This window comes from Citrus sinensis, chromosome 4 (assembly GCF_022201045.2).
Source record: "Citrus sinensis cultivar Valencia sweet orange chromosome 4, DVS_A1.0, whole genome shotgun sequence".
Lineage (NCBI taxonomy): Eukaryota > Viridiplantae > Streptophyta > Magnoliopsida > Sapindales > Rutaceae > Citrus > Citrus sinensis.
The window spans coordinates 3,929,104-4,069,845 of NC_068559.1; the positions used below are offsets into that span (position 1 = coordinate 3,929,104).

The following is a 140,742-nucleotide window of genomic DNA, read 5'->3' on the forward strand; positions in this document are numbered from 1 at the left end:
TCATTTCGTCTCCCTTTTAATTATTTTTGCCAAATATATAGATGACCTGGATATATCATTAGTTCAAACTATAGAAACTAGTGAACATTTATCCAATATTTTGTAGCAAAACTAGTAAGGATAATACGTTCTACTTCACAGTGAGAGTGAACTAGGAATATAATTTATAGTAACGATTAAACATTTTTTAGAATTCAAAGGAAGAATGTTTTGTATAAATTAAGAATCTTTATAGGTTAAATCAGTAACAAGTCATACACAACAACGATAACTCGACAAGGGGCTAAAGGATAAAAACACAAAAACCGAGACCTGGTTTGGAGCAGAAAAATATTCTTTCTTTCTTAGCACGCAGAGGACTTTTAGAAACAGCCAATAATAAAACTTCGTTATCGGAATGAAACGTAATGCAACGTTGGATATTTAAAAAATTAAAATGTCTTAAAACAGCGAAAGGAGGATTAATCGACAACATAAGATATCGAAGAAAAACTAAAGAACTAACAGCTGGATATTTTGTCGTGTAAGGATGGAAACGACACTCAGAGGAGGGAAGAATGAGCCGGCGAGTCATGGGGGGTGGCTTGGTTAAGGAAACCCATCCGCCGGGCTTTAGCAAAAGCAAGTCTTCACGGGGTAATTGTCAGTACTGCTTATGGACCCAAACCTATTAAGAGAAAGTAATTGTCATAATTTATCAACTCATCAATAATTCATCAGTTTGCGAATTTAAAATAAGTTGTTAATTCATAAAATAACTTAGTGTTTTATAAAATGTGTTGTAGGGGTAACTACATGTTTGAAAACACAAGAGTATATACATTTGAAAAATTTTATTACAAAAATATTGCATTGTCATATAATAACCAAAGTAAATGTTAGTTTAAGTTATTTTTTATTTATATATTAGGGTTTATAGAAAAAAATAATAATACATAATTATCTTCTTATTAAAAAAAATAAGATTATAATACGATCTTAAAAAGTTGTAGTAGCTTATTTACTAAGTTGCTTATAAGAAAAAAAATTATTTTACCTACTTTTAGAAGTTACAGTCAATATAAAAAAACTTGTGAGATAAACAACTTTTAAAAAATTTACCAAACACTATTTTTTTTTTTTTTTGGTTAAATTTATGAAGTAAGTAGTTTGTAGTATTTCAACTTTAATCCTACATGGGATCTTTGTAGTCGTGTACATATATTCTAAGAGAATAACACTTAAAACTTTATTATTTTTTATTTTTACCACTTAGGTCTCCAATATTTTTTCTAATATATTATGGTGCTGATATATTATAATTTTCACGTTTCAATTCCACGGTTGAAGGATAATATATATACTTTTTAACATAAAAAATCCTATTTGTCTATGACAATCACATCACATTAGACTCAATGCAATAATAAAAGAGTCCCAAAATTACATTTTTTTTCAATTATCATTTTATCTTGGGATGTATGTATATGTATGTATATGTATGTATGTGTGTGTATATATATATATATATATATATAGAGAGAGAGAGAGAGACACACACACACTCAGTTATATTTACAGTAACTTATAGGTATTTAAATTACAAATTGATCCCACCAATTGGCCCCACTATGTTACTTCTATCTACACTAATATGACTGGTTGCAAGTTATTATAATATACTAACCAGTCATATTAGTGCAGATATAAGTAACATAGTAGGGCCAATTAGTGGGACCAATTTGTAATTTAAAAACCTATAAGTTACTGTAAATATAACTTAGTTTATATATAAGCAAGATTTTGCGGGTCAAGTAAGCAGTAAAAAAACATCAATATATACATCAGCAAAGGCATGCATATATCTAAACCAAAGAAAAAAAAAACAAGAAGAAAAAATTAAAAACGGCCGTCGTTTATTAATATTAAATGCCTTTGTCACTTGACAAACTTGTACACCCAATTCTTTATTTTCTTGATTTTTTCAAATTCCATAAGTTAATAATACACGCCAATTAGAAAAAGAATGAGCTAATCGTCTCTCTTTAGCTGTCTTGGTCAAAGTCCTTGTATTGACCATCCCAACTCTCGATATAATAATAGTAGTCGTACAAGAAAAGTCACTGTTGTGTGTCCAGGGTTTACAACACACGACGTCTATAAAACTGCATAAATTAAGCACCCAGTTTCATACTCATTGCAATATTAAGTTGCTCTGCACTACCTACCATTTGCATCAACTCTTAAGTTAGTCTTTTGTATTTTCTTATTCTCAAAAAAAAAAAAAAGGGAAAAAATATCGAAAAATTCTTTCTCGAGGATTTGCTGACGCCTTGGAAGTCAATAACTATAATTAGCTTTAGCAGATCTAGAGCAGAAGAATAAGCTGCAGCCATGGCGGAGAAAAAGGTTTATGAGCGTACGTTGGAGGAAACTCCAACATGGGCTGTTGCTGCGGTCTTTTTTGTGTTGATTGCCGTTTCAGTCGTCATTGAACATCTCATTCACATTATTGGAAAGGTAAGAATTTTGAATTTAAATTCATTTGTAAAGAGCTACGTGCAATAATATTAGTTATACATATGTATGTTTTGTATTCAGATTAAAATATTTCTGGGTTTCATTTTTTGCAGTGGTTGAATAACAGACACAAGAAAGCTCTCTTCGAAGCAGTTGAAAAAGTTAAAGCAGGTATTGCTTATTAATTAATTAACCATATATCTTTAATGTTTACGTTATTAACTGATAATTGGACTTGCTTTTTCTAAATTTCTAATTTTTTCTGTGTGTCAGAGCTCATGCTATTGGGGTTCATATCATTGCTGCTGACAGTGTTACAAGAACCAATTTCTGGTATTTGTGTATCAAAGAGTGTTGCAAATTCTTGGCATCCTTGCACTGACAAATTAGAAAAAGATGCATATAGCAGTGATAATAAAGAGAGTCGCCGGAGACTTCTTTCGTTTCTTGATTCCGGAACAGCCAGCACTCGCCGGAGTTTAGCAACTAAAGGTTATGACAAATGCGCGGATGAGGCAAGAAAATTTTCTTTAATTTAATTTAATTTTCTTGTTCTACATAGTAATACTAACAATCTTCTTACTTTGGCTGCCGTGTTCTTGTCCATTTCTTGTTCTTGCTGCAAGTGGTTAAAATTTAAATATCATGAATGCAAACGAAATATTTAATTGACTTCCTAAAATCTTATCCATCCATATTTTTATATTTTTCAGGGCAAAGTTGCATTTGTATCTGCATATGGGATTCATCAGCTCCATATATTCATATTTGTTTTAGCTATCTTTCATGTCCTTTACTGCTTATTCACCTTGGCTTTGGGAAGAACAAAGGTAATAATAATAATAATAATAATAATTTCACTTTCTTTTTGTTTTTGCTTTTGCTGTCTTTCTCATCTCTGTGGATTAATTAATGGTTTGCTTGTATGGCTACGGCAGATGAAGAAATGGAAGGCATGGGAGAATGAGACAAAGACAATTGAGTACCAATACTACAATGGTAATTAACTATGCTTCAAAACGTTAAAAGAAATAAATGCCAAAATTGATCTTTATCAATAATAAGGAGTAAGGACCCTACAAAAACTAACAAGTTGCCTACTATTCCTTGGGTAATAAAACACACACAGACACACGATCTATAGATGTAAAACTTTGGTCGTCCCATTTGGTAGTGTTATTAGGGCAGCTGAGATACTACAGTACAGCCTCTTATTATGTAAATTTTGATGTTTAATTTTTGATTCATTAGATAAAAATAGATGACTTTTTGGATGGGGCAAACGTCAATGCATATCTCCTACTTTGAAATTAAATTAATTTTTATAAATAATTTACGTGATTAACAAATAATTAACTATGTGGAACCATTTAATGCCGCTACTTTTGCTGTTGACATTTTTTGGTTATAGCAACATTTGTTGACTTCTGACTTTTGTGAGTTGCATGCAGATCCAGAAAGGTTTCGGTTTGCAAGGGACACTTCATTTGGTCGTAGGCATTTGAATATTTGGAGTAAATCATCAATCAGCTTGTGGATTGTAAGCACGTTATTACTTCCCCCAATTATATGTCAATATCAAATTTTAAATTGATATAAAAATTCACTAAAAAATTTTCTTCTTGGTGTTAGGTTTGCTTCTTCAGGCAATTCCTTGGATCTGTTAACAAAATTGATTACCACACACTGAGACATGGATTCATCATGGTAACTCAAAAAAAAAAAAAAAAAACGATTTACACTGTTAAAATATTTAAATTAAATTTAATGGGATTGCTAAAAGTTGCTAAATGGATAAACTTTACACTCTGGTGTTTAAATGATTCCAGGCTCATTTGGCTCCTGGAAGTGAAACAAAATTCGATTTTCAGAAATACATCAGCAGATCGCTTGAAGAAGATTTCAAAGATGTTGTGGGAATAACTCCAATTCTATGGTTCATTGCAACGTTGTTCTTGCTCACCAATACACATGGTAACTTTAACATTAATTAACCATGCGTGTGATTAATTTTAATAAGCCTGAATTGTAAGTGTTATATACAAATTTCCAATTTTCTAATCTTGCTTTTTAATTTAATTTTGTTAACAGGATGGTTTGCTTACTTGTGGTTACCATTTATCCCCTTATTTGTAAGCTTCTACAATTCCAGCTCTAATCAAATCAAGCTCTTTTATTGTTAAAGCTTGGTGGCTTGTTTTGTTTACAAAGGAGGATCAAATAAAAAATTCATAATATATAAGCTGAAAATATTTGCAGATAATTCTGTTGGTGGGGGCTAAGCTACAAGTGATCATAACGAAACTGGGGCTGAGAATTCAAGAGAGAGGTGATGTGGTGAAGGGGGCACCTGTGGTTCAGCCTGGTGATGACCTTTTCTGGTTCGGACGCCCGCGGTTCATTCTCTTTCTCATTCACTTGGTTCTTTTTCAGGTACTTTTTTTTTTTTAATAAAAATTTTAATCCTGTCCATTTGTATATATACTTGTTTCATCTAAACACATTCATTAAATCAAGCTTAATCTATTCTTATTTGTTATCTTTCTGTCTTTCCTTGTTATTTCAGAATGCATTTCAGCTGGCATTTTTCAGTTGGAGCACGGTAAGCAAATCTTATTTATGCAGTCATTTCAGGGCCTTTGCTACAGCAGCTGAAATTAATTTATGTTATATCCTGATACATTTGATGTGTTTTTCAGTATGAATTTGCGCTTAAATCTTGCTTCCACAAGAAAACTGAGGATATAGCTATCAGAATCTCAATGGGGTAAGTTTCATAACAGTAACAAATGGTTTCTTGTTTCAGAAGTTTCTGATAATAATTTTAACGCATGATCGTCTATGCTTTCAGGGTGCTCATTCAGATTCTATGCAGTTATGTGACACTACCTCTATATGCCTTAGTGACACAGGTAATTAAATAAATTTGTTTAAATAAATGAGAGCAGTGTTATGAAAATTAAACAAAAAAAGAAAAAAAAATTGTAATTAACTGATTTGTTTGATTTGATCATACAGATGGGATCTACAATGAAACCAACAATATTTAATGATAGAGTGGCAGCAGCACTGAAAAACTGGCACCATATTGCCAAAAAACACACAAAACAGGGCAGGCTTTCTGGGAGTAACACACCAATGTCAAGCAGGCCACAAACTCCTACACATGGAATGTCACCGGTCCATCTCTTGCATAATTACCCGAACAGCAGCTACCACTCGAACTTCGAGCACGAGCATTGGGATCCCGAGAATCAGATTCGTTCGCCGCGCCACCACCGCGAGATCATGAATGAGTCTCCTCCACATTATGCAGAATCTAGTGAACAAGAAGTGGCAGCACTTGAAGAGCCTAGGCAAATTGAAATGCAGCTGCCTCCAGGTCCCGGATTCATTCATACACATCACGAATTTTCATTTGGGAAATGATTCGGCTAAGGATCATGTACAAAAAGATTGCTGATTTTAAAGGGCAGATGTTAGCTACTTCCTTTATGTGTCACATTTATTGTACATCATAAAAAAATTGGAGCCTGCTGCTTCACGAAAGACTTGCAGGATCATTTGGGTAAATGTATAGGTTGGTTTGACCCTGTACTAAACTTTCATATGAGAGAATGCGTTAACGAAAATTTTCTGATAATTTTTAAGTCATATATTTGTGTCGTGTATTAATATGCAGTGTAACAGTCAGAAATCTATTGATATCTCCTTGGTACAATTCGAATGTTTGGGTCTAAAGAGGATAAGATATACCTCTAAATAATCGAAAGAAAATTAATCCCACGTATGTAGACCGAAGACTCGTGAGGCAAATTTGATAATTTACCATTTGATTTTTAAACAATTCTAGAGGGCAAGAAATTAAATTTTTTTTAAAACAAGATGTCAGGACCTTAGGTTATAATTTACATTAGGTTGCGACAATATTGATGTTGCTATATTCATTAGTTATTATGATTTGACTAAACGATCTTGAAGTGGTTTTTTTTTTTTGGGTCCACCAATTTTCAAATTATAAGAGATATCAGGCTAAAAAATCAATTAGACTTTGTGGATCCCAACCTTTTACAATCATAGTAATAAAAAAAACATATCATATGAGTTTTTGACGTTTGAAATATTGGAAATTGTTATGCCTAGTTATTGTGGGAAAGGGTTGAAATACAGATATTAAAAATTTAGAGAAAATCTTATTTTATTTGATATTTATATTGATTCGAATAATTAATTTATTATATTATATTATATTAAAGTTGGAAAGTTCGCTTTGAGTACGCTGCTTTCTCAATTCTCATTCCTTCGCTTTCAATGAACCGATCACGTCGTGCGTGGCCGTAATAATATTGACATTGATAAATGATTATGATAATAATAATTGAATAATAATTCAAATAAAAAATAACACTTAACAACACCAGCCAACCAGAACAAAGCAATATTGGAAAATTTATTAATTAAGCAATTTTATTTATTTATACTTCATCTCTTTCTTTAAAAATATAAACCAAACAAAATTACAAAAACGCAATCAAGAATCATCTCATCGTCATCGTTAATCTTGATTATCGTCATTGATCATCGGCCGTTGATCAGTGATTCTTCTTTGCTAATCATGGAGGTGCGGCCAAATCCGACGGTTGAAAATTTACGTGCAACTGCCGCTGCTTCGTCGAAGCAGCCTGTCTCTTCTCCTAACACCGTCGATACAACATCCGTTACTCAAAGGTAATTTTTTTTTCCCTTCAGTTTTCCTTTTTCTTTTCTTGAATTTTCCTTTTGGTTGTCGAGAAAATTTGTGAATGGAAAATAACAGTCTTAAGTCTTGTGTTTGGTTATCAGATGAGTAGTTAATTAGTCAACAAAGCTTAGGAAGGATAAAAGAAGAAAATTATGGTTTATGAATTCTTTAATTATTTATGTGTTTATTTTGACTGAGTGAAATAGTGGTAGCAGTGGCACTATCAAACTTTAATTGTATTAATTTTGCGAAAATTCCGGAAACTGAAAAGATTGGAACTTTTGAATTATTTTGGTAAGATTTGTTGGAGTACTTGTAAACTTTTAGATGAGCTTTTTGTGATATATTTTTCATGTGTAATTTCAATTATATGGTTTTTTATGGTTTTTTCAGGCTTCAGAAGGAATTGATGTCTCTTATGGTAAGTATTCTTTCGAACTTTATTGGTTCTAAAAATGCGGGAAGAATCAAGAAATGTGAAGTGAGTTGTCTGTTTCTTTTATTAATCATTTAGAACATATGTCGTGCGAGTTGTGTGTGTATTCACCATCGATTTAAGAAGCTGTGAATCACGTCGGCTATTATTTGTGCATTTAGTATCTAACAGTGTTCGCTTGAGCAGATGAGTGGAGGTGATCTTGGGGTCTCGGCCTTTCCTGAAGGCGAGAGCATTTTCACTTGGATTGGCACAATCGAGGGTGGAAAGGGAACTATGTATGAGGGTTTATCATACAAACTTTCTTTGCGTTTTCCTCTGGATTATCCTTTCAAGCCACCCCAAGTCAAGTTTGAAACTATGTGCTTCCATCCAAATGTTGATCAGTATGGCAACATATGCCTAGACATCCTTCAGGTATCCCTTGAATTTACGGAGTAATTTTATTAGATAATGTGCTAGTTAACCGGATGAAAATGAGATACATGTCTATTTTAAGGGTTTTGCAACAATTATATTTTGTGATCCTGTGGGCTTTTTATATCCTAAGTTGAATCATCTCAGATGGGTGCAACTAATCCTTCAGTGGTATGCATTTGTTTATAGAGGTTGTATCTCATACATCAATGGTATAAAATAGTGCTGGCAAGGTTTTAAAATGTGTTGATGTAAAGTTGTCTTGATCTAACTAGGTGGGTAGGCATCTGAGGTGCTTCAGATTTCGTCGCTGCCTAAAGTTTAATAATAAAATTGATATGATTTGGTTTAGTGTCAGAAATATGGAGTATATCCAAATTTTGCATATTGGAATTCCTACAATATGATGGAAGTTTTGTACCTCTTTTGTTGGCACAGGATTCCATTCTACGCTCTACTTGTAGATTGTAATATTTGGCACCATATTTCTTTATCTGTATGATAGTGGCATTCTTTGTGTTCTGTTTAATTACTACTTTCTTGAAGATGATTGATTTCTTTCTATTTGTTGCCATAGGACAAGTGGTCTTCAGCGTATGATTGCAGAACGATTCTTTTGTCCATTCAAAGTTTACTGGGAGGTCTGCTTGTTCTTCCCTGCATGATTGGGCATACAAATAGGTAAATTTTGCGTTCTTTATCCTATGTTTGCCTAACCATCTAATTCTTTTACCTGCAGAGCCTAATCCAGAGAGCCCTCTCAACAGCTATGCTGCAGCTCTGTTGAACAATAAGGAAGGTTGTATACATATGTTCTCTTTATCCCCAGTTTATTACCATTTTTTTCTTTAAATTTTATGTATAATGATCTGGATAAACTGTACTTTTAGAATGTGAAATGCCCATATTTGGTGTTCTTGCTAGTTCAAATACCATTTGGCATTAAACACCATGGAATCTTTGGTGGTCATTGTGCACAAACTAGTTTGTGAGCATGATGTTTCCATTTATATGATGTCATGAGTATGCTATAGGGCAAAACTATTTTCTTTCATTGGTTTGTATGTCTGATTCATAATTTATAAGTTCCTCTGTAGGAGACTTATTTCGCCTTGAAAGTGGTGGAATCTGTGATCTCGTTGTAGTACTAAAAAATTTGCTTTTCTTTCTTGTTCTGCAGATTACAGAAAAATGGTCCAGAAACAGTACTTTGCTGGAGAATTTGAGAGCTAATTTGAACAGCAAAACAGATACAAAATCGGATGTTAGGCTTCCACATTATTTCTCTGTAAAGCTCAAGGGGAAGGGCTTGTTTCAGTTTGGAACTTGTTTCAATGAAAACTGATCTACATAAGTCTCATCATTGTCAGTACAGTTATTTACATTATACCCAAAGGAAGGTTACTCAGGCTCTCGATAATTTCTCATGTAATAGCAAAATAAAGTTTACACGGTGTTGTAATTTTGTTTGAATCAAATGAAAGGGACTTCTTTCTCATATGCAATTGGAGTGATACACTTCTGTTGGTTCAATTTTCTGATTTTTCTACAACATTTCAGAACTGTTTCATTTGATATTTGCATACTAAATACTTAAAAAGAGTGTTCATTTTGTTAAGAGAAAAGGTTACATAAGTTGCATCAAAAGCACCTGGATCATATAATCAAATCTAAAGCCCTTGTTGCCATCGCCATGCCTGGTCCCAGGCGAGGAATTCATGGTCCAAAGTTATCTAATACATTCCAAATGTCCCCATTGGGAACAAAGTAATAACCACAACCCCCCCCCCCCCCCCAAAAAAAAAAAAAAAAACACACACACACAAAAGAAAAATGAAAAGGATTTTTAATTTGTCATCTAGGGACACTTGTTTCCATTTCTAATCTATATATATCCAGCGAGAACACAGATGAGTCATCCTGAGAAGCCAGAACTCATAAAATGGCAACACTTTTTGTACTTTTGAGGATCATAATCCTCAGGAAAATGTAAAACAAAACTGTCCACCAAAATCCAGAAAAAAGATCTATCCCATACGTTGCAGAAGTGAAGTAGTCAAGGAATGAACACTATTGATTTTGTTGTCTGGCTTTGTAAGTTGAGTTCTCCAGCTTTCAGACATTCTCTGCAGCATCTTTTTTAGACTCTTCCACACTCTGTGCCGCAGCCAACTTCTCAGTGGCCAATCTTTCCTCCAGCGCTCTAGCCCCCCTTTCTCTGCAAAGCAGTGGGATAAATCAGAAAGAAACTAAAAACCCTTTGTTTTCCCTCATAATGACTTAACCCTCTATACCTTCTTTCGATGTTAGCCAAAAATCTGGAAAGGTTTAGTTGCTTTATACTTTTTGTTGGTGACTGTTAGTTTTAGTACTGTAGTTATTGTTATTGACAAAGTTACACACTAGTATTGTTGCAGCTGCTGTGTCTTGAACAAACTCGTTACAGCTGTGTCTTGTACAAACTCATTGCAATCTCAAATAATTTCTTGATCCCCTTTTTCCAACTAGGCTTAAAACCCGTTTTCCATTTTTCTACCAACCTCGGAGCTATTTTGACATATGACCTAAAGACTAAAGTTGGCTTCATGTAAAAACCAGCCCTTTTATGAATTGAGACATAAACATTGACATTTTGTTTTACTTGCACATGCAATCGATGTAATAAAACATAATGAGACAAGGAATTACCTTCTCCTAGATGCCTCAATGGGGTCTGAACCAGGCAATGATGCACCTCCCAAAGTATAACCGTGATCATCACCAGATGTTTCAGTTCTTCTTCCACACAACATCCGATGAAATATTGATGCGATTGGATCTATGACTGGTCTGCTTGCCAAACAAGAAACACTTAGATTGACATTTAATTTAAAGAATTAAAACAAACTTGTTATTTGTGAGATAAAGATACTAATGAGAACGAATTAAAGTACCTAATAAATTCAGGAAAGAATGAAGAGAATGCAAAATCATCGCTGGGGTCACCACTAAGTTTTGTTTCTGGTTTTTTCTGCAGGTATCTAAGGTAAATCCAGCCCATATATGTACCAAATATTAAAGTAGGAAGGTATGCTGCTGACTCTGCTGTAAAGAAGCTTATGGCAATGGACAGCAAGAGCATAAGAGATGGCAACCACTGCAAAGGAATGGAAAGAGCAACAAGATTAGGATGTGAAGGACATCTCCTCAACTCCCACAGATTCAAATTGAAAGATAAGATTAAATAAATTAGTTAAAAAGGTGAGCACCTTTGCTTTTATTTTCAATAAATACAGCTCCTGGTCAGGTACAATCTGCTTGATGCCGACCAAGAATCCTGCAAGGACCCCCTGGAAGCCAGAAAGCGGCATGTAGCTATCACAAATAGAAAAGAGAATCAGCAATTACAAGGGTAGAGAACAAGGAAAAATAATAAAAAAGGGATAATCCATAAATAAATTACAATAACTGGTTTGAATCCTTAAAACATAAATTGATATGCAACTGGTGACAATCATTTTATTAAATGAAAATATTCCCAATGCACAGTTTGTTGTGGGTGATTTTCAATATCTTGTTTATTTATTTCTCAGCCACCAGAATGAGTTAAAGTCTGGTGAAAGCAGCAGGAAGAGAAAAGTAAAACAAAAAAGAAGACGAAATGTGATTCTAAATCATAAGCAGTGGAAGCAAAATGGTAACGCTTACAGGTAGGTTTCCAGCCTTGTTATGTAGTACAAGGCAACGGCAGTAATGAAAATGCATAAAGAAGTAAGAAAGTTCACTATAAAAATGAACTTCAGGAACTCCTTAGAACCCCATACAGGTTCAAGCAACTTCCCCATGAAAAGGAGACCAAGAGTGCTGACCACCACCTAAGGAAACTACTGATCATCAGTAAATGAAAGATATTTAATACAAGAAACCTACGTAAATTTCTTCACATCAAAAGAAGGTTGTACCCCATGAACTGTTTGCTCAATATAACCAGCAGTTAAGAGGTTCCAAGCAAAAGGAATTGTCCTGCACAAAGTATTTAGACATCAATTAATATCCCATTGCTCCCCATCTCCTTAGTCGGATTTTCTTTTTCACCTTCAGGTTAAATCACAAAATCACTCTTCTAACTAAAAATCAAAAGAAAAAGATATGCAAATTTACATTTGAAGAGAAATATAAATACACTGTCACACAGAGCAGGACCTGAAATTAAATTTGAAGATCTTTGGTTCATACATAGCAATTTTCCCGTGATCATGTGAAAAACAATTAGGTTAGCACAAATCAAAACTTAACGATTTGCAAAGAAGCTCCATTGCATACATTTTTTCAACTATCACCTGACCCAAACACTACGGCACATTAAGCAAGCATTGACAACTGAGGTAAAGTTGACTCTTAATTTTAATTTAATAAGTCAATTTAGAATAATTAAAAGCCTAAATTCAAGAAAATGAAGAGATCAAAAATTGAAATTACCTAGCAGGAATTAAAGCAAGAACACTGACGGATGCAGGCAAAAGCTGAACTAAAATGTGACCGCCAACAAGCACCACTGCTAGACCTTTGCACAGTTTAGTGAATCCAGTAAACAACAAGCTCCCGCCCTGAAAACAATGAATAAATAATTACAAAAACAAAACGATTCTAAAATTGCAGTAACGAAATAGTGTATTTTCAAAAAAATTTCGAGGATCTGATAGTGCGTTAGCGCGAGAGAGGGAGATTTACTGCCGGCGAACTCATGATTGGACGGTGACCGTTGATTTGGAGATGAACGCCGATGATCTACTGAGTTGTGATTTGCTGATTTTCAAAGGAAAAACACAATTTAAAAAATTAAAATTAAAATGAAGGTCGTTTGTACGGTTTTCCAGATCGCGAAAGGCGAGCGGAGAGAGTGAGGAATTTAAAGTCCGTGAATTGTCTTCACGTAGACGTTTTGTTTTTTTTTTCAATTTTCATTATTTCTATTTTATATCTGAAGTCAAGTGACACCTAAATAAAATAAAATTGCGCATCAATTTTATTAATTTAAGATCTATATAAAATTATAATTTATACGTTTTTAGAAGATTTTAACAAAATAAAATATTTTTAAAAATAATTATCATTACTACTGATAACTCAATCGAAGTCTCTGTTTCCAATTACCTCCAAATCTAATAAAAGGTAATAATTTTTTTTTTCTTCCCAAAAAATATTATGTACGTTACAAAATTAGTTTTAAGATGGTCTGATTATCCTCATGGATTGTTTGAAACAGACATTCTCTCTTATTGCCCGTTCAGAGTTTGATTTTAAATGCGTTTCTGAAGAAAGAAAAAGAAAATTATTAAAATCATTTATAGGAGTCACATACGATAATGATGCCCACATCCTGCAGCCATCGACCGCATAACGTGTTTCATGATTTATACATCAAATCAAATGAGCATCGAAGGGGGCACTGATGGCATCATTTTAACTGAAAATGAAATTACAAAATACAAATCATATAATTCATATTCGCAAATAACATCATCTCCATACAGCCCTTATACTCACAATTTTCTGCAACAGAAGGAATTTTTACTGTTGATAGCGAATGATCCAAATTTTTACTGTTTTGAAGGCATTCAATTAAAAGCCTTTCAGAATTTTACTACCATCAGCTTGAGAATTATCATCAAGTGACTTCGATCGTGCAGTAAGCATTATTATTACTACCATCTGGTCAGCATTACCAAACTTCTGAACACAACATATAATCAGACTAATGATTTCTTACGAGCATACAACAAGCTATACTTAATATACATGATTATATACAATCGCCCACGTACATACCTCTCCATGACCCGCAATATAATTTCCTGATTCAGCCTCCAATTTCTCGCAACTTTCTGATATCAATATGGGCAAAGTAGCAGGCCTAGTCTCAAAGACTAAAAAATGCCGGTAAAGTTAGGATTCTATCCTCCGATGCAAGGGTTAGAATTATGTATTGGGGCAGTTGCTGGCAACCATTGATACCATCTTTGGCTATCTTCTTATCAAGTTTCTTTCTGGAATAGGCCATAACTATCTTTTACTTAAACTACAACGAAAATGTTTGCATCTCTTTTACTTTTGAAGGAACTAAGAGTTTGAGGCACTGATTGCAAATCGCTTGGGAGCTAATACTGGGCCCAAGTAGGCTTCAGATAAAGAGACTAACATTCTCTGACAAGCGAGAGCTGAAGCTTTGACAAGCATAACAAATGCAGCCCAGCATAACCTCAGCATCAATACTGGATCTCTCCTCACAGGATCAAGAATCTTTGAAAAAATTACTTTGAGCCGCCTGTCTTTCAAGAAAGATTGGTAATCATAAATGGTTGCGGATAATCCGGAAGATGGCTCTAACTCTCTTTTATCAGACCCCCCGGCTACCCTTAGTTGGGAACTACGAGTAACTGGAATGCCTCTTCCAAGAGCTTCACACATCCATTGGTACAGAGCATCAGCAATGACCCTGCATAGTTCATGGCGAAAGAAGCTTGCTTCTTTGGAAACAAAGGCTCTGATCAATGAAGCTCCATCCTATTCACCAAAAGGTACAGTGAGAACCAAATTTGAAATGCATAAACTATGAAAATGGCTAGTTCCTGCTAGTGGAGAATAGCATGGTGCTTCATGCCAATTCACCCTCCATCACATCGTAATAGAATGAAATCATGAATTTTCCTTGAAAGCAAACCACGTAATGGAACATAAAAATTAGCTACAGACTGAAAACAATTCCATTTACGTATGTGTATAAAACAAACAAGCTAATGCCTCCCAAATGTACAATAAATCAAACAAGCTAATGCCTCCTAAGTTTCTTCAAAATAACTCTAAATTTGTTCTAAATTTGTTCCAAGTGTCAGATTGAAGAAGCAACCAATGGCTACAAGCCTTGGCATACTTAACCACTGGGAATTAAGATCACAGTGACTAAAAGGTATACGATAGTAATAAATATTCTTTTAAATAGAAGAGGTTCAGCTTAAAGGCGCTCACTGATTTCATTTTCTTTAAAATAACTATAAATTTATTCAAGTGTCAGTTTGAAGAAGCAACCAATGGCTACAAGCCTTGGCATACATATACTTAACCACAGGGAATTAAGATCATAGTGACTAAAAAGTATATTATAGTAATAAATATTTTTTTTAAATAGAAGAGGTTCAGCTTAAAGGCACTCACTGCTGTCATTAAGAGCCTTCTTAGCACGACACCATCGTTAGTTCGTAAAAGCCTCAAGACCAAATTCGCAGCATCAAAAACACCAACTCTATTAGGTAAATAGTCAAGAGTTGTTTCAGTCTTTGGTGCTATTACCTGCTGCAAGCCTTTCCTGTACATAAAATAACAGAATTGCGTGTAAAAACTTTTATAAAGCATTGTATGACTGACAAGCTTCAGAAATTGTGAACACACCTAGTCGCACCGACTCTTAGGAAAAGAGAGAGCCTCTGCCACTGGAATTCCTTCTTTTTGTTGAAAACCACCTGAATGCAACAAATAAAATAAGCAAAACAAACTGAAGTACCACAAAAGTTAACTTAGGACTATTTGTAAAATCTATTACAGCCAACAACAAAGAAACCTAGTTTCCAGTATTCTAAATAGCTAGGAAAATTAGCAAAATGAAAGCCAAGAAGCGTGTCCAAGAATACATGTAACAGACCGAGCCCAACAACCGAGTAGATATTGTTTTTGGGCACACAACCATCACAATTTTTGTTATTGGGCTTTGCAACCCAAAATGCGTCTGCTTAGTTAAGAGAGCCCAAGGCTTTATAAGCTAGTTTGGGAAATCTCTCGCTAGCGATGTGGAATGTTGTATACTTCCCCCTTGAGAACCTTGCATCCTCGTGAGGATCAATGGAAACAGAACAAAACGATATCATGTCATTAACATATCCATCCACACATCAATGCGCGAGTCAGCTCTGATACCAATTGTAACAACCCGAGCCCAACATCCAAGTAGATATTGTCCGCTTTGGGCACACAGCCCATCACGACTTTTGTTATTGGGCTTTGCAACTCAAAATGCGTCTACTTAGTTAGAATAGCCCAAGGCTTATTAACTAGTCCAAGAACTCCCTCACTAGCGATGGGAGATGTTATAATACAAATCATGCTTGACATATCTTCATCCCAGGAAAATAAATCCACTGATGATGGTAAATTTCAAATCCTCCCACAATTTGCTTATACTAGACCAGCACTGGCTATAGCATTTTCTATAGTTAGCATTGTCAAGCAGAATGTCTTGAAACGGACATTTTGGAGAGCCAACTCTTTAAGGCCCGTAAAATATAAGATTTAGCTTTATATCGGTCCATCATCTGAATCCTCTTTAACTAAATCCTACCAGTTATGTTCACATTGTATTACCAAGAGTATAATAATACAATAAAATATGATATTAGTCGTCTATTGGACCAAAGTTTTGAAGGAATTTAATACCGAATGTAAGATTTTTCTTGTAGCGACAGAATTTTCAGTCAGAAGTTTCTGAATAACAAAAGGGTATGCAGCTTCAAATGTCTTGAAATGTGGATCTCCAGCTATTGCCAAACCTGAGCCAACAAAATGAAATATGAATGAAGAATTGAAGCAGGGCTTTGGCATGTGTTTGATCATATCAAGAAAGAAATGAAAAGAAAAGTGCAATACAGATTACATCCTTATAAAATCTTACAGATCCAAAGTAAATGGATACAGGAAGAGGGCCGGTGAACACTTATCTTCCACGAAAGGTACAAATCATAAGCAGAAAGGAATTAAAGAATATTGCCAATGAAAACTTACCTTCTAAAGATGCAAGAGACCGTAGGACAAGTGTATAGTAGGGTGGCATGCGGAAATGGTACTTGAGGGCAATAGACCATATTTTACCAAGTACCTTCAAAGTAGAATTTGTTGTAACAAACACACAAATGTAATCACTTAGAGGAACCACATATAATACTTGAATGGAGAACAGGTAATAAAAAGAAAAAAGCATAAATTAATAAAACCGTATAACAGCCAACATTGAGAAGTTATAACAATCCCTTGTTAGCTAAACTTTATGTATTAAAGGATTAGAAATATCCATAACCAATAATAGATTCCCTACTATGAATTGCATTAAAGTTATCAATGAGAAATGCTGTTTCTAATACTACCCAGTACACAATTAGGTCTAAACTACAACTGGATAGACCAAGTAGGAAGTAACAGCTAGATAGACCAAGTAGAAAGTACTCTTTTATTCATTTATTTTTCCTTAGAAGAAACAGAACCAAGCAAAAGAAAAAACCTTCGAAGAAAGTCAATGCAATTGGATGATAAGGGACTGCATCATTTTTCCTTACGATTATGTCATCTTAAAGCTTTTATTGATTTTTCCAGTATGTATGGGAGTAGGGAGTAGCCTACAGGGTAGGAAAGGGACAATGCCAAATAAGGTAGACTGTATTTCAGGAAACATTTGGTTAAAACCCAGAATAGTGAACTCTTTATACGAACTAATTCATCAAACCATAGTTTCTTAACATCAAAGAGAAGAATGTTACATCCAGTGCACCACTATTGATATTCAGTGGACTGATAAAACAATACTAGCCTCAAGGTTGTTTGACTAGGCATGAGAGGAAAAGCAATGAAGGATCTCAAGATATACTTCTCACCCTGCTGAACTTGACATCAGGGATTCCATCCTTAAATTCCACCTCTCCCAAAGCATCCTCCAGATCCTGGATTGATTTAAAATTCAAAAGTTAGATTCGACAAAAGTTTCAACGGAATGAAAAATCAAACTTCGGCTACAAATTATTCAGAAACAAAAGTTTCTTTCATTTATTATCAAGAAAATTTGCGCTAGATACAGGAATGTGCTAAAGCAAAATGATTAGACAAAAAGACAAATACCATGGTAACACGTAGTGTATTGGTTCCTGGCCTCACAACATCCATTTCAGTCAGAGAATGAACAAGGGACTGCCAGTCTCCATTTACTATATGTACAATGGAAGCAAGCATGGCAAACTGATGCTTCCTTTCCATCCGACAAAGCAAACCAAAATCCAAAAACCTGTCATAGCAAATCACCAGTTAATAAATGATAGCTTCATCTATCACACAAACTAGAGATTTAATCTATTATGGGAGGCAGGAAAGAAAAAGTACCCTATTTGTCCTGATGATGTGTAACGCAAGTTTCCAGGATGTGGATCTGCATGCAATATGCCAGTTTCCAGGAGTTGGACAAGTGTTGCCTCCACTCCTTTGTTAACCTAGAATAGTTGATGCACGAGGATCTATTATTATTGAAACCGCTATTTCAATTGATCAAGAAATCAAATTCTCAACAATCACACAATTGTATCAACTATGTAAGTTCAGCTGCACAAGTCTTGCTTGACTTTGTACCAGGAGTCTAGAAATTTCTAGAAAGCGCTATATGAGTAAAGACATCACGGGAACTATGTAGTTCATTCTTACACACCAGATCAAGAAGACGCCATTTTGCATCAAGCTTCTGCCGGTCTAAATGTGTTGAGCTACCATCTACAGAACTACCAGTAGATAAAGAGATTAAATCAGTTGGACTCTCACCAACCATCCACTCCATTGTTAAAACTCTCTTGCGACTTAAATATCTAAAAACTTTTGGAACATGGATGAACGGAAACGGCGAATGAGATTCCTGTAAACAAGGCAATCAACCATTAAAAAAGAGAAAGGAAGACTTCAAGAGCATCATATCCAGAAATTCACTTGGAAATAAAATGAGAAGATTATCAACTAAAATCAGAATAGAATAAAATTTAATTTTCAGTAATATCATTATCTTTATCTAGCAGGCTTGCATTCAGCTATACGTTGAATTTTTAAAGTGTAGTAAGTACTTTGCAAAAACTCAGTTACCTAAATAAAACATAACTATTGTACTAAGCAGCTGAGACTTTTCTACTCAGCTTGTCCCACATCGAAACTTCCCTGATATCTTTTCTCAATAGAAAGAGGCTACCTCAGAAACCCTATTTCTTAATTTGCTGGTCTGAGTATCTTATTTCCCGAAAAGAGCCCATTAATGAAAAGTTTTGGAAAGAAAAAGAAGAAAAATAGAGTTGCCGTATTATTAGAGCAAGATATCAACAGAGACTCCTACGTGATGTTAGAGCAAGATTAAAATCCCAATTCAACCTCAACCATCAACTAATGACATCCATTCCAATAAGGAGCAGTGTCAAGAAATATTCCTCTACAAAATTCTAAAATTAAATTCACCACAGTAGTGGCACAATGAGCAGCCGGCAACGGAAAGTCAAACTGTTATGAAACATATATATCATTGTAAACCTTCTCTATTGTGCAAGATTAGATAAAAGACCTAAAAAACTTAAATGAATACCTGAAACTCGGAAGCATTTGCAGCCTCTAAAGTGTAATCCAACTCCCCAACCAAGCCTTTTCCAAGCTCATCAGCATATAGGCGAAGATCACTTTTCCTCTTTGCTATCTTTTGCAATAAACCCAACTGAAACATTTGACCTCTAAATTATCTTAGCAATCTCAACCGAAGCATATACAGCGATAGGCCAATAGGCAATAGAGTTAGAAACAAACCCCAATGCGAAGAATATATATATCTCGCACAACTACATGACGCAGATTAGGACGTTGAACTTTCACAGCAACAATAGAACCATCAAGCGTGCTTCCATGGTATACCTAAAACATGTTCCACGTAAACATATAAGAACCGACCTCCGTATTGAAAAGGCTCCAACCAACTGACCTCCATATTTATACACATTGGAAACAAATGTGTGTATTACATAATATATTTCCTTTTCATTTAACATTAAAGTAAAAAGAAAACCTGACCAAATGACGCTGCTGCTACAGGTTCCTCAGAGATGAAGCTGAAGAATGATTCGACAGGAGAACCTAATTCTTCCTCAATTATTTTCATTGCTATAGATCTGGGAAAGGGAGGAATTTGATCATGCAGTTCAGACAATGCCTGCAATTATAACCCAACATACAATCAATCTTTCAATTGAATTTCCCCAGGCAACAATACAAAAATACACAAAAGGATTGTCCATTATTCAAATACGTGATTATGTCCATATACATAATTGTGGTACATTTGTGTATGTCAAACACATAATAAGACTTATAACAGTATCGTGAAGCGATTGAGACTCCAAATAAATCACACAAAAGGCTTATCCATGATTCAAGTACTATTAAATATCACTGCAAAAAACATTATCATAAAGTGATTGAGGCTCATAGAAGACTTTCCAAATCCATACAGTAAGAATTATCGTAACCCAACAATATAGAATAACTACCTATCAGACCGGAAATATGAGACTAAATAGAAATAAGTTAGAGAAAACCAAAGAGGAGAGAATGTAAGAACATTTAGGTTCTGTTCATTGCCAGGATCCAATTGTAATTCATGTTCTCATAAATAGCTGAGCTGAAACACTTTGCTTAAAGGAAGAAAACCACGGACAAGCTTAAAGAAAAATGTCTTTCATCAAACCTTGGAAATATCAGAACCAATAATATCTGGCCTTGTGGAAAGCGACTGACCAACTGCATCAGCAAGCAAAGGCATGTAACTTGCATATTGGTAGTCTTGTAACTACAGAAGAGAAAAATAAAATACCCAGCATATAATTGGAAGAGAAATATGGGAAAGCAAGAAAGATAAAAGATGCAGCAATTTTTTTTTTAAAAGAAATATATGTTTTAAATTTTAAAATTCAAATAGATGCCATTCCTTACCTTTGATAAAAGTAGGTCCCAAATTTAACACTGTTTCTTTCAAAATCATCCCAAAATTGTATTGTGAAATGTTCCCATCAAAATCTTTCTCTAGATCTGATCTCAAGAACTTTCTTATTCTTGAGGTTCGAATTCTGATCACAGCAGAAAGAAAGCAAGAACCAACCTTCCAGAGAAAACAAATGCAAATGTCATAGGTCTATACTTCGGAGAAAAGACCAACAGAATAGATAATTGCTAACAAGTTTTACCAACAACTTAAAGAATAATTAATTTAAGAAGTAGAAAAAGTCATTGTACGTTACAGGTATTGAGACGGAATGATTAGCAGAGTAAAAACAGCATTCCATTTATGGTGCGTTTACTTCATGGGAATGAGAATTGGGTGGAATGGGAATGGGCTGGGAATGGGAATGCACTGGAATGGGAATGAGGAATGTGAATGAGATTTCAATGTTTACTTGGCAAAAATAAATGGGAATGAGAATGTGCTGGAATGCCATTGATGTGTTTACTTGACAAAATAAATGGGAATGAGAATGTGCTGGAATGCCATTGATGTGTTTACTTGGCAAAATAAATGGGAATGAGGAATGAGAATGAGAATCAATTTATCAAAATACCCATAGTATTAATAATTAATAAAAATAATTAATCGAGGAATGAGAATGAGAATCAATTTATCAAAATACCCATAGTATTAATAATTAATAAAAATAATTAATTTATCATTATTAACAATATTATCATTATTGTTGTTGTTGTTATTATTATTATTATTATTATTATTATTATTATTAATATTATCATTATTAACATTTATTATTATTAGTATTATTAAATTTTATTAACTTTATCATTTTAGTTATTATTAATTATTGTTATTATTATTTTGATTAATATTATCATTATTAACATTTATTATTATTAGTATTATTAAATTTTATTAACTTTATTATTTTAGTTATTATTAATTACTGTTAATATTATTTTTATTAATATTATCATTATTAACATTTATTATTATTATTATTAAATTTTATTAACTTTATTATTTTAGTTACTATTAATTATTGTTATTATTATATTTTATTAAATTTTATTAACTTTATTATTTTAGTTACTATTAATTATTGTTATTATTATATTTTATTAATATTATCATTATTAACATTTATTATTATTAATATTATCATTATTAACATTTATTATTATTATTAATATTATTAGTATTATATTTTATTAATATTATCATTATTCACATTTATTATTATTATTAATATTATTAGTATTATATTTTATTAATATTATCATTATTAACATTTATTATTATTATTATTTTAATTAATATTAGTTTTATAATAATACTTATACATGTATGTAGATAATGAAAATTACATTATTATTATTATTAAATTTTATTAACTTTATTATTTTAGTTATTATTAATTATTTTTATTTTTATTTTTATTAATAATATAATAATAATAACAACAACAATAATAATGATAATATTGTTAATAATGATAAATTAATTATTTTTATCATTATTTTATTGTTAATAATGATAATATTAATAAAAATAAAAATAATTAATAATAACTAAAATAATAAAGTTAATAAAAATTATTATTATTATTAATGATTTAAAATAATAAAATTATTTGTGATTTGAACAAGGGTAATTTAGGAAATATGAAAAAATTAGAAGGATAGAAAAGTAAATTTATGTTTCATTCTCATTCCCACATTTTCATTCCCAACCCCCCCATGGGAATGAGATTCTCATTCTTTATTTCCAAATTGTGTGGGACCCACACAATTTATTCCCATTCCCAAATTCAATTTTGTCAAGTAAATATAGCTTTGATTCTCATTCCTCCATTCTCATTCTTTATTCCAAGAAGTAAACACACCATTAGTGTAAAAACAGCATTCCATTTAGTCAAACAAACATAACTGGGCAAAACAATGCCACGCTTACCCATGTAAAAACATGCCCCGAACAATGCTAAATAAAAAACAATAATATGATACTAAGCTAAGAATTGATTAAAACAATCTAACTGATGTTCAATCTACATGCATCATGTTAGAGAAACCACTCAATCCAAATGCTTAGATTGCTGGGTAAGGGCCCAACCAGGGTATTAAAGACAAGTCCCAACAAATCAAAAATTTTCTTTAATTAAAACAAAAAAGTAATCAATTGATCATAAAAGATTTAACTATTTTAACAGACCTCAAGAAGTCGAAGGCCTACTATATGAGGCCTGCAATTGAAATAATCAGCAACATCTTGTGGATTGTAAACTTCTGGAAGTGGCTTCGACCAAATCTTTAACATATGGTAGAAATAGTTAGCATATGCTTCCAATGCCTTGAGATCAGCCATTAACAAATCCGCACCAGTGAGTCCTATCAAGATAAGCCATATCTGAATCAATAAAAACTATAAATGAAGAAACTGCCTTCATTATCTGTGGCAAATGAATGACAAAGCAAGTTTGAAAGAAGCCAATTTCAGCTAAGCATAACATGATAACAACACTTCTGAACTATTTGCAGCTACTTCGCTTCTGCCTAATTCAAAAAGCACAATAGTAAAATGTTGGGTAAGCGCCCACTTTGTGTGAAATCTCACAGTTCTCACTCACTGAACACACTGCCGGTGCAAAGTGCATTTACGGCCAGTCAAGCTACATCTAAGGGATCCCTTTTACTCTATAGTTAATATTTACCAGCTATCTATCCATCCACTTATATTTGACAGCTAGCGATTCCATTCTACAAATAGTCAAAACATCCCAGCAGTTTAATTCCTAATATACCCTTAGTCTTAGCCGTTTCTAATGGTCGTGCTTCTACTTAATTTTAAAACACTTCCGCTACAATGTTCGGTAAGCATATATAGAGTTGCTGATTTCATTTCAGAGCAACACCAATTTAATAACAGCCAAGCCGCAAATGGAATCTTAATATACAAACAAACAATTTAACATATGAAAGGAAATAAACAATAAAACATGAGCAACGATTAACAAAATACAAATTTGCACAAATAATACAGAAATTAAATTAAAAATGAAACTAACTAGACCTGGATAAGAAGGCTGCGGCCAATCACAAGGCTCCAACTCAGCAGCCCGGGGATCCTCGAGATTTCGAAGCCAAAGAACATCGTCGAGGGTTTTGGAAACCTGAGGAAGGCGAAATGTCTGATTTGCCCATCCGATTCCTTTGCCAATTCTTTTCTTCAAGAACTCCATGTCTTTCCGCACTGCATCACCAAAGTGACTAAAATCTCCAATCACTCTCGCTTGTCGGCTCCGCTTGCTCCTCTTCGGCGTCGTTCTTATCGAACGGAGGGCCGTTATAGACGTCGAAGCCGAGGCCAACGAAATTGACATTTTTTTATTTTAAGAAAATGGCGGGCGATTTTTGGTTTTTTATTTGTTATTATTTATTTTGGATAATTTTTGTGATTGGTTAAAGGATCCGGTGAAGCAGGAGAAGAAAGGGAAAGTGGAAGTGGTGAAGAGTTGTGTTTCGTGGCAGTAATGAGTGAGTGGAGAGGCCGTGAGAGGGAAAGCAGTGAAAGAGTTGGGGATCAGATGCAGGAGAGGATACTGTTTGCAAAGGTTTTGGCCAGTGTAAATAAGACACCTGTCATAGTCAATAGTGAAATTGCGAATTTGGGATATTGGATAAAATTTACAATTGGAAGACCGTTAATTACCGCCAAAGGCAATAACCTGAGGTGGAAGAAAGCGGTCGTTCGAACCAAAATGACATGTTCAGGAAAATATTTAAAAAAGATTTCTGGAAATATTTTCAATTCAGGAAAATTATTATTACATGTAGCTTGGTAATTAAATTTTGACCCATTTAATTCGCATGTGATTAAAAAATAATAAGAAATTATGTACAAATATACTTATTTTTAGAAATTTTAGGCTTGACTTATGATTTTTAGATATATAATCTAAAAAAATAAGTATATTGAGTAGAGGAACATGTCTTACTTATAAAACCAAACAAACCTTCTTAATAAATTAATATGGGACAGAACTCAAAAGTTATAATGTAATGTTTGATTTCTCACACGATTAAGCAAATTCGTTAGGTTATTAATTGTCATTAGTTTAATATTACAAAATTAACTTTATCAAAACTCTGGCATTCCTCTAAATTTTATCGTTTTCTTAAAAGAGAACCGCGATCTATGTATCAATCAATTACTGCTTTCTTGTCTATACTTCAATATTATGCAATATTGCAAGCCTCCAAAAACGTGTCTTTTTATTTTGAATTTTATAATCTACATATGCATGCAACTGAAATTTTATACAATTTTAAAGCATGTTTAGTATTAATGTGCCGTAGTTTTTAAGGTGCAGTTATCATTAAAAAAATAATAATAATAAAATAAAAATTAATAATAAATAATAAATATGATTCCGTTTAACTTCCAAACAGTTGCAAATATCCAATCCCAAAATCAAATAAAAGTTTAAATATCCTAAAAATCTATCGCATATTAAGTTCAAAAATAAACTCCCACTAATACGAGACACAAATCTTTTCGTATTCGAAAGGGTTAAGAGTCCCGCGAAAATAGAATACTGGGGAGTAGAGGTGGCAAAAATACCCGTCCGGTCCGGACCCGGACCGTACTCGGGTGTTGTGGACCGGGTATGAAGCCAGGTCGGTCTTAGGCATCACTTGATAAACCCAGAACCTGTATTTTATTAAAAAAATATTATAAAATATATATTATTTTAAATATTTATATTTATTTAACTCATTTATTATACATATATAAAGTTTTAAACACTTAAAATTTATATTTTCATGTCAAATTTTATTAAAATAAATTTAAAACTTAAAAAATTACCAAAAAATAAAAAATATATACACATATAATATTAAAAAATATAAAATTCGGCCCGGACTCAGACCCGGACCGGTTGCATCCAGGCAGGGTCCGATCAATGCAATACCCGGACCCGGCCCGGGGTTTTGCCATCTCCACTGGGGAGGGTATGAGTCAGCATTGAGCAGGAGCTACAAACCCAAATCCATGCAAATTTCCATAACATGTAGAGGAAACTATTTTTTTTTATTTCCTGATATTTCCTCCCTGGCAGTCTCAATGCTCAATCTCAGCCACACCCATTGGATATTCCACCTGGGCACCTACTGGATTTAACAATCCAACGTGGCCCAATAACAGAACACACGCAATAAACCTTAGCCAATAACAATCCACTTTCAGATTCGCCTATATCCCACATCGATTCTTACTTCCTCATTTCTCCTGCCCTTTATCTCCCCTCCCTTCACTGTCAACCCTACCCATACCTCACACAGCTCTCCCAAAATGGCTTCCAACACTCTGATGAGCTGCGGCATCGCCACCACCGCTTTCCCTTCGGTCCTCTCATCTTCTAAATCCAAATTCTTTACTGCAGTTTCACTTCCAGCTGCCGCCAATGCAACCTCGAAATACGCCATGTCTGCTGACTGGATGCCCGGCGAGCCCCGGCCGCCTTATCTTGATGGTTCAGCCCCAGGGTAAGCAAGCAAGCATTTAGAATATTTTACCAGTTGAACTAGCTGGCTGCCATAGCACGTAAATTTTTGTTGCTAATGTTTTTGTTGTGTGCTTGTGTTTCTTTGTTCCAGGGACTTTGGATTTGACCCACTTCGGCTTGGCGAAGTTCCTGAGAACCTTGAGAGATACAAGGAGTCTGAACTCATTCACTGCAGATGGGCTATGCTTGCTGTTGTAAGTTCTAAATTCTTTTGTTCGTGTGCCATTTCTTGATTGACATTTTCAATGTGTCTTAATCATATATGTTTTAGTTTATAGGCTATGTAACCTTGAATTATTCCAAGATTTTGATATTATATTCATATGAAATTTACCGTTCCGGATTTAGTCCAAGGGAACAAGTGGTTTCTTGTTCTGGAAGCTAGATATCAAGGGTTGAGTCAATATCATTTCGGAGTATAAAGTATCAAAAGCAAAACAAAGTGGCTGAACATCAAAATGATTTACTAAAAAATTTCCACGCAGCCAGGGATCTTGGTGCCAGAGGCATTGGGATTGGGCAACTGGGTGCAGGCGCAAGAGTGGGCAGCAGTTCCTGGAGGACAAGCCACATACTTAGGCACCCCTGTTCCATGGGGCACTCTCCCCACAATTTTGGTCATTGAATTCCTTTCCATTGCCTTCGTTGAGCACCAACGCAGCATGGAGAAAGACCCCGAGAAGAAGAAGTACCCCGGTGGTGCTTTCGACCCCTTGGGCTTCTCCAAGGACCCCCAGAAGTTCGAGGAATACAAAGTCAAGGAGATAAAAAATGGTTAGTTATCGCACTTTTAAACCAATAAATTTTTTCACAAGTCACGTTGAATTGAAATGAATCAATTAACAGATATTTAATTTTAATGGTTATCTCATTTATTCTTTTTTTTTTTTTAAATATTCAGGGCGTTTGGCATTGCTGGCATTTGTGGGTTTCTGCGTGCAACAATCAGCATATCCGGGCACAGGACCATTGGAGAACTTGGCAACTCACTTGGCTGATCCATGGCACAACAACATTGGGGACGTTATTATCCCCAGAGGGATTGTGCCTTGAAGAATTGCATTGTTAAATTATCCAATCCACTGTAAAATTCCCTGTTAAAAGAGCCTTTAATGAAACAGAATTCGTATCTTTCTGACTGTAAGATTAGAAAGTAATTGTCCTCCAATGACGTTCATGCTAGAATCTAATACTATTGTGATTGCCATAATCAAGAGCTATTTTTTAAATTCTCTTGTGACTATAGTGATGTGGGATAACTTTGAACATAAAAACAAGGAAAGAAAACAAGAATACGATAATTGAACCTTATTCATTCACGAATTATATATATTATTACGCAGCAATTGAGTTGCATACACAAAAGAGGCCACCAGGGCCGTCGACACACTGAGCACCGTTGAATCCACCCCCTAACGCACCCTGACAAGCTTGGGTACAGGTATCTTGAGTGCACTGAACCGGTTGATCGTCAGCAATATCGACCAAAACACGATCTGGGATGAGCTTAGGATGAACAACGGCTTCTGCATTCAAGAATGTCAAGGCCATCAAAACAAAGATCAAAGTGATCATCAATGGCAAATATGCTCTTTGTTTCATTATCTCCCTAATAAGATAAAAGCCTTTTTCTTTTTCTTTTTTCTTTTTTTTTTAACAACTTCCTGAAAGAATTGGATTACCTGTATGCAAATTTTCTCATGGTTTGGGGTTTATATAGAGATTGGAATGCTCTAAATATGTCAAAAAAATCTTGTTGTAATCCATGCAGTAATATCATTTGAAATTGGATTTGCAATATTGGTATATCATCCTGAATTGGCAACTCATGCACATTGAAGACCAAGATCTTGAATCATTTTTTATATTTGCAACTCTGTTAATACATGTAAATGATAGAGATTATGAGTCAGTAAAATCTTCAAAGTAATTTCTAGATTTCTTTCCATGAAAACCATTGATAACTAAGAATCATAGAGAATTATTTTAAAGGGAAAGAAACAACCAGAAAATTAATGGTAATAACTTTGATTTTAGAGCTAAAATAGAGCCGTCTTTAGAAATTCCTCTGCTATAAAAGCCCTATTCATGTAATTATAAAATTCGTGACAAAAGCAAAGCAAAGCAAAAAATTTCTATTCAAAAGAAACTTGACAAAAGCATTTTTGTCTCCAATGGAAGGAAGGGTGACACTAATCTTAGCTTTGGTGGTCTTGAGTTTCATGGCTATTAATGGACCAGATGTAGCAGAGGCTTTTCGAATTGTCATCGAATGTAGCCAGCCTCAATGCACGCAGACTTGCCAAAATGCGTACAAGGAAAAACTTTTATCGGCTTTCTGTAAGAAGACGGATTATGGAAACCTTTGCGTTTGTGTTCATAAACCTTAAAAGTACTGGATGGCTTATCATGGCCATGGCTCATGATATTACTGTAACCTCAATAACAAAAGCAAATAAAACCTTTTTCATTACATACCCTCTTTTCTGTTCTTATTGATCATGTGCTTTCGAGTTAATATGTTTTTCAACTACAGTAAATCAGAATTCACATACATATATGATCAGATCAATGTTACAAGTACTACTAATATCCATAATTCCATATTATATAATAAAATGCTTTTGGCAACTACAATAGTCTATATTTCTCTTGATAAAGAAGGTAAAGACCAAAATCTGAAGGTGGTTACTCGCTATATTTTAGTGTGCAGATGTGTATAAGATTTCTGTTAGGACTAAAAGGAATGTGATGAATAGCGAATTGTAGCAGCATGAAGATGAAGAAGTTACATCTGTACAGAGAAAAGAAGTTAAATTTAGCAGAGTACTAAACTTGTCTCTGAAAATAATGAAGGGAAAACAGAGAACATAATAAAGGTTTACCTGGTACTGGCTTTACAATTGATTCAGTGACCTGCTGGGATTTGTGGTTGCTAATTTCTAGTAAGCTCTGTGAAATAAAAGCCGATTTCCCAAGGTAAGACCTTGTGAGCTTCTTGACCACTGTTATTTCTTGAGTACTGCAAAAGAGCTTGAATTTGGTCAGTGTCTGCCGTGGAAATTTTAATCAGATAAGCATAAATGATGGGGACACATACCTTGGACTGAGGAGGTTGCTGGCACTAATTTTTCCTGTATAAAGAGCATTAGTCCTGGTAGCATTTGTCAATGTTTGCAACATGAACAATCTTTTCTTGTTGGGCATGGAGTTCCTTGCCATGATCACATTTGCAGGAACATTTCCAAATCTGATTTTCAATAAACAGAACTACTTTAGAATCAGATTTTGATATAGAGAATATATCACACTGTACATTACATTCTAATTTTTTTATTGTTCTTTTCATATACACAATACATGTTGCCAATCATTAACTTGAGTATATGATAGTATAGTCACACTAGTTCAACATATAAGAAATATTAAAACAGAAATCAATTCTTAACTCAGTGTTGAATTGCAGGTACTTACGAGCAAGATCCAGGATAGCCATTGATTTCTCTGCAACCACCTTGCGGACAAAGATACCTGAGCATTTCGCAAACCAAAAAAAATAATAATAATAATAATCGAACTTCTTTTTTAAGAAAATTAAATTGAAATGGTTGGAAATTGAAGCAGTGTATTTTTCACCTACATGAAGTCTCTGACTGATTTTGACGACCAAGACTGGTTCTGAGGCCCCTCTTTGGAGTACAACAATGCCGTATCACCTCTCACAAATGCAATATCTCCCAATTCCTCAACCAAGCACCTAAATGCTCCCGAATCTCCAAAATACAAACTATTCGAATGGCAAGAACCATTTTCAATGCCACAGCCACCGCACATTCCCGTTCCTTCAAATTCTCCCGGGGCACAAACCTCAGAGAAAAAGCTTGAAGCAATTTCGATGCGGCTTATTTTTCCAGAATCAAATGATGGCGTTGATTCCTTGATATGGTTAACGGGATAGTTCCAGCCAGCTGCTGTGGAGTAACTTCCATGGCAAGATTTATGTCCCTTGAAAACCATCAAATTGATGCCTCCATTTTCTTGGCAAACCTTTCTGTTTATAACTGCAACAGCATCATAGCTTTGAGCATGGTCACAGTAGACTTCATTTGCAATGGCTTTCATAGAGTAATTGAGAAATGCCGTGTAAGCTAGCCCTGCTTCTAGATTTATTATATCTGCTTCCCCTTTTCTTGCTGAATCTAAACACTCTTGTGCTGTGTCTCTTCTGACACTGCAAAGAAATTAAATTGTTTCAATATTATTTTAAAATCTAAAAAAAATAAAAAAAATATTTTATTTTGTTCAAATTACAATTGTTTCCGAATCTCTCGTGATACGCCTAGACTTAAGTGTCAATAATATAGCGTTCAAGAGTGTTTGTCACATGAGCAATTAAAGGGTACAGTTTTCTCCCAAAACAGTATTAAGAAAAAAAGAGAGAAAATTACCATTTCCACGTTTAATCTTCAGATTGGCTGATGATGCTGACGAGATACTCACAATCCTCGTACTGATCCCTGACAGCACACCATTTGATGGACGCCGCTGATCCTTCCTCGTCATCACCCACCTCACCACTTGGCACACCGTGATCACCAAATTCCTCCCTTCCTTCCTCCACGGTTAATGGCGCCGGCGCCGGGGATGCATTCGGCACTGACGGTAGGGGAGGCTAGCGTTGTGCGGATGTTAAACTCGTGGGTGATGCCGGAGTTGGAGATGGCGCGAAAACTGAAACAGAAATGCCTTTTTAGATTTTAAAATATTAGGAGTAGCTTTTAATCTGCGGCTAATTAAAATTTTAATAAACATAAGGGACTTAATTGCAATTTTATCAATTTACGCGTTTTTTACATTTGACCCCTTACCTTTTAAATTATTATATTTATGTTAAAGTTTTCTCTATTGTGTCTTTGTATTGTTGACTCTTATCAATTTCACTTATTTTATGTCATAGTGCAAGCAAACTTATACACTTCTGACTCTATGGTACCTACTAAACCAAATTTTGATCTCATTGTTATTTGCATTTACCTTCATTTATTAAATTCTTATTATCTATGACTTTCAAATAATATATAAGAATAAATAAACTCGTGACAAGAATTCAGGTATTCAATAAAATATTACATATATATATATATATATATATATATATATATATATATATACTCCAAGAGCACTAAAATTTTGAAAAAACTGAATTACTAGTTAAAAGTTGAAACACAATTTGACTCACCGGATCTCTCACTGTCTGAAGCTACTTTAATGATGGTGCATGCGCTGGAGAAAAGTGTTGAACGGACAAGGAACTGGAGTTGGGTTCCGAGGCTGGCGATGGTGCAAAACCTGAGACATTATTAAGAGGGGTGAATTTGCAAAGTTTAGGGAAAACAAGAATCAGAAGCAGAATAAATAAAACATACCCTGAATTGGCCAGATAAAAGCGAGCAAGTGAAGAAGAAGAGCAGTTGCTGTTAAGATCTGCATATGGGGATGTTGTGTGTGTATTTTGAATTGTGATGGTGATGTGAATATATATATATATATATATATATATATATATATATATATAGAGAGAGAGAGAGAGAGAGAGAGAGAGAGAGAGAGAGGCACAGAGCATTGTAGAGCGTGTAGGGATGGCAATGGGGAGGGGAGGGGAGAGGACTAATCTCCCCATACCCATCCCCGATATTTTGCATATGTCTCCGTCCCCTCCCCGTCCCCGTCAGAATTACTTGAGAGAATCTCCATCCCCTCCCCGAATAATAACAGGGGATCCCCGAGGGTCCTCGGTCCCCGAATAACTAATAGTCTAATACATTATTTTTTATTTTTTATTTTAAATTAATCATATTAAAATAAAAAAAATTCAGATAAAAATAAAGTTCAAAATATATCTTACATTAATATTGATCCATTACAAAGTCACATTCAAAATATAAATTATTAAAATAATTATAAAACAATGAAAATAATATAAGTAAAGTAACTTATAAGTGCAAATATTAATAACTGTATAATATAATCACAATGTAAAATAAACTCATATTGTTATTGTAAGCTCGTAACTAACTTTGACAGCACATTAAGGCCTCCAATGTGTTTGGATGAAGTTTGTTACGGTGTGGGCTCACAACTCTACCACCGGTGCTAAAAGCTGATTCAGAAGCAACTGTTGTAATTGGAATTGCCAAAATATCTCTAGCAATTCGAGCTAATGTAGGATACCTATTAGCATTTAATAATATAAATATTTTGATATTTATTATTTTTAACAATATTTATAATTTTGTTATTTATTTATTAGTAATTTTAAAAATAAAAATAAAATTAAAAATTCAAATGGGGAAATGGGTAGGGGATGGGGATTTCACCTCATCCCCGTCCCCTCCCCGAATAAAAAATTGGGTAAAAAATTTTTCCCGTCCCCTCCCCGAATAAAAAATTGGGTATAAAATTATCCCCATACCCTCTCCGAATGGGGAAAATCTCCGAGGGTATCCGTCCCCGTGGGGATTTTTGCCATCCCTAAGAGCGTGCATGGGATCGATGAGTTCATTTCATTTGTAAGTAAAATTTGATAACTTCAAAAGAAAGAAAGGGTTATGAGAGAGTATGAGCTAAAAAGACTTGTTTAAAGTGATTGTTTACAAAATTTTTCTGCTTCTTTACGTTCTTTCATTGTCAAGGAACCGATCGTGCAAGCAATGTTTTCCTGGAGGGACTATAGGGGCAATAAAAAAAAAATAATATGTCAAATCAGGAGAGGTGGAATATATTATCGATCTCTTGGTATGATTAAATAATCTCTAAGTATATGACATTTTATGATAATTTCTATTACTTGGAATAAAAATTTTGTATCTATTTTATAAAAATATCTTTTATTTTATAGCTCGTTAATAGCAATATCAAACATAAAGACTTGAAAGTAATCTGCAAAAAATAGTTGTGATTTATTAGACTTTCATCGAGCGCATGTTTGGTTGGAAGAAATAATAGGAGATGAGAGGAATGAAAATGAAAGAAGGGGAGAGAAAATAAGTGAAAAAGAGAATCAATCTGATTTCCATTATTTCGTTAAATAAGAAATTTATCTTTCTCCTTTTATTTATTTATTTATTTATTTATTTAATCCCTCCTCATTTCCTCTCCTCTATTTTTCTTTTATATATATATATATATATTTTTCCAAACATTTCAGAATAGTCTAATGGATTGAAAGTAAATATATTGGGCCCTTGACCAGTAGTTCTAGAGTAGTGTTAGTGGCATCCATAAAAATTCTCATAAAACCCCTCTTTTGTAAATTTATAATTTGACGATTAAAAAAATGGAATTAAAGCTGGATCATCCTTCTACCGATTAGAATGGGGTTGATGGGGGTGCTCAGAATTTAAACTCTCAAAAGAGCAAGAGGCTAATAGTTTAATTCTAAGCTTCAGTGTGATTTTAGTAGTCTGTTAATTGATGTAATAAGCAATTTATCTTTTTATATTGATGATTATTTTGAGAACTTAGAGAAACAAATGGTTGTATTTGAAAATAATTCTCATTAACAACGTGCGTGAAAGTTTGAAATTAATTTGGTGAAAATTCTGCAAGTTGTAATAATAGATTTTGGGGTTTTGTTGACAAATAAGAATGTAGGCTTACCTGTCAAATCGAAATGGGTATATTTAGAAGTAGTGTAACTGCTGAACACCTTTGGTGGGGTGTTTCTAGAAGAGGGGTTTCATATGAAGTTTAAAGGGCTGCTATTGCACCACTCTTAGTTCGGAAGAGCTTGTTTTAAAGGCCCAATACTTTTTTTCTAAGCTGGCCCACTAAGGTATTAATGATTGTAAATCCTAAATACCCCAACTTTAAAGACCCAATATTATTAAAAGTAATTCCGTTTTTTTATAAAAAAAATACCTTTTTTAGCAATATTCAACCATTTCTTATCATTTAAACTGCCTCCACGTGCATCATGCATGACAAAAGGAATGAAGTATTAATTTCACAATCGTAAACGTAATTAAAAGTTTAATTTCATTAAGTCAACATTTAAAAGAATACCAAAGAGTCAATTCATGTACTGAACCAAGGGGCAAGTGGATTGTCGGTGATTGATGAGTGACTTCGACTGACCATCATGTTAGCCTCCATATGCGTACAATTGTATTCGTATACAAAAGACATCGCTCGTTAATCTCACGAGAGAAACATGTTAATCAACAGTTCACAGAATTAAAAGGTGGTTAATATAATTTTTTAATTTCAATTATTTAAACAGTCATCAAATCTGTCAAATTTATTTTTTCAGATTAAACAAAAAAATAAAAAAAACAAGTGTAGTCTATTGAAATTTCTATACTTTCCATGAAAAATGTGTATTTTAATATTAACACATCTCAATCTTGATTTATCCTCTTATTATTATCTCTTCTTCCTCAAAAAATTGCTAGATTAACAAATATTGCAATAATTTACATATCTAAATTAGTTTTTTTATATTTGCATACCTAATATTTATTTTTTTTGGTGATTTAGAAAAATATTTATCAAATTATAAAAAAATTAAAGTTATATCCGTGAATTTGAATATTATCTATTAATTATCAAATAATTAGTTATTTATCCACTAAATTAAATGGTGAAAATTAAAACATTTGAATCGAAAGGTCCATAATGACTCGTTATCAATACTGTAAAAATTCATACAACATTATTAAAAATATATATATATATTTTTCTATGTGAAGAATTCATTTGTTATAAAACTGTAGGGATGGCATAGCTAAAATCAATTTTTTATTTTATTATTGATCTTTGAAGTTTAAATACAGAAAGCTAATTAAAGAAAATGATTGAAGAATCAGTCGGTTAAGTCTATAGAAACAATTTTTTTTTTTTACTTTTTGTAAAATTAACCTTTAAAGCATTTTATAAAGAACTTAAATAACTTTTATTTTTCTAAGTTTATAAAAGTTTAACGATACAAAATATTTTTTATATTGTATTCTTTTTCTTTATTTGCAGAAACTTATTTGGTTAAACTGCGAACTATTAAGTTATTACCCAGACGACTTTCTTGACACATGAATTCAAGTATGAAACTTGAAACTTGAAATTAGCACTAACACGAGACACTAATCCTACTTGTAAGATTTTATTGACCGGTTTTTCGAAATTATAGTGTTTTCTTACTCTTAATTAAGAACTAAGTTTATTTCTATCACCACTCCCAAAATAATTAAGGAAAAACTCTCGATCATCATCAGAATTACAAAACCGTCTAATTATAATTTGTCATAAATATTGATTTAATTTAAGCCCATCTAAAATCCCAGAGAAATGATCTCTAGCAATTCTGCCCAAAATTAAAGTTCTCTGGCTGCTCCTAATTCCTAAACCCTAATTCTTCTAATTTGTGTTAATGTTTAGCCCAATAAGAACAAAATTATGTGTTACATAATGATGATTTTTCCTCTGAATCAAGTGACAGCTGGGCCTCACGTTGAGTTACCTTTCTTGATATATATATCGACATTTTTTGTTGATCAGATATTCTTCTGCTGTTTGCTCGGTCCCTTTTGTTGAGTTCCAACTTCCAAAGTGTGTCATTTCATTTTCCTTCGACTCTCTTCAGATCAACACTTTACCTTTAATTATTCTTATCATTATTATTTTCTTGAAAACTAAATCAAAGCACAGAAGCTACACAGAGCTAGCTAGGGTTTTGCAGTTTGCACACGCGTGTGTGTGTTTATACTTTATAGATCTCTCTCTCTCTCTCTCTCTCTCTCTCTCTCTCTATGGAAGTCTAGAGCCAGCTGCCAGCAGCAGCAAGCAAATGCATACCATATGGGGGCATATAGAATGGAGAGAGCAAGACATGTTTGTTGCCAACTTTGGTTAAATTCGAGGTGTAATTAATCAATCAATTAATTGATTATATAGCAAATGAACACACAGCTTAAAATCAATCGATAGATAAATTAATTTTTAATATCTTTTCTTAGATGGAGAGAGAGAGAGAGAGGTGCTGCAGGGCTAGAGCACATGACAGTGTGCAGCAGTTTTTGATCACCATCAGTCCATCACCATCACATAAAATAATAATTCTAACTCTAATAGATACGTGCCTCAACGTGTTTTTGTGCAATTCGAGGAAAAAGTATAGAAGAAGAAAAGCCTTACAAATTTTATATTAGATTATGTTGTTTTGTGAGTAATTAAAAGAATTTCAATAAAAAGGAAATTAAAGTACAAAGAAAATATAGATATAAGATAAAATATACTGATGAAACGAAAATGTAAAAGGGTGAAGATAGTTGAAACAAAAATTTTGAATAATAAAGTTTATTGGATAATTCTGAATTAGGGTTTTGATCCCTTTATATAATAACCCTAAATATTGTGAGTTTACTAAAATAGGTAAATTTAAAATATTATTTTATAATAAAAACTTTCTAATTAAATAAGAAAAGGAGAACAAATGATGTCCAAATATGAATTGTAAAAAAAAAAAGATAAAAATTCTAGAAGAAACAAGGAAAATAAGAAAATATTTTAAAACAAAAAAAAAACTAAGAAAGTAGCAGAATTTCTAGTTCAACCATGAGGTCAAATGGCACAAGTGATTCTAGTTTGATTCGTCTCGTTGCAGACTTCGAAATAATATATTATGCACCGAAAACAAACACCTACAACTCAAGTTATGTCCTATGAAAGATATACTATTGGCGAGACACAACCATCCTACATCATATACTATATTAAAATTAAATTTTTTTGTCTATTTTTTAACTTATAAAATAAGGGACTTCCTTACTATAATTACTCTATTGTATATATTCAAGTTAAATATGTAATAAAGATGGGGTTGGAGAATGATGTACCCATGGGACGTGCACTTGGAAACAAACACAAGAAGGAAAAGCCCTAAAAAAATAATAATAATAAAAGAGAAAGAGAAGGCGATGCTGCATGATGATCATGATGTTAATCTGACACCAGGATTCCCACACTTGTTCTTTCCAGCACTCTACACGATAAAAATATGTAATAGCTTAACTTTATTTCCATTTTTAATAAGCTGCTTCTTCTCATTTTTCTCTTTGATCGTTTACCATTTTCTCCATGCAAGGAAAGTGCAATTCCCAAATTTGCAGCCTTTTTCTTTTTTTTTTCCTTTTTATATTTTTCATGGAAGAATGAAGATCAATCTCTCTCTCTCTCTCTCTCTCTCCAGTCTTCCCCATTTTTTTAAAATTTAACTTTATATCAAGTACATTTTTATTTGTGTAGCTTTTGAAGGGTTGCAATAGGTGGGTTCTTTCTGGCTAGCTAGTCTAGATATAATTTAATTAATTTTGAATATTAATTAAGTAATACTCCCATAATTCTACTTTAATTTACTTTCTTGTACTCCAGGTTTTCTTGTGTGTTTCATTTATCAATGAGATGGTTTTTTAATTGTGCCCTAGGGCATGCGCTTGTTTTACACGCTTAATCTCTCCGTAACCTAAATTTGTCCTTTATTTTATAGAGTGAAGTTAACTTTTGCGATGGTCTTATGCATATAATAAGTATGTCGAAAGGTTGGTTCTATTCCAATTTAGCATCTGGCTTTTACTAACTTTCCGATTAAAATAATTTAAAGTGGGCAAGTTGGGTTAAAGACTTAAAGTTAAAGCATTTTTAGGGTACATGGTAAAGACCTAATTTATATAAATATTTAATTTTAAAGCATGCACCCTTTAAACTAAGGATCTCAATTCAAGTGTTGAGGCCGCTAGGATTTTCTGAATTGAAGTGTCATTTTTGAGCATGTCAGATTGTGCTTGACTGGTTGCATTCACCAATAAATGAAAAGACTCTGAATAATGCAGTTGATTGAGCATATACAGTGTACATATGATCATAATAACAAGGAAATGCATCCAATGATACTCCAAGTTCCAATAAACATCTATTCGGTTAGTAGCAAAATGATTGTGTTTAATTACATCGATTATTTTTGCTATTAAAAAAAATATGATATATATATATATAGAGAGAGAGAGAGAGAGAGATTATGTTTATTGGGAAGCATGTTTGTAATTAGTTTGAAGATCCTGATCCCCAATAAATATATTTCGAATGCATAGTATTGAAAATTTTGTTCAAATTACTTTCACATAAATTTTAATTCAAAGAAATATCCAAATTTAGAATGGATGTGGCATTGAGCTCTCAGAATTCACGAAGACAAATAGTGTCTTTGCCTAGATGAGTTTGTTCTAATTTGAAGTAAAAAAAAAAAAATCCTTTGTGCAAATCGTATTACTTCAATATTGTCTTAAGATTGTTAGAAATCACGAGTAATGCAGCAAACAGCGAACCAATTATCTGAAAAACAGCAGCAGAGCGATGCAAGAAACTAAAATTTAACTGCTTTAATGTGCTAATTCCAAATTTTGGACACCATTACGCCATTAGAACAGATATTATCCGCATGTCCCATGAATCTATAACATGTATGTTAAACACCATGTCGTTATTTGGTCAATGGCAGAACCAGGATTTAGTCTCTTAATTCCAGAATTGTTTAAAAATGAACTAATAAATTTCAATTTAGTCTCTAATTTACTGAATTGTTTATTCCAACGGACTCTAGCCTCAGTATAATTCTGCCCTTGCATTGCAGCATAGGGCTAATTTTAACAAAGCTTCTTAATAATGGTTTTTAAGGGAAATTCTCCTCAATCGCGCAGATAGTAAGATCCCTTTCAATATTTCATTTCTTTGGACTGGCTTTTCCGTGTCTCTGCTTACCCTTTTGGCAAGAAGCCATTAGGCCATTAATAGACCCTTGGCTTCTCCAAAACCAAAAAGTTTTAAGTATTAAATATAAGACACATAAATTGTACAATGAATCTTTCTCTGAGTACAAATTTATATCCAAGGAATATTCTCAAGGTGTTTCTGATGTATTCAACAACAAGAAGGGCAATAAAACTGGAAGTGGGTGATATCTGAAATCCAAGATTAAGCAAAGGATTTTTGTAACTTTAGAGTTCAATATATTCCTAGACATTGAAATGTCATTGTCCATTCTTTAGTTAAATCAGCTCTAGAGTATGATGAATCTATGTTTGGATGAGTACATTCCTAGCAAAATTTATGTATCTTTTTCAATTTTTTAATCAATGAAGGTTATGATTCCTTATCAAGAAAAAAAAAACATTTTGGATATTATAGTACTCCACCTTAAAAAACAAAGGTTTTAAATCACCAAGTATATATGAAAAAGGGTAATAGACAAGATATAATCCCTCTCTCCTATCCTTTTTTTCTAAAAGTATAATTGGGATTTTCGGGGCCCTTAAAATGTCAAAAAGTTAATGAAATATTTTCTGAGTTAGATTACTTGCTTTACACATATATCATTATTCTTTCCAAAACTGAAATGCTTTCGATTTAAATTCCTGCTAAATTGCTAATTAGCAACTGTCTTGTCACTAAAATCTAGCTTACAATTTTGCAATAGCTTGATACATAAGCATTGTGATTCATGTTTCCACATATAGTGGACCATATGTAGGAGACTGATTGACTGAATAAAAAGAGAAACATATAGAAAGAAAGAAACAAACAAACCGGCGCACTAACAAAATTACTATCAAATTTAATCTATGTATATAATATAAACTCAACTAGAGTCATCAATTGGATCAACATAAGACTGTTTACTTTTCTCTTTTCTTTTTGAATGTTACTTTTTGACTGACTTGATTACTTTCTCTTAGATCTTAAAGTTAGATTTATAGAGATTTAATTTAGAAATAAAAGTGAATGCAAGATAATTTGGAAATTGAAATATTTTACATTCAATTCATTCCAGGTGTATATTAAAAAATACCTGGAAACTGAAAAATTTTGCAGTTAATTCATTCCAGGCGTAAATTAAAAAATATTGTCGATAATTAAAACTTTAGTGGTATTTTTTTTAAAGTTTTTATATAATAGTATTTTCTAGTATTACAATTAAGGCCTACCTAACGTCTAAATCATTATAATTATAACATAGAATAACACAATGATTTACCAAACATAATTTGATATATAATCCATACTACCAGACACTTATAAAATATTTATAAGATTAGAATTATGAGTCTCTCGTATTAAGGACGAAGGAAACGTACGTATGTTAACAATAGCACCCAGCGACTAAACTATATATACACAGATAACATCGATCTTTTAAGTAGTATGTATATAGTTTTTCACCCCACCGTAAGTAACTGATGAAAGTTCATCTTTTTTCACATTAATATAATTATAAACGTCTTTTAATTGCTACAATTATGTATTAGATAAAGCTCAATACAAGGGTTCAGAAGCCATAAGGCGTTTATGTTCAACTTGCCATGTGGGTCAAAGTCATACGTTATCATCTGCTTGTACGTACAATTAATTTTCTAATTGCATTCTTTGAAAGCTCTGTGTGGTTGCCGTATGCCCCATGGAGCAGTGATAGGTAGACTGCCTATCATTTTCTAAATAATTGAAGAAAAAATGGAAGCCAAAAAATGAAACAGATCATTTGAAATGTCAAATGAATAAATTAAATTAGCTAGTGGATAGAATGATGTAGGACATTTACATTTTTGCATCGTCATACAAAATTAAGGAATTCGCCGTTATTATCCGTAGTGTGTAATAATACACTAAATCAATTTTAAAATTTTATTAAAAATATTTAAGAGTAAGAAAACACGCGATAATTGTTCATTACTCATTTGAAAAAAGTGGTTTATGAGAAAATTCAAAAACTGATAAAAATCCATTTGATGCATTATAAACGTAAGATTGAAAGTGTTTTCGCTATTACAAAAAAACTAGAATTAAGAACATATGAATTTTTTTTAATTTTTTAATCTTCTTCGAAACACTAATTTAATTTAGAGATATATTTAGTATTTTTAAAATATTATCTTAGAATCTACTCATATTTTACAAGTAGGAGTTATGATATTATAAATCGACACAATAATAGTACAATTGAATGATTTTCTTAGCATAGATGAAAATAAGATCCACTGTACTTATAATCATTTATAATAAATGATATTAGTTAGATACGAGAACTTAAACTCTTACCCTTGAGACATCAATCACTCAACCATCAAATAACCCATTCATGTTTTAGTCATTTTATAATCAAAAGATTATTTATTTTAAAATAATAAGATGAGTCAACTTATAACTGATATAATGAGCGCGCAGCTAATTAAAATTATGATTAGGTAAAATTAAACATTTATGAAAGATAAAAATCATAACAATTTCACATGCAAACTAGCAATGGCCTTTGCAAAATATGAACAAAAATAAATGTGTCAGCCAGGTAACAATTTTTAACAGTAACGTAGAGATGAAAAATGTAAAGAAACAAAAGGTGAGGTACATACAAGACGAGGCTGACACCCTGTTCTGTTGTTTTGATGTCAACCCTAAAATTCAATTGGTGGCCGTATTTGGACAGCTAAAGATTCTTACAATTGAAATTGACTAATCGATAGAACAATCAAATAAACTTACAAGCATTATTGGAAATCCTTTGTTAGCTGGTCGTTCCCAAATGGGTCTATATATTAACCCTACTGTCTAGTAATTAGTGAAGCTATACAGCATTTATATATTGAGTTTTAATTTAGAGTTCTCTTGTTAAGAAAAGGAAAAAAAAAAAAAAACACTTAATTTAGAGGTGAGCGATATTTGATTAGTTTGGTTCAGAATTATCTGAACCAATCTTAACCAGCAAAACAAATCCAACCGAATTAGAAATGATTAATTGATTCAAAATTTCTTGAACCAATTCTAAATCGTTGTTAACTAACGTGAGTTAATACTTAAGGCTGAGCATGGATCGATTAACACTTAATTAATTCATCCAACCTGCACAATGAGTTGGGATAATTTTTTTATATGCATATTCTTTTTTCCATAGCTAATTTTGCTCCAAAAAAACATATTTACGGCGGCTGGTTGGGAAAAAAAAAAAAGATATTTCTACCCTAGGTATTGAGAAAACACATTTACAATGACTTTTTACTTATTTTGACTGTATTTGACAATCACAAAAAGTATATATATTTTTTTATAATGATAAAAACTCAACCAGCATAAGTGCAAGTTGGATTGATTGGAATGGACTAATCCTGAGACTGATTTTCATATGTGAAAATAAATTTAATTATTATTTTAATAAATTAAATAACACAGTTCTGAAGCTAAGACTTACAGCATATTGCATAACCTAACAGGACATATCTTATGACAATTTTTATGATGAAGATGGAAAATCAATAAACAAATGCAATTGATTTACTCAAATATATTAATTTTCTCTAAATCAATTGCATAATTTTCTCGAATTTCCTAACTGATTTTCGAAAAAAGGACTTCAACAGTGCTATATATAAGACTAGACATTTTTAACTGTGCTTGTTTTAGTTCGATTTGTTGAGGTGCCACAACAAAAGTATTTTGTGTAGGGCTCGTTTCGGTTTGTCATATGGATCATACAGACGAGATGGCTCATTAAACTATTTAAGAATTTAAGACATAAGAAAATTAAACAATAGACCTTTAGATCAATATGCTCTTATACTCTACTAAATTACCATTTTTAGTAAGAAACCAAATAACAGTATTTAAAATTTTCTTTTTTCTAAAAAATAATAATAGCATTAATTAGCCAATCCTAAATTTTTTAATTGTAGCCATTCTTTTTTTAAAATTTTAATGCAATGCTTTTGTTAACTAGCAGTCTAGCAGGTTCCAAAGGATTCAAATTATATTTTAAGGAACTAGTAGCAATTATATTTACAGTAAATGAAAGCAATTTGAAAAACGTTTGAACTTTGTTCGAATTTTTCTGATGTTTGCGCGCGGTTTGATCTTGTGAGTTATCAAGGGTACTTATGAAATATATAATTATTTCCTTTTGTAAAGTTAGATTCTTGCCCTAACCCTAATAACTGAAAATGTAGTTAAAGCGAGGTGATTAAAATATTTAAGGGAGGGAAAAAAAAAAAGAATATGTATACATGTACACACGCAAAAAGATGAACACAAGTGGTAATAATATGGGCGGTTGCTGAATGGACAGAAGTAGTGCAGGTGAATTAGGTAGCAAAGCAGCATGGATTATTCCAAAATCTAAACAGAAAAGGATGAAGCTGAGAATCTCACTTAGTTTGCTTAAGCAAAGAAGAAATATATGAAATGAATTAGTAATAAAATATGATTGTTAAAAAAGGATATTAAAGAGCTAGCTAGCCAGGAAAAAGAAATATAAAAAGAAATAAATTATGATAAAATTATTCTTTATTTGTTACTTTACTTGAGAAAAGAAAAAGAATAAAATAGATAGGGGGGGCATAGAGGAATCCATATATTTCCAAACACTTGGAGACAAAAATGAGCTTCAGAATAGAAAAGCAACCTTTGCTTTACGACCCAGAAAAGGAGATTTCAAAGCTCACCAAACCACAAGGTTAGCTTAGGAAACTGCGTGGTTACTAGCCCAACTCACAAAACACAACACATCCCCATTTTTTTTTTTTAATTTCTTTTTCTCGCTCTCTCTCTCTCTTGGCGGTGTCTATATTTAGTGGCAAAGGTTGAGGGGGTTGCAATTACTTCAACCCCACATCTTCCTTCTTTCTCTCACAAAAATAAATTTAAAAAAACCACAAAAAAAAAATTGGCCTAGCTTCTATCTTCCTTCATCCCCTATGTTTAGCTTCTTGTCTTTGCTTGTTTCATGCCAATTTCAAAGGGCATGTGTTCAAATAACTTGAACACCCCACAATTAATTTGATTATGAACCTCATGAGCTCCTAATATTTGCCTCAGATCTCTGTTTATCTACTTAAATCTTTTCTAGCTCTGGATATTTATGATCATGAAGCACCACAAGGCATTTCTTGTCCATGCAAACATTCAGAATCCCATTAATTGATGCACATATTCGTTAACACATGCATATATGAGTTACAAAATCATGCATATTATACCTATGTCTATATATTTATAATTATGTGCCTGGCTCCCTGTATGCCATTTGCAGAGTCAATCGAAACATCGATGGCCTCCGTGGATGGCGTATGAGGAGCCATGCATATTCCATGTATAATATATACCCATAGATATGGATTCTTGATTTTTTTTTGCAGGTTAATTTTTTTTTCATTTCTTCCAACTTGAGAAGGGCAGCATTGTAATTTTGTAAGATGCAGGGTTCACTCTTTGTGCCTAAAAGGTACAATCAATCTCTCATGTTCTTCTTTAATTCTTTCGAATTAGTCCTTTTATGGATTTTAGGGTTTCAGTGATGAGACATTCTGTGAAAGCATAATTAATATCCATGACACCTGTAACGAGGAATTGTATATTACACTGAATTTGACATCACAAGAGTTTCATCAGCTAATTAAATGTTTCCCATTTTATTGATCCATCATCTTATTACACACTCACGTTTACTGCAGTTATTAAACATATAATTGCATGTGTCTTTGCCAAATTTCCTAATTAAAGCTAGATGTTCAGTATCAACAGGTTTTCTAATTAATCAGACAACAAAAACCCCATCAATCTAGCTTGTGATGGGTTGATTTTGTCTGAAGTGTAGAGAAAATTAAATTAAGATTGTCTTTTGTTTGAACTTAATTTGTTTAATGATACCAACTACTGTTGCTTAACATGCAATCATATTTATTAATCAATGCTCTCCATCTTTAAGCGCAAATTAAGGTCTAAAGAAAAACCAGAAAATTAACTTAAGTAATATTAGGCCACAACACGCATTGTTTAACATATTAATTATTGGCTTGGCTTTGGACAAGTCCAGCAGTTGAGGAATTGTTAACATAATAAAAAATAATAATAATCCCTTTGATCATCTAGGCCGTTGATTAAGACTATTCTCCTTGTCAGATCATGAGGTCACTGCTCAGGTATAATGAAGTGAAGAGTGATTAAAATGCTTTAGGGTTATATGATCTGCAAACATTACTTGCATAGTGATAGATAGGGCAAAGCCCCCCGCCCCGCCCCACTCGCCCCCCCCCCCCCCACCCCCGACCCAAACCAAGAGTCTGTCTTTCTTTTGTAATAATTAAATATAAAAAGATGAATCGATATGTATCGGAATTATGATTATGTATATATTCTGGGATTTTTGATTGAGAAATTAAGAAAAAGAAAGAATTATATATATATTCTGGGGAAAGTAAAAGAGAAGGAGCGCCGAGCGGTGGTGGATTATGATTATGATTGTAGCTTTTTACTAGGGAATCACACACATGCATGGACCACTGAACTGATCATCAGCCAGCTGATCTATCTCTTTGATTGGCTCTTGGGGAATATATGTTCATCATACGGTCAAAGCAAGTCAATAAAGTTTTGATCAGGGGAAGCAGAAGATTTATTGATTATAGCCCTATAACCTTGCTCCGTGGGACCACACCATACACACTTTCAAGATCTCCTGAAATTTCAAATAGATTTTCAAGATCACAAACATATGCATGGTTTTTGTTCACTTTTCATTTTTATTTTTTCTACAGATAGACCCAGCTTTAAAGCTTAATCTATAGAAACATTCTCTCTGGTTTTTGACTGAACACAGGTTTTAAATCCTAATAAAATTTAGAACAGTAAAAAATTAAACAGTATTATAAAGAAAAAGCTTTGATTACTTGGGGGGGGTCCACCATTTTACTCTCTTTGTTCCAATGAAGGAAAATGATCATATTCTTTGATTCTTGAGATTGCTGAATTAATATTATTTATAGTAATTGATGAGCACGCTTTGATTTCTAATGCAATGATTTCAGGTTTTGAAAAAAAAATCTGCAAGCTGCAGGGATTACGTTTATTTCCTTAATGGAGATAACGTTTAGCCAGATTATTTTGTTTCTTTTTATCAGTATAGCTCAGAGATTTACAGTAATAAATATAACACTTGCTTCTTGTAAGAACAAAGACTTAAGTGATAATATTCTGAATAGGTTGGCATGGCTCCCATTCATTCATGGTAAGAATTCTATATCTTGGTTAATGGGCATCACCAGTTTTGTAGTTAAGGAAGATCATATGTGTGTGTGTTGAGAATAATTATTGAATATGCCTGTTAGCTTTTTGTATTTTATTAGGCTGGAAATAGCCTGATTGTTGAGTTTGAGGGTACTAATATTCTCTGGTAAGAAAGAGGCCACTTTGTTCCAAAATAGGGAACAAAATGTGTCTTCTTTTCCAGCCTCTAGAAAATTAGACTTGTAGGTGGAGAGATAAAGTGAAGAGATGATGATCTTAAAGTTGCTTTGACTAGATTTTTCTGCATCGTAGAAGATGTAGTGTCTCCAAATGTCAGATACTCCTCAAAATTAATCTTCACTGAATAATAATTTAATTTTTATTATGTACCCTCGGGCCGGGGCTGTAGGCTTTGCCAGTCGATGTGTGACCAGCGACCAGAAAAGTTTCGTACAACATGTACATTGTAAATTAATTTATTGCATTTGTATTGTAATGTTCTTGGCTAGATCAAATAGGTCATGCAAGCCCTTGAAAACACTGTTCCTTTTATCGAGATGCCAGTTAATTTAGCTGAAGTATAGGGCTTGATTGCTATTGAGATTGTGCAGATATAATTTAAAAGTTACAAGTTACAATAATAAATATTAGTTATTGTATTTATAATTTAGTAGTAAACTAATTATTATACGTTGAAAGTTAAGTTGATTTTTATACTGCTTTAATAAAAAATTTATAACATCTTTATTATTTTTGTCTAAATTATTATTTAAAAAATTATATTTATTATATAATATTAATATTTATTTCATAGTTACAATTCATTTTTTTCCACAACAATTGTGGAATTAAAAGTTCCAGCACTTCAATACTAAACATGGCTTTAAGACATATATAGAAATTAAAGGGAAAATTCATGTTCAAAAATAGCTCTAGAGTTAAGTTGTCCGGCCCTATGCTTATATACTCAGTGCACAATTTATTTTCAACTGGTGTGAGATAATCTCCTTAAACTAAATTTCTTTTTTCTAGTTATTGTAACTTACATAATGTATGAGTTAAACTATGAAACCATGTAAAAATTCATGGCCCAAAACTATCATATTAAAATTTAACTTATGAGTTAAGTGTTGTTACCCAAACTCATAGTTGAGGATTGCCCTCAGACTAGTCCAAGAACTAACCCTCAACTTTTAAGTATAAATTTTGTTTTTAGAAAATTAAAAAGTATGAATTAAATCGTGGACTCTTACATTAGTTACCCATGTTATTTTTTTACATGGTTGAAAACTGTCAAGATATGAGACCTTCTCATCAGAACAAAATCTGACTTTTTCTTATAAAAAAGAAAAAAAGATTAAAAAAATGAGCAATAAATTAAAATATGTTCGTATAATATTAAAATACAAAGTGCCCATGATAATTGGCAGAACAGAAGAAAATTTCTGGTAATAAATGGTGAGAATTGCCTTCATTAATTAATTAATCATGTCTGAGTCCAGTATTAATTTGCAAGGTACAACTTTTAAGCATTGATTTCTTTGCTCTATTTTTTAACAAATTTTTTTCTTTTTTGTGATTGTTATCTAATCTCTATCACGCACAAAGTTTTATATACTCATAACGGGTACAGCCGTTAGCTGCCGTTTTCGGTCATGCTTTTCGAGGAGCTTCTCTGGCCTACTTTCACGTCCATGATATCGCCGATGAGCCCCGGCTGCGATATCTCCACGTCGTCACCATCGATGTTGGTCTCTCCGTTCATCATCTTGATCGCCGTAGACATTTGAGGCCGGAGTTTGGATTTCTCTTGTACGCATAGTAAGCCAACCTTCAGGAATCTAATGGCTTCATTTTCTGGGAAGTTGCCATATAGCATGGGATCCACTAGATTCATAAGCTCCTTAGAGTTGTACATTCCCCAAGCCTGGTTGGAGCCACAGATATTTTGCAATTCGAATATATTTTAATAAAAAGTTTATCCCAATTAAGGTGACATTAATTAGAGTTACGTAACTACCATAAATAATATTATAAATAGTCAATATGTTAACACATTGTCACGGTCATCGATTAGTTTAAAAATAATAGCCCTTAATTTTCTTGTAATTTGTTTCGATTAATTGACAAGTGACCCTATCACTCACTTTTGATTAATTTGGTTCGACAGATTTGTGAGAAACATAAGATCTTATACCAGAGATGATGAATCCATCGGATTCCGGATTTGTCGGTCCTTTGCCAATTTCAGTAGATTAACATTAAATTTGACCAAAATCAATACCACTAATTCAATATAATTTCTGTGTAACATTTTATATATTTTTTTTATCTACCCAACCCCATGTCACTCCTAAATTAAAATTATTTCTTTAGATTTAAAATCCTTAACCTCTTACTTTCACCGCAATAGAACAACCAACTGAATTATCCATTAAGAATATAGTTTCATGTTAATTGATCGTACCTTGTCCACAAGATGATACTCTCCAAGTTGTACATCAAAATCAACTGCTGTTCTTCCACTGACTATTTCAAGAAGTAGCACTCCAAAACTATAAACATCTGATTTTCGAGTTAAACGTCCGCTGATTGCATACTCTGGAGCTAGATAGCCTCTATTTAAGAAATAAAAAAATAATCATAAAAAATAAAAAAAGTTAATGTACATGGTTTTAATAACTCAATACAAACTGAACATTTAGTGAATTATTGTTTTTTTTGGTCAAATAACTCTGTTATCTACAGTTTCATGATGAAGTTATATATTTTGATTGAAGCTTTGTAAAATTAGCTAGAGAGATATGATGCACTTACAGTGTGCCTGCAACGCGTGTACTAATATGAGTGGTATTTTCTGGGAATAGCTTAGAGAGCCCAAAATCTGAAATTTTAGGATTGAAATTTTGATCCAAAAGAATATTGCTAGTTTTGATATCTCGATGGACAACATGTGGTTGAATTTCCTCATGAATATAAGCAAGTCCCCGACCAATTCCCATGATAATTTCTCGCCTTGCCTTCCAGCCAAATTTAGCTCTACGTTTCTCCTCACCTGCCAATTAGTTCAAGAAACCATATGAGTAAAATATTGCCACTCTTATAAAATTACAATACGAATGTTGTATCATAAGACAAATGATGTCGCACACATAATGTTTGTTTATTAACTTATACACACTAATGATGGAATAGTAATGCGGCATACCTGACGTATCATTCAAAGATGGGTATTGCAAAATGTAAATCAGAAACTCAACACGCATTAAAATGATCGGTGATAGATAAGTTAGATTACAAAATGAGCTTTAACATTGACATGCCTCAACACCAAAGATAGGGAGATATATACATACGTACCAAGCAAAGTTTGCGAGAGGCTGTTGTTTGGCATGTAGTCATAAACAAGAATTCTACAAGGCCCGTCAATGCAACCACCATGAAGCTTTACAAGGTTTTCGTGACAAACATTTACATTGGCCATGGAAGCTACTTCTGACATGAATTCTTTCTCTCCTTGCTTGGATTCCACCGAAAGCACTTTCACAGCAACTATTGTTCCATCTTGAAGCCTTCCCTTTAAGATCAAATATTAACATTTTTCAAAAACCAAAACGCTAGTGTTACCACAGTCATTTGAATTGGAACCATAAACTCAATTCATACTTATATATATATATATATTCCCAGTATTGACATGCTTCAATAATTAGGACAACATGTACTAATAAACATGGTTCGAAATCTGTGATGAGAAGGCTTTCGGCCTATTTTTTCAAAATATAAGTCTAAGCCCATTTGTAAAATAATTTATTGTAATTTGAGAATTTGAGAATGCCTTCAACAGCATATTTTTAGAGACGGTTTTTAACAATAAAATAATAATAAAAAACATTAAAAAAGTATTTGGAAAAAAAAAGAAGAAAAATGGAACAATCATATATACCGTAATTAATGTAAGATTATAGAATGAACATACCTTATAAACGGAGCCAAATCCACCTTCTCCAATCTTATTGGACCAACGGAAGCCATTGGTGGCAATTTTCAGTTGATTGTAGGAGAATGCATTAATATTTTTCAGAATTTGTTCACCTTATTTCATGAATTTTTTTTTAAAAAAAATTAGCTATATGTTAATACATATAATTTTTTATTTTTGAGAAATAATGCATATGATGTTAATTTGCTGAAGACAAATAATTAATTTACATTTAGAGAATGATGTGACAGCGATGCTGGATTGACATGTAATACCAACTTAAGTGATAGTCAAATGACTCAAATTAATTTGAAAAAAAAAAAAGCAGCTTGTGGAAAGTAAGATGCATGAATTATCACATGGAATTATCACATGAAAGTGACGTACAATTATTTTTTTTAGATTTTATGAAATTAATTCTATGTCCATTTCACTTGCTACCTCAAAAAATAGAGAAAGAGAGCGATTGTCACTTTTCTCCACAAAAATTTTAGGATGAATTGTTCATTAAAAATTTTGACGTTTAGGGCAACGGGAGTATTATAAAAATTGTAGGGGATAAGTGATAAAAGAAGAATTATTAAAGTAGAAAAGTTATAATTCTCAAAAAGTAAAAATAGGAAAATTAAAAAAAAAAAGTTTGGGCACTTGGCAACTAGCCTAAGCCTTCAGCCGCCGTGGATGGCTGGATTTGTTGACAATTGCGACTCTAATATTGAATATGGGGAAAATGAACTATCACAAGGTAAATTACTAGATAAAATTTTGTGTAAATAGAGTTATTAAAACATAAAAATCATTAATTTCATAATTTAATTATGCCACGAGTTGAACAAACTTTTATTTTTTTTACAATTTGTTATAGGAAGAACTGGTTCTCCAATTTTTTTTTAAAAAATGCATAAATTCATTCGAGGGTAAGACTCTAATCTCTAGATAAGGGCACTAAAAACATAACACAACTAATGATTCTATATATGTAGCTTTCTATGAAAGAACCAGAAATGTTACATAAAATGATCAGATGAAGATGAAGAAAAGACAGGTGAAAAGAGATTTTTTTTTTTTAATTTTGCAGATAAATTTATAAATTACCTCCTATTGTGTTCTCCGCAGAGACTCTTGATGGAAAAGAAAAGCAAGAAAAAATGGACTTCATTTCATCAAATTCAAATATGCAGGGCTTGCAGGAAATTGAATTTTTTTATCAGTTATTACTTCTGAACTTCCATGGCCGCGGATGCCAACACCTGCGGCTTTGTCAAATACAAATGAAAGAAAGATAAAAAGAGACACTCGACATTACAACAAAATGTGATGAGTTAAGTGGCTCTTAGCTAATTTAAGGTTTATATATAAATGATCATAAAAATGAGAAATATTTTATTGCCGATTGGGTCGAGAGTGGAGTCACAATTAAACCGGATTAAGTGGGGGACAATGCATTTCAATTCATGGACAAATTGAGTGGGAAATTAAAGAGAGTGGGGTGGCGGGCCTGGCGGCTGGTCTAAAATTATATTTAATTTCCTGCTGACTTTAATCCGAAGACCAAAAATAAGTGGAATTAATGGTATGACAAACTCGTATTGCAACTTAAATTTCTACAACTACTCATTGGAAGTGTTGCCATCAATCAACAACGTACATTTCTATTACAGATTAATTGAACATGTGCCTTAATCCAAAATTTCGACATCATCACAACTTCGTCTCAGAAGATATTCATAATTAATAGTTTATTTTATTCAAGTAATATGCAGATAATCAATATTATAATTCTTTCTCTCTTCTCTCTCTTTTACTCTATTTGCTTCTTTCTCTTTTCCATACTAGCGGACCAGGTCAAGAAGTCCACCGCTCAACTCTACTGATTATTATTATTATTTGGAAAATTTATGAAAATAGTCCAAAAGCAGGATCAATTTAGGAATTCAAAATGTACATTTTGAACCAAAGGCCCCTTAGTAATTTTATATGGAGCTCTGATCGCTCTTCCAATCACTAGTGGATTGAGTACATGACATGTCAATCTCCATAGCTCATCGACAGCATGTCTAGCTAGCCAGTGCACCACATTAATTAGTTGCACCAATGGGCCTTCATGTTTGAAATGCCATTTTCATAATTTATTTTTTGTGCTGATTTTTTTGAACAAAGTAAAGCATCCTCGTGGCTTTATCCTAGGAGATAAATAGAAAATGCTTTCCTTTTCTATGTCAAAATCGACTGCTGTTCGTCCACCGAATATTTCAAGAAGTAGCCCCCCAAAACTATATACATCTGATTTGCAAGTTAAACGTCCGGTTATTGCATATTCTGGAGCAAGATAGCCCCTAATTTAGAACATAAAATAATCTATATTAACAAAAAAGTTAAAAAAACATTAAGTACATAATATCTTAAGAGAAATAACATTTTATTTAAGTTCTTGATAAATTTTTTAAGTATATATATATATATATATATGCTGCACTTACAACGTGCCAGCAGCATGTGTACTAATATGAGTAATATTTTCTGGGAATAATTTGTAGAGGCCAAATTTTGATATTTTGGGATTGAAATTTTGATCCAAAAGAATATTGTTAGCTTTGATATCTCGATGCACAATTTGTTGGTTTTATTTCTTCATGAATATAAGCAAGCCCTCGAGCAATTCCTAATGCAATTTCTCGCCTCGCTATCCAGTTAAATTTAACTCTATTTTTCTACTGACCTATGGTTAATTCAATAAACAATATGAGTATACTGCAACACTTGTAAAATTATAATTACAAAATTTGCATCACTAATATTTTTTTGGAATAGTTACTATCTAAAGATATAAATTATACATGCATTTGTGGTACAGCCCATAAATTTGCTGATAAACTTTACTCCCACTGACAACATATATTGAGATAAATTTATCCATTTTCCATAGTTTTGTGAAAAGAAAAAGAGCCTCTATGGAAGCTTGAAGTGGTGCTCACCAGTCCAATGACTGATTTGCATCACTAATCGACTATAGATCAACGATGAAATGAGTAATATTATACTTACATAATTAAGATGTATCGTTTGTATCCCCTCATCTAATGCTAGGTACCAAAACAGTGGCATATTAATTGTGAATGATATATAGAGTCAACTAATATATGACACATTACACGTATCATTAAATAAATAGGGACAGATTATTGTTAGGAAATCAACTCCACAATTCAAGCATCAACCCGTCAAAGAATCATGTGGGCAATCGGACATTTGATCTGCTGCCACGGGTTTCAAATAATCACTCAAAAATTGCACATCTTCATGTATATAAACACTGTATCGATTGAATAAAAGTAGAGAAAACTAATTCAGTTTTCATTCAACAATTTCAAAAAATTTTCATAGTATCAGAGCGTGAGAATTACATTTGGAAAAAAGCCATTCATCCTGAAGGGGAAAAGTTGGATGCTAGTTCAATTAAGTAACAACATGTTAACATTCTCAAACATATCCTAATATAAAAGATAGAGGGAAAATTTATATTGTACCAAGAAACGTTTGAGAGAGACTGCCGTTTTGCATGTAGTCATAAACAAGAATTCTGGAGGGCCCATCGATGCAACCACCATGAAGGTTACCAGATTTTCGTGACAAATATTTATATTGGCCATGGAAGCAACTTCCGACATGAATTCTGTTTCTCCTTGCTTGGATTCCACTGAAAGCACTTTCACCGCAACCACTGTTCCATCTTCAAGCCTTCCCTTTAAGATCAAATATCCATTCTTCAACAAATCAATTAAGTTTCTATGTATATATTTTGAAGTTATTAGAATTAATCAAACCAAAACCTATAAGTTTAATGTAAAAATTAAAATTAGAGTATGAACATGCATACCTTGTAAACGGAACCAAAGCCACCTTCGCCAATTTTATTGGATGTACGGAAGCCGTTGGTAGCAATTTCAGTTCGTTGTAGGATATTTTTGAAAACTTGTACCCCTGTACTTTTCTTGAATAATTAATTATTGAGTATTGAGAATGATGAAATAACCATGCATGACGTTTGATTAGGAGACATATTTTTTGACCTATTAAAACAGGTAGCTCTAGAAATTATCATGAAAGTGACGTATAAATAATCATACATATAAAAGACGATAATTTTAATATGTTTGTAGGTTATATTCAAAGCAAATGTATATATCTTATATCTATGGATGGCTTTCTCAATAATGGCCAGCCAGCCTGCAGCATCAATAAGGTCATTCATAATAGCCGATTACTTGATTGATGACTTATTTGTTTTCTTGACAAATGCCATCTGATTAAATTATTGTGATACGTTGAGGGGATAAAGATGCGTGCACTCATTAAATAAGTGAACTTTTATAAGACTTTTTCTGCCTCTTGAAAATACACAATTGGCAAACCAGAAATGCTGTATTATGTTTTTTTTTTAATTAAAAAAATGTTGTACTAGATGATTAGGGTAAAAAGCAAAAGAGAATTGATTGTTTAAAAAATTAACCAATTAATAAAATACACACATCCTTCGCAGGATTTATATTTTTTTATCATTTACTCCTATCTCTTTAGTGAAACAAACTCTTAACTATTTTATGGGTTAATTTCTGTATCAACTTATTGAAAGCCAGACCACTCTCTTGCCAATTAATTTTGATTTCTCATCGTGTTCATTAACTTCAGATATCGAGCTAATATCAAGTTGAATTCGATTTGAGCTAATTTTATCTTATTAACACTCTTGTAACTATAACATAGATAAGCAAGATTTAAATTTTAAACCTTTAATTTGTGTAAAATGTCACTAGTTGATCTAATTACCGTCCCAAATTTTCTTAATTTTCCCATTAGTAGTTCAATGTAATTATTTCGGAAGAACACGAGGCACTTGTGCCCTACCTAAGATTGAGAAACAGAAAGCGGGTTCAATCATTGACTCAGCAGCCAGGCTTTCAACAATGGATTAATTGAATTATTCAACCCTACTGTATCCAAACTACAGTCCAAGGTCAAAGTGAGTCCTTAAACTTTGAGAATTTGACAAAATATGAAGAATTTGTCAAATTGCTACTTTTGCATGTCAATAAAGGGAGTTGTCAATTATGTAATCCCCAAACCTTTTCAGAATAACTTGGTATTCGCTTTCAATTTTCAAAATTTGTGTGCTTGCGTAATTTGGATCATCAATTGGGTGGTAAATAAGCCAGAGAGACTAAGGAGTTTCAGTCGTCTAAATTGCTTTGCCCTAAAAATATCTCAAGCCCCCCCCCCCCTCCTTTTTTTATATACTGATAATACAGACAACTAATATTTACAACTATTATTCCAACAAACAATTATTGATGTTTACAATTAGACAATTAACTAAGACAACAACTTTACATTAATGGTGCGTTTACTTCATGGAATGAGAATGAGAATCAATTTACCAATAATATTAAATAATGTAATTTTCATTAACTAGATGCATGTATAAATATTATTATAAAATGATATTAATTAAAAAAATAAAATTAATAATAATAAATGTTAATAATGATAATATTAGAGTAATGATACAGCCACAAACTCTTGTACAAACTTATTTTGTACAAACTGACGTGGCATTAATTCATTGGTTGAATGAAAATATAAATTAATAAAAACAAATCATGTGGGCCAAGTGATATTTAATTCAACCAATCTTATCAAGCCACATCAGTTTGTACAAAATAAGTTTGTACAAGAGTTTGTGGCTGTATCATTACTCATAATATTAATAAAAAAATTAATAACAATAATTAATAATAACTAAAATGATAAAGTTAATAAAATTCAATAATAATAATAATAATGAAATTTAAAATAATAAAATTAATTGTGATTTGAACGAGGATAATTCGGAAAATATGAAAAATTAGAGGGATACAAAAGTAAGTTAAGGGAATGGGAATCCTCATTCCCAACCCCCCTCCCCTCATGGGAATGAGATTCTCATTTCTTATTCTCAAATTATGTGAGACCCACATATTTTATTCTCATTCACAAATTACATTTTGCCAAGTAAATATGGGTTTCATTCTCATTCCCTAAACCCGCAAGTAAACACACTATAAATTCTATGAAACACTCCACCAGATTGTTTATCTTTACAAATATACGAGGAATATCTGCTCTACTCACATTTCACCAGAGAAAAGGACTGCAAACTGGCTCCACTCAATCGTTCTTAATTAAGGGAGAATTTATGTAGCTAAAATATTTCAAGCCTTGAACATTGAAACACGTTTAATTCTTTTGACATGGTGTTGCATTATAAAGATCTCATTCTAGTAGGTACTAGCCTTAATTTAACAGGGGAATAAATAACCTTGCAAATGTTGGCTCAACTTAATAGAGGGATAAATGACCTATAATGAAACTATGGTGACGTAGTCTAAACTGTTAAGTTCATTGTCCCACATCGACTAGAATGAATCCTGAGTTAAGTAGGGCTAGGCATATGAGATTTGAGTAACCATCAACTCCAACATATGAAATAATTCTTAAGGTTATAAATAATAAAAATGGCTCACATATCACATCCAAGTAAGTACAATATTTCAACTAAAATAAGAAAAGCAAAATAAATAGAAAATGGGAGGGCCTATTTTTTATTAAAATTTTTGACACAAATCATGAGCCATTAGTTTCAAGCAATTCAATGGTAGATATTAAAAATCAAACTAATATTTAATAATAGTTATTCATCCAACATCAGATTTTCTGAAATCAATAGTTCAAAATTTATATAGAAATTTAAGTTATAATAACCTAATCCATTAAAAATACTCTTGAACAGTGCTACATCCCAAACTAATGATTTAATAAATTGGGGGATATTTTAACTTAAAATTTTTATACAAAATTTCAATTATTGATCTCACACAATTCAATGGTAGACATTGAAAGTCAAAATAGCAATTAATGATGCCAATGTTGGAAAATTTGAATGATTAAATACTCTCTTTTCTTGTGAACTCAATACAACTCCTCAATTAGAATTCTTTAAGAACTAAAAAGCTTTACTACTTCTTGTTTGCTTAAACCATATAAGAGATGAGGTACTTATACTTGTTACAACTTAATCACAACCATACACTAGCCTAACTACCACACAAATCATATTAAACCTAACAACTATACCCAACATCACAAATTCTACTTACCACATTATCACATTTAACGCAATTTTTAATTACCTAAAGAAGCTTCCTTTAGCTAGATCAAAGGTAATTTGGGCTTCAAAGTTGTGTGGATCAAGTTTATGATCCAACAACCAATTCACTCACCATAAAATTATATTATATCGATGGCTCAAATTTTATATCAAAATTTTAAGTTGAAATATTCTTTCCCTAATAAATCACATTCGATGCATTTTAAAGCATTTCAACACCCTTGAAATTTAAAAAAGTAATAGACTTTTCTAGAAGTATATAATGGCGTTTTATTATTATTATAAGTTCACATGAAACTTGGATAAACTCAATACAATATATCGTCCTCTTTTATCTCCATTTCACTATCCATTATCGATTTATATACTTCTACTAATCATTCTACAAATTTGGATTTTTTTAAGTTCTTAGAATTAAAGAAGATTTAATTAACAAATAAGTGCATTAATGTCATAAACATAATTAGAACATGTGGGTAAAAGTGGTAGACAAAGGGCTAGTTTGATATTGCGACAGCTGGAGAAATATGGTATTTGTTCTATGTAAATGAAATGAGCTTGCTTATTAAAAAGGTAGCTAAGTGCTTAGTAAAGTGTGTTGTTGCATTAGGTGTGAATTTGAAAAATAGAGTACATGAATTTGATTTTATTTTATTATAAAAGTGTTGTTTCATTATATAATGACCAAGGTAGATATAAGTTTAAACTAATCTTTATTTATATATCATGGGTCCTCTTCTTGGCAAAGAAAAATTTTACCATTTGATTATATCCATATTTTTTCCTTGAAATGGCTAGAAAATCTTTATCTAAAATTAGGCCAGATACTCTCTTTAGGGTAATTCCATCAAATTCCACCACTGAACCAATTTAAACCAATTTAAATGAAAGCTAAGTGCATATTACAAATTTCAATATTAATTTAAATTCATTATTGAATAGTTTTCAACATTCTATTTCTATTAATTATTAATTACTATTTATTTCTAATATATAGATATTTTTCTATTAATAATATATATTCCTAATAATTATTAGATAATTATGTTAACTTTATTAGAATTCTATTAAATAGATTTGAATTATATAATTTTGATTATTATTATTTTTAATCTTATTTTTTATAATAATATAAATTTTCATGGTTTATAGAAAAATAAGATATGATTGTCTTTTTATTAAAAATATTAATATTATAATAGAAATTTTAAAAAGATGAGATTGCTTATTGGATAAACTGCTTATAAAAAGTAATCTCATATTTGCTTTTAAAATTTTTTGTTAAAATGGAGAAACTTATAAAATAAGCAACTTTTAAATAACTTATCAAGGTTTTTGTCAAAATTTATGAAATAAGTAACTTATAGCACTTAATATGAAATGGGGAAAATTTGCATAATGTTATTGAATTTTTTTTCCTTTAAATGGGCTCACTTTTAAAAGTTTGAAAGCATAGAAGAAAGGACCTTTTTGGTATTTAGATACTGTGACTTAAAATCTACAGCAATTCTAAAAGGAAAAAAAAAACTGACTATAAAATAAAAGTTAATGTTATATTGTAAATATAACTTTCAAATTAAAATTTTGCAAAAACAATTTATATATATATGCATAGATATAAATTTTTATCAAACAAGTATTAGATCAAATCAATCTAATTTCCAAACCACAGTAATAAGTGTTTGCCTAATAATTTAGTGACGTATCTTTTAAGATACAACTACCAACCACACTGCAACGGATCTTCTTTTTCTGCAGCATTGCTTCTATGATTAGGGATGACAAATATCCAATTATGGATGGATAATATCCATCCAAACACAAATCCATAATTATCCATAATGGATATATCCATATCCATATCTAATATTTAATATTGGACATGGATATGGATTTTATCCATATAGCTATGGAGATCCCTGGATATCCATAGATATTTTATTTTTATTATATAAAAATAATAATATAAAATAGTTAAAATTCCAATATCAAATTTGGCTATTAAACTATTTATATTAGTAATATATATATATATAATAAAATGGCGGTCCAGTGGTCAGTGGCGGCGGTCCGACAACTTTCCGGCGAATTCCGGCGGAGGTCCGGCGACCTTCCGGCGAAGCCAACGGTGGTCCGGCGACCTTCCGGCAAGGTCCGACGGTAATTCCGGCGATGTCCGACGGTGGTGGTCCTGCAAGGTCCGGTGGAGGTCTATTTATAATATTAAATTAATAAAATAAAATAATAATTATTAATAGTATTAAATAAGTTAAAAAATTAAAGGATAATTTTGAAAACTTTAATTTTTAATATAAGAGGAATTTAAAATTTTCACTAGTTAATATAATATTTTTACAATTGTTTGTTTATTATATTTTTAATTTTTAATTTTATAAAATTAAAATTTTTTAAACTTGTGTTGGGTTAAACGAATATCCATTGGGTAAAAAAAATTATCCATATCCATCTAGATATAATTTTAAAATACCAATTTTAAGATCCAAAAATTTTTGAATGGATATTATCCGATCTAATTGGATAAATATTGTGAATATTCATTATGGAGCGATCCAGTTGCCATCTCTATCTATGATCTTAGGGCATTGGCCGCCATGACGCAAATGAAAGTAAAAAGACTTCTAGCTCATAGTTCAATTGGACACGTAGGTTATATTCATATTGTTTTCTCATGTGGAGCCATAGTAGGCGATCCTCTTGAGCTTTTGGCTGTTTCTTAGAATGAAGTAGCTTTTCGTCGCCCCACCAAACGGAAGAAGTCACTATCAAACAGCTCGCCCTCGCCCTACCGAAGCCCCCAATAACTAAGAACGAAATTGGTCTGCACCCAACAGGCCTTAGTTGATGAATATTGCCTTTGCGATTTATGTAATTTAATCAACTAATAATTTTTTTAAAAAAAGAAATATGATTTTTTTTTGTCATAGTGCCCTATTAATAAATATACCCCACGGAAAAGATTGAAAATAATTTTATTTTATAAATTATCCCAATCTAATACTAAAACTTATCCATATATGGCTAGTAATATTTAGATTATTTATTTTGTTTCAATACATCCTCCTCTATTTAAATCGTGGATATAAAATTTTTCATATGATTGATTATTTAGTTGATACATATAAAAAATTATTATCAAGGATCAATACAAAATATCTTAAAAATTAAAAAAAAATTATATCATATTCAACACAGTAATCAAATACTTAACGCACTGCCAACACACAACTCAATTCTTTTGAATTTTATGGCATGAGTAAACCTCACTTTATCAAGTTATGTCTGGAAAAAGCAAAATTGAAAAGTGGTTTTGAACTTTTGGTTAGGGATAACAAATGGGCCGGGCCGGGCTTGAGCTGCCATCAGCACAGAATAGGATTGCCCTTTCCGGTAAATGTATTTCTGAAATTTATTTTAAAAGTTGTAAATCCTTAATTGTAGCTAGAATCTCAATCAAATTAAACAAATAATAAAGAATTCACTAAGAAAAGAAATAGATACAACACAGCGTTTAATATTGATCCAAAATCATATCGAATCACTAAAACAAACTTTCTTATTTTTTCTTTTTTTACATTTTGGATCTATAACTTTACAATACTGACATTTAAGCCCAACATTTTGTCAGATAATTAATCTCTATTGCATGTACAACTGCTGGCCGTGTGTTCTGGACATGATACTTTGTCAGGAGCTTTTGCTATCGTAGTTTCACATCGATGGTATCATTGATGAGCTGTGGCTCCCATATTTTCACATCATCATCGATGTAAATCTCACCGTTGATCATCGCGATCACCATTGACATGCAGGGTCGGAGGCTGGATTTTCTTGTACACATAGTAGGCCAACCTTCAGGAACCGAATGGCTTCATTTTCTGAGAAGTTACCGTACAATATAGGATCCACTAAATGCTGAAGCTCGTTTGTATTGTACATTTCCCAAACCTGCTTGGATGCATAGATATTTCCTATTTCAATTTGCTTTGTTATCATATATGCATGTATACACATGGATATATTATGTAATAAACCTTTTGAACGAAAACTTTCTAGAGTGAATGTGTGCTCTTTACAAAATTCATATTGAAGCAATGCATTGCTAAAAAAATTTTGTAAAGTGACGACGTTCGTGGAAGAGAGTAACTTGATGAAGTACCTTTACGGTATCAAATAATCAAATATGGTTCTCTCTCTGTCTTTTTTTTTTTTCCTTCCTTAGAAATAAAAAATCTTGTACAAAGTATATTACCTTCTCCACTAGATAGTACTCTCCAAGCTCTGGGTGGAATTGAACTGCTTTTTCTCCAGTGACTATTTGAAGAAGCAGTACTCCAAAACTATAAACATCTGATTTTGGATTTAAATGTCCGCTATCTGCATAGTTGGAGCTATATGTTAAAAAAATAACATACAGTTTCAATAATCTGATACCTTTAATTTCAAAAAACAATGTATTATAATATATATACTTACAGTGTGCCTGCTACTTGTGTACTAACATGAGCGGCATTCTCATGAAGTAGCTTGGAGAGGCCAAAATCTGATATTTTAGGATTCATATTTTTGTCCAAAAGAATATTGTTAGGTTTAATATCTCCATGCACAATATGTGGTTTGATTCCTTCATGAATATAAGCAAGTCCCCGAGCAACTCCCAGTGCAATTTCTCGCCTCGCTGTCCAACTAAACTTAGCTCTATTTTTCTCCTCACCTAGCATCAATTCAAGAAACAAAATTTATAATCATATAACATTACAAGCACCTTTGCATAAAGAAATTATAAAAATGACAGTCTCAAAAGCGCCGTAATATCGAAGATGGAAAGATAGAAATGTATACCAAGAAATGTTTGAGATAGACTGTTCTTTTGCATGTAATCATAAACAAGAATTCTGGAAGGCCCGTCAATGCAACCACCGTGAAGCTTAACGAGATTCTCGTGACAAACATTCGCCCTGGAAGCGACTTCGGACAAGAATTTTTTCTCCCCTTGCTTGGATTCCATTGAAAGCACTTTCACAGCTACAAGAGTTCCATCTTGAAGCCGTCCCTTTAAAATCCAATTGAATAATGATGAAATCAAAGTCTATGCATATATTCTGAAGCTTCATATATAGGTCAATTCATGTAAAATTAGAGAATGAATATACCTTATACACGGAGCCAAATCCTCCTTCGCCAATTTTATTGGATTTACAGAAGCCGTTGGTGGCAATTTCTAGTTCCTTGTAGGAGAACGCATTAATATTTTTCAGGATCTGTACACCTGATTTAATGAAAAAGTTAGCTATATATATGCTGAAGCAGCGGAATTACACTCTAATTAATTTTTGTCTGAGGAGCTTCGCTAACTAATTTTTAAACAGCATTTTTTACAAGCCACATGAGTTCGAATCTGAAAACATAAAATTAAAAAATTAATGTGGGCTTTATCCACCCCTACCTTTAAAAAAAAAGTAAAAACAGAAAAAACAATAAATTATTATGCATATGCTTGCAATATGAATAAATACCCCCAAGCTTGCGCCTCCCTTTGCGGAATGAGAATCAAATTAATGTTATTTTCTAGTATTAGATAGGAAGAATTCTCATGTACAGGTTAATGCAAATGCATTGTGCAACTTCTTGTAAGAGAGTATAGCAAATTTTTATTTTTCAACGATAATAAACATATATATATATATATATATGGGAGTTGTTTTTAACCCAAGTTTTAATCAAATGCAAAAGTTCATATGAGAGAAGGACTTTTTTAACTCGTTATGAATGAACCAAAAAATGTTGTACGCGAGATGATGATAGGATGTAGATGAAGAAAAAACCAATGACAGAAAATTCTTTTCATCAATTACTGTACTTTTTTTTTTGCAAATAAATTAATTTATATATACATAATTAGCTCCTACAGTGTTCTCTGTAGAGAGTTTTGATGGAGAAGAGAAGCACCTCGACAAATAAAAAAAGAACATTTACGTCAAAACAGCCAGGACGAGACTGGTTATTGACTTCTGAATTAAATTCGTTGCAAGGATATTTGCAAAGGACTGAGAAAAAGGATACTACTTCGCAACAAAATGTGCCAACTAAGAATTATTAGCTCAAAACGATATATATAATTAGGGGTGGGCATGGGTTGGATTTTAAGTCAACCCAAACTAAATCATAAAAATTTGGATCCAACCCAAACCAACCCAAATATTTTTAACCCAACCCAAACCAAACCATTTGGGTTTGGTTTGAATTTTATTATCAAAATAATTTTTATTTTAATAAAATTTAATTATATCAAAATTATAATAATTATTAATTGTTATTAATTATTAAATTGATATTAAAATAAAAAAAATATAGTGGATAGAAACTATAAATTTTACAATAACTTAATCCTTAAATTAAAGAATACTAGAAAATCAAAATAACGTTTAATCACAAAAATTATTATTTCTCAATAAATAAGAACGTACACTTTAATAATAAACTTTCACAAACATGACATTAACAATCTAATAATAAATTTTGCCACTTGTTGTTGATTTAATTATGCAATATTTATTTTTATTTATCGTTTTGGTAGTTTTGCGTTATGTTGTCTACTTATATGCTTAATTTTAGGGAGATTACCACTTTCCTCCCTACAGTAATCAATATATATCATTTTTCCCCCTTCTGTTTTTATAATGGCCAAAAACCCCCCCTAATAGTATAAGTTTACAATATTACCCTTATTTTCAACTACTCTTTTATTTATATTTATTATAAATTAAATAAATCACATGAATAGAAACTAAATAAAAAATAAAACATTAAAAATAAGAAATATATGTTTTGATATGAACAAAAAAATTAATAATAAAAATTTTTTATACTTATTTATTTTGTGAAAATTTTCTTATAATAAATATATAAGAAAATTATTAGTAAAATGATAAAAAAATTATTATAAGAAAACTTGAATGACAAATAAAAATTTATTTTAAATAATAAAATATTTTACCTATTTATGTTCATTTATTTTGTTTTCATTTATTTCATTTGAAAAATTTGAATGTTGGGGTTTTGTTCATAACCCATGGGTAAACCATACCCAACCCATAATAAAATGGTTTTCTATATAAAATCCACATCTAATCCATTTTCATGATTTGCCCAACCCAAACCATTTAATTTGGTTTGGGTTTGGATAAACCCATGGGTTGTGGGTTTATGCCCACCCCTATATATAATCATCATTTAAGAATTATTTTATTCCCAATTGGGTCGCTAAAACTAAATTATTCAAGGAGTGGTGTGTGTGTATATATATATATAAAAGACTGTTTCTTAATCCATGTATGAAAATTTCAACGGCTCAGATCTTGATTGATATGTTCGCATGTTTTTTAGCACCATTGGATTGTGCATTCCATGGACAGAACGACTAAAGGGAGAAGGGTGGCGGCTTGTACTAATTATTGTATTTCTGCACGTTATTTTTATTTATTTATTTTTTTTTTCCTTTCTTACATCGAAGTTAGATCCAGAAATAAGCAGAAATAGTATAAAACTGCAAACGTGTGACGCAGTCTATGGATCATGTCAAGGTCAAAGTGGTAAGTCCTGACTCCTGAAACTTTTGCGAGCCGTGATACTCTAGAATTTGTCAATTGAATCTTCATATTCGTTAATATCCTTAATACTATCTCTTTGCACATAATTATCATTTTATTTTTCAATATTTTTGACTTTCATTTTCAAAATTCAAATTTGTGTGCTGCTTGGGGACCGATCAATTTGGTAATTAATTAATAAGCCAAAGAATATTAAAGAAATTAATATCCTTGCAGTGAAATCAATACTACCAAAATCATGCACTTTTATCTCTATTTTATTGTTTGCAATTGTGATTCCTGGCCCTTATGGTTAAAAATTATCACTAGTGCCCTTCTAATAACGTTGAAAACGTGTTGAATCTTAATTTTACATATGCAATTAACCAATAGAATCATGTGATATATATGTCTTTTGTATACGCGTCATTTGGGGCACTGAGGCAGAAATAGGATTTTCATTCGGAAGGGTACAAAAGGAAGAAGCCATGAACTTAAGTTGGTTATCAAATAAAATCAATAAAAATGAGGGGGCAAATAATAACGACTATAATACCACCAAAGTTAAAACTTGAATAGATTTTGGCATAAATATTTTAAACTTAAGGCCAAATTTAAATTTGCACAGATCTGGTATCTGGGTCACATGGTTCTCCCTCTACATGTCATTTTGGTTGATTATTCGTACTTCCAGTGTACGTAAGTTTTTTGTAGTTAACAAATAATACCATATTAATCCTTGTAATAAACTTAATAATTATATTTGTTTGGGATGCGCCTTTAAAAATATGTTACATAATTGCTAACAACCATTTACTTAGATTTGTCGACATCCCCTCCTTAGTTCTAAACTAGAGAGTTCGAATCTCTTATATATATACAGTACAACCTCTGTAGATTAATAGGGTTGGAAACATATAAAATTTACTAATTAAAAGAGAAATTAAATAATCAATAAATAAACAATTTACTAGTTTACATAGTTATAAGATTCTTTTTTTTTTTATAAAAAGTATTATCTCATTATTTTATCAAAATTATTAGTTCAGTCCATTGACCTAGTGATGACCGTGAAAATTTATTATATAATCGAGATTATTAATTTATTGAGTATTAATTTATAAAGATTTTACTTTCTCTCTCTGTGTGTAGAGAGAGAGAGAGAGTCCTATTTTGATGTGGGTGCCCTCATTTTTATTTTTTTATGTGAACACATTAGTAAATCATATGATTTAATGAAGTCAATGTAGATACGTTATTAAACCATATGATTTTATATTAAACCATATATGTATAAGAAGAAAATTACAGTGTACACACACGCGCGCGCGCGCGCGCGCACGCACGAACGCACACCCACACACACACACACACACGCACGCATGCACACACATACACACACGCACGCGCACACACACACACATGCACACACATGCACGCACGCACACACACACACACACGCGCACGCACACGCTTATATTGAATGAAACACTGAATATATGGCTTATGGCTTATGGCTTAATAGCATATCCGTATAAGAAGAAAATTAGGGTGTCCACACACACACACACAATAGGAAAAAACAGTTCTGTCAAACCCTCACAATTTTAAATTCAAAATTGCATGAATTATAAATTGAACCTCATCATAACTTTACAAATAATATTTTGTCCCTCAAATTGGAAGATTTTGTAGTGTTTTTTTTTTAAATTTGAATAAATTTGAATTTGGCTGAAATTTGAATAGGTCCAAACACAAATGTATAACATGCTTTTCTTTTTTCAATATCTAAATATAAATGGTATCTTTTTTTTATAAATGAAAAAAATATTAAATATAGTTATTTGACATATGTATCTTTTTAATTTATAAAAAAAGATTAGGTTTATATTTTAGAAAATAAATATATTTAATAGAGATATTGTTGAATATAATATTTACTTCTTGTTAGGGGTGGCAAAAATACTCGCCCGGTCCGGACCCGGACTGCACCCGAGTGTCGTGGGCTAGGTATTACCTGACCTAGGTATGAAGCCGGGTCGATCTTGGGCATTACTTGATAAATCTGGAGCCCGACCTGGAACCCGGATTATATATATATATATATATATTTATATTTATTTGACTCATTTATTATATATATAAAGTTTTAAACACTTAAAGTTTATATTTTCATGTCAAATTTTATTGAAATAAATTTAAAACTTATAAAATTACCAAAAAATAAAAAATTATACACATATAATATTAACACATATAAAATCCAGGTACCTGGATTAAAACCTGGCCTGGGCATCTAAAAATTGCATTCGGGCCGGGTTCGGGCATTGCGATACCCAGACCCAGTTCGGGGTTTTGCCAACCCTACTTCTTAATTCTTATTCAAATAAAAATCACAAAACTTCTCTTTTTTTTTTTTAATTCAAATGTAAATATCTGAAAATCAGATATAAGTTAAAAATAAATAAATAAATTTTAAAAAATTTGACTTCAGACATTTGGGTGCCGCAGCATTCTACCATGCTTCGTAGGATCGTTGCTAATAGCGTAGTTTCACATCCATGATATCATTGATAAGCCCCGGCTCCCATATTTCCACGTCATCGTCGATGTCGACGTCACCGTTGATCATCTCGATCACCGTCGACATGCGAGGTCGGAGGCTAGATTTTTCTTGTACACAGAGTAGGCCAACCTTCAGGAATCGAACGGCTTCATTTCCTGAGAAGTTACCGCATAGCATTGGATCCACTAAATGTTGAAGCTTGTCTGTGTTGTGCATTTCCCAAGCCTGCTTGATTGCACGAAATATTTAAATCTCCAATTTTCTCCGTTGTCTTATACACTTTATTTGCTGAAAATTTTTAGATGCAATTTACAAAATTGATATCGGAGCAACGCATTAATAGTTTTCATTATTTTTTTACTACTAAACACCGGTGGTGTATTGATTCTCCAATTCACATTTTGTAAAGTATGGATGTCCCCACACTTTATGATATCAAATATGGTACCATTTTTGGAAAGAAAGAATCATCTACAAAACGGATTATGAATAGATACATATAAGTATATAAACACATATTACCTTCTCCACTAGATAATACTCTCCAAGCTCTTTGTCAAAATGAACTGCTGCTTGCCCGGTGACTATTTGAAGAAGTAGCACCCCAAAACTATAGATATCTGATTTTGGATTTAAATGACCACTAACAGCATAGTCTGGAGCGAGATAGCCTCTAATTTAATTTGTACAAAATTAAGTGAGCATAAATAATTTCAACAACCTTATACAATAAACAGATAAAATTAATTTGTGAATTTGAATTTAATGTTAAGCTATCAGCATTGTGTTGAGTTTTTACAACATTGTGATTGATAATTATTAGATAAAAAATGATTGTCAAAAATCAAATATTAATTGTTCACTACTGTAAATGCACACGTGACTAATGATTATAAAAAGATTCAGCAGAGACCAGCTCAATATCGAATCTAAATTTATAATATGTATGTTGTTGCACTTACAATGTGCCAGCGACTCGTGTGCTAATATGAGTAATGTCCTCTGGGAATAACTTGGAGAGGCCAAAATCTGAGATTTTAGGATTAAAATTTTGATCCAAAAGAATATTACTAGGTTTAATATCTCGATGCACAATACTTGGCTTAATTTCCTCATGAATATAAGCAAGCCCCCGAGCAATTCCTAGTGCAATTTCCCGCCTTGCTGTCCAGCTAAATTTAGCTCTATTTTTCTCCTCACCTGCCATTAATTCAAGATTAATTAAAAAAAATATTAATTAATTCAAGAAACCACGTTGCATTAATTAAGAAAACAGAACATTACAGACATGTATATACACTACTATATTGAAAGGCTCAACATCGAGTGTGTTTTATGTTTCTGATTTAACGTCAAGATGCCATAGGATTAATACAGGATATTAAAAACTTATCAGGATTAAAATGGGTAAAATAATTTTTAACAGGGGCCAAAATATCATTCCTTACAAGAAAAAAGTGCTTTTATACTAATCAAATTACAAAATAACATTTTCAAACAAATCTGTAATATCAAAGATGGGGAGACTTATATACAAATACCAAGCAATGTTTGAGAGAGACTGTTGTTTTGCATGTAATCATAGACAATGATTCTACAAGGCCCTTCAATGCAACCACCATGAAGCTTTACAAGATTTTCGTGACAAATATTTGCCATTGAAGCTACTTCTGACATGAATTCTTTCTCTCCTTGCTTGGATTCCACTGAAAGCACTTTCACAGCTACAACAGTTCCATCTTGAAGCTTTCCCTTTAAGGACAATTCAAGAAATAAATTAATTTTTATGAACATATTTTAAAATTAATTCGATTAATCAAACCAAAATTACAGAAAATATACCTTATAAACGGAGCCAAATCCACCTTCGCCAACTTTATTGGATGAACAGAAGCCATTAGTGGCACTTTTCAGTTCATTGTAGGAGATTGCATTAATATTTTTCAAAATTTTTGCACCTGATTTCGTGAAAAAGTTAACTACATGAAGCTTACTTAAGACGAATAATTAACTTATATGTTAGGATCAATGATGTGATCATACTGACCAATTACCCCTGACCACATTGCTTGATAAGTTGACAATAACAACATGTGAAGCCAATTTATAAGAGACATTTAAGGAAAAACTAAAAGGGTAAGTGCTCCTTTAGACTTTAAAGTTCGAGCTAATTTCATATATAGTTAGTTCTTAAATTTATAAAAATTAATTAAAACACCTTGTTGTATATTGTTCTCATTAAAATTTATTTATTTTTATTTAATTATTCTCTACTTTTACTTATAACATATGAGTTCAATTTCACTATTAATTTATATTGGATGGAAATGAAGTTCAATTTATTTGACTAATTTTTGAAAATACAAAAACCAACAACCTAATTGACCAAATCCTAAGATTGAAGAGGCATTTATCCTAATAAAATTGACAATAATTAATTTTAAATATATTGACTATGCAAACTCTGAAAGAAAGTTGGTCAAAATTATAACAAAATACAGAAGTTCACATGAGAGAAAGACTCTTAACTCTATGAATGAACCATATGTATGTATGTATGAGATGATCACATGAGGATGAACACTAGAAAAATGTTTTTAGATATGTGCTTTTTTCAAATGCAATAATTTGTATTTGTATATTACCTCCTACAGTGTCCTCTGCAGAGAAATTTGATGGCCAAGCAAAGCACCTTGACAAAGGAAAAAAGAACTTCATCTCATCAAATTATCTATGTAATTTACTTCTGATCATGCATGAATACTAACGAAAGAAAAGAAAGAGATTTCACATTGAAATGTATGTGCCAGTGACTTTTAGCTGAAAACGTTTATAATGTATATATAGCAATCATTAAAGAATTTTTTTATTGCCACTTGGTTAATCAGTGAAGTAATCAATTAGCAAATCGTTAAATTAAACCGTGATTCAAGTAAGGAGCGTTGGTACGTGTACGACTCTTTAATTATACATTAAATTTTTGATTGCCCAGATCTTTAATTGATATTTTCGCATGTTTTCAGCACCGTTGGATTGCACATTCCATTGACTTGGTGGAGAGAGGACGAACCGGAGAAGGGCGGCGGTTAGTATTAATTATTGTTTATGCATGTATGATTGCTTTTGTTTAATATTTTTGACTCTTTGATAAGCAAAATTATCATATTTAAATTACTGAGTGTTTTGCAGTCTATGGACTTCAGAATCATTATAATTACAATCTAGGTCAATGTGAGTCATGAAATTTTGAGGATTTAGCCAGCCATGATGATCTAGACAATTTGTTGAATTGGTATTAGAACAAGAAGGATGCCGCGAAATTGTTAATTGAGATGAATAAGCAATTTTATAACCTTAATTAAATTGAAGTCAATACCGTATCATGCTCTCTTATCCCTCATTTCATTGTTTGCCAATTGCCACATGTTACCCTTTCAGTCTATTTAATATAGATGGTTTAAAAAAAGAAAAAATAGAGAGAGACTGAGAGAGAGATAGGATTATAACTTATACTCAAAAATTAGTTTAAGAGTTGAGAATTACTTCAAGTCCGTATTATATTATCAGCTAATGTGAAATATTTTCCTCCGCAAAGGTGCTAATCAGAACTGAACATTGCTTGTTAAACCCAATGATTTTGTTACAACAAATATGACTTATTATAGCACTAATTTATAGCGTTTTATATCAAATGCCATTACAATCATACATTTTATAGCATTTTTGATAAAAATTGCTATTAAATTAAAATTTTATTAGATGTATAACATTACTTTTATGACATATTTTTTAAAAGTTATAAAAACGTTAGTTAGCATAGCATTTTGTAAACAAAGTTATAAAATAAATTGTTACTTAATAGTTTTTATGACATTCTTTGTAAAAGCTATTGGAAAAAACAAATTATAACATTTATAAAATGCTATAGAAATAAAAAAAATCATTATAAAATAAATATTGAAAAGATAACTTTATATAAAGTGTTATAAAATTTATTATAAAAAAATCTCCAAAATGGCGCTAATTTTTTTATATTGGCGCCCATTCTTCCCATCCCAAGAAAAAGCCCAAAATTTTCTCCAAATCCCTTTCATCTCTTTCTCTCTGCAGCTCTAAACTTTCTCTTTTTCCCTTTTCCTAATCGGTCAAAAGTAGCTGGTTCATCTTCTCAAATCAATCCATCAGGTATGTACAAAGCTTTAAGCTTGTTATGTGCTTTAAAAGATCAAAAGGAATAATAAAATAATACAAAGCTTTAAGCTTTCTATTACTTGCATTTTTTTTCCTTTTAGCTGTAAATATAATAAAAATATCCTTTCTTTTTTATATATTTCATGGCTCCATGGTCTCGGGTCAAGTGAGGACTTTAAGATGATGGACAAAACTTGGGTTCAACTTAAAAGGTTTTTTAACTCACCAAATAACAATTATGTATTTACTATTTTCTTATAATGTTATTAATTTTAATTGATATTTTATGTTTATTTGTAGAAATACAAAAGAATATCGCGAAGGAGTAAAAAAGTTTGTGGAAAATGCAACATTAAATGTAGAAAACCAAGGTTTATTGAGATGTCCATGTAAAAAATGTCAAAACCTATGTCATCAAAATGGTGAAACAATTGTATTGCATTTGTTGAAAGACGGGATGGATATGTCTTACACTACTTAGATATGGCATGGGGAACAGTTAGGGAAAAAAGGTATTGATGTCGAAATGACTAATACATATAGCATGTCTAGAGATGTAGATGATCATTATAGAGGTGTTCATGAAATTTTGATGAGCAGCAAGATAATTGCCCAATGAATTTTGTAGAAGATGTTGAAATCCCATTGTACCCAGGTTGCCCAAAGTACACTAGGTTATCTGCAGCGGCTGTCTTATATAAATACAAGACTATGTACGGATACTCAAATAAGAGTTTTGATAACCTCTTGGAGATTTTGTGTGATATGTTACCCGAATTAAATACTATTCCAAATTCTACTCGTTCAGTTGAAATGTTATTGAAACCATTTCAACTAGATTGTATAAGGATACATGCTTGTGTTAATGACTGTTGCTTGTTTAGAAATGACTTAGAGAAAAGTGAAACATGTCCTAAATGTGGATCTTCTAGATGGAAGTTAGATGTTTTTCTTTTATGCAGTTCATTATAAAGCATGTCGTACGAGGATATATTTTGATTCATTTTAGCAATTCTGTGCGATCACTTTTATTAGGTATGGAAACACTTGTACCAAGCAAACTTTTGTATTTGTCATGTTAAGATAATGTATGCAGAATTGTTTATATCATTTTTGTATAATGTTTTATGATTTTCTGAAGCTGATCCTGTATTTTAAGAACTTACTGACAGACCTGGAAACAATGAATAAACTGTATTGATTGGTTATATTCTAGAGTAATTCTTGAATATTTTGGCATTCTAGACTTAATTAGCTTTCATTTAAAATTAGTTTCATGTCAATATCATTTTTGTAGAATTTGTTGTGATATTTTGAATTCAACCCTGTATTTTAAGAACACTGACAAAAAACTTACTGACAGACCTGAAAATAATGAATAAACTGTATTGATCGGTTATATTCTAGAGTAATTCTTGAATATTTTTGAATTCTAGACTTAATTAGCTTTCATTTAAAATTAGTTTCATGTCAATATCATTTTTGTAGAATTTGTTGTGAGTTTTTGAATTCAACCCTGTATTTTAAGAACACTGACAAATAACTTACTGACAGACCTAGAAACAATGAATAAACTGTATTGATCGGTTATATTCTAGAGTAATTCTTGAATATTTTTGCATTCTAGATTTAATTAGCTTTCATTTAAAATTAGTTTCATGTCCATAACATTTTTGTAGAATTTGTTGTGATTTGTTGAATTCGACCCTGTATTTTAAGAACACTGACAAAGAACTTACTGACAGACCTGGAAACAATGAATAAACTGTATTGATCGGTTATATTCTAGAGTAATTCTTAAATATTTTTGCATTCTAGACTTAATTAGCTTTCATTTAAAATTAGTTTCATGTCAATATCATTTTTGTAGAATTTGTTGTGATTTTTTGAATTTGACCCTGTATTTTAAGAACACTGACAAAGAACTTACTGGCAGACCTGGAAACAATGAATAAACTGTATTTATCCGTTATACTCTAGAATGAGTCATGAATATTATTGCATTCTAGACTTAAGTAGCATTCATTTAAAAGTAGTTTCATGTTAATATCGTTTTTGTAGAATATTTTGTGATTTTTTGAAGTTGCCCTGTATTTTAGGAACATTGGGGATGTACCATGTGTGCCCCAGAGGTAAATACTTAATATTGTTTTGAAGATTACTATATTTCTATATGTTAAAAATGAGAAATTATGCCAATTCATTTTATATGTGATCAATAGAGTTCTCGACAAGCTTCCAAAAGAAAAAGGAATGAAAGTATATCAAGTAGGTTTGAGTCTAGTCATGCACCAATTACCGAGACACACTTAACTAATGAAGATCTCAATGATGTCACATCTGAAAACTCGTATCAATCTTGTAATGAAGAGAATTTGACAAAGAAGAAACGGGGCCCTACTGTATGTCATGTTGTAGCAAATGAAGATGGGAAGAAGATAGTCTTAGAATTGAATAACTTGGGGCAACTTATTGGAAAATCATATGTGTTATATTCATCGTTTTATGGTAGTTTGGTAAAGGAGGCTGTGTCTATAAACTGTGATGATTGGAGATATGTTCCAAAACAGCAAAAAGCTTTGTTGTTGAGAGCACTCGAGGTAAATATGTACACATCTATCTTTAGAGTGCAGTTCAAATTATAACATGACACTAACTAACATTAGTTATTTTTTATTTGCTTAAAACATTCAGCAAAAATTTGTTTTGGAAGGAGATGCAATCAAAAAGTATACGCTACAGATGATGGGAAAAGTCTGGCGAGCACATAAATCAAGATTGACAAAAAAGTTGGATGCTCGACCTAGTCATGTCAAACCTGCCGAGTGGGAAACTTTTATTTAAAAAAAGACCTCAAAAGCTTTCATGGTATGTATGCTTATAGTCCTAGCTGAAACATTCATTCATGCATATTTTATTTTATTTAGAATGATGTAATTAATGTTAATTAAAACAGGATAAAAGGAAAGTTTTTACGGAAATGAGGATGAAGCAAGATATTCCATATACCGGAAGTCGAATGGGATATGCTCGTATGCAAGTTAAGATGGTAAATCTTTAATTATATTGAAACAATATAGTAGTTATCTAGCTAGTGTCTGTTATTACTTTGAGATATATATAAATAATTAATTCTGACTTAAAAATATTTTCATTACAGAAGAAAAACAGTTCAAACCCATCAGAAATAACTCAAATTGATATTTGGATAAAAGCACATACTAAAAAGAATGGTGAACCATCTAGTTCAAAAGTTGTTGAAGTAAATGTATGTGTCAAATTTATTGATGATAACTTAGATATGCTAGCAATTATTATTGGAAATATTATAATAAATAACTCTTTCTTGAGTTTAGGAAATGTATGAAGCTGAAAAAATTTCAGATTTGTCAGAAGCACAATCAAAATCTGTTAAAAATGATATACTTTCAAAGTTTATTGGACCTGAGCAAGGAGGCCGTGTTAGAGGTCAAGGAGCAGGTGTGACGCTATCTAAATTAGAGGCAATATCTCAACAAACTAAGAAGGAAGCCAAAATGCAAGAACAAATTGACACATTACAAGACACAATGAAGCAAATGCAAGGTTTCATGGATGATCAAAACAAACTCATACAAAGTTTAATGAGCAAACTGGTAATAGCAAGTACCTTATTAAATGTTACGTTAATTACTTGTGAATTTTAATTTCATAAAATGGTGAAATCAACTTCTTTTTAAAATTTTTTTTTGTACAGAGTGAAGCATCAAATGATGGACAAAATCAAAATCTATCTACATCAACTCAATCCAATAGTACTCCACAAGTAAAGTTTAAACTTATACAACAATTTATGTTGTCATAATTAATAATTTAGTAACTATCAACTTAATTATAATTAGAAATGTTGTTTTCTTTGTTTTGCTTATGAGTACAGCATGTAAGCCCAAATCGGAAAGGCCAAAAGTGCAAGTTGTTGAATTGGCTTGAAGTAGATGAAGTAGTTGCAATAGGACGTTGGGTAACAAATGATCCTAATGCAATGGTGCATTGTATAGCTCTTGGAAAAAATGCTTCTCGTGTGTGGGTAGATGAGGTGAAAAATCCTTCAGCTTAGTTGTGGAAAAAATATGCAGATATGGAAACAATAGAAGATGCTTTGGGAAGTTCAATTGCATGGCCAACAGAAGCGATTATTGTTATGGAAGATTAATTTTGGTATGAATGGTTAAAAGTTTAATTAAAGACAATATTTTGACTTAGTGTTTTGATTAGATGATTTTGATGGGTCTAAGGGTAGTGTTTTGGCTAGATGATTTTGATGGGTCTAATGGTATATATCATTGTTGGAGTGACTATTAGTATTTGTTAAACTTGGCATTCACATTTTTTAATGATGTTTACTGTAATGTTAGGTCTTCTTTTGGACATTAACTTTAGTTTGTTTTTATATATGTATAATATTAATTTTTTCACTCTTAAAATACGTTATGGTATTTGTTGTTCATGAATTAATGAAATGTAGTGTATTCCTTTTGTTAAAATTGTCAGTTTTAATTATAACTCATGTTGTATTCGATTATGTTGTAAATATATGATAAATGCTATAAAGTAAAAAAAAAGTTACAAAAACCAAGCACAATGGCATTCCAGAAAAGATTAATATAGCATTACCAAAATTCATAAAATGCTATCAACAGTTTGTAGCATGAAAACATGTTATGGCGTTTCGGTTAATGCTATAGACTCTTCGGCTAAATTATAACATTGATATAAATGCTATAAATTACTTGAATAACAATTATTCCTTTAACATTTAAAAAACGTTATAAACAAATAGCACTCCAAAAAACGCTCTATCATAATATTTGATAACATTAAATAAATGTTATTATAGTTTTATAACAGCATTTAACAACTGCTATACATCGATAGCGGTGTTTAAAAACGCTATAGAGAAAAGATAGCATGGGCAATCACGACATTAAATAAATGCTATAATAACGATAATATAACATTTTGTGAGCGCTATCAAAAGTCATATTTGTTGTAGCGTTAAGAAGAAGTGACGGAAACTGGATTTGAAACTGTAGTCGGTTTTTTTTTTTTTTAACTTTTAAAAATTTGGAAGTTTTTGTACTGCATGATCAATTGGATAATAAATTAATAAGCCAAAGAGTATGGCAGCGGCTCTTAAAATAACTTAAAAGTAATTATTCAATACAATATAATGGTAACATGCAAAATAAGTGAGAGATTATAGATAATTATATTTGGATTTGTTATTAGTTACTTATACTTTAACTTAGCGAGAACCAAATGTGGTGAAGTCAATACCATGTATCATGCTCTTTGATCTTCTATCAATTTCATTGTCTACCGCAGAACATACCTTACATAATCCTTATCTTTCTAATATCATTGTTATAGTTTCTTGCTTTCCATACAAAATAATCAGATCACCTCAAAATTTACTGGCAAATCCTTAACATATCATGAATTCGAAAAACCTACTCTGGCACCATACATAACGAATATAACTTAACAATCAATAGAGATAAATTAATCTTACTGCAACCCCCTCGAAATTGCAAGTCCACTCTCTCTCAAAAAATAATATCATCCAAATAAGTCCTTGTAAGACCTAGATGAAGAATTTTGGCTATCAAAATTTTCACGCATCACTATCGGATTCAACATAACTTTTAACAATTCTCATTGGGATTTGAAACACTGATTGGGCAGTTGGGCCTAGACATAATTTAAATAACGCAAGCTTTTCAATTGCAGTAGATCTATTGGCACCCCTCCGTATTCCTGAGAAAGCCTCCTTTGTTTTTAGTTACAGTCATGACCCTGCTATTCAATTACAACCCTGGACGACTTTTTTTTTTCCTTTTGTCATTGCTTTTTTATTTGATTTGGAAATTTCTGAAAAAAAAAAAAGGAAATTCCATTGAAGTCGTGGAGTATAAACAAAACTCCAGCTTTGAAGAAGCCACCACTATGAAAATCGAAGGCCAAAATTCTATCTTTAGTATTGAGTAAAAGTTAAGAACGATAAATTTTAATTCTATAGAAGAAAGAGATTTTATGGTAAATGCAAAGTTTATTAATGATGAGATAGAGAGTATTCCAAATTAAAAGAACAATGAGTTATAATTGCATTCGTGTTTTTAGAATACTAATAAAAAAGTGAGAATCACCAATAGTTACTTGTGAATTTGTAGAATGAGTATTTCTTTTGTAGATATAGTGAGAAATACAAATAAAGACAAAATTATCAATTTCCTTTACTAAAATTAATATTTAAAGAATCTCCAAAAGACTCTATTAATTTTACTCTTCAAATATTTATTTACTTATCTATGTGGCAAAAATGAGAGTAAAAAAATATATTATTCTCCAAAAGACTCTTCAAATAGGAATAAATTAATATTATTTTAATCAAATAAATATTTTTTCAAAGAAAAATAAATGTTAATTGAAGCACTTCTCTCTCTCTCTCTCTCCAATAAAAAGTAATAAAATATAAATTGAATTGAAGAGTGATAAAACAACTTTACAAAATTAAAGAGAGATAATCATTTCTTATTTGAAAAATCTTAATTTGAGTGTTTTTTAGAGTTTCAAATGCTGATGTAACTATTCAAATAAATATTAAAATCTTATTTGAAGAGTTTTTTAAAGATGGTCTTATTACTAGTTTTTTCATACTAAAATCAATACATACTACTTATCTCATTATTATTTTCATAATAGCCATAAACTCATTGCCATCATAATTTTATAGTGTTATCCTTATTTTCAAATACACTTTTATTTATATTTATTAAATAAATCATATACACAGAAATTAAATCTATCTATCTCTATTTTTCTTTAAATTTTTTATGTTATAAGAGTTATTAGCCATTATGAAAACAATAAGAAGGGTAAGTGATATATATTAATCTTAGTAAAGGGAACTAAAAATCTTTTTTTTATAGTTTTATTGGAATGCATCTATTATAAAATTAATTGTTAGTAAAAACCATCACCTAAATTGTAGGAACATTCATGTTGAGTTATCAAAAATCAATAATAAAATATGTAGAAGCGTTCCTAAATCAACAATATTTAATTACTCTCTAAAACTGTATGGTTTATCTTCCAAATCAATATATGATCCTAGAAAATCCTTTAAGTTTCTCTAGGCACTCTCCTTGATGACAAGATGTCAAAAAAGAATAGAATATTGCGTGTGATATGAGAACCATAATCACTTATACAAATAACTTTCCCACTATCTTTATGTACTTCTATTTTAGCCGATCATTGAAATAGAAATTACCCTTAAGTCTCTACTTATTAAAAGCCCACACCTTATCAAATATATTAAAGTACAAATTACTAAAAACCTTAATAGTTCAATTTTACTTGAGATTAACCTTATAAGGCAATAGACAACATATAATTATTCATATATAAACCTAATGTTATATTAGAGATCCAACATCATTTTTGAAAAAAATGGTTTTATAATGATTGTGAAGGGTGCTAATAGCCACTCTTTAAATTAAGGAGAATCATCAAATCACTCCTCTAGTTAACAAAAGTAACAATTAAGCTCATAAGTTAATTTCCCACTTGTCTCAAATATTTGTCAATAAATTTGCATAATAATTGTAAGAACAAAATAAGCCCTTAGAACTTACTATTGTAACAAAACAATTTAATCTAATAAAAAATTTAGATAAAATACTAAAAAAGATTTGATAAATTGATGGTATTGTCTTTAGACATTTCATTATTTTGCTAATGGTATTGGATGGGTACGAAAAATTTAAAACAAGCAATGAACTTGTATACCTATTTTTTTTTTTTTGATAAGGAATTATGTAACACCCTAGGCGAATCCCACATCAGCAAAGTACGGGAGAGATGCTTGGTTTATAAAGGGTGATCCACACCTTAATTGGCAAGACGCGTTTTGGGGTGTATGGGCGCCCCAAGAACAAATCAGTGCGGGCCTTGTTAAGGCCCAAAGCGGACAATATCTTGCCAGGTATGGGTTGGGTCATGACAAATTAAAACCTTCATTCATTTAGAGACTGAAGAAGATACAAAATGTTCTCTGGGAATGTTCCCATCGAAACTGCAGGTTCGTCATAATCAAAGGTTGATTTAGCTGAAAAGTGGGCATGGGCATTACAAGTCCTTGGGATATACTGAATTATAATTTTACCAAACTCTTTAGCCAGATCTTGGACCTCTGATATCACCCAGAAAACCTCAGTTCTATTGCCTGCCTTTCTGTTGAGAAGGTTTGAAACGGTTTGAGAGTCAATTTCGACTATAATTGAAGACACCCCCAAAGTTTTCACTATCTACAACCCCTCATTCTACAGCCTCAGCCTCTGCAAAAGTTACATTCCCATGAAACTTTGATGTCTTTACTGCAGCTGCTATAAACCTCCCAGTTGAGTCTCTAGCAACAACTCCCAAACATACTGATTTCTTCTCCCTATTTGTGGCTGCGTCCACATTGATCTTAATCTATCTTTGAAGAGGTGGAATCCACTGATGCTGTTGCTTCTGAACTAAGCTCCTGTGCAGGTGTGATTCACTTGGAGATTTGATTCTTTTATAGGATTCTAGAACAACCTCATCTTTTGCTAAAGAGATCAGAGGATCTACTTTCTTCCTTTAAAAAAGGAAATTGTTTCTTGCATGCCAGATTGCCCAAAACACAACCATCAACAATTCGAATTATGCATGATTCAAACATTTCTGTCATCTTTTGTAGCACATCTACCATGCTTTGTTCTGTAAGAGAATAGACTTTATCTGTAAAATGGACCATTCTCCATATCTTTCGAGCTTAATTACAGTCCACCAAAGCATGAGAAATGTTTTCCATCTCCCTTTTACAGAGTTGGCAGATAGGTTCTGGTATCACTTTTCTCCTCCATAGGATTTTAGCTAATGGTAACAAGTTTTGGACATCTCTCCACATAAATATTTTATTTTTTTCAGGAAGAGTACTAGCCCAAATATTTTTCCAAATTCCTGGCTTATTTGCAGAGCAGCTGGGAAGTTCTTGAAACTTTATCCTCTGAGCAATCTGATATCCACTTTTGACTGAATAATTGCCTTTCTTATCATAATACCAGAATATCTGATCGATCTTTAGTCTTTATGGGAAAGGAATGCTGACTGTTTGATTTGCATCTTTTTTTCAAAAATAATGGTACACTTTAGTCAAATTCCAGCCTTGATAATCATTAATCAGTTCAGAAACCACAACATCACAGGGAAGGGTTGGAATAGAAATTGGTCTGAACGTTGTTGGTCTTGGGATCCAATTGCTACTATAAATCTGCACCTTATTTCCTGAACCGATCCTTCATCTATATCCCTTCTGGATTACAAGTCTCCCCCATAGAATACTTTTCCAGATGTAAGAAGGATTGGACCCCAGTTTTGCCTGCAAGAAATCAGAATTTGTAAAATATCTTGCTTGCAAAACTCGAGCCATTAAAAAATCTGGAAACTGAAGAATCCTCCACCCTTGCTTGGCTACCAATGCATGATTAAAACACGAGAATTCTTTAAACCTCATTCCTCATCTGCATTTTGCTTTGTTGAGCCTCTCTCACCTTACCCAATGAATGCCTTTCCGATCATTCTTGGATCCCTACTAAAATTTAGGTATAACTTTCTGGATATCATCACAAAGTCCTTGAGAAATTTTGAATACACTCATGGCATAAGTTGGAACCGCTTGGGCTATGGCTTTGATAAGGATCTCCTTGCCACCTTTGGAGAAATGCTTGTGCTGCCAACTTGAAACTTTGCTTATCACCCTAAGCTTTATATCGTTGAAGAATTTCATTTTGTTTCTTCCGATCATGGATGGTAGCCCAAGGTACTTCTCATGTCTGGACACAACATTCAAGTAAAAAATTTCTTTAATCGCAGCCACTCGGTCAACCTTGGTATTACCACAAAAAAACATTAAAGATTTGTCTAGGTTGAATAACTGGCCAAAATCAGTAGTGTAGCGATCAAAGATTGTTTTAAGATGCTTGCAGTCAGCAACTGTTGCCTTTGTGAAGATCAAGTTGTCATCTGCAAACAGTAGATGGGATACTAAGATATTGTTTCCAAACCTCAATCCATGTATGAGGTTTTGATTTAGAGCCTACATCAATAATCTGAAAAACACCTCAGCATACAAAATAAAGAGATAAGGGGACAATGGGCTTCCTTGTCTAAGCCCTCGTTGCGGTTTTATCCACCTTTTAGCAGCCCCATTAATAAGAACAGAGAAAGACGTGGTGGTGATACATCTCATTATTAGATCAACTCAGTATAAAAGAAAGCCTAATCTGAGCATTGTAGCTTTTACAAAGGATCATTCTACTCGATCATAAGCTTCACTTATATCTAATTTTAGTGCCACAAATCCATTTTTCTTTCCCTTGCTATGCCTAATTTTGTGAAGACACTCATATCCAATGATCACATTGTCCATTATAAGCCTATTGGGGATAAATACACTTTGGGAGGGGGATATAATTTGGTGAAGAATTTCCTTAAGTCTATTTGCAATGGTTTTTGCCACAATTCTATAAATTACATTACAAAGACTTATAAGTTTGTACTCAACCACTTTCTTTGGTTTCTCCACCTTAGGAATAAGAGCAAGATATGTGTGATTTAGTGGAGCAATGTTACCTTGCTCGTTGAGAATGTGGAGGCATGCGTTGATAACTCCTTCACGGACCAGCTTTCAGTGCTTTTGGAAAAAGACTGCCGGCAGTCCATCCGAGCTAGAGGCTTTGGTGGGACACATCTGTGATAATGTTGTTGTTATATCCTCTTCAGTGAAAGGTTGTTGAAGTTCTTCATTCATCTCTTCCGTGACCTTTGGAACCAGATAAGCTAATGCAGCCTCAATTTGAGCTTGCGAGGGATTCGACGACTTAAAGAGCTTGTTAAAAAAACCACAAAATTCCTTCTCTACTTCTCTTTCCTCCTCGGTCCAGCTGCCTCGTTTAGTTTCAATTCCTCTAATTTTTTTTCTTCTTCTTGATGATGTTTTTAAGTGGAAAAACTTAGTGTTCTTATCTCTCTCCTTCAGCTAATCCGCTCTCGATCTCTATTTCCAGTATATCTCCTCGTCATCTAAAATTTTATCAATTTGCTTCTCAATTTTTCTTATCTTAGCTCCATCCACATAGGGTATATTACTCTGTCTAGCCCTTTGTAGCTCATTTCTTAATGACTTTAGCTGTTTTGTTCTCTCACCAAACTCTTTCCTGCTCCAAATCCTCGGCTGAGCCATTGTCGTGTTCGCTGATTTTTTAAACAATTGTACCGGGTTCACATCAGTCCACACCCCTTGCATACTCCACTCATGCTTGATTATTTTCTTATAAGCATCATACGAGCTCCACATATCCTCATAGTGAATTCTCCGCACACTCTTTCTTCTATTGTTTATTTCAACACCCCTCTCCTCAACTTCTATTATCACTAGGCTATGGTCTGAGCTCCAGGACTCTAAATTAATAGCTGCCAAATCATGGAATCGGTTGCCCTACTCAGAGTTGCACAAAAACCTATCTAATCTCTCCTCTATGAAGTTTGGCCCATATCTTCGGTTTAATTATGTAAAAATTCTTCCTTTGCACCCCATGTCAGTTAAAACACATTCTTAGATTGCATCTCTAAATTCAAACATCATATTTACATCCTTATTATTCCCTCATTTCTTCTCATGCAAGTGCAATATTTCATTAAAATCACCGAAGCATAGCCACGGTAAGGGAGATAAGTTTGCTAACAGTTTCATTAATGTCCATGTGTGCCTCTTTTGAGTTGTTTCTGGATGCATGTACACCCCTGTGCATCTTCAATTTTGCCCTCTTTCATTACAAATCTCAGCATCTATATGATGTTGACTGTAAGAGGCTATATTTACGGCTATATCAGAACTCCAGAGCATCGCTAATCCCCCTCTTAACCCATTTCTACCAACTGTAAAGCAATTCTCAAATTTCAGCTCAACACGAACAACATCTATTTGCATAGGCCGCATCTTAGTCTCACATAAGAAAACAATTTGTGGCTTATATGTTTGGAGAATATATTTAAGTGATGCTCAAGTATTTTTCAAACCCCAAACGTTCCAATTGAGGATTTTCATGGCTGTCGGCGGGCTGACTACCAGTCTCCGTCGTTAATTCATTGATAGTTGTCTCAGTCACCTTCATTTCTTCCATGTCTTGTGTTTCTAGACTAGAGCTAAGCTCTGTTAGGGAGCAATTTTCACTCTACGTTACTTCCATCCTCTTCTGGTTGTCTATTTTTTATTTTTTAACATTTGGACTTAACTTTCCCGCTTTTTGCATAGGCATTTTCTTGGCAATTTAACCTATTTTATTTTCATCTTTAATGCAATTATCCATTGCCAAATGCTTTCATCTCATTGTTTTGGGCCTCTCCATAATTGTTCCTATTTCCTCTTCTACCCCTTCCTTCATTGAATTTGCTTGGACTTTGTTTACTAAGCCCGTTGATCCCAACTTTTGGATGTCTTCTGTATTTCCACCTTCCCGCCAGTTTCCTCCCGCTTCTTTGTCCACATTTCCCAACATCTTTTTCTTTCTAGTTGTTGTGATTTGATCTTTACACCCAAGTGGCTGCTGCATCGATTTCTCCCCTTTTAATGTTAATTGTTTATCCAACTCCACTGCCACATGGCTTTTGCTTATTGGTACTGTCGACTCGCCCGTTTCAATCTGGATTGCTTCTGACCTGGTTTCTGTAGTTGAGATGGGTTGCCTCTAACTTTGGTTCTGGTTCCTCATATCATTTTGTTGCCCATTCTTCTTCATCCTTGTATTATTGCTTTTGTTCCACCTATCTTTAGACTTGTTATGGTTGAGACGTTCGAACACTGTTACAACCTTCATCCATGGACCAAAAGCAAAGTTTTCTTATTTATGAGTTTTGTACTTGACACATTCTTTGAACTGATGGCCGATGATTCCATAATAAAAGCAAAAGTCTGGTAATCTCTCATATGTAACTCGCATTGGGACTTTTTCTTCCCCTTCTGATTCGAGAAAGATAATCTTCTTTAACGGCTTTGTATCGTCCACTTTAATTTGGACTCTAGCAATCTCCCCAATACATTCCCCATCTTCGTTTGTCTCTACTTCCTCTACACTACCAATAATAATTCCCAGTTTTGAAATTGCTTCTATATTCATGGCCATAATTGGTATGTTAAGAATCTGGACCCAAAAGGAAACGTGGGTGAATGCTTGCTTTGTAATGTTTCCTATTCCTTCTAGCTCTGTAAGGACTATCAAAGCTTTATTAAAATAACAAGGCTCGCCGGCTAGCACTATTCTTTTATCAGCTTCTAAAGTAAATTTGAACATGAACACATTTTCTCCCAAACTCTCAACTCTCACCCCTAGTACTGTTCTCCACACTTGGTGAATCATTGATCTGAGCCCTTCAATATTGACTCCCCTTGTGGTTAGAAATTTTCCAACTAAACATCCTGCAATAATTTCTGCACCTTTTGTCTTTATCTTGCCGACAAAAGACACTTTGTCTTCTTCTTCTCCTTCTAAAGAAATGGCACTACACTTTTTATGAGTTCCTCTGTTTTCATAGTGGTTCCCCAAGGAATAAATTCTCTCACCAACCCCTTTAGTGTTTTCTTAACTTTTACACCCTCTGCTTAGCTTGAACTAATCAACAAGAAACTTTATAGGGAGCCTTTTACTTTAGACTTTTCAGAACACTAAAGAACACCCATTCACTCAACTAGGGGTGACAGGATTGAGCCACTCGGACCCCATTACCCTTTCATTCAAAGTTCTCTTTCTAGAGAAAGAGACTTTTAAAGAAAGACTAGTCAACTATGTCTTTACAAATGTGTCGTTATAGCTTGTATACCTATTTGTTACCTTCGTAAATCATGCGGTTGAATTTTATATTTACTCCTTAATGATGTCCATGAATTATGCTTAACGTAAAAAATAGAGAAGCTATTCATTATCAATTATCACTTGTCTCATTCATTACCTTTATCATCATTTTTTCTATTAATTATTAAATAGGCAGTACAATGCAAATAATGATAAATATAGCACAATAATTTGGGCGAAACCTAAACCCAGTTCAAATTCATCAACCTGTTGTCAATGCCTAAACATCTGAAACCAAATAAACAACATATGACTAAACTTTCACATCTACAGAGAGACTTAAATTTGTTGATCTCAATGAAGAGACGGTCAATTGACCAACTAAATCGATTAAGAAATTGTTGGCATTAATTATCATTTTATTTTTATTGGATTTTCAATAATGTGTAGTTATTATGAATTGGAATTTTGATGTCAGTCACATGAACAATTAGTAAAATAGATATTAAATTTTAAATTAATTAAAAAACACAAAAGGCACACGCACACGTACATGCACATACACACGCGCGTAAAAGTAGTGGTTGAACATGACCATATGCAAGACAAAGATCACATCATGTGGAAGGAATGTTTGCATGCTAGAAAAACATTGGCAGAAGTATATAACATAGAGCCCATATATAATACTCATAGTCATTACCTACAAACTATATGACTCTTCAGAAGATGAACCATTATTTATGCATAAGGATGTACTGTGTGATGTAACATAAAGTAGTGGTGAGTTATAAAGTAATATTCTTTGAGTGATAAGATGTAATGATGTGTTATGTATTTGGCCAGATCACATTACCAAATCTTTATATATATATATATATATATATATAAGATTTTATCTTAAAAGATATGACATATAATTTGTTTTTTTTTAATATTTGGTGTAAGATTATTACATTAATTATAGAAAATAAAGATAGCACATGAGACATGACAAGTTTTAATTATGGTGATGTATGCAATCTTGTTAGTTTTAATTATGTTCGAATTTTATGAGTCTTATTATATTATAATAAGAACATTTATCTCTTATTAATAAGAACAAATTTTCAGAGATTGATCCAAAATTTAGATTCTCTCACTGCTAAAGTCCTAAAGGCGAAGTATTTTAAAAAGGATGATTTCCTGAGTGCTTCAATTGGCTCAAATTCATCTTATGTATGGAGAAGTATATTGTGGGGACGACAAGTGATTCTCAAGGGCTATAGATGGAGAAATGGCCCGGGGGGGTGGGGGTGGGGAATATTTTAGTGTATAGAGGAAATTGGATTCCAAGACCATCCAACTTCAAACCTTTTTCCAGTCTAAAAATGGCTCTTGATGCTGTTGTATCAGTGTTGATAGATAATGACAACAAGTGGAAGATTGATTTGATTCAATTCTAAATAAGGGTGGTAGAAATCCCCATGGGGACAGGAGGCCTCGGGATTTTTCCCATTCCGGGAGGGTACAAAGATATTTTTTTACCTAATTTCTTATTCAAAAAAGGGACGAGGATAATTTTTTACTCAATTTCTTATTCGGGGAAGGGATGAGGATGCAGCGGAATCTTTATCCCCTCCACATTTCCTAATTTTAATTTTAATTTTAATTTTTAAAATTATTAGTAAATAAATAATAAAATATTAATTATAAAATATTAATTATTAGTATAAATAACAAATATCAAAATAATTATATTATTAAACTTTTGGGCCTAATTGACTACATTAATATTTGGAAGAGAAAATTATGCCACGGATGGAAGATTTTAATATTTTAACTTGGTGGAAAACAAATGCATGTAGGTATCCTATATTGACACGAATTGCTAGAGATATTTTGGCAATTCTAATTACAATTGTTGCTTTCGAATAAACCTTTAGCACTAGTGGTAGAGTACCGTAACACACTTCATTTAGGCACATTGGAGGCTTTAATGTGTTGTCAAAGGAGGCTTTAACACACTTTATTTTACATTATAATTATATTATATAATTATTAATATTTTCACTTAGAAGTTACATTACTTATATTATTTTTATTATTTTAAATTTGAAATTTGAGACTATCTCTTAATTTGCCACATTTCTCGAGGAAGAGCAAGAGGAGCAGGAGGCTCAAGAGGTAAATACTTTTATTAGAAATATTGATTAAGTATCTCTATTTATTTCATTTATCTCATTGTTGATATAAAAGTAATTTTTTATTATTATAGGATTATGAAGATTGACAAAGATAATTATTATAGTGATTTGTACTTTGTAATGTGACTTTTGTAATGGATTAATGTTAATGTAAGATATATCGTAAAATTTTTTTATTTAAATTTTTTATTTTAATATGATTAAATTAAAATAAAAAACTAAAAACGTATCAATTATTCGGAGATCAGAGACTCTTGTAGATCCCCTATTATTATTCGGGGAGGGGACAAGGATTCCCTAAAGCAATTTTATCAAAAATAGGGAGGAGATGAAGATATATGCAGAATATTGGGAATGGGTACAGATAGGTCGGTCTCCTCCCTTCTCCTTCCCACTGCCATCTCTAATTCTAAATGAAGATGCAAATGCAATTTTAAGTATTCCACTATTGGGAAAGGGACTCACACAAGCAGTTACAAATTAAGTAGAAACAAAACGTTTTTTCTTCTTTGTGTAATTAAAATAGGATGTTTACCACAAATAAATAGGTAGAAAAATAAACTAAAACAATCCAAAACAAAAATCAACCATAAAAGACACAGATTTTACGTGAAAAACACAAAGTGAGAAAAATCACGAGACTATAGTTCGATATAATCTTCCATTAGATTAATGAGATTACAATACAAATTCTTATCTAAATAATACTAGAGGTTAATAATATAAAAGTCTCAATATTCTTGACTTACAATAACAATTTAATATATGTTTCTCTTATAAATGAATATATCAAATAATAGCTAACAAAAGAATAAAATAAAAATCTAGACAAATAGAATTATAGAGGATGATGTTAGAAACTTATTCTCAAAATTTAAAAAAAATTAAAATTAAAATTACCTTTCGATCGTTTAAAATCACTGTTTCTAAAACAAAAGCCGTGCTCTTTCACTCTCCCTCGCCTTTTTCGATTACGTAATTAGGGCTGCCGCATGCTTTTGTTCTTTATATAGCCAACGTCCTTTTCAAAGTCAAATTTCATGGTAATTTTCACATAACTCTAACTTATTTTTGTAATTATTTAAATATCCAAATTAATGAAACTTGGACTTGAACCATCCAAATGAAATGAGTTCTGACACCATCTCAAAAAAGGGCGGGCAGTACTCAGTTAAGAATGGATACCAAGTGGTTTTAAACATGAAATTTTTGGATTCACCTACATGCTCTAACAGTAAAAGTAGTAATTGAAGCATTATATGGATGCTTACCCTTCCAGAAAAAGATCAAGATTCAATTGGAGCATTATATGGATGCTTACCCTCCTAAAAAAGAATCAAGATTTTCACTGAAAAGCAGCAAAAAACTTACTACCACAATTGAAAATTTGGGGAAGCGTAGAATTATCTAGGAAGCTCATTACCAGCGTTGTGGGAATTGGAGGCGGATGTAGTGTAGGACTAGTGGGGGCTCAAACCCCCACTGAAAAAAAAAAAAAACTCATTTTTATTTAAAAGAAAAATTAATAAATTTTTAAATAATCTCTGTCATATTATTAAATAGTCTAAGTTTTTTTAGTTTCTACAACTACAGTAGAGAGAATATTTTCAGCAATGAAATTTGTGAAGAATGAACTTCGGAATCGGATGGGAGATAAATGGATAAATAATAATTTGATTATTCATGTAGAAAATATGTATTTAATAGTATTGATAATGAATCTATTGCACAACGTTTTCAGAATATGAAATCGCGTAGAGAATAATTGTAATTATGTTATCAAAAAATTTATATATTCAAGTTTCAGTTTTTATATTTTATTGTCATTTAATTTAGCTCCCGATAAATTATTTTTCTAGATCCGCCACTGGTGGGAATAGACACTTTGCATGCTTCGGATACTTGCAAAGCAGCAAAGAAAATCTGGCAACTCTCACCTATGGCAAGTGCAATTCAAGAGATGGGAAATGCAGACCTTCTTGGGGACTTGATGATATTGCAGAAGAAATTAAGTAAAGTTGATTTAGAGCTTCTGGTGAGAATTTTTTTGGGTGATTTGGCATGCTAGAAACAAATTTGTTTTCGAAGGATTGAAGTTAGATCCAAGTCTATCAATGGCCAAAGCTCAAGCAATTAATGAGGCTTTTAGAAGACCCCAATTTCCAGAGATGCTGAAAGAGAAGAAATTGCAGAAGAAGAATAAAAAAGTATGGGCTCCACCACCCCAAGGATGGCTAAAAATCAACGTTGATGCATCTACCAATACAAAAAGATAATGCCCTCGATTAGGAGCAATAATCAGAGATTCCACAGGGAAGTGCATAGCAGCAGCCATAAGAACCTCGAAGTTTAGGGGAGATGTATCTTATTTGGAAGTAGAAGCAGCTGAGTGAGGTATCCATATTACAAAGGAAGTAAGGTCTGCAATCAGTTATTTTGGAAACTAATTCTCAAGAGGTAGCAAACTTGATAAATAATAGAGGATGTAAAATAACATAGATCTACTGGGTTATTTCAGAAATTCAAATTCTAAAGATGAATTTCAAATCTTGTGAAGCTAAGTATGTACCTAGATCGTGTAACGCTTGTGCCCATTTTTTTAACTAGGAGACCAATAGAAAAAGCTGAATCAGTTGTTTGGTTGGGAAATTTTTCTCCCGAAATCATGACTTTCCCTTTTAAAAAAATAAATTAAATTAAATTTTCGGGAAATGTATGTCTCGAATCGTAAATTATTTAAATGAATCTGGGCAGTTTCATGAGTTTGACTGTCCAATACCAATGAATCTTTGTCGATGAATCCGAGCCGTCCATGTCGGCTGGGCCCCACATTGTTGTAACCAAGTGTATTTATTCATCCATTCCTCCTCAACACATTCCGAGGCAAAGGCTCAAAGTGCGCGAGTCTCTTCTCTCCATTCCCTCCAAACACAACACGACCTCATCTTCTCTTTCATTTGCCAACCACCACCACCACCACCACCCGGAACGACGCTGCATAATCCAACCAACAAAACCGACCGAACCAGCCATCATTACAAAGGTTAGCTTCGTTTCTCAACTTTCCAACTTTATTATTATCTCTTGCTTCTCTTATAATATTATGTGAATTTTACAATTTAAATCTTTGCTTATTGCAGAAGCAAGAAGAAGCAAAGTGAATATGGCTTTGTGTTCATCATCAACCTCCCCTGAGCTTCAATGTTGTTGCTTTGACAATTTGAGAGGTAAAAATCTGAGCTTTAATGAGCCAAACCAATTTCTAAGGATTGGTGATTGCTATTCAAACAAGGGTCGTGTTCCAGTTCAAGCATCAAGCCAGCTAAGTGGGCACTTAGAAGGATCCTTTATGGGAAGGAAACGCCTCCAGGAACCACCTTCTCACAGGAAGCTTGAATTTGTGAGAACATTGTTGATTGATAACTACGACAGCTACACTTACAATATCTATCAGGAGCTCAGTACCATTAATGGCGGTAAGTTTCTTCTTCTTCTTTTTCTTCTTTTCAATTTTTTTCCCTTTGAAAACCCAGATGCAATTCTTTTTTCTTGAAATTTTCAAAAGAATTTTTGTGGACACAATATGCTGTCTTGTAAACGTGTATCGGGTTGTGTTTTCGCTTGATTTTTGAAGTTTTACAAATACTGCGGCTAAAGTGTTCGAAAAAAAAAACAAAAAAAAATCACTTTACTGTTGGCGGCTAACGTGCACCAACCACTCATTCACCTACCCATTTATATTTGGTATCCAAAACCTTCAAGGTGTTTGATATATTTCAAAATGTTCGTTAAATGTGGTAGGTCCTATGTCGTTGCCTCTCATATGTTGGTTACTAGCATAAATCAAGGCTCTGTTGCGTGTCATATTGGAAAATGTTTGAAGTACTAGAAGATAGATAACCGTGACTTATGTGTCTCCTTGTTTGTTTTAATGCTCTGTTGACTTATAACTGTTCAGGGAGTAATGAGTTTACTGTTTTCCTTCTTTTAGCATTATCTTGAAGTCAGATTAGTTTCCAAAAGCAATTCTGTTTGACCACCAGATTAGATTCTTGGCAGCTAACATCGTCATTATGGTCAAGTCAGTGAGATTATGTCTTTCCTGTTTTGTATCATTTTTTAAGCTGGGTTCTATTCAAAGAATCATTTTGTCGGGTCCGCTAGAAAAATGGTGACAACTCTCACAGGAAAGATGGTTGTTCATTGATTGATTTGTTCAATCTTTGTGATCATAAATGTTAATACAAGCCAAAATGATCATTGTTTTGACGCCTTTATGTTGGGTTATTGTTCCAGTGCCCCCTGTTGTGGTGCGCAATGATGAGTGGACATGGAGAGACATTTGTCGATACTTGTATGAAGAGAATGCATTTGACAATATTGTAATATCCCCTGGACCTGGTTCGCCCGCATGTCCAGAAGATATAGGTGAGAAAGCAATAATTGCTTGATATATATGTTGCTTTATTTTTTACTCTTTACAGCTGCTCCAGATATATAGTCTAGAAAGTACAGGCTGGATGTCTACAGGGCTTTTGCAATCTTGAGGGGTGGAATCTCCCATCATAAGTCACAACCAAAATGATTGCTATTGCGTCCACATATATCTAATTGCTGCCACATCCTGCATAGAGTGGTATACTACAATTTGATTGTTCATACAACAACTTGAATGTAATTGGGATAATCTTGCCAGATCAACAGAGAAGTTTTTATCTATTCAGACTTCTGCTTAATTTCTGTCTACATAAGTCTGCTTCTTATTTTTTAAATCTGAAAAAATCATGTTAAATTTTTTTTACAGGAATATGTCTTCGTGTGCTGCTTGAGTGCTGGGATGTGCCTATTTTGGGCGTTTGCTTGGGACACCAGGTATCTCATTTTTAATTTTTAATTTTTTCTTTCGTCGCTTTGGGTATGTGTGTGTTTATATTAATCTGATACCCTGTTATCACTATTTTAATTCATCAGTTGGTAAGCATGGGTTTGTATGTTCACATATTGATTTGTATTTTGTTTAATTGTTCTTTAGTGCTTTAACCTGGCTGTTGCCTCCTTTGAATCTATAATATGTTTGTTTACTTTTCCCGTTTAAGGTTTCATGTTATAATCTTGGTGGGAATTTTGTGTTCCCTTTGAGAGCTGAAGTGTAGAATTTGTCAAACATGGTGCTTTATGAATATTGAACAGCCTTTACCATTCTAATCAATTTCCTAAAATTTCCTAATCTCCATGGTTTTAATAAATTATAGATGATGATGTGAGTACTGACAATTTTGCAGGCTTTAGGCTTTGTGCATGGTGCTGACATTGTCCATGCACCTGAACCTGTTCACGGACGCTTGAGGTATGTTCAAAAAACATGTTCTATTAGTGATAACCGTGAATATATAGTTTTGGTTGGTACTGAATCTCATCTGTCTGACTTCAGTTAACATCAATAACAAATCTACATTTTTTTATTTCCTGATAAAGAATGCTTGCTGGTGTGTACTCCTATTTCCTTCATTAACTTATTTGTTGTCTTGGACAGCGAAATTGTGCATAATGGGGACAGACTGTTTCATGATATTCCTTCTGGCCAGAATTCAGGATTCAAGGTGAGTTTGTCATCTTGTCTTTTGAACAAGTTTGAATTACCTGTTGTCTCTTTGTATGCTATAACAACTACTATTTGGTTAGTCATTTGGTTATTGGCGAAGTATTAGCATGAGAAAGTGGTGCTTTCATTCATGGACTCTCAGATAAATACTTCTAGCATTATTCTCCTATATCACATGCAGACATTCTGAAAATATTGCAAGATTTCAAATTTCTTCATGTTCATGATTCTACTCTTCAATCTTATTACATTGCAGAACAAGTTGCAATTTGCAACTTTTGAAGCACGCTGAAGCCAAAGTTTTACGTATTAGAAATGTTTTCTGATCATACAGAATTGTGTGAATACTCTGCATATATGGCAACTTTGATTTGAAAATCCAGTGAACCAGAGTTAAAATTATTAAAGGCCTTCTCGTATGTGATTTATCTTTCTATGCAATTGAAGTATCATCTTAGCTTCACTATGGGTGTCAGTCACTAAGGATTCCAGGACACTTCGTTTTTCTTCATACATCTTAACTGGAGGGGAGTTTTAGAATATATTCTGCTAATTTCTGTATAGGGTTAGGTAGTCTCTTTTGGGTTAAGTCACACTTTTGGGGATTGATACAGTTCTGTATAGCTTTGATTGATTTTGCGTGGATAACTGGTCCAGTACTAAAGTGCTTTTGTCCATTATTTAGTGATCCAAATACTCATAATTTCTTATTTAAAAAAAAAAAAGTATCATCTTAGAAGAGTAAGCCACTGTTGATCCAAAGGGTGTATGGGCATTGCTTTTGAGCTCATTTTATTTATTATTTAATGCAGGTAGTTCGATACCATTCCCTTATAATAGATGCAGATTCCCTGCCCAAGGAACTCATACCTATAGCTTGGTCCAATTCCGCAGACGGGTTTTCTTATCTTGGGACCCTGCAGTCTGGTGAAATCCCAGATGCTTATCAAAGTCAGAGTAGGCAAAAAATCCTTCTCAGTGATATTTCAACCCAGATAAAAAATGGAAGTTATCGGCATTCAATCTACTCTAATAGAATGCGCAGAGAAGTTCTCATGGGTATCATGCATTCTACCAGGCCTCACTACGGTGTGCAGGTGCAAGTGTATTTGTATTACCTCATATCTGATTTTTGATTTTTTGACTTTTACTCTTTTATTTATGTTCCACTTTCTTGACTTTCTTCCACGATTCAGTTTCATCCAGAGAGCATTGCCACCTGTTATGGGAGCAAGATATTAAGAAATTTCAGAGAGATAACAGAAGATTATTGGAAGAGATTGAGATCACCATTTGTTAAGGAGAGAAATGTTCATTATACTGGTAAACAGGAGCTCTTTAAAATTATGAATGAACTGCTGTTCTTGTTTGCTAAACCTGAGTTTTATTTACTCCACTCTCCCTTTTCTTTTTATACATACATAAACATGCATTTCCATGCATGTATTTAAGGAATCTACTTCTTGTTGGCTACTTCATATGCTGAGTAGATGCCTATGTTAATTCACTTTTTACGAGGAATACCTGTGATTTTCTCTGGGCAGTGAACCGTTTATAGATGTATGCAGGTGCTGAAAGCCTACTTCTCAGAGAAATTACTAGAACTAGCCGATCAGTGAATAACTCTGATGAACTTGGTAGAGAAGCTCTTAGACCTAGGCAATTATTTTGTGATTTGGGTGATAGAAGGTTCAGAATTCAACATTCAAGAAGGTTTGAAATTCAACCTTCAAGCATTGGAGTAAAGTGTTTAAAGTTGACATGGAGGAAATTTGATCACTTGGCAAGTACAGTTGGAGGGGCAAGAAATATTTTCTGTGAACTATTTGGGAATAACAAGGCTGAAAACACATTTTGGTTGGACAGTTCCTCGACAGAGAAGGTTGGTTTTCTGCATAATGACTTCTGTTACTGATGATGTATTAACATATAAAATATCTTTTATTTTGTTGGAGGTACTGTAACTTATGTTGAATCAACTTCAGTTGATTGGAATTTTATATTTCTTAGTTTTCTCTTCTATGATCAGGGAAGAGCGCGTTTTTCTTTCATGGGGGGTAAAGGCGGATCTCTTTGGAAGCAAGTGACATTTAGATTGTCTGATCAAAGGTTTGAATAAGCACTAGCCTTGTAAATTAGTGCTGAAATTTTAAAATTTCTTTTGTTGATTGTGTTTAGAATGTAATATCTGTGTTTTTTTAGGTTTTCATTGTTAACCATGTACCTGGTTATCCATTGAACGTTAAGTTGAACAACTAATTGCAAAGTTTCCATAGATTAAGATTATCATATACAATTTGCAGAAATGATATATGAGACATAATTGTTTCAGTGATGTGAAATTTACCTCTGGAGGACATTTATTGATTGAAGATGCTGAAGGCTCTATTGAAAGAGCATATCTGGAAGAAGGATTTTTTGATTTTTTGGATAAGGTATTCAATGTATATTACTATATTCTATCCATAAGAATTCTTTCTCCTATATACATACAATAATTTAATAATGTTTATACCAAAATTAAGTCTGTTACTTAATTCATTGATATGTCTCTCATTATTTGATCTCTGTAACAGGAGCTTCTTTCATTCCATCATGAGAAAAAAGATTATGAAGGATTGCCATTTGACTTTTACGGTGGATATATTGGTTATATAGGGTATGTGGTAAATTTTATTCAACAAGACATCCATCAATCCTTTTTTTTTTTTTTAATCTCTTACAGTTCTTCACTAAACTAATATGATTCAGGGCATATTTTTCATATTGTTTTTATATTATGTGGAATAATTATCCAATTGTTGATGATGTTTAATTAAAGCACCATGTTAGAAGTGTTTTCAAGTTTTGTGCGTGTCATTAAATTTCTCTTCTTTAATGTCTTTACAACTGTGTAGCCTGCCTGATTAGCACCATAATCATCCTCTTCAGTACGTGAAATTCTGACTTCAGTGTTCTTAATCCACCCGGATGTAAATATAAATACATTTATATTTTTCATAAGATTGTAACTTTGAGGTCGTAAACTGTGCTCATGAATCTCTTTTCATTTCTTGATTTGAAGTGGGGAAACCCAAGTTCAAGATATTGGCTATCATCAAACAAACAGATTACCGGAGGCAGTATTTTTGCTAAAATTTAATCTTTATGTTTTGACGGATCTTAGTATCACTTATCTTACTCCAAATAAGAGGTTAAACTCCATAATGTTCTACTTTCTTTCTGATAGGATCTGATATTGACTTTCTTGTAATGCAGATATAACCTTAAAGTTGAATGTGGTGCGTCATCTAACCATCACAAATCCAGGACTCCTGATGCTTGCTTCTTCTTTGCCGATAATGTTGTAGTTATAGATCATCTTTATGATGATGTTTATATATTGTCGCTAAATGAAGAAAACACACCAATGTCCACATGGTTGGATGATACAGAACAGAAGCTTATTGGCTTAAGAGCTTCTTCAACAAGGCAGTTGGAGGAGCAGAATTTACATGCTCCAACAGTTTCTCGAAATAAATCAGCCTTTATTTCTGAGGTATCAAGAGGGGACTATGTAAACAATGTTGAGAACTGTCTGAAATACATAAAAGATGGAGAAAGCTATGAGTTATGTCTTACAACCCAGCTACGAAAAAGAATCGGGGAAATAGATTCTTTGGGGCTTTACCTTCACCTTAGAGAAAAAAATCCAGCACCATATGCTGCCTGGCTTAGTTTTTCTAAGGAGGATTTATGCATTTGTTGTTCTTCTCCTGAGAGGTTTCTACGATTGGATAAGAATGACTTATTAGAAGCAAAACCCATCAAGGGTACCATAGCTCGAGGATCCACACCAGAAGAAGATGAACAGCTCAAATTGCAACTGCAGTATAGGTAATAACAATTTGCTATTCGAGTAGTCTCGAAAAATACCACTGCACTTTGTTTCCCTTTGGCTTATAATTGCATTTTCTTGATTAGCTAGGGTAGTGTCTCGTTGAGTAAAGCATCTCTCCTCTAGGCATCAATCCTGCGCAGCTTGCAGAAAAATTTAGATTTTTCATCTCTCATCTTGATTCTGTGAACTAACACGTCCTCTTTTTCTCGTCCCTTCTTTCTGTTGACAGTGAAAAGGATCAGGCTGAAAATCTGATGATAGTGGATCTTCTAAGGAATGACCTTGGTCGTGTCTGTGAGCCAGGATCTGTACATGTCCCAAATCTCATGGATGTGGAATCATATGCAACAGTTCACACCATGGTGAGTACAATCTGTGGGAAAAAGCATTCAAATGTTAGTGCAGTTAATTGTGTCAGAGCAGCATTCCCAGGTGGTTCAATGACCGGTGCACCAAAGTTGAGGTCGATGGAAATTCTTGAGTCTATTGAGAGTTGTTCTCGGGGTATCTACTCTGGCTCAATTGGGTATTTCTCATATAATCGAACATTTGATCTAAACATAGTCATAAGAACAGTCGTCATACACGAGGGTGAAGCTTCCATAGGAGCAGGAGGAGCTATTGTTGCCTTATCAAATCCTGAAGATGAATATGAAGAAATGATTTTGAAATCAAGTGCTCCAGCAAAGGCTGTGATGTACTTTGATTAGCGATTATTCTGAATCCAGAGGATTGTTGCTTTCATTATTGTTCGTTTGGGGCTGCAGAGAACTGTAGCTGAAAATATAGTGTAGCTCAATTCATTATTGGTTTGGTGGTTTGTTTCTCCAAAACAATAAACATTGTTTTACAAGCAATGCAAAATGGTTCAATTCTTTACTTTCAATGGAATGGAAATGCTATACACAGTTGATTTCCTTGGGTGATCTCTACCTTGGTAACCTTAGAGCACATGATGGTTTTTTCTTCTTTCATTTCTCTCCTTTTAAAAAAAAAATCCAAAATACCATTTTCTTTATTTTAAACAACAAATTGCTATAGATCTACGGGAACGGGTAGAGACACCAATCTAGGAGAGTAATTTTAAAGGCCATTTAATTATTAAAAAAAAATTTCTTTGATGACCTGAGTGAAGTACAGAAACTGTCTGTCAGTACGAAGGCCTGTACGCTGTATCTGAAGTCATAAACTAAAACATGTAGAGTCACCAATAATCCCCACAAGAACAAACACCATCCTTAAAATGGTGAAACCGATGCATGTCCCTTACAACAATGAGCCGATTCTCAATCTTTGAAATCAACTTAATTGCATTGTGACAATCTCCACATATCCTGAGATTCTTGGTGATGCGAATGGTAGTACCTGGAGCAGTTTTGATGAGACCAAAAGCAATGGCCAGCCTCTCACTGTGGTAAGAAAGTGCTTCTTCTTTTGCCTCCTCTTCAATATCATGAAGCACAAAATCTGTCATAGGAATATAACCTAATTGTTTCATCGGAGCAGATAATTCTTGAAGTGCAGAATAAATCTTCTCAGATTCAGAATGAGACCTGTCTCCTACCCCAAACTTATAAACTACATTGTTAAACTCGATTAAACTAAAACCCTGCTCTTTAGTAGCTCCTCTTCTACCCATCATCAACCTCACCTTTTCTACTTCTTTCCATCTAGATTTAGCAGCATAGATATTTGATAGTAATACATGGTAGCCTGAATTAAAGGGGTCCAGCTGAAAAATACGATCAGCAATTTTCTCTGCCAAATCTAAATTACCATAAATTCTGCATGCACCAAGCAAAGATCCCCATAGACTTGCATCAGGTTCCATTGGCATATTCTCTATAAGTTTCTCTGCTTCAGAAACTTGTCCAGCGCGGCCAAGAAGATCTACCATACATGAGTAGTTGTTGAGTTTTGGTACAATTCCAAACCCCTTCATCGCTTCAAAATACCTCTTGCCCTCTTCCAATAACCCAGAGTGACTACAGGCTGATAGAATACAAGTAAATGTTATATCATTTGGCCCCACCCCAGCTTTTACCATGTTATCGAAGAGATCAATTGCCGTCCTTCCTTGTCCGTGAAATCCATAGCTAGCGATCATTGCACTCCAACAAACAACGTCTTTCCCTTCTGTTTGATCAAATAATTTATGCGCCAAATCCAAACTACCACACTTGGCATACATATCCATTACAGCAGTTGCAACCAGAACATCAGACTCAAAACCAGTGTGAATCACATAACTGTGAAACCACTCACCTTTCCTTGAAGCCCCAAGATTGCCACATGCCAAAAGTGCACTCAAGACGCTGACCCTATTTGGCTTTACTCCTAAATCACGCATCAAATAAAAAAAACTCAATGTTTCACTATTATATCCATTCTGGGCATACCCAGAAATCATCGAAGTCCACGAAACCAAGTCCCTCACAGACATTTTATCAAACACAACACGTGCATCCTCGACATTGCCACATTTTGCATACATATTTACTAAAGCAGCATTAACAAAAACATCGTAATCACAACCACAACACACCAAATGCTGGTGAACTAACTTGCCTATCTGCAAGTTAGCCAAGCCTGCGCATGATTTTAGCGCGAAAGGGAAGGCAAACTTGTCAGGCTTGAAACCATTTTGCATCATTTTGGCATACAGAGCCAAAGATTGCCTGAAGTTGCCTTGAGTGGCATATTCTCTAATCAAAATATTCCAAAGATAGCTGGATGGGTTTGATATATATTCAAAAACAAGCCTTGCAGTATCTAACTTCTTGAATTGAACATAAAAAATAGCTATTTGGTTTAGTATATTATTGTCATTTTGGAGTCCACAAACAAAAATTTTTGCATGGGACTTCTTTACAGTGTTTAAACTAGAGCATTTCTGCAAACAAGAGGTAAGGACTAATTTACTCATGTGTTTCGAATGCGAGCCACGGCAGCACATTGATGAGCTACAACAATGGTTAAGATCCTAACATGGATAGGCCAATTTGTGATGCTTCAAAAGACAGTCAAATGAGCCTGTAACCATCTCCTACAAAAATTAAAAAAGATTGCACAAAGATTTGATGGGGGCATTTCCAGAGAAACACCCCTCCAAAAATAGGCGTATGCCGCTTTAAAGCGGCGAGCACACGGTATTCTTTAGTAAAAGGCGAAAGAATAGTTCGCTCTGTGCTCACCGCACGGCTCCGTGAAGCAAGAAATAGAAGGAGCGTCTCATTTTGTGTGTGGGAGGTGATTACTGCTAGCTCACTCGCTTTCGATGTGGGATTCACCTTGCCTTTTTCCGGTCATTTTCTTTTCAAAATTTTTGTGCTCTTTCCAACTCTATACGTTAGACTTAATTAATATCATTGACACAGGGAGGATTTATTTACTTCTTTACTAGTGTAATTACAATAACTAGCTACCAAGAACTCCAAGTTCGATCGATCATTCATTGAAAATGCAGCATATAGCTAAAAATGGCTTTTAACAGTGTCAAAATGTTTCTAAAACACATTGCGAAGGCATTCATTTCCAAAGTTTTGGTGACAAAGACATTAGATATTGTTAACTCTGTTTTCCTCTATTCTACCTAAACAAATGCATCTAACTTTTGAAACTGCAGCATGTACTAAATAGGTTGCATCATAGTGAGAAGCAGGCAAAGAGTACAAACATGTAATACCCCACACCAACTTCGCAGCCACAGCAGAAACCGACAGCAGGAAAATTTTGGCAAAAACCTTACCTTTGAAGAGAACCAACAAAAAATTGAGATCACAAAGTTAAATTTAGAATTCGATAATGGCATAAACAAAATGACTTTACAGTTTGATATCGGAAAACATGCATTGAGCAATTCTTTAGTCCATTAATTATTATACTTAAGGAAAAAATTTCATCAAATTTCTGCCTCAACATAAATAAAATAAACAGTTCGAATTATTGGAAATTCTCATTCATATTCGCGACATATGTAAGTTCAGAATTTGAGAAGAAGAAAACTGAACCCGCCATTCAGCTCATCAATCCAACCCAACGACTCTACATTAGTGATTGATATATTTGCTTGAGTTCTTTTGCCAAAGCAATCATTGTTGGCCTTTCTTCCATTGTTCCAGAGGTAACAAAAAAAGTTAGATCTGTAAAAGTCTTGGAGTCAAACTGTAGTTACTAAACTGTGCCATAATTTTTTTCTTTAAAAAAATCTTTCTTTTAAACTTGAAACTTAGCAAACCATCCCAGCATCCCAAATGTTTTCAGTTAGTTTTGATGGGGGCAATTCCGAAGAAACATCCCTCCAAAAATAGGCGTATGCCGCTCTCAGCGGCGAGCACACGGTATTCTTTAGTAAAAGGCGAAAGAATAGTTCGCTCTGTGCTCACCGCACGGCTCCGTGAGTTTAAACGGGGGAGAAGCATTTCATTTTGTAAGGGGGAGCTACTTACCGCCAGCTCTCTCGCTTTCGATGTGGGATCTGATACACCTCATTGCCATCCACTTTGTTTGAATTTTTGTGATTTTTCCAGTTTTATTCATTAGGTTTAATACCCTTGACAATTGACAACAGAAGGATCTGCACTTCGTACTTCTTTGTTAGAATAGAAACAATTGTTAGCAATACAACTCCAAGTTAGATAATTCGTTGATGAACTTAACTGAATTCACTGCTTTTCTCCTGAGAAAAATATTATCTGAAATCACTTCAGAGTTTAGACGGTGTCAAAATACTTACACATGTTATCATTTTCATTTTTCGAGTTTTGATTTCAAGATATTCTTTGTTAACGTTCTTTTTACATAACTTTGCTGCTCCAAATGCAGCATATTTAGTTGTATCTTTGTTAGAATTGCCACAGCATAGCAGCCACGGAAGAAAATCTAGGGCAGAAAAAAATGGAAAAAAAATTCATAATCAGAATCTGCTAAAAGAGATTAGAAGTCTGTCAGACAACCGTGTGACCACCCCAGCCAGAGGAGCCCAGCCGAGAACGATCCTCTGCAGCCTCAGCAACCCAAGGGGTCACTGATAGCCGTTACTCACGCCCTGATCACACGGTCATGACTCATCCACCAGACTTGATATCCTGTCTCCTTAGAACTCAAGGACACAGAGGTACGAGCCTATAGAACAGATCCTGTTCAAGTAAGGTCGTGGCTGCTTGGCCGTGCATGCTTAATAAGTATCCTTCTTCCATTACTTAATTTTCCAATGTGGGATAAAGGAGCAAAAAGAAACATGCTTTTCTTGCTCAGAAATGTTGTCGTTTTCCCTTAATCCTCATACAAAACGTTTCTTTAACACTCACCACTATTAGTTGTTTTTTCTTCTTTCTGCAGCTAACTGGCTAAGTACTCTGCCATAACCTCACCCAAACAAACATATAACTGTCAGAGACTGCTTCCAACTCATTGAGTTCCCCCATTTTTCCAACTTCTAAGAAGCTTTTAAAAAATTCCAATGCAACAAAATGGCATTAATCTTTCAAAGTTTTAGGCACCTTAATCCAGATAATGTAAACTTCATTTTCAGGTCTGAAAGAAATTAAACACTTTCAACGTATTAGATTTCGTATTTATTTTTATGTTAAAAACATCAAAATTATTTTTCCCTAAAGAGCAATTCAACAAATTCATTGTAATTCGAGTTTGACCTACTTATCCAGCTCAATTCCTTGATGATGATTCTATCGGTCCATCCCAGATCGTAATGCTTCAGATTGGCATTTTTTTCCAGCTAAGTTCAAAGACGAGAGAAGTTTGAGCTTTGAAGATTATTATTGAACTCACAGAAAAACATAAATGAATTTACAATTTGATATCAGAAAACATGCAATGAGTAATAACACTTTGGTTAATTGTTTCTAAAGGTGAAATGCAGAAAAATCCAGCAAGACTTGCTCCACCACAATACCACAGGCAAATATTCCAACAGCGAAAACTACGGGTCTTGCTCTCGATAACTCATTTCTATCAGAATCTTTGGATTCTTGATTGTGCACTGCCCACGCCATAGCTGGCGGTAGAACTCCATATAGCATTGTCATACAGTAGCCCCCCTGCATTAATGTGTCAACAGGGTGACTTTGAAATATTGTTAAGTTTTCATTACCTGATGTATGCTTAAACTTACAGCAATATCTGTGGCAGCGGAGAATGCATCGGGTACTGTTGTCGAGATGAAGAGGGACGGGGTAACAACCATTGCCATTGCAGTGAAGCTGATCTTATTTCTTCCCCACCAGTTCCTCAGCCCGAAGAACTCTGTTGATTCCTTTTATGCAAAGGTATTAATGGTTTGGAACAAAATGTAAGAGGAACTGAAACTTAATTGGAAAATAGACTCAAACCTACCTTAGACGTTTTTGTAGGGGAAGAGTTCCATGACAAGCTTTTAAGCTGCTCCTTGAAGAATTCTGAGAAGCCCAAGAGAGTGCCTATTAGTGAAGTTCCTACCGCCATAAGCGAAAATGCCTCCACCATTACTGAAACACCGCTCCATCTCACCCTGAACGTAACTTTGATATCAAATTTAGCACAAAATATAAACCAGAAAAAGAATAGGCAAATGAGTACAAACAAGCATGAAATTCATTCTGACAGCAGTCTTGAGATCAAATTAAAAACTAAATTCAGAGCCGGCAAAATGGGATTTAGAAGTCTGTCAGACAACCGAGTGACCACCCCAGCCGGTAACCCAGCTGAGAACGATCCTCTACAGCCTCAACAACCCAAGGGTCGGTGACGGCCGTTACTCACGCTCTGATCACACGGTCATGATTCATCCACCAGACTTGATATCCTGTCTCCTTAGAACTCAAGGACACAGAGGTACGAGCCTATAGAACAGATCCTGTTCAAGTAAGGTCGTGCCTTTTTGGCAAGACACTGCTTAATAAGAAGGCTTCTTTCAGTGCTTAATTCTTCCATGTGGGTTTCGATATGAACATGGTGGCTTTTGCTAATCTATTTGCCTGTCTTGGGTTTAACATTTTCCATATATGAGAATATAATATTTAATATTTTACAAAAGATTGCAGCATGCAGTAACCCAGAATTGAAGGTCTAATATAAAAGTGTTCTTATCCACTGACCAGCTTGGGTTGTTTATTTTTGTTTTTGCAGCTCAGCTGGCTACTCATAAAAAACTAATGCATTTCACTAAGCGAATCTGTTAATGGTTATCAACTTATACCTCATCAGCAATTCAACAGGATCAATAACTTGGTCAGCCTGAGCTGAGAGGCCAAGTGAAATTGCATCCCAAACAAGCAATGACAGCAATGGAATAAGGCTACCGAGCAAAACTGACGCCCTTAAGCGTGGAAGGTCACCACCCAAGTAAGCACAAAGAACTGCCAAAAAGAATCAACTAAAAACATAAACCAGGGGACATCATTTGACTCAATTCCATTGCTCGAAACATGAAGTAGAGTTATTAAATGAACAGCCATCTTTACCTGGTGCTAGATCATGATATACCAGAGAGAAGATTATCACAGGAATTGTAGCTGGAACTTTTCCCCAATTCCCACTTCCATCTAATCCTGACCACCCTCCAACCACAACTGCTATCACCTCAATCGCTACCAACAAACCTATGCATAATGCATCAATTTCTTAGAATTAATATGTTGCCACTAAGAACATTATATAAGAATGGCCATTCTTTCATCAATCAGAAAATCTTTTAAGCACTTGGAAAGCTATGCAACCATTCATCACAGTACTACTTAGGCATCAAGATCTAGTACTATATGCTACCTATCATAGAAGCAGTGAGCCATTGGTTGAACTGATCAGTTGCTCGAGTCCCGCCAATTGAGATGAGCAAGGTGAAGACTGTAGTGAACAAGAATCCTGAAACCGATTCTGGGATATTGAGCAAATGGTAAAGGATCTCACCAGACTTGGAACAGTAGGCAATCATGGAAGTGTAACCCAAGAAAACATAAAAAACAGTGGCTAAAGTTCCACCCCAGTCCCCCAGTGTCTCTTGAGCCATAGTCCTTATAGAAATAACCTCGAATTCATTTTCTTCTTCTCCTTTCCTCTTCCCACGCCGCAAACTCACATTGATTTCAATGAGTATAAGTGCTTCAATTAGAAGAAAACCCCAGCATACTATCAATGATATTGAACTTGGAAAGATTCCCTGCAGCGTAAAACAGAATTAAGCACAACTAAGCATCAAGAGATGAGACAAACAGAGATGGTGGTAGAACGTTTTACAGCAGGAGAAGCTTTCTGTGGAAGAGCAGGAATCCCTGAACCAATACTAGTACCAATAATAAGAGCTACTGCACCAGCTATCGTGCCTTTTTCCTGATCATTCTTTATAGTCTCTTCTTCCATTTGTATAAGGCCTTTCTTTGCCTTGTTCAAGTAAGATGGTTTTCGAGTGATCGATAACTTCTGCTCTTGCCTCCATTGGCTGCAGGCACAAGGATAGAAACTGATAGTTACAACAATGAAATTCACAACAGAAGCAGAGAGTTAGATCATACAATCTTAATTTCAAGCAAATTATCAATCTCTTTTGATGACTTGTGTTGCATGATCGAGTGTTCTTTAATTGTCTGTGAGCTCTTGTATGCAAGGAGGAAGAAGGACTGCAGTGTAAGTGTAAATCCATGAGAGCAGGAGATATAGAAACGAATGGACTGTAAATGCAAGCTTCCCAAATATCTTGGAAATAGATTCTGGAAGAACATAATTGGTCAGTCTTATACTATAAAGATTCTACTATAAAGAAGAAGAAAAAAACTAAGGAAAAATTTGGACCACACACGATTTTTTCAGTAATCACTAGAAGCTAGCTAGTCTGGGTTAAATTGAATTAATTTGTCACCATTTTTAACCAAGTTGAATTTGCTCCACATTAATCTTGCAGGTCCATCTGATTGTGATATAACTTGGGAAGTGTTCAACGTTTACAAAATGATGATTTAAAAAAAAAAATGGTTACTGTTTGGGGAATTAAATAGGGTAATCACGATCTCCTCCAAGTAAAAATGAGAAATAGTTTCGCAGACCACCTCAACCATATACTAATTTTGATGGCCTCAAGCATAACACCTCCACCAGGTGGTAATTTTGAAACCACCTTAAGTAGTCCACCAGGTGGTAATTTTGAGACCACCTTGAGCAGACCACCTCGACCATGAGGTAATTCTGGTGACCTTGAGCAAGCCTTCTTCACCAGGAGGTAATTCTTATAATCTCAAGCAGATGGGTTTGAGGAGACCATAATCTGTCCAAAGACCCCAATTAAATTCAACTGACGAGTTCCTTCCAAAAAGTCTGGCATAACGTCCACGCACACCCAGTTGCTATAATTGCAGCTCAATAATAACAGGCGCACTAACACATTATTCAAGCGATGCATTCAACCCAGTAACGCCAACGCATTGAAGATGGTGTGATAATTCTGGATGCTTATAAAAATCCTGAAAAAACCAAAGCAATGGGGGGGGGGGGGTATTCTTAGATTATCAACTGGCGATCACAAGGCATTCTTGATGATTAGCAAGCCGTTTCACCACCAAATAAATTTAATATTGATGCAGGGATCTAGGATTAGGGATGGCAATTGCGCCCGCAAACCCGCCCGTCAAAACTCGCCTGTTGCTGATAATTTTGCAGGTTGCGGGCGAGTTTGGTATTACAAATTGAAACCCGCACTTGGATGTGGGTGGGTTTAGTATTAACCCAATATCCGATGGATACTCGCATGGATATCCACTAGACCCGCAATTTTTTTTAATATTTGTAATTTAATTTAAATTAAAATATATATAAAGAAAATAATGCAATTGTGTAAAGTGCCAAATGTTTTTGTATGATCTATTTTTCTTTAATTTAATGCATGAATTATTTCATTATTATATTTTTTTTCTTCGAATTAATATTTGAAAAGTATTATTCTTTGGAGAATATTAATGTTAATAATTATTGTAGGCATCATGTTGGATGGGTACTACTGATGGTGAATGAAATGAATATCTTCTCTTGGAGCTTGTGTTGAATGATAATATGAAATATAATTGTTATTTTTAGATACTAGTTTGTAGTTTTTTTTAATTGTTATTTTTAGATATTAGTTTGTGGGTTTTTTAAAAGGATTTGTGTATTATAATTCAATTTGAGAATTTTTGTTGGATTGATGTTGAAATTTTAATTTTTCATTTACATTGGTTAAATTTAAATTTGAGTATATTATGTGGAATTTGAGGTTATTATTGTAAATTTATATACTGATCATTTGTGATTTTAAATGTACAAACTTGCCAAAAAATCCGTTGGATACCATTTCAGATTTGGTAATCGTCAAAACCTATAGCGGGTGGGTTTTCTTAAAAAAATAAAAATCCGCTACGGGTGGATTTGATAATTTAAATTTTGTGGGGGTTTGGGTTTGGTAATAGCAAATAGGCGGTGCCCATTGTCATCCTTATCTAGGATCGAGTCACTAACCAACTCAACCAGATTTCGACATCAACAGTTGTAATCTATAAATATTACAATATGAGGTCTATTGACATTTAAATATATATCGAGAATAGTTCGAAAATCTGTTCTTACTAATTTTTTTGGGAAGATATCTACCCAACCTATATTTTTTAGAGGGGGAGATCTTTGGGTTCCCATGAAAACTCCGACTCGGGCTGTCAACAAACACGATGAAATTTGAACTAATTTGATTGTGGAAGACATTAAATTCTGATTCGAATCTGCTAGTACATGTTGTCCCATGCTGAAAATTATGTTGGGAACTTTGACTCGCAAATGAAAATTGGCCCAACAAGTAAACGGGCTTCAAGTAACATCAACATCCTTCAAGCCGAGAGTAGGCCCATATCCAGAGACTTTTCGAGCTCCATTTTGCCTTGTTCTGTTTCCTTCTGCTAACAAAGCTGATGAGTACCTTTCAGTTGATTGACGCACAAAATGTCGGATAGCACCAAAGGCAAAAACCATATGCCACCGAAACGGAAAAAAAAGGTGAAAGAAATTTTTTTTTAAAAAAAAACACAATGTAAGTGTGGTTTTCACAAGTCACTACTCGCTAGCGATGTAGCTGGGGGAGAGGGTGACATGAGGAGATAGAGATTAAATAAGGTTATGGGTTAACACTTTTAAGAGATAAATGCGACAATGACTTCTGAGTTATGGAGGGACATTGCGACAAACAACATCAGGCCATTTTCTTTTTTCTTTTTTTCATTTAAAAAAATATATAATTTTTTCTTTAAAAAAAAAAAAGAAAATGAAAATGAAAATAAAGCGGTAAGTAACAGCAAACAGCAAGCATCGAGCAGGGCTTTACTTTGGCTTAAAATGACATTGCTTTGGTGTCTGTCTGTCTTCTTCAACTTCAATGCTGTGTCTCTCACTCTTCACAGCCACAGACGGTTTCAACCCCATTCACTGACTCTGCCTTACAAAATGACAAAACATATCACAACTCTTCACACGTGCATTGCATACATAAATAACAAGGACATTGTAATTTTCATACCATGGTGCTCTAAAAGAAGACGTAGCATATTGCATTTACATATATAGCCTGACATTGGATTCCAAGATGGAATTTTTTGTGTCAAAAGGTTTAAGGAAAGAAAACTTGAAGCTAATTTCTCACTTTCACCCCTGAACAGATCTTTGCTTGCTTTGTGATTTGGCAAGGTATTATTTCTAATCATAAGGTTCGCTTCCCCCCCACAATTAGTGCTTTAAGCTTCACCCCCACAATTAGTGCATTAATTGATCATTCCAGATGAATCTTCCCCAATAACTGTGACCACCAAATAAATTGTGCATAAATTAAAGTATTTCTTTCAGAGTATTTTCCATAAAATTTTTAGTTGTGATTTAAGTAAAGGGCCTACTTTTGTTGCATCGGATGTTACTTGCAAGGCGACAAGCATTAGTTAACAACTACTTAAATTTTTTTAAAAAAAAAGAAAGAAAATTTGTAGACCGAGAACAAATTATTAAATTTGGAGAAATCAAGGGTAAATAGTAAACTTTCTCATCATTAGCATCATGCTTAAGAGCAGTAGAGCAAGTGGGGAGAAAATTACTTAATTTCACACCGTCCTTGTCATTTATTGACAAATTTCAATTTCCTCCTAAATTTATTGTAAGTCTTCATTGCACCACATTATTCGTTTCCATCGTTTGACTCCATGAAGGGGAAAATTATACTTTCAAATTGTTAACTTAAAAAATTAATTTTTTTAATTAATTACAATAAAAATTGTATATTAGCAAGTGATGTAAGACAATCCAAGTCATATATAAAAATACACCAGTTAGATTCTTAAGAATGACAGAAAATGTCAAAAAGTTTTCACCTAGAATCTAGGCTCCTTAGATAATGTATAGCTTTTGTAGCAGAACTTTTCTAAAGTACTTAAACTTACTTGTAAGTCACTTACACACTTGTTACAAGTATATAATAATAAAATTGAAATAGCATTAATACATTATAAATTACAGTAATATGTAATGATAAAATAAATAATTAAACCTAAGGCGTATAAAGTACAGTTTCCTTAAAAACAGATTCTCCACTATCTTAATGATGACTAGGTTATATCAATATATCTTAAGGTGCAACAAATTCGAATACCCTTCGTAGTACAACCTCACTATCCTAGTGAACTTTTATTAATGTTTTAACACTATCACACTGAAGTCTAAAGCTACAGAGAACTTGTTTGAGAGTGAAGAAAAAAATATCACCTAGATTTAGAGTGTTTTGTAAATGAAATTAGAACCCAATTTATAGAATTTGTGTAGGGCATTTTTTATATAGAAAAATTAAGCATTAACTATTGAATTGAATACTTGAAATAAAATCTGTAATAAATGCATTTATTTGTCTTCAATCACTTGTAATATTAAGTGGGAATTTTCCTTGAAAATCAACCAAATCCATCATTTAACAGCACTTTAATATCTTGTTGTTATGATCATATCAAATATTGATATTGCTATTGTCCTTTACAGACTTAATTCATATTCAATTCTAGCGCAATAAAAGAAAATAGTAAAATCACATTTAATCTTTTCATTTGGGGAAGTGGGGACTAATGGGTGCTTTTTGAGATTTAATTTTTCATTATTTTCAGCATCAATTTAAGTATTTTATGATTTCTTATGAATAGCTAATGGAGAAGATTCCTAATCATATACGCAATCATATTTTCTCGATATAAATCTAGCTCAAACTTGGCCTTAAAATAACTATTTTTATGTTATTTTCCTAACAATTTGTAATCCCTCTCTTTTATATGTGTGTGTGTAATTCTTACTTTATCAAAGTAAGGATATTATCAGTAAAGAATAATTATATATACTAATGCTGATCTCGTCCAGAATTTAAGACTTTATTTATTAAAGTCCAGGAAAACTATTAAATTGTTTGGTTTAATAGCTTTCTTAGACTTCAATAAATTCAATATATATATATATATATATATATATATAATTATTTTCTAGTGAGGACATCCTCATTTTATTAAAGTGAGGATACCAGTAAAAAAATAAAGAAACTTACGCATTTTTGTATTTTAGTGATATTCTTACTTTGCTAAAGTGAGGGGGGAGAGAGAGAGAGAGAGAGTCATTCTCTAGTGAGAATATCCTCATTTCAACAAAATTAAAATGCATTAACAAGAAAAAAAAAACACATTTCTAATGTATTGAAATCTTTTTTTTTTTTTGTATTTTAGTGTGCATTTCTACTTTAACAAAGAAAGATACTCACGCCGGAAAAGGACTAAATACATAATCATTCTCAAGTGCAAACACATTATTACTGTTAAACTACATGGCTTAACAATATGTCCACATAAAAAAAAAAAAGAGGGCCCCCGCACTTATAGATAAATGCATGTAGATTAGGCAACCATGCATGGCCACACGAGCTAGTCTAAGAGGCCTTGTGTGAACATGCTCAACAGATGCAAGGCCCCGCGTAGACAATTTAGGCAACCTGCATTATCTGCTTCGTTGATACTTGAATTATGGTAAGTTTGATTATTGTTATTTGCCTATCTAAATTGTGGTTTGTTTTCTTGTTGATAAATTATGGAAAAGTACTTGAGATTTTATTTATTGAATTATTTATTATTGGTTTCCTTTATTGAAGAACAAGATTTCTTTAGGGGAAAAGAGAGAGAGAGAGAGAGAGAGATTTCTTAACACTCTCCAAATTATTTTGTGTTAAATTCTTAAATATGTTTCCTTAGATTTCTTTCTTTATCCATCATTTTATTAGTTCTAGTCCAATTATTATACCTTTTAACTCTTTTTTAAGTTAGCACATTGGCTGATCTAGAAGTTAAGTTAGCATAGTGGTGGATCTAGAAAAATGATTTGTTAGAGGCTAAATTACATAACAAAAAGTTGTGTAAATTAAAATTTTATAATGAGTCTTTAAAGGTTATTTTAATAAATTTAATAGGGCTAAATTAAATAATAATAAAATCACCCATATTGATTATTGTGGGCTTATGATTTTTTAATTAAAGTGTGAACTTTTATATAATTCTTAAAATTAAAGTTTAAATTTTATGGGTTTACGGGTTTGTAAGTGCCAAAAAGATATAACCAGTTACACCTTGCACGTGTCTTGAAAATATAGTGAAAATAAATGATGAAATGTTTTTACATTACTTCGAGTCTACATTTAACAGAAGAAAACATGTGATAATATAAAAATCATATGACAACTTATATTAAGCCGTAAAACGATATGATTCCAATTAAGGACATTATTAGTAAGTGGTACATGATTACTAATAAAATCAAGTCGCAACAATTTAGACATAGACAAAAATAGTTAATAAATTCAATAGTGTAAAATGAAGTAAAAAGATTAACGACGAAGAATCTAAATCTCAAATTCATAAAACACTACAAAAATAAATATTGACAAAGCGTCGAAGTGCCTTACAAGTACGTGCTCAAGTCTAATATTTGAAGATTTTCAAGAACTAAGGAAGAAAAAGCTCAACTAGATAGAAGGAACATGTACATTTGATCTTTTTTATTTAAAGGAAAATTATCACACGTATACCTTAAATGGTCTTGTTATCAAACATATTACAATACTTTTTGTTTATATCATTCGTTTACCCAAAGTTGACAAAATATATTTATCATCCACTAAATCATTAGTTGTCATTTAGATGTTAACAAAATTGTAGCAAATTGATGATTTTGTTCTTGAAACTCAAATTCAGGTAAAAAAGACACAATTACACGACAACTACTGCCATTATAGCCACCCACCACGCCATTTAGCTAGTCAACACCACTATCAGACTCGTCATCCTCCACTGACCAAAGCATGTTAGCCTCTGTGTGAACTAGCCGCTCAGTTACTGCTAAAACAACCCAATCCTAGTAGCCACCACCCTAATATCTATCGTCTACAGCCCTCACCATCATCGATGGTCATTACTGTTACAATCCCTAAATGTTGTCCAACAAAACCCGGCCAACAACTATCCTTAACCACTGTCATAAGCTGCTGCACAAACAACCCTCAAAGCTGCTAACTTTAGTGGTCGGATCTGCCTTAACAAAACCCGACCAACAACTATCGTTTTATATTCTATGCTTGTACCTCATTCACATTTGATTTTAATATAGAACTGAATGATTGGATATTTGAATTGTGAGAGAATGAAGATTTAGAGGAGAAGGGCGCACGAATCAAAGAGCTAGTAATTTTAATGAAGGATTGAAATTTAATAATTAAAGATTTTTTTATATTAAAAGATCAGATTACTTCTCTAACATTATCACATTAGTCAACTAACAATTTAGTGCATGCCAGATACATTTTATTAATTTTGGATGGACAAATAATATAAATTGGAAGTGTTGTAATATGTTTAATAACGAGATAATTTAAGAATACGAGTGATAATTTTCCTTACTTACATATTTCTGGACCATTGAAAGTTTTTTAAACCTTCAGAGTTTATGGAATTATTTTTATGAGTTTAACGGGACTATTTGAATATATTTGACGAAAACTAACTAATAACTAAAGTAATTTTCTCTTTATTATTTCAAAATTATTTCCTCTAACCGGGACTTAAAGTCCCACTGATCATGAGATAGATCCGCCTCTGACTTCCTATGCACCCACCCTCAAAGTAAATATGTTCCCTTCAAATTAGACCATTGACCTCTACTTACATTACAAAGAAGACAAATCAACCGAGCTATCCTTTTTTTCAATTTCAACGTCCATATTTGCTTATGTATCATCAAGCAAAATTCAAGAGAAACAAAAACTGGTTCTTACGAATATTATGGATCTAGCTTGATATCTTTCTTATGTAATAACCATACTAGAACTTTTAAAACAGAAATATTACATATAATTTAAGGGCACTTTTCTTTTTCACACCGACATCACATTTTTTGCAAGGGACAAATATATACATTCATCGGTGACTAAGGGACAAATATATCCATTCATCATTGGTCAGTCAAATATTGTCAACTGTTCGAATAAATGGAAAAACTAACGGTGCAGGGACAAGATGTAGATTTATATATCTTTGGGGTAATTTTCAATAAATGATGGGGGTATGGTGAAATTTGTCCCACAAGTATTTTTGTAAATTCGGAAATGATGGAAATTTATCTTAGAGATAGGTTTAAGGACACAAATTTGATTACTTGTTGACATCGTGGAGCGGGCTTATCCCTTTATCAACGAGATGCCACCAAATGAATGGAGCTAAGATGATAAGTGCCGTTCTTCTAGGGCTCTTTCAATCAATTCAAGATCAATTTTTTCTCTTTGGATAATAAGCTAAGATTATATATATATGTGTGTGTGTGTGTTGTTTTATTTAAGGATTTTGGATTTTATTAAAATTTGAAAAAAATTATTAAATTATATGACTTAATAGTATAATAGCGAATTTTAACAAAAGTTAGGATTTTGGATTGGAACATATATCATATAAAACTATACATGTATTTTATGATAGAGTTATCCTGCCACCTTTCTCTTTCTATATATATATATTACTATTTTTTAAATTAAAATAAATGAAAACATAATTTGACCCATGAGATAACAAACAGTAGAATTGAAACTGAGATCTCGATGCAGCCAAACACCACATCTCAAACCACTAATCGAACTGCAAGACGCTTAAAGATTATATATGATATGTCATAATACACACACACACACACACACATACATACATATACATATAAATATAAAACGACGACAATATGGGCATCAACTCTGACGTTTATTGTTGGAACAAAACTTAGGCAGAAAATGGAAGAACAAATACAAGCTAAAACGTGTACTGTTGAGGAATATTTGACAATGTCAATAAAATTTTTCTTCATGAATCTAAGAAGATCCGGAATGGAAAGAAACAGATCATTGAAGAGGACCTGACGTCATGACTAGTCTTGCTCAAACCGAGAACAGAAATTTCAACAATGTTGTTGTTGTTGGAGACTTGGTTTTGTTTCTTACTGCTTCCTAAAAATTACAGGGACAACGGTCCATTTAGTTTTGAGCATTTGCTCTTACTCTGGGTGATTGTAGTCAAAGCTCCTCGATTTATGTGTCAACAACAATCTCTTTTATTCTCTTATCCATTTCGTTTACCCGTTTTCTGCCTTCATATTACCATTTCCAAATAAAATAAAGAAAAACCGGAAGCATATCTTTCGAGAATGGCTTGAGTAAGACCCTTTTTTAACTGCATAGTTCGGGAATATGTACGTACCTACTACCTAGAATAAGCTATAGTTCCTTGTCTGTGAAAATTTTATATCAATACAATATTAATGCCCTCATATATATCTTATATACTACTAAGTACTGATATGTTAAATATGTAAAGTTTAAAATTTAATTAATTTCATATTTCTTTAAATTTTTATTTATTAAATTTTTTAACTTATGTCTAATTTTTAAGGATTTGCAGTTGAATGAAAAAAAATAATTTTTTATGATTTTTTTTGTCTAAATTGGAAAAATGTTTAAATGAGAAGTAAATATTATATTCCAAAAGTATCTCTGTTAAATATACACATTTCTTAAAATATAAAACCTATTCTCTTTATTTTTTTTGTGTTTTGATTTAAAAGACATAAATATCAAATAACTATGTTTAAGTTTTTTTTATTTATAAAAACAAATAAGATAGCACTTGTATTTAGATATTAAAAAAAAAACATATCATTAAGATATTTATATTCAGACCCATTTAAATTTCTGACAAAAACATAAAAAGACTAAAAAGTAAAAATCCACTTGGAAGTGAGAGCTTCACATTAAAAAAAAAACTTAAATAGAGAGTTTAAATATAATTTAGCTAAAATAATTTTATAACATTATACTATTTAAGAATATTATCAAAAGACTCTTTTAATTTTACTTTTTAAATGATTATTTGCTTATCTATATAGTAAATAGAAGAGTGAAAAAGCGGAGATTGTTAGTTTCCTTCATATTGAAATCAATATATACCATTATCCTTTTATTTTCATAATATTCATCAATTCCCCAAACATAAAAAATCTAAAGAGAAATAAGGGTAAATGGGTAATTTACTCATTATTGATCTCGGGAATATAAAACTTGTATTTATCATAAAAAATACTTTAAAATAAAAAATTATAAGAAAATAATTCTTATTAGTTTTTAAATTATTTTTAGTATTTATTTTTTATTCTTATCTCAATCTATGTGATTAAATTAATTTATAATAAATATGAATAAAAGTGCATTTAAAAATGAGGGTAATTTAACAATATTCTTTTATTCTTTTTATAACATAACTTTAAAAAGTTTGCCTATTAAAGTAATTTTATAAATTTTTAATAAAAACTCTTATTGAAAACCAAACAACTAAAGTTTTTTTTAATAAAAATTCTATTTATAAAAATTCTATTTAAATAAGTTCTACTTAAAAAGCTGTATCAAACTGAGCTTTATCCATGCGATTTCTTCCGTCTTTGTCGGCAGCTTCCTTTGACAATCAAGACCTACATCAAGGTCAGTAGAAATCGGTCAACAAAAGCTAGCTGAGACCACTGCCATTTCTCTGTTGATAATGTTGTTACTGGGAGGATGGTGTCATGTGAATCCAGCATCACTTGGATCGGAACGAAATAGGTTGAAATGATTTGTTAGGAGTTGAGAATGAGAGTGATTAAATAGTTTGTTAATGAGGTTTGCAGTGATGGATGATGAAGCACACCACGATGTCGTTTCTGGAGAATTTGAGAAAATGGTTTGTTGTTGTTTTCGTGAAGAAATGGCGATTTAGTGAGAGGAGGCGTTGACGAGTCGTACGACAGCTTCCATTGGATTGGCGCATATTTTTTTTTTCCCAGTTTCAGAGTTACAAATAGTTCAAAATGGTTGGTTACCAAATGTAATTGAAGAATTTGATCACTTAACACTGACCGATTTCAAGTTGTATTACTTATACTAAATTTGCTCAATTTGGCTTTAGTGAAACTGAATTTGAGTTTGAAAATCAACTATCAATGGAGGTTCTACCTGATGAATCAACCATCCAGCATGAATTTTTTTTGAACATTTATTTAGGGCAAAATTATAATTTTTTATTTGGATGGCAAAATAATTATTTGTCCAATGTTTCGTTAGTTCTCTTAATAGTACCTATACAGAAGTGAACGGGTGTAAAAAAATACTACTTTAGGTGAAATTGAGAAAAAAAAAAGACAATATTACTTTAGGTGAAATTGAAGAAAAAAAAAACGTGTATTTAAAAAAAAAACAACAAATAATTGGTAAATAATTACCTAAAATATTATTTAAAGAATATTGTGAAACATTTATCATTAACGTGACTCTTCACATAAAAAATTAAATCTTATAAAAGAAAATTCTTTTAATATACCACAATCTAAACATTGTCGAATCGAAAATTTTTATTATTTTAATTGAATTTCTTATTATTTAGTAGTGCTGATACTCTGGGATGCCGTATTTTTAGAAACGGACGCTGACACAAAAAGTTGCTCGGGTGATTTGTAATTGTGCAATTATGAAAAAAGAAAAAAAAAAAAACTACTCAGCCAAAGAAAGAAAAAGTCTGTTTTGTGAACTGACATCAGATTTGACCGCACTTATGCCCTCAGCACGTCCACATTTTGCATCTATGTAAAGTTGACCCCACGATTTAACTATTTTCTTTTTCTAAATCAATAAAAAATAAAAATCATGAACAAAAATTTGCACAGGAAATTAGCGAAAACTAGCAAAATTAGTGCGTCTCCAGTCATCTTGCCGACGGAAAATTGCAACGGGGTCCACGCGCAACCACAAGCGCGGGAGAAAAATTAAAAAATATAAACAAAAGTAATGTTTCGTTTTTTAATTTTTAATTTTTTTTTTATATATTGGAACCGGACCGTTGATCACGGACCAATACTGGACAAACAGTATGGGCCATGAGATCGAGGAAGATTAAACAACCGTCGGTCACGTATTGGGCAACGATTAAAAAATAAAATCACAGCTTCAAACCCAAAAACGGTCGGATTTATTCAGATAAATTATCGAAATTCGTCCTTTAAAATTTACAAGAAATTAAACATCTCTACAAAATTATCAGTTATCCAGAATTTGTCCACGTCATTTAACTCTGTCAGCAAAACCGAACAGACGGATGTCTCTTACAGAAAAATTTTAAAAAATTAATACCGGTCAAACATGTAAAACGGTTAATTGATAAGGACTAATATGAAAGAAATAGTAAATTTGCGGGGATGAATTTCATAATTCTTCAGGAAAAAAAAAAGAAGAAAAAAATATAATAAAATAAAAAAACGTATATAAATACAGACATGCTCTGCAAAACAACTGCTGTGTTCTTTGCCTCCTTTCTCTGGTTCTTGTTTTGGCTTTTGTATTATTATCATCGAGTTTTTTTGTTTTTGAGTGCAAGCTGCCTGGTCTGGTTGGTTGGATTTAATCTTCTCACTTACGTGTATATTTACTGACATAGCCCACGTTTAGCTCAACCATAGCTCTTAGCTTTGGCGTGGTCTCTGCTAAAAGAGAAGAAAGAGACACAGAGAAAGTTGAAGTTTGAATTGATAATTGATTGAACAAAAAGTCTTTTCTTTCTTTCTTTCTCTTCTTTTTCTGGTGTATATATATATTACTTCAACGTCAGTGAAAGATACAGTTATTGTTTTTGCTTTGCGTCAATTCCGAGGTTTAGAGTAATGGAATGAAATTGAAATTTTTTTTATCAAGTTATTACTGAGGAGGAATCTTGAAGTAAAGGGAAAAGAAAGAAAAAAAGAAAAAGAAAAAGAAAGAATGGCCTGTAATCAATCTTCGGAAATGCAAGAACCAAGTATCGACACGGATAAGCTAAGCTACGAAATCTTTTCAATCTTGGAAAGCAAGTTCTTGTTCGGCTACGATGATCAGAAGCTTTGGATTCCCAAACAGATCCCTCAGACGACAATGGAACCCAAACCCGAGGCGGAGAACGGCGTGTCGTCTATCAAGAACCAGCGTGGCAAAATTTGTATACTCAGCATAGACGGCGGCGGCGGCATGCGTGGGATTCTCTCTGGTAAAGCCTTAGCTTATCTCGAACACGCACTTAAGTCCAAGTCCGGTAATCCGAACGCCAGAATAGCCGATTATTTCGACGTGGCGGCTGGCACTGGCGTCGGCGGTGTCTTTACGGCCATGATTTTCGCCACCAAAGGTCAAGACCGCCCGATTTTCAAGGCAGATGACACGTGGCGGTTTCTTGCTGACCAAGGCAAGAGGTTTTACCGGCCGTTGTCGGCTTCAAGTTCGGGGAGTTTTCTGAAACGAATTTTCAAGGGCGGTTCGGGCTCCGGTTCCACCGGTGCTGCCTCTGGGGGTCTGGAGAAGGCCGTGAAAGAGATGTTCACCGAGAAAGGCCGCAGCTTGACGTTAAGAGACACGTTAAAACCAGTGCTGATTCCGTGTTACGATCTGTCAAGCGCGGCGCCGTTTTTGTTTTCCAGAGCGGACGCGCTTGAAACGGAGAGTTTTGATTTTAGGCTTTGGGAAGTTTGTCGCGCCACGTCATCCGAACCAGGTTTGTTCGACCCAGTCTTAATGCGGTCGGTGGACGGTCAGACCCGGTGCGTGGCGGTTGATGGTGGGTTGGCCATGAGCAACCCGACGGCTGCAGCAATCACGCACGTGCTGCACAACAAGCAAGAGTTTCCATTCGTGCGAGGAGTCGAGGACTTGTTGGTGCTGTCGTTGGGGACCGGGCAGCTACTAGAAGCTAGCTATGACTATGACCAGGTCAAGAATTGGCGGGTCAAAGATTGGGCTCGACCCATGGCTCGGATTTCTGGTGACGGCTCGGCCGAGTTGGTGGACCAGGCCGTGGCCTTAGCGTTTGGTCAGTCTAAAAGCAGTAATTATGTTCGCATTCAGGTATGTGTAATGGTCCCATATCAAAAACGTTTCTGATTCTTGTGTTTTTTTTTATTATAGTCTTTTAAGCAACCAGTTTATTTCACAATTAATAAAATTATAAAATGATCGATCTTTTCAATTTCAGCGTTAAGAGTTTACAGCTAATAGGAGAATCGATTTTTGGTTTAACATTAGTGGAAGAGACAATAGGAGCCAGGCTGGTGGGGTTAATGGCACTTGTCTTAGCTTGGGGGGAAGGAGATGATATGTTGGGGGGTGATGGGCATTGAATAGGCGGCGCATGTTTTATAAGGCCTCGTATAATGGGGTCATTTTGTGGCCTCAGTTGCCTTGCCTGTAAACGTATGCACAGTAATAGCAGCAGCAGCCAAAGCCAATCAGAGCAATGGGGACCTGTTTCTTGTTCTTTGGGTTTATGGTGGCGCGCTGCTTTTGCTGTCAAACGATGGATTTTTTATTTTCTGTGTTTGGTTAGCTGGCTCGAGAACTTAGGTGGTGCTGTGGTTTTGTTTACTTGTTTCAGCTGACCAAAGTTAACACCCGTGCACTTTAGCATGTTCTGTTCTTAATGGGTTAATGTCTTTTCGGTCAAGGTGTCAGTCACTTTCGTAACCAGACCCAGAGTTGCTGAATTGTCTGTGAAAATTCATTGGGTTAGCTTTCAATTCAGCTGTAAATTGGCAGTTTTTTTTTTCAAGAAAATTTTCTTTCAGACTATTTCTTTACGCCAGAAACTGAAACCCACGTTACCCAAGAAATAGGATTGATAATGGGATATATTCTTTTGGCTAAAATTTTCTTAGAGCATGAACCATGTTCCGAAATGTTGAACAAAATAATTTAAAAGATATTTTTTGTGGGGATATTGTGCCATTCAAGTGGGTGAGATTAGCTGGATAGTTGGGCGATTTTGGATTTGTTAGGAGTAGGGAGAGTGCAATGAGCGGTCATAAAATTCAGTCATGATTGATCATTTGATCTTCCTATATTGATTTGAAAATATGCTTCCGTAATTATGGTTAGCTTTTATTATTAAGGCCTCTTCTGATCTATTACTTTTGTGTGCTGTCAATGTACCAGAATAAGGTCGCTGAGTTTGCTATTCTTGTGCTATCCTAATGTTGGGCATCCAATGTTTATATTATAGAAAGGAAAGGAGAAGTTTGTTTCAATTTGGGTCTAGGTTCTGGCCACTTGAATTTGGGATACAAAATGGTAAAATGACCCAAAAGAATTATTAAGATTGTAGATAATGCTGCAATTTGCATGCCTTTCTGCGGCAAAATTTGCTCTTTCTGTTACAGTTTTTACCATTTTGATAGTGGAGTAAAGTGGAAAAAGGAAAAAGTAGAGCACTAATAAGAGGTTGTAGACCAAAACTTGTTTAAGTATCTATTCTAGTGGTCCACTGAATTTGGTTTGGCTAAGTGGTTGAAAACGTGGCTGTAATTAGACCTAATGATTGATCACAACTGCTGAATTTTGGTAGCTTTGAGTCCATATATATATATATATATATATATCACCTCTTATTTTCAGTTTGTTGTAATGTGCATAAGCATTTTATTGTGGAACAATTTTGCATTAAAGTCAGTTTGCTTGAAATATGCAAGCATTATGCTGATTTGCTATTAATTTTGGTACCTCAGGCAACTGGGTCCAGTTTAGGCTGGTGCGGACACAATGTTGATGTAGACCCTAGTCCCGGCAATGTAAAAATGCTGATAGGGGCAGCTGAGGAAATGTTGAAGCAGAAAAATGTTGAGTCGGTGCTCTTTGGAGGTAAAAGGATTGCAGAGCAAAGCAATTTCGAGAAACTCGATTGGTTTGCCAATGAACTGGTGCTTGAGCATGAGAGGAGAAGTTGCAGAATAGCTCCCACTGTTGCTTTCAAGCAGGCCACTTCCAAGTCCTTATAGACTTAATTAGAAAAGGTATTCAATTGTTACTATACATTTTCATGCATCCATTTTATCTAAAGAAAGCATCATAGTGGACCCTAATTGAGTGGAAATAATTAAAATGTAGACCCTTCCGTATGACCATGAGATGGAGTCCTTTAAAGGATATTTTTCATTTTTTAAGTACTAAAATTCTTGAAGACTTGATTTTTCTCATCCTTCTTGGAAATCCAAATTCATTTTTTCAACTACGAAATGTCTCTATCAATTGAAATAAATTTCACCTAAAAAAGGAAATGAGCACATAAATAACATGCATATTTGATCTTTCATTCTTCATTTTGGTATATCCAGAATGCATTCCACTTGTGTAAACCTTGCTATTGTCAAACTAAACTTTTCTTTCTGCCCAATTTTGACGACTTTGTATAATCACGACTCACAAGCAGGTATTAGAATTGTCAGTTAGTGTTATGGTGACCCATCGTGGGCTCGCCTTGTCTTTTCATTTTTCTATTCAAGAGATGAAACCTTGCAACACCTTGCGGTTGCTGCTGCTGTTGTTAAGTAACAAAAAACAATAAGGCAATTCGCGAAATAGTTCTTGTGGGGAAGATTGCCCCCAAGGTTGTCGGTTTACCGACACTAATTCATGAGACCCTCCCCTCAAAAGGGTGTTTTGGTCATTCAATACAGAATCAAATCATTTAAGGGTGGCCAAAAGGCATCTCCATGGTCCCGAATAATGTTTTTCTATTATCATATCTGGTTGGACCTTTGAACTTGAGACCATCAGGTGAAGAAGGGCATTAATGTAATAACAAATCGACACATAAATTTCTCTTTCAGGTCCTTAAAACGTATCCATCATGATTTAGGCAGGTGTCCTTGTTTCTTCTTGTTCTCTGTACTTCTTTACTTCATATTGTTCCTTCAAAGATTAAAAGTTTGGCTTATTTTAATTGGGTGCTTAATTAAAATATTTTATTTACACTTAGCTTGTGATTCCTCCATGCGTCTCATTGGTGTCTTATTCTTTAATTCTTGCTTAAGGTAGAGGAGAAGGAGATTGTCCCTTTCTTGAATTCTCTTTTAAACAGACAAGCAAAAAAGCAACCCCTTGCTCGTACTACATTCCAATCTTATTTTTGTGGGCCAGCATGTGTTCAAAATCATCAGCATATATTTCATGTCTGTATTTGATATTATTATTCATTATTAAGTCCCCTGTTTCTGATTATGAATTTTGCAGGGTGAAAAAAATATATTTAAAAGAAGAAAAAAGAAAGAAAGAAAAGAAATGAAGAAGAAAAGGTGAAGTGCGATGGCAGCAGCTTTTACTTTTTGGAAGTGAATGAATGAATATAGGCAAAGAAAGGAAGAGGAGCTCCGAGAATTGAGTGAAAAAGACGAATAGTGTAAAAACTAAATATGCGTGAGAAAGGAAGATCTGAGTGGGATATTTTGCCTGGTAGAGGACAGGCATTGTGGCGTCCACTTTGCCTTTTGCCTCTGATAAGTAACCAAGCAAAAGCTAGTGTTACCTCTCAGCTTTTTCAAGGTCAAACTTATGCAACAAATCTGGAGTGACCCTTTTCATTTTAAAAAATGAAAATATTTTTAGGGTTGGGGGGAACAAACTGTTATTATATTGTTTATTTTCATCTTCATGTAAGGGTTCGTGCTGGGGCTAATATCTTTTGATCAAAAACCAGAGAAAAGTATAGTGTTTTTTTCTTTTTCTTTTTCCCCCTTTTTCCTTTTCTTTTTTTTGGGTTTAATTTTAGGAAGTGTAGTAGTTGAAGGAACTGACCGTGTATTGGTTACGAGGATATGTGGGATTGATGTATTTTTAATTTACGTTATTTAATTTGTGTGAACCCAATACCCAAGTTATTACTCTGGATTGGGGGTCCTCTAATCTCTAGGTGATTTGAAAATAGTCATGGTCTTATGATTGCTTAAAGCAAGAAAATTGTTGAACTTTTTTGTAAATCATTTTTAATATCAAAAGGAGTGGTTGTGGTCCTTGTGGTTAGTGGATAATATATACATGAGTTAGGACCTAATTAGGGATCGCAATTGAAATTATTGGATCCAATTGTTCTTAAAATCAGCACACGGTGGGTTCTACTATGCAGATTTTAAAATTGAAAAAAAATAAGTCATTGAATTCATTAGATTTGAATCAAATAGCATAAATTAGAATTCGAGATCCCTTATACATATACAATGGTGCTCGTATGCAGACGCCTACACAAAATTTTAATATCTCATATTTTATTAAAATAAGAGATCCCCTAAAAATAACAAAAATATACACTCTGATATACTATAAAATTAAATATACTATATATATATATATATATATATATATATTTACCTTCTAATTTAACTCATCTCTTATTAGAAAATTACACATTCTTTCTTTATTTGGGTGTTGTGTGTGTTAACATGCACAGTTTATCTCTTATCGACTCAGTATATGAATAAGGAAATGATATAATTTATAGAGGTCGGTAATGGATGTTGAAGAATGATGCATGGGTTGCTAGGGTTTGAAAATTCTTCACGGAATATGCGCATGCTTTGTCTTTGGCTACCTTTTTAGGGCAACTTAATGCGATATCTCTTTCTCATTTCATTATTCTTCATACGCCAGCAATATATATATATATATATATTGTGGTTCTCGTGTGGAGCACTAGTCTTTTAGATGAAGACCAGTGATCTAATAATAATCAATAAATGATAAATACGAAATTAATCGGGATCGAAAATATTTTGTATCCAGTTGATGGTGACACAAAAACACTCGGTCTTAGCCCATCTAGAAGCCAATGACCACTCGAATGGTGTCAATCGTAGCATCAAAAGGATAGCCCGTCGGTGTAATAATTTAGTTGGCCGTGAATGCGTTTTGCATTTGTGATGATCTGGGTTTAATAATAAGATAAAAAAAATTAGGAGCTCTTTGGTTGAGTAAAGCCTTTTTGTTCCTATCCAAACATTGTAAAAAAGAAATAAATAATAGCAAACGTTAAGTAGTTTACTACATTAGTAAAATTGAGAGTTTGAACTCTTCCGGTGTGAAATGCATTTGTGGGAATATGTTTTTATTTTTATGTGGGAGTAAACATTTCTTTTATGGTAGTAGATTTTTGAGTTGAACTTCGTCTAAATTGCCTCGAATGAAAGTCCGTGGACTCTCAATTTTGATTTTATTTATCAATACAACCAAAACTCTGAGAAAAGAAAAATTATTTGGGAAGCATCAAGGAGTTGGTGGTGCTGACCCCCACAGAGAGTTAACAAAATTATAATCTCAATTATGAAAACGTCCACGGGTGTCGTCAAATCAATCAAAAATCCAATTTGCCCCAAAAATCTTGTCAACAAACAAATCAAGACACCCACTTAGCTCGATTAGAGACAAATTACCCCGCGTAATAAGGCTTTTATCAAAATTTAGTAATTTACTTACACCCACCAAGTTCTGTAATTCGTGCATGAAAACATTCAAATTTACTCCTTACTTTAATGACAAAGCTAGTGTGAAGACTTGTTACAAAGTGCTTTTACCTATGAATTTATGCCAACTTTTTTTTTGGGGACATTTTTTTGATATTGCAATCTTATTTATGTCAAAACCCTATCTAGCTATGTCCTAGTCTTTGATCCTTTCCGTCCTATATCCCACCAAAAATTTCCTTTAACCCTTTTTTGTTACCTTTTTTTTTTTTATCCTTTACGTTGTTGACCACAAAAAGTATTACATGTTTCAATCAATATAGATGACTAGATGTGGTGAATAATAAGGGCTTGCAATTAAGAAAGCTAATTAATTAACTGCCTTATGATCTTTAGTGCTAAACAAAAATAGTCTTTCTACTAAATTTGATCAATCATACTCGCATATATAGTGGCCAATAAGTGCTAAAAATACTCCTACTATTATTATTCACATCACATGGAGAAAAAAAAGTATGTATAATTAATGCCTTCATTCGTGTCTGTCGGTGGTTATATGATAATATTGCTTAACCAAATTTTGATTAAGCAAAGAAACTAAATAAAAGGTTTCCGAGTTATTTGATTGAATAAAATAATTAGCTATTTACGTGCTTGCACCAATAATATCAAAATGAAGCGATATGGACCGTCTAGTTTAGATGATGAGGTGATAGCATTAATTATATTATTTTGCTAAAAGTTATTTTTCGGGTGCTAAGTCCTTGTTAAATCAAATTTATAATATATGTAAAGGGTATGTTCCTTTCTGTCAGCTACTCAGCTTCTCTTGGGTCAATTCAATTATGGAATTATTGGACACTTATCATCATATACACACCCTACAAGTTTTGTTTCTTCGTAATATCAACGTTTGGTAGCCCATTCTTCTACTGTTATTGTTGTCCTCTCCTGATAATCATCTAATTATTATTATAAATTTTCTAAACCTATTTCTCTTTCTTTCTCATTTTATTCCACTCTTAATCAGTTTCAATTATTTTAGTATACACATACAAACACCATATCTAGTCTAAATTTAAATTTTACTTCAAAATGTAAATTTGAAACTAATCGCCAATATCTGGCTACAATATTGTGTAAATTAGAGCTGGACAAGGCGGCTAATTTCAAAGCCACATTTTTAAAATTTGCATCAGAACATGATAATTTTCATATGTATACAAGTTAAATTTAAAAGCATTATGCGGTTCACGGGGTTAAAGATAAACGTCCTTGTTCATATTATATAGTATGTATTATATCATTCTTATTACTAATTTTTTAGACCTTAAGAAATAAAATTATATAAAATGGAAGGCATACTTTATCAAATTTGGAATCTTACTTTATGGCTCTCATTATCAAAGAGTTTTAGCCTGTTGTATTATTATAGAATTAGAGACTATTCTCCTATCCACACACGTCCTACTATTACTTTAATGGATTAGGATTGTGATTTTGCAAAAGCGATCCAGACAAGACAACTTGTTAAATAAAAAAAATGGTATCAGTGACAATTACTCGTACTTTTTGTCGATCCTCCCCTACTTTATAGTACCTGATTTCTTTTATATTTCACTATCTTTTTATATATAAAATGTATATTTACATGATTAGATTACTAACTGCTAACTACTAATTAATATCTTCATATATATATTTGATTGACTATTAAGAGTGCTCGTGTACTATAAACTCAATAGACATCTAATCATATATTAACACGCACGACATCACATACTATATTAACCTCTATAAGTAAGTAAATAATAATAATAATAATAATAATAATAATAATAAATTAATTAATTAAAAAAGATAAGCAACATAATATAGCATAAATGCAAATTGACTGGTAAAAAAAGAGTATAATTTATAAGTCTATCTTAATTTTGAAAAAAAAAACTGGTGGGTTATTATTGTTGTTGTTAAGGAAAAAAGAAGCAAGAGAAAGAGAGAGAAGTAAGAAGAGAATAAAAAAAAAAACAGAAAAAAATCATCAATAGAGGAGAATAAAAGATTGAGGCAGCAACCACGTAAAGAATAATGAAAGTGAGTCTAGTAGTTGGGAAAATGATTAAAAGTTAGTTCAGCTTATATTATATCGTATGCGACCGAACAAGATATATTATAAATAATGATAAAGAGGTGAATTAATTAATTTAAATACTGAATCATTCAATTAAAAGATGCGAAATCGATTAATCTGAGAATGATGGGGGAAAACGAGAATCACGTGTGCGGTGGTCTTGTAATTTGCTATTACGTGCCGTAGTCGGAAACCTTGTGTGTTTGCTTTCAATTACTATATTTTCTAAGAAATTAAATAATAAAAACTTTTTCTTTAATTTTTTGCTCTTCTTATATTATAACAATATGCCCCCCCCCCCAAAAAAAAATTGATTATGTTTCCAAAAACTTCACTAAGTAGGTTTTAAACATTTTTATTCAACTAGCCACCGATTTATATTTTGTTGATTGATTTTTCAATAATTTTATTTGATTGACTATTAAAAATAAAATTTATATTTTTACCCACCTTACCTTACCTCTAAAAAAGAATAGCAAAAAAAAAAAAAAAAAAAAATTGTGTTTTGCTAATTTTAAAACATCATTATCTTAGTAATAGGAGTTCTAAAGCAACCAACATAAAAGACAGAGCCTCCCAGTAATTTTGGACTTATGAACAACTAAATGTAGGTATTGGGCACTTTCAAGAGAGTATTTGGATTATGACATGTTACTTTCCAACGAAGGTTCTGCCTTTCGCCATTATTTTGGTACGTATAGGGAATTTTTTTTTTTGTTTCTCCAGTTTTTGTTAATGCAAGATTATAATTTGTAACATGAAATACTACAAATTTTCAGCATGTAGTTTAATGTTGGCAGAAGGAAAAAAGAAAAATACTGCTTCACTTACGAGCTCGTCAATTTTGCTTCAATTGATATGATAACACTCCATTCTGACCTTTTTTGTTTTTTTAGGTTAAATATTCAAATCTTTGTGTGCTGTACAGAACGAAAAAAAAAAAAAGGGTATAATTGAGAGCTCCAAAATTTTCAATAGAATGTGAGAGGCGGAGGCTGTTATTATCATACAGCTGTTGTACTGTATGATTATGATATTACTTGATGGACAGATGTTGCAACATCGTACGACCAATCTTTAAATAAAAGTTAACAACCACAGCTAGAGATGCTAATGCTTATGAAATTGAAAGATTAGATGTTGGACCAAGACAATTAACTGAAAACAAGTCAAAATTTTTATGACAAGAAGCTAAGCCTAAGGGGGGGGGGGGGGGATGTATGTTCTAGGTCAAAGTATTAGGGCGGCAGATTTAAAGTAGATGGAAGACAGATAAATTCGGTTCAATGTATAGCAGCAAAAGTTTGACCATTTTTTACACCTCCGGCATCCAAGCAGTAGCTACTTTTGTCTGCGTTTTAACAGAAAACTAGTTGAAAGAGAAGGAAAGAGATTGTTTTTGCTGCTGCTGTTCGATTTTGAATACGCAGCACAGCAAAAGTTGTTGAACAAGTGCTGCCAAATTTTTTCTTTGACAGGAAATGGAACATGATGTAACAAGTGATTTTGTCAAAGACAAAACTGTCATCTACTTGAGCACAAGAAGTTCAAAACGGTTGGAGGTTTGGAGTTTCTTCCAAATTATGAGTTCATGTCTTCATTTTCACCTTTTTTTTTTCTTTTGTCCGAATTGTAATTATCTATTGATATATAGTAATTTCAAATTTATTGGGAGTTCAAATACGTAGATTTTACAGTATATATAGCATAAAAATCTGTCGGGCATTAGTTAAAAAAAAAAAATTTACTTTCGCAGTTAATCTGAGAAATATTTACTCAATTAAAATATAGGAAAAGAAGTCCATGTAAGAACTTGAACGCCCAATTCACCTTGGAGAAGTATTAGCAATTTGGCCCTTAATGATTAAAGGAAAGTTCGCGTTCAGAAGCATTGGGCTGGATTTAACAAAAACGAAGTAGAGTAATCTTAAATGCACTCCTTGCTATTTCTCAGTACACCCAGCCTGATAAATTGTTTATTAGGTGAAATCAAATAAATGTCCTCTATACCAATGGACATTTGACCCAGTGGGAGAACCCTTACACTTACAATGTTGAGTGCAAGGGTTCGACTCTCCATAAAAGTATTATGAATGTTAATTTTAATCCTCCCTCAATTATCAAATAATTGAGTAGAGCCAGTCTATCCCTCACGAAATGTGAGTAAAATGGACAATCCTTGAATATTTAAGAGGGTAGAGCCAATCTATCCCTCACGAAATGTGAGTAGAGTGGACAACCCTTGAATATTTAAGAGGGTAGAGCCAACCTATCCCTCACGAAATGTGAGTAGAGTGGACAACCCTTGAATATTTAAGAGGGTTTAAAAAAAGTTTAAAGAATCTAGGCAGCTCTTCAGAGGAGTACATGCCATGAAGGTCTCAATTGTATAATTTGTTTGTAAATAATAATTGTAATATCAGTAACAGTTCTGTATAACAGTAATGCTGTATTTTTTTTTTTTTTGCAGTATTAAGAATGTAAGAAATATGTACTGTTCGGTTTAATCAATGATACACTTAATCTTTATTAATAAAAAAATTTTAATCATTTTCAAAATAATATAGCTAGTTAACAAACTGATTTTAAATTTAAAAATAAAAATAATAAGAGATAGGATAAAAAACATCTCAAATTCTTTTATTTGAAATTGAGTTCTTGAAAAATTCTTCTATTGAATTCATGACACATTAAGTAAGTTTCGTTGCATAATGTTTATGTGTGCATATTCGTTTAGATAAAGATAGTGTATTCAAATATAATTGAAATATAAAGTGGGTTTTGAAAGTTAAAGAGTCTCAATTAAGCTGCAATTTGTCATTCACCATGCTTTCACAACAGTTAGAGATCTATTTAAAGGTTTGTATAATAAGAGACCTATTTCAAAGTTTGCACAATAAGGTATCTGTTCTAACAATCGAAGAGGAACAATGGATTCAATTCCAGCAAGCAAAAGATATCTTGTGTCAATGTCATTGTCATAGGACCTTCGCAGATTTTCTCTTAGTTGCCGAAGTTTAAGTAATTTACTTGTGTATTATTCTAAACGCATTCCTAGATATTGATTGGATGTAGTTAGTTAGTTCTCTCTGGATTAATAATATTTATATTGGCAATTATTTGGTTACTGTATTTACTAGATGATAAGAAATTTTTAAATTGATGAAATTGTACTAATAAAAAGTGGATGCACACAAATTGGATAAAGAAATTAGAACTTTTTAATTAATTAATTAATTAATTATCATTATATTAAATTACATTGGATGAATGGCTAAGATTAAATCACTTAAATTTGAGGATCCACAATAATCCCACCATCAATACTACAAAAATACATACCGCATCAAAGAGAAATCCACAAAGTAATTAAGAAATCTCTATCAAAAAGAAATCAGTATATATCAAGTTTGAGAAGAGCTGGTGTTGTTACTCAAAATTATTTTTGCCGAATCATAATGCCCAATGAAAATTTCGAATCAATGATCCGCAATAACTTGATTCCCAATAAATAATGGCAAATACTATTGCTTCTACAAAATAATTTATTGTGTATTTTTATGTTACAACAAAACGCAAAGGAATCCGGGGGTTGTAACATCCTAATTAATCATGAATTACAACGAAAACACTCTTTATCGGGAAAAAAAAAAAAAAAGAGTGAAGGTAATGAACATTTTGGATTCGCAATGCCAAAGTGCCTCACATTAACTGGAAAAAAAACTCAAATCAAGGATAGTGGCAATGATGCTTAGCTTAGTGCTTCATTACCTTTCACATTTGAAAGTTGGCTGGCGCTGGCTCAAGCTCTGGCAACTTCATCGTTCCTTGCAAATCCGGATTGATCGGAAACAGATGACATTGCGCATGCTGTGCCATCAATTGGTCCATGAGCACCAAAGCTACCATGGCTTCGACCATTGGTACCGCTGCCACAGCAAAGCCACAAAGACACATGAGTGAGATTTCTTTTTCCATTTCGTACAAACTTACCATTTTAATTTCCGTAAAACATGAGATTGGGTGACATTTAAAAACACTTCTATTACACTATACAATATTTACTGCCATCTCAAAGGAAACCAGATAACAATTCTCAAGGATTTGGGAAACCATAAGAAATTGGGAGAACCATTGAGGAAATATACTGCTGTCACTTGATTTGGTGGATAATATAGGAAATTGGAAGAACCATTGAGGAAAAATTTTTGATATCAAGAGAGGACTACATAATAAATTAAGTGTAGATCTACCAAACAAGTACATACCTCGTGGGACAACACAAGGATCATGACGACCGCGGGCTATAAGTTCTGTCTCTTTCTTCTCTCTCGTCACTGTATTCTGTTTTCTCTGCAAAAGTATCACAAATCATTTAAACTTTTAAGAATGAATGTTTCAAGAATCTAATAACAAGTGCTTTAAACAGGCTTATATAAAAGGGAAACAGGCAAATATCTTAAGCTATGTGCAAAGTAGAAAGTTAAAGCAAGCCGTGCGGTAAATTTTACCGACACAGCAAGAAAGTATGAACAAAGCACATAGACAATTTGTTGACTCCACAAAAGGAGTATATATGACAACAACAATTTCAGACGTGATATGAAAAGTGGATATGTAGGTACAAGAGCACTAGCAGCACCTCTTTTACTAATACCCCATATGGAAGATTTTGTTCAAAATGTCGATTTAATAATATAGGAAGCAACAATAAGAGCTGCAAAACTAGGACAAGAATTCATGGCACAAGAATCATAATCAAAGGAACCATCTATCACATTAAGAAATTACAACCATATGGCAATCATAGTTAAAGGATTAAGATGGATAAGCAAGAAAAAGCACTCTTGACTGCATGTCAACAAGGTGGTGTTCATAACGTTATTAATAATGAAAAAATGACACCATTGGCTTTCTATGACAAACATATATCAAGATTAAGGTTCAAGACCTGCAGTTCCTTAATAGTATTGCCAAGAAAATGTCAAGAACAAAGATGGATATGAAAGATATGTGGTAATGAAAATATCAAGCAACCATATAGAGCATTAACGAGTAGGCAAAAGCACCAACAGCGCAAAAGAAGGCTTGCTGCAGATCCAGAGAAACAGTATAAAACACAGGCTCTACATGACTATAGGCAATGTGGTGCCAACATGAGAGTTAGTCTTTATTGAGAGAGGCAGAGAGATCAAACTTACGCCAATTGTAGATGTTGGCTTGAAAGCTATCCTCATGTTTATGATTTCCCCATTTGATATTCCTCCCTGCAAGCCAACATAAAAATCCTGCTCGGTATAACACATTTCTAACATTTTACTTCCGAGATGAGAGAAACAAATCACTTTTAGTAAGCACATACCTGAATCCCACCAGACCGATTTGTTCTTGTCCTGATATTTCCAAATTCATCCGTGTAGAACTCATCATTATGTTCACTACCAGTCAAAAAAGTACCTGCAAAGATTTTCATCAAAATTTCATTAAAAAGAAAATGCATGCATGTAATTGCATTTCAAGTAATCATTTTCCGGCCAACCAGCTCAATTTATAAAAGAAGGCCAATAAATACAAAGTAGCAAATAAATTCTCAACCTGCAAACCCACTACCAAATTCAAAGCCCTTAGTAGCAGGTAACGACATCATGGCTTTAGCTAGTTCGGCTTCAAGTTTGTCAAAAACCGGTGAACCGAGTCCCTGGCATACAATTATAGAAGTACTTCAACCCTCAGCAGAACATCCACATAAGGTATAAAAGCCACAAAATGAAGAACTTTCAAACTGGCAACAATTGACGTGTATACATTGACATATGCATAATAATCTGTGCATGAAAACATGGACATAAATGAAGTGCATGCGACCATTTGCAAAGAGTGTGTATGTGTGAGTGAGAGAGCTAGATAGAGCATACACGAGGGCAATTCCTAACAATGCATGTAACAACACCACCAACAGAATCCCCTCTCACTCGGACAGCATCAATTGCAGCAATCATCTTCTCAGCATACTCAGGATCCGGACATCTGACAATGTTACTCTCTACCTGATAAGGAACATTCAGAAAATAATTAGGGTGATAAGGAACTCATAACGAAATGTCATAAAAGGGATCCAGAGAAATGGACAAGATGCAACAGTTCAAAATAAGATAAATAGTATCAACCGAAGCAAGCAAAGAACCCAATGATAAAGCACATTCCATGTTATTTAACACAGCCAACGACAACAACATAGTGTCACCATTCTTTTTTTCTTTTTATAAGAAACTCAAAATTATATTAAAGATAAAGAGTCAATATAGTGAAGTGGACCAGCAGTCCACCAAGTAAGCGAAAAGCTAAAATTTGTCTGTGCTATAAAATATACCCTAATCACCCTCTACAAGGCTAGACCAGCTTGATACCTCTAAAAACCCCCTCCCAACCATTAATAAAGATAAACAAAGATGAATCTTGGAAGTTGGAAATCCTTAGAAACTGAAGCAAATGTGAAGGCAGAAGATGAACTCCCCACAATTCTTTAGCATATCCACATTTTCCTCCTAGAAAATACAAAATTTATTTCCTGCCATCTTATCGAAAATAGAGCTGACACTGCTTTCCAGAGAGTTTTAGCCTTTATTCCTTTACGAAAATTAAAGGAATTTTCCATAAGAAGGAGAGTCACAAGAACAGTCTTACCCTTTTGAAATCAAGAACTAAAATATTTCAACCAAGCTTTTGAGAAGCTAGAATAATCAAAAAGCATACATGCAATGAAATGAGAGAGTACCTGATACATGCATATATACCATTACTCTAAAAATATTTCAGGCGTGCCTCTCAGCAATTACATATTTACTGCTTTGAAAATGCATATCTTATGATTTAATATCAGTTATACCTGATCAAGTGTCAGCATCTCATGATCAACCACGTCCTCCGGAAGCACAACATTGTGCGCTTGAGAGACATAAGCAAGAATCTGAAGGCACAAACATTAAGGGAAAGGTTTAGCAAGAAACCATGGCTAAATTCCATCAATAGCAGAACAGAACATTCCTTTATCATTATGTTATGTCCAAAAATATGGTTAAAGTTCTGATAAAAAATATAGATAAACCTATGACAAACTCACTAGCCAGTGGATCCCAAGGTTTTTTTGCCCAACAAATAGAAAATTATAAACTTGAATTAGGAAATCTGAATTCCAAATAGCCAAATACCAACATCTAATTGAGAGGTAAAATCACTAGTATGATATCTTAACTTAATGAAAATTCTTCAACTTTGGCATATTTTTTAATTTGAAAAGGGTATCAAATGCAAAAAACAAGCATCTCAGCAGTACTGAACCAACTAGAATTTTTATGTATAATTCTGGAATCATTGCCAACAAAATTAAAACTAACAAGAAGCTCAACCATCAAGTCATGAGAAATAAGGCAGACCTCAGTTCCTGCAAATTGCTTCAGAATTTTCTTTGCAACAGCTCCTGGTGCAACTCTTCCAATGGTTTCTCTAGCTGAAGATCTACCACCACCCTTCAATTACACACATTGAAATCAAATGAATCGGGGCCAACAAATTCCAATTCATAAAATTTTAACTTTTTATCTTATGATGAATCTAGAAATTAGTACCTGTACTGATCTCACACCATACTTCATGTCATAAGTCGCATCTGCATGAGATGGCCTGTAAGCTACTGACATTTCACTGTAATCCTGGAAATACAATTACATGATTATTGGCCTTCTACTATTAAAACAAAAATTCACATATCAACTGAGTGAAGTGTTTCTCAGGCATATGTGTAGTTCTGTCATGAACTTCATATGCATTACAATCAAATTGTGTGATCAAAATTAAAATGAATCTCTAGATTCGCCTATAGACACCTAATCATTTTAGTATTTGCAAAATAACTGCCTTACAGCTACTTTAGCTTATTTCATTTATTAAAGAGGGGTATAATGGAAAATCCCATGAACTACAAGACAACAGTGATATTTTCTTGTTATACACAATTTTGAGACCTGAAATGAAGCCATCCCAGAATACTAAGCTAACATTACAAATAAATAATGCAACTGGAAAAACATGAAAATAAATCCTAAAAAATGATCTTTGGAAAGCAATTAACACAGAAAAAAGCTCACATCAGCCTCTGGCATAGAATACTTACATGTCCTCTCTGATCAGTATTAGGTACAAATACATGGATGGGTGTTCCAGTGGTCACCCCTGCAGTAATTTTTTTTCATAAAACAGTCAATTTATAAAATTGAAAGAAACAAAGTATTTGCTTCTTTTTATACAACAGAACAATAAACAGGCAAAGTATTTTGAATAGTCAGACCTTCAGAAACTCCTGAATATATTTTGCATGTATCAGTCTCCTTTCTAGGTGTTGTAATTCGGCTCTGGCCTGGCCTCCTGGACACCACAATTTTTAACATTAATCCTTGGACAATTTTTTAGGGAAAATTTTAACATGATAGAGATGAATGAAACATGCAACAACAAATAGGAACACAAAGGTTAAATGTATTGTACAGTTTAAATTCTTGACTGCTGGTATGTTAGATAATGCACAATGGAAAATGAAGCACAAAAGGCAGCAGCGATAACAAAAATGCTACCTTCTGTCAAGGTCAACCTGCATATCAGCTTCTGAAAGAGGGATCCTGGGAGGGCAACCATCAATAATACAACCAACACCACCTCCATGAGACTCTCCAAATGTTGTGACACGAAAATATGTTCCAAATGCACTCCCAGCTGCTTTTACTTCTGCAGGTATCCAAGATGTGAGGACTTAAAAGCTTTTAAAGCCAATCATACTCTACGACTCTAAGAACAGAAATCAAATTAGCTTTGAGACAAGGCTTTCCTTTATCTTCCACTAGCATGAACAAATGACAACAAACAAGTCCACAAATCCATGAATTCAATTTGTATATCTTCTACCATGGACTGACTGCCACAAGATAACAACTGTCTTACATTGTGCTTGGAGACGTCGGTCCTCAAGTTTCATAAAGAAAAGGATCTCTAATCAGATCCAATTCGAATTCTACAGCTAACAAGGACATCATTTATTGGAAAAAGATATAATAGTGATTACTGATCAACAATATGGCAACTTGGGGTTAATCGAAAGCTACAAGACCAATAACTCTTAAACAAGATATGGTTACTTTTGATTCCTATCACATCCTTCGAAGTTGATAATGCTGTAACAATAACAGAGCCAATACAAATTTCATATAAACAAATGCAAACTCTAGCTGTAAATAAAAATTTCTAAACAAAATGGCAAATTTTTCAGCTCATCAGCAGAAACTTCTATGAACTTCAAATATTCAAACATCAGTAATTGGTTATTGATACGCATCAAACTAACAACATAAGTAAACGAAAAACTGAAAACACAGCATTCCACATAAAGAGAGAGAGCCTCAAACTCACGGAGCTTCTTTGGGGTACGAGAGCGGATCAAGATTTGGACGTTAGGTGATGGGAGTTGTCGTCGAAGATCCGACGGCAGAAGGGAACCCAACGACCCATCAGTTCTGGGAGCTGCAAGAAACGTTTTTGATGCAACAGAAGAAGCCATTGAGATTGAAAATGAAGAAAGATTCGAGCTTTTTGTTATGTAATTATTTTGGAAAGGGTTGGTGGGTGCTGTGGGTTGGTTTGTGAGATTAGTGAAGTTGGGTCGTTGCTTGCTAGTTGAGTTAATTAAAAAAAAAATAAAAATTGCCGAACTCACCAACCCTTTTTCCCTCTTCTGGTCTTCTTCATAATCCAATCATTTTTCATTTTTTATTTTTTGGGTGGGTGGACTTTGCTGGTAGGTGGTGGGAAATTTTTAATTTATCTACGGGTAAATATTAAATACAATACAACTCACGTGCGAAAAAATGAGGCATAAAGTAATGTTTTTATGCCAAAAAAAATAAAGGTTTTTTTTTGGCTTTATATTAACTCTTTCAAGCTTTTATGATCTATAAAATTAGAGATTTTTTCACTTTTCATTTTACAAGTCATTTTTATATCTCTTCATGAGATATTGTTGAAAAAATTAATTGGAAAGGCTATGTTTTTGTGAAGAAAGGGCACGGCGGCCCCGCCCGAGGCATTATTTAGGAATAGTTCACAGAAAGGGTACTAGGTGAGTATTTTTATTTTGTATGGTTCAATTCAATCAGCACTCCAGCAGTCAAAGATTGTGTGCCAATTACGATCTCTTATACTGCGTATATGAAAGTGGCGACCAATAAAAAATCCAATGGAAGCCAAGTTGCCAACTAGCCTTTTTTCGTCCCACGTGGACAATGTATAGTCTCCACTCTCCAGGTGAAGTTTTAATGAGCTGACGCTCACAGTAGAGATCAAGACCTTACTAGAACTCTTCGTCAGTTTTTTTCAAATATCAAACAAGACTATCATTGGAAGATACTCTATCTCTGGGCCTCTGGTAGATGAATTATGATGCTGTGATTGTGAAGAGTAAGATGACAAGAAAAGGAAAAACTTAATCCCACATCGAAGCGAGAGAGCCAACAGTAAGCAGCTCCCGCTTACAAAATGAGACGGCTCTGTTTCGACTGATGTCATAGAGCCGTGTGGTGGGCACAAAGTGACCTATTCTTTCGCCTTTTACTAAAGAATACCGTGTGCTCGCCGCCTAAAGCGGTGTACGCCTATTTTTGGAGGACTATTTCTTCAGAAATAACCCAATCGATTCTAAGTTTAATTCTTTTCAGGCTTTGTCGAGCCTCTAATCTGATTTAAAGACTCAAGACATTGGAGAGCCTCTATTCTGATGTCACGACTCATGGCATCCAATTGGTAGACGCAAAATGTAGAACTGGGTATCAAAATCTAATTTTTTCAGTTTATAAAATGCTTCTGTTCAACCCAATGGAAACATGTTTTCCTTTTGCTCGTTTATACAAATGTTAATCACATGTATTATATTTCTCTAACACATTCACGTCAAAATGTTAATGAACATGCCCGCCAAGGCGACCGAAAGATAACAAGCCACTGAAGAAATCTTTATCAGAATTTTCTTTGAAGTCATCTGTGCACTCTTGCTAGGAGGTTGAAAAATAGTGTTTTGATCATAGAATATTATTTATGATGATGGGGCAGGGGATTCGTGAAGTTTGGTGACTTTAAAAGTTTTGGTGTTGTTTGACAATATTTTGATCTGTAAGAATATATTATACACTGTCTGCTATGCAACAAGGGCGCACAAAATGATTACACTTGAACTCCCATCAGCAGAGTTACCGTGAATCCAGAATTGATTGTTCTGTTCGAGTCCTTTTCGGATTGTTTTGTAGATTGGTTTCCAGCTGGAATAATTTGAGGACTATTCTTGATCGTGCCTGTGTTTTAAAATATGAAGAAATTGGCTGATCTTGAGCCTTTAATTTCTGGAAAACAGCTTAAATATTGCTCTGCAGTAGCAACTTCACTGGGGCCATCGTTTTCAGAATGATTAAACCATCAAAGTGCCTTTCGCCACAAACACTTAAGTTTTTCAAACTTGATTTCTTTCACTATCTGTATCAATTCCCGAAGGACAAACCCATGTCAAATCCTGTGTAGACAGAGCGGGAATTAAAGGCTTTTATGGAGCTCACCTTCAAAAGTATCTTTGAACAGAAATATTGTTCAATGCATGCCTTTCTGATATCTAACAGTAAAATTCATTTGCGTTTCGTGACTTCAAATTTTGCCAACAATGCACTTCTCGGACTGAACGAGCGGAAAGCACCACAATCATGGGGATGAGCTTGATGAGCATATACGATATTTCCCCATTTCCAACTCAACGAAAGTTGGAACTAGTCCATGATAATTATTTATTCTTTTGGGTGAGGAATTGCGCAAAGTAGCCAGTTGTGCTGCAAAAGCAAGAACAATAAAGCGCTGACGGTGGTCAGTGATTAAAGAGCATTTTTATTTTATTCTTAATACAGTGAACTACAATACGTAAAAAGTGCATTCCAGTCATTTGAAAGAGACTGATTATTGAGAATGCACAAAGGCCAGAGGGTGTCGTGGAAACTAGGGGTGGGCAAAATCGGGTTCGGGTCAACCCGATCGGGTTTCGGGTTGTTTGGGTTAGAGAAAAATTAACCCGAACGTAACCCGAATTAATGACCCGACCCGATCCGCCCCGAATTATATTCGGGTCGGATCGGGTCGGGTCACTAATTCGGGTTACGTTCGGGTTGGATCGGGTTGGATTTAAATAACTATTAAACTATATATATATACCATGAAATATTGAATTTGAAATTATGAAACTTCAAATCTTCAAAACGAGTTCGGGTCGGGTTGGAGGCTTCAGCCACTGCAGCAGATGGCAGCAGCTCACGGCAGCAGCCCGTGGCAGTAGATCGCGGCAGCAGATGGCAACAGCTCACGGCACAGTTCGCGGCAGCAGATGGCAGCAGATCGCGGCAGCAGATGGCAGCAGATGGCAGCAGATCGCGGCAGCAGATGGCAGCAGATCGCGGCAGCAGATCGCGGCAGCAGATGGCAGCAGATCGCGGCAGCAGATGGCAGCAGATCGCGGCATAGATCGCGACAGCAGACGGCAGCAGATCGCCTGTTGGGTGTCGGTTTCGGCAGCATATTTCGTTTCGGCAGAGTCAAACTTCAGGCCTTTGGTTTCGGCAGCACTCACAGCAGATTGGTTCTATTCTGTTTGTTGTTTGTGTGTTTCACAATTCACAGTGTGTGAATTGTTGTGAGCTGTGAGGTTTGCCCTTTGCCATCTGCGTTTGGTGTGCAGTGTGCGTGTATTGTAAAGTGTAAAGTGTAATGGGTGAGTGATTTTTTTTTTTTTGGGGAAGACCCGATCGGGTATTCGGATCGGGTCGGGTTTAAACCGACCCGATCACAACCCGATCGGATTGGCTCTTCCTCATCCGATCGGGTTGCCATAACAACCCGATCCGACCCGAACCCGACCTTTTTCGGGTCGGATCGGGTCGGGTATTTTGCCCACCCCTAGTGGAAACTGCAAATAAGTT

The 140,742-nt window shown here is 33.2% G+C and overlaps 15 protein-coding genes, 6 non-coding genes and 2 pseudogenes across 44 annotated transcripts; 8 read left to right on the forward strand and 15 right to left on the reverse strand.

Annotated features, from left to right (window-relative positions):
- The first annotated feature begins 2,158 nt into the window (after nt 1–2,158).
- On the forward strand, nt 2,159–6,153 carry LOC102631395 (MLO-like protein 12). Its single transcript, XM_015532590.3, has 14 exons — nt 2,159–2,499; nt 2,613–2,670; nt 2,773–3,014; nt 3,213–3,329; nt 3,438–3,498; nt 3,951–4,039; nt 4,132–4,206; nt 4,329–4,473; nt 4,591–4,631; nt 4,759–4,932; nt 5,066–5,101; nt 5,199–5,266; nt 5,351–5,411; nt 5,518–6,153. Exons 1-14 carry the CDS (start codon nt 2,374–2,376, stop codon nt 5,926–5,928), a joined length of 1,704 nt encoding a protein of 567 aa, XP_015388076.1. The 5' UTR covers nt 2,159–2,373; the 3' UTR covers nt 5,929–6,153.
- A 588-nt stretch (nt 6,154–6,741) lies between these two features.
- On the forward strand, nt 6,742–9,593 carry LOC102630874 (uncharacterized). Of its 2 annotated transcripts, none has more exons than XM_006485810.3 (6): nt 6,742–7,227; nt 7,634–7,721; nt 7,863–8,093; nt 8,671–8,734; nt 8,833–8,892; nt 9,274–9,593. In XM_006485810.3, the coding sequence occupies exons 1-6, from the start codon at nt 7,115–7,117 to the stop codon at nt 9,324–9,326; spliced, it is 609 nt and encodes a 202-aa protein (XP_006485873.1). In that variant the 5' UTR covers nt 6,742–7,114; the 3' UTR covers nt 9,327–9,593. The 2 variants fall into 2 exon arrangements, with proteins under 2 accessions (XP_006485873.1, XP_006485874.1); XM_006485811.3 differs by having other exon boundaries at nt 7,634–7,661.
- Nucleotides 9,594–9,922: 329 nt separating this feature from the next.
- LOC102630569 (rhomboid-like protein 19) lies at nt 9,923–13,018 on the reverse strand. The gene is made up of 8 exons (XM_006485809.4): nt 12,804–13,018; nt 12,552–12,679; nt 12,035–12,095; nt 11,781–11,947; nt 11,342–11,447; nt 11,027–11,229; nt 10,782–10,922; nt 9,923–10,311 (listed from the first exon to the last, which is right to left on the reverse strand). The coding sequence occupies exons 1-8, from the start codon at nt 12,816–12,818 to the stop codon at nt 10,209–10,211; spliced, it is 924 nt and encodes a 307-aa protein (XP_006485872.1). The 5' UTR covers nt 12,819–13,018; the 3' UTR covers nt 9,923–10,208.
- A 716-nt stretch (nt 13,019–13,734) lies between these two features.
- Nucleotides 13,735–24,479, reverse strand: LOC102630269 (uncharacterized). 2 transcript variants are annotated; one of them, XM_006485808.4, is made up of 16 exons: nt 23,986–24,475; nt 23,128–23,303; nt 20,886–21,051; nt 20,641–20,693; nt 19,963–20,106; nt 19,707–19,811; nt 19,492–19,617; nt 18,583–18,783; nt 18,264–18,370; nt 18,006–18,168; nt 17,765–17,830; nt 16,902–16,995; nt 16,557–16,669; nt 15,519–15,589; nt 15,285–15,435; nt 13,735–14,636 (listed from the first exon to the last, which is right to left on the reverse strand). In XM_006485808.4, exons 1-16 carry the CDS (start codon nt 24,293–24,295, stop codon nt 14,193–14,195), a joined length of 2,490 nt encoding a protein of 829 aa, XP_006485871.1. In that variant the 5' UTR covers nt 24,296–24,475; the 3' UTR covers nt 13,735–14,192. The 2 variants fall into 2 exon arrangements, with proteins under 2 accessions (XP_006485871.1, XP_024956861.1); XM_025101093.2 differs by lacking the exons at nt 13,735–14,636; nt 15,285–15,435; nt 15,519–15,589; nt 16,557–16,669 and having other exon boundaries at nt 17,701–17,830; nt 23,986–24,479.
- A 1,722-nt stretch (nt 24,480–26,201) lies between these two features.
- LOC102629975 (chlorophyll a-b binding protein 6, chloroplastic) lies at nt 26,202–27,692 on the forward strand. Its single transcript, XM_006485807.4, has 4 exons — nt 26,202–26,462; nt 26,574–26,676; nt 26,968–27,256; nt 27,384–27,692. Exons 1-4 carry the CDS (start codon nt 26,269–26,271, stop codon nt 27,533–27,535), a joined length of 738 nt encoding a protein of 245 aa, XP_006485870.1. The 5' UTR covers nt 26,202–26,268; the 3' UTR covers nt 27,536–27,692.
- A 1,242-nt stretch (nt 27,693–28,934) lies between these two features.
- Nucleotides 28,935–31,211, reverse strand: LOC102620190 (uncharacterized). The gene is made up of 6 exons (XM_015532594.3): nt 30,931–31,211; nt 30,123–30,713; nt 29,957–30,013; nt 29,583–29,732; nt 29,368–29,504; nt 28,935–29,276 (listed from the first exon to the last, which is right to left on the reverse strand). Exons 2-6 carry the CDS (start codon nt 30,602–30,604, stop codon nt 29,185–29,187), a joined length of 918 nt encoding a protein of 305 aa, XP_015388080.2. The 5' UTR covers nt 30,605–30,713; nt 30,931–31,211; the 3' UTR covers nt 28,935–29,184.
- Nucleotides 31,212–44,537: 13,326 nt separating this feature from the next.
- MIR160A (microRNA MIR160a) lies at nt 44,538–44,680 on the forward strand. The gene has a single exon (NR_129293.1). It is a non-coding gene; the product is annotated as a microRNA MIR160a (primary transcript).
- A 2,847-nt stretch (nt 44,681–47,527) lies between these two features.
- Nucleotides 47,528–51,879, reverse strand: LOC102619917 (putative serine/threonine-protein kinase). 3 transcript variants are annotated; one of them, XM_052439221.1, is made up of 6 exons: nt 51,648–51,879; nt 50,550–50,665; nt 49,931–50,142; nt 49,388–49,625; nt 49,038–49,188; nt 47,528–48,497 (listed from the first exon to the last, which is right to left on the reverse strand). In XM_052439221.1, exons 2-6 carry the CDS (start codon nt 50,603–50,605, stop codon nt 48,207–48,209), a joined length of 948 nt encoding a protein of 315 aa, XP_052295181.1. In that variant the 5' UTR covers nt 50,606–50,665; nt 51,648–51,879; the 3' UTR covers nt 47,528–48,206. The 3 variants fall into 3 exon arrangements, with proteins under 3 accessions (XP_052295181.1, XP_052295182.1, XP_024956390.1); XM_025100622.2 differs by having other exon boundaries at nt 47,529–48,497; nt 49,931–50,147; XM_052439222.1 differs by having other exon boundaries at nt 50,550–51,879.
- A 795-nt stretch (nt 51,880–52,674) lies between these two features.
- On the reverse strand, nt 52,675–59,617 carry LOC102619619 (putative serine/threonine-protein kinase; annotated as a pseudogene).
- A 1,610-nt stretch (nt 59,618–61,227) lies between these two features.
- LOC102619330 (putative serine/threonine-protein kinase) lies at nt 61,228–65,432 on the reverse strand (annotated as a pseudogene).
- A 2,386-nt stretch (nt 65,433–67,818) lies between these two features.
- On the reverse strand, nt 67,819–70,726 carry LOC102629703 (putative serine/threonine-protein kinase). The gene is made up of 6 exons (XM_006485806.3): nt 70,575–70,726; nt 69,772–69,887; nt 69,471–69,681; nt 68,892–69,129; nt 68,452–68,602; nt 67,819–68,154 (listed from the first exon to the last, which is right to left on the reverse strand). The coding sequence occupies exons 1-6, from the start codon at nt 70,645–70,647 to the stop codon at nt 67,903–67,905; spliced, it is 1,041 nt and encodes a 346-aa protein (XP_006485869.1). The 5' UTR covers nt 70,648–70,726; the 3' UTR covers nt 67,819–67,902.
- A 1,232-nt stretch (nt 70,727–71,958) lies between these two features.
- On the forward strand, nt 71,959–76,601 carry LOC102629277 (uncharacterized). 18 transcript variants are annotated; one of them, XM_052439128.1, is made up of 10 exons: nt 71,959–72,114; nt 72,421–73,155; nt 74,220–74,252; nt 74,343–74,720; nt 74,815–74,988; nt 75,077–75,169; nt 75,281–75,388; nt 75,477–75,755; nt 75,857–75,925; nt 76,037–76,601. In XM_052439128.1, exons 5-10 carry the CDS (start codon nt 74,986–74,988, stop codon nt 76,214–76,216), a joined length of 732 nt encoding a protein of 243 aa, XP_052295088.1. In that variant the 5' UTR covers nt 71,959–72,114; nt 72,421–73,155; nt 74,220–74,252; nt 74,343–74,720; nt 74,815–74,985; the 3' UTR covers nt 76,217–76,601. The 18 variants fall into 18 exon arrangements, with proteins under 18 accessions (XP_052295088.1, XP_052295089.1, XP_052295098.1 ...); XM_052439129.1 differs by having other exon boundaries at nt 71,963–72,114; nt 73,083–73,155; XM_052439138.1 differs by having other exon boundaries at nt 71,963–72,114; nt 73,083–73,155; nt 74,633–74,720.
- A 14,454-nt stretch (nt 76,602–91,055) lies between these two features.
- LOC102628758 (aminodeoxychorismate synthase, chloroplastic) lies at nt 91,056–98,621 on the forward strand. 2 transcript variants are annotated; one of them, XM_006485803.4, is made up of 15 exons: nt 91,095–91,265; nt 91,363–91,449; nt 91,528–91,698; nt 92,519–92,650; nt 93,027–93,094; nt 93,505–93,569; nt 93,756–93,822; nt 94,637–94,921; nt 95,021–95,147; nt 95,393–95,706; nt 95,854–95,933; nt 96,157–96,259; nt 96,401–96,483; nt 97,083–97,700; nt 97,934–98,621. In XM_006485803.4, exons 2-15 carry the CDS (start codon nt 91,386–91,388, stop codon nt 98,412–98,414), a joined length of 2,658 nt encoding a protein of 885 aa, XP_006485866.1. In that variant the 5' UTR covers nt 91,095–91,265; nt 91,363–91,385; the 3' UTR covers nt 98,415–98,621. The 2 variants fall into 2 exon arrangements, with proteins under 2 accessions (XP_006485865.1, XP_006485866.1); XM_006485802.4 differs by having other exon boundaries at nt 91,056–91,265; nt 91,363–91,698.
- Nucleotides 98,622–98,908: 287 nt separating this feature from the next.
- Nucleotides 98,909–99,343, reverse strand: LOC127901765 (pentatricopeptide repeat-containing protein DWY1, chloroplastic-like). The gene has a single exon (XM_052439352.1). The coding sequence runs from the start codon at nt 99,341–99,343 to the stop codon at nt 98,909–98,911; it is 435 nt and encodes a 144-aa protein (XP_052295312.1).
- A 17-nt stretch (nt 99,344–99,360) lies between these two features.
- Nucleotides 99,361–100,630, reverse strand: LOC102628458 (pentatricopeptide repeat-containing protein At2g20540-like). The gene is made up of 2 exons (XM_052439353.1): nt 99,481–100,630; nt 99,361–99,374 (listed from the first exon to the last, which is right to left on the reverse strand). The coding sequence occupies exons 1-2, from the start codon at nt 100,628–100,630 to the stop codon at nt 99,361–99,363; spliced, it is 1,164 nt and encodes a 387-aa protein (XP_052295313.1).
- Nucleotides 100,631–100,789: 159 nt separating this feature from the next.
- Nucleotides 100,790–100,908, reverse strand: LOC112499059 (U5 spliceosomal RNA). Its single transcript, XR_003066586.1, has one exon. It is a non-coding gene; the product is annotated as a U5 spliceosomal RNA (small nuclear RNA).
- Nucleotides 100,909–101,981: 1,073 nt separating this feature from the next.
- On the reverse strand, nt 101,982–102,098 carry LOC112499070 (U5 spliceosomal RNA). Its single transcript, XR_003066597.1, has one exon. It is a non-coding gene; the product is annotated as a U5 spliceosomal RNA (small nuclear RNA).
- Nucleotides 102,099–102,632: 534 nt separating this feature from the next.
- Nucleotides 102,633–106,514, reverse strand: LOC102628165 (uncharacterized). The gene is made up of 9 exons (XM_052439097.1): nt 106,496–106,514; nt 106,212–106,406; nt 105,937–106,138; nt 105,469–105,859; nt 105,165–105,302; nt 104,900–105,059; nt 104,059–104,212; nt 103,838–103,978; nt 102,633–103,763 (listed from the first exon to the last, which is right to left on the reverse strand). The coding sequence occupies exons 2-9, from the start codon at nt 106,337–106,339 to the stop codon at nt 103,569–103,571; spliced, it is 1,509 nt and encodes a 502-aa protein (XP_052295057.1). The 5' UTR covers nt 106,340–106,406; nt 106,496–106,514; the 3' UTR covers nt 102,633–103,568.
- LOC112499106 (small nucleolar RNA U3) lies at nt 102,645–102,860 on the reverse strand. The gene has a single exon (XR_003066632.1). It is a non-coding gene; the product is annotated as a small nucleolar RNA U3 (small nucleolar RNA).
- LOC112499105 (small nucleolar RNA U3) lies at nt 104,363–104,575 on the reverse strand. Its single transcript, XR_003066631.1, has one exon. It is a non-coding gene; the product is annotated as a small nucleolar RNA U3 (small nucleolar RNA).
- Nucleotides 106,515–118,566: 12,052 nt separating the features above from the next.
- LOC102627870 (patatin-like protein 6) lies at nt 118,567–124,122 on the forward strand. 2 transcript variants are annotated; one of them, XM_006485799.3, is made up of 3 exons: nt 118,572–120,190; nt 121,843–122,127; nt 123,347–124,122. In XM_006485799.3, exons 1-2 carry the CDS (start codon nt 119,078–119,080, stop codon nt 122,110–122,112), a joined length of 1,383 nt encoding a protein of 460 aa, XP_006485862.1. In that variant the 5' UTR covers nt 118,572–119,077; the 3' UTR covers nt 122,113–122,127; nt 123,347–124,122. The 2 variants fall into 2 exon arrangements, with proteins under 2 accessions (XP_024956778.1, XP_006485862.1); XM_025101010.2 differs by lacking the exons at nt 121,843–122,127; nt 123,347–124,122 and adding an exon at nt 120,318–121,767 and having other exon boundaries at nt 118,567–120,190.
- Nucleotides 124,123–131,168: 7,046 nt separating this feature from the next.
- On the reverse strand, nt 131,169–137,530 carry LOC102627582 (chorismate synthase, chloroplastic). The gene is made up of 13 exons (XM_006485798.4): nt 137,153–137,530; nt 136,324–136,474; nt 136,041–136,117; nt 135,867–135,925; nt 135,322–135,405; nt 135,130–135,222; nt 134,583–134,663; nt 133,612–133,743; nt 133,292–133,394; nt 133,059–133,153; nt 132,898–132,963; nt 131,965–132,049; nt 131,169–131,625 (listed from the first exon to the last, which is right to left on the reverse strand). Exons 1-13 carry the CDS (start codon nt 137,298–137,300, stop codon nt 131,471–131,473), a joined length of 1,329 nt encoding a protein of 442 aa, XP_006485861.1. The 5' UTR covers nt 137,301–137,530; the 3' UTR covers nt 131,169–131,470.
- Nucleotides 137,531–138,306: 776 nt separating this feature from the next.
- On the forward strand, nt 138,307–138,423 carry LOC112499081 (U5 spliceosomal RNA). The gene has a single exon (XR_003066607.1). It is a non-coding gene; the product is annotated as a U5 spliceosomal RNA (small nuclear RNA).
- Nucleotides 138,424–140,742: the final 2,319 nt, after the last annotated feature.

Excerpts from the sequence above, each read along its gene's own strand:
- LOC102630269 (XM_006485808.4), bottom strand. The coding sequence starts at position 24,295 with ATGTCAATTTCGTTGGCCTCGGCTTCGACGTCTATAACGGCCCTCCGT. Across the intron at positions 19,618-19,706 it reads TATATATTCTTCGCATTGGG|TTGGGTTTATTGCAAAAGAT; the intron begins GTTTGTTTCTAA and ends CAAATGTTTCAG. Across the intron at positions 16,996-17,764 it reads CTGATGTCAAGTTCAGCAGG|GTACTTGGTAAAATATGGTC; the intron begins GTGAGAAGTATA and ends TCTACTTTGAAG.
- LOC102630874 (XM_006485810.3), top strand. The coding sequence starts at position 7,115 with ATGGAGGTGCGGCCAAATCCGACGGTTGAAAATTTACGTGCAACTGCC. Across the intron at positions 7,722-7,862 it reads GAAGAATCAAGAAATGTGAA|ATGAGTGGAGGTGATCTTGG; the intron begins GTGAGTTGTCTG and ends TCGCTTGAGCAG. Across the intron at positions 8,893-9,273 it reads TCTGTTGAACAATAAGGAAG|ATTACAGAAAAATGGTCCAG; the intron begins GTTGTATACATA and ends CTTGTTCTGCAG.
- LOC102628458 (XM_052439353.1), bottom strand. The coding sequence starts at position 100,630 with ATGAGTAAATTAGTCCTTACCTCTTGTTTGCAGAAATGCTCTAGTTTA.
- LOC102629703 (XM_006485806.3), bottom strand. The coding sequence starts at position 70,647 with ATGAAGTTCTTTTTTCCTTTGTCAAGGTGCTTTGCTTGGCCATCAAAT. Across the intron at positions 69,130-69,470 it reads TCTCTCTCAAACATTGCTTG|GTGAGGAGAAAAATAGAGCT; the intron begins GTATTTGTATAT and ends AATTAATGGCAG. Across the intron at positions 68,603-68,891 it reads ACACGAGTCGCTGGCACATT|AGGCTATCTCGCTCCAGACT; the intron begins GTAAGTGCAACA and ends AAATTAAATTAG.
- LOC102629277 (XM_052439128.1), top strand. Across the intron at positions 75,170-75,280 it reads CTCGTATGCAAGTTAAGATG|AAGAAAAACAGTTCAAACCC; the intron begins GTAAATCTTTAA and ends TTTTCATTACAG. Across the intron at positions 75,926-76,036 it reads AATCCAATAGTACTCCACAA|CATGTAAGCCCAAATCGGAA; the intron begins GTAAAGTTTAAA and ends TTATGAGTACAG.
- LOC102627582 (XM_006485798.4), bottom strand. The coding sequence starts at position 137,300 with ATGGCTTCTTCTGTTGCATCAAAAACGTTTCTTGCAGCTCCCAGAACT. Across the intron at positions 133,395-133,611 it reads TTGTTAGGAATTGCCCTCGT|GGACTCGGTTCACCGGTTTT; the intron begins GTATGCTCTATC and ends ATTGTATGCCAG. Across the intron at positions 132,050-132,897 it reads AGCCAACATCTACAATTGGC|AGAAAACAGAATACAGTGAC; the intron begins GTAAGTTTGATC and ends ATACTTTTGCAG.
- LOC102627870 (XM_006485799.3), top strand. The coding sequence starts at position 119,078 with ATGGCCTGTAATCAATCTTCGGAAATGCAAGAACCAAGTATCGACACG. Across the intron at positions 120,191-121,842 it reads GTAATTATGTTCGCATTCAG|GCAACTGGGTCCAGTTTAGG; the intron begins GTATGTGTAATG and ends TTGGTACCTCAG.
- LOC102619917 (XM_025100622.2), bottom strand. The coding sequence starts at position 51,711 with ATGAAGTCCATTTTTTCTTGCTTTTCTTTTCCATCAAGAGTCTCTGCG. Across the intron at positions 50,666-51,647 it reads TGCGGAGAACACAATAGGAG|GTGAACAAATTCTGAAAAAT; the intron begins GTAATTTATAAA and ends TCATGAAATAAG. Across the intron at positions 50,148-50,549 it reads GATTTGGCTCCGTTTATAAG|GGAAGGCTTCAAGATGGAAC; the intron begins GTATGTTCATTC and ends TTGATCTTAAAG.
- LOC102630569 (XM_006485809.4), bottom strand. Across the intron at positions 11,948-12,034 it reads TTGAGCAAACAGTTCATGGG|GTGGTGGTCAGCACTCTTGG; the intron begins GTACAACCTTCT and ends TAGTTTCCTTAG. Across the intron at positions 11,230-11,341 it reads TATTGAAAATAAAAGCAAAG|TGGTTGCCATCTCTTATGCT; the intron begins GTGCTCACCTTT and ends ATTCCTTTGCAG.
- LOC102628758 (XM_006485802.4), top strand. The coding sequence starts at position 91,386 with ATGGCTTTGTGTTCATCATCAACCTCCCCTGAGCTTCAATGTTGTTGC. Across the intron at positions 93,095-93,504 it reads GCGTTTGCTTGGGACACCAG|GCTTTAGGCTTTGTGCATGG; the intron begins GTATCTCATTTT and ends ACAATTTTGCAG. Across the intron at positions 96,484-97,082 it reads GGATATATTGGTTATATAGG|ATATAACCTTAAAGTTGAAT; the intron begins GTATGTGGTAAA and ends CTTGTAATGCAG.
- LOC102631395 (XM_015532590.3), top strand. The coding sequence starts at position 2,374 with ATGGCGGAGAAAAAGGTTTATGAGCGTACGTTGGAGGAAACTCCAACA. Across the intron at positions 3,330-3,437 it reads TGGCTTTGGGAAGAACAAAG|ATGAAGAAATGGAAGGCATG; the intron begins GTAATAATAATA and ends TGGCTACGGCAG. Across the intron at positions 4,207-4,328 it reads TGAGACATGGATTCATCATG|GCTCATTTGGCTCCTGGAAG; the intron begins GTAACTCAAAAA and ends AAATGATTCCAG.
- LOC102629975 (XM_006485807.4), top strand. The coding sequence starts at position 26,269 with ATGGCTTCCAACACTCTGATGAGCTGCGGCATCGCCACCACCGCTTTC. Across the intron at positions 26,463-26,573 it reads CTTGATGGTTCAGCCCCAGG|GGACTTTGGATTTGACCCAC; the intron begins GTAAGCAAGCAA and ends TCTTTGTTCCAG. Across the intron at positions 26,677-26,967 it reads GATGGGCTATGCTTGCTGTT|CCAGGGATCTTGGTGCCAGA; the intron begins GTAAGTTCTAAA and ends ATTTCCACGCAG.
- LOC102620190 (XM_015532594.3), bottom strand. The coding sequence starts at position 30,604 with ATGAAAGCCATTGCAAATGAAGTCTACTGTGACCATGCTCAAAGCTAT. Across the intron at positions 30,014-30,122 it reads AAATCAGTCAGAGACTTCAT|GTATCTTTGTCCGCAAGGTG; the intron begins GTAGGTGAAAAA and ends CGAAATGCTCAG. Across the intron at positions 29,733-29,956 it reads GGCTATCCTGGATCTTGCTC|ATTTGGAAATGTTCCTGCAA; the intron begins GTAAGTACCTGC and ends ATTGAAAATCAG.
- LOC102628165 (XM_052439097.1), bottom strand. The coding sequence starts at position 106,339 with ATGGATTTACACTTACACTGCAGTCCTTCTTCCTCCTTGCATACAAGA. Across the intron at positions 105,860-105,936 it reads CACAGAAAGCTTCTCCTGCT|GGAATCTTTCCAAGTTCAAT; the intron begins GTAAAACGTTCT and ends TTTACGCTGCAG. Across the intron at positions 105,060-105,164 it reads ATATCATGATCTAGCACCAG|TTCTTTGTGCTTACTTGGGT; the intron begins GTAAAGATGGCT and ends TCTTTTTGGCAG.
- LOC127901765 (XM_052439352.1), bottom strand. The coding sequence starts at position 99,343 with ATGGGTAGAAGAGGAGCTACTAAAGAGCAGGGTTTTAGTTTAATCGAG.